The following is a 144,179-nucleotide window of genomic DNA, read 5'->3' on the forward strand; positions in this document are numbered from 1 at the left end:
GACCTACAAGCGGAACTGTTAGGTCCATATGACAAGTCTATATTAAACTTTTTAAGGGACTACTACACTTTTATACAGATACTGCACCATTTTACATTCCCATCAGCAATGCAGGAAGTTATCGATTTCTCCATATCCTCACAAACACTGGTCATTTTCTGTTTTACAATAGCCAACTTTGTGGATGTGAAGTGGTTTCTCATTATAGTTTTGATTTGCATTTCCCTAGTGACTGAGCATGTTTGCAAGAGCCTGATGACCATTTGTATATCTTCTTTGGAGATATACAAATTACTCAAGTCATTACCTATTTTGATATTATTTTGTTGCTGTTGAGTTATAAGAGTTTTTATATATTTTGAATATTAGACCCTTATCAGATATGTAATTTGCAAATATATTTCTCCCATTTGATGTGTTGTCTATTTACTATCCTCACTGTCCCATTTTCAAAGAGGGAATACCAAACCAAGCATTCAGATGCTTTTAAGAAAGGACTGCCAAATAAGATAGTAACAATCGTAACAGTTCTGAGCTAAGCAAAGTCTCCCTGCTGTCACTCTTTTACTCTCCTGGCCACAACCCAACACTCCCCGAAATAACTAAACCAAATCATGTAAAGAGCCCATGTGCCAGACTGGGCGCCATGTGCCTTAATTGCGTTTTCTGCCGTCCTTGTAGCTACATACGCGTTATGACTCCCATTTTACAGATGAGGAAACTGAGGTGCAGAGGTACTAATGAATGACCAAAGGTCTCAATGATCACAAACAGCAGAGTCAGTATCTAAACACAGGTCTGCCAGACTCCTTCCTACTCATCCACATGTTTGTTAAATTCTTTCTGGGGAGGTTTAGGGCCTCCATGTGGGTGCCTCTAGGGCTTTGCTGAATACAGAGAGGGAGATCACTGAAGGGTTTGGGTCTCTGGGGCCAGCACCCACTCCAACCACAGCCCCTCGGCTTTGATCTCCTTTGTAGTTTGGGGCTCAGGTATAGGACTTTGGGGAAAAAAGAGGCTTCCTGTGTTTTAAAAAGAAATGTTTGAAAACCACTGTTGAATCATGCTGTTTCATGGAAGGAGAACCCAAAGCTCTTGCAACTTCTTGTAAAATAGAGGTTTAGTTAAAGGAAAATCAGTTCTAAATGGGGAGCTGTTGTTCAATGGGTATAAAGTTTCAGTTACACTAAATGAGTAAGTTCTAGAGATCTGCTATATAACATATGCCTACAGTTAACAAGACAGAGTCATGTGCTTAACATTTTGTTAGGAGTGTAGATCTCATGTTAAGTGTTCTGATCACAAGAAACAAAAACAAAAGGCTGAGGAATACCAGGAAAGGTTGGGAGGTTTCGGAAATGTCTGCTACCTTGATTATAATGATGGTATATACATCTTTGCATGTATCTGAACTCACCAGTTCGTACAACTTAGATATGTGTGTGCATGCTAAGAGGCTTCAGTCGTGTCTGACTCTCTGGGACCCTATGGTCTGTAGCTTACCAGGCTCCTCTGTCCATGGGATTTCCCAGGCAAGAATACTGGAGCGGATTGCCATGCCCTCTTCCAGGGGATCTTCCCAGTCCAGGGATCAAACTCGTGTCTCCCACGTCTCCTGCATTGGCAGGCAAGTTGACCAATCTGGGAAGCCCTAGATATGTGCAGTTTTCTGTATATTGATACTTCAATAAAGCAACTTAAAAAAAAAAGGGAATTCAGTTTTTGGCTTCATTGATAGAAACCTTTTGTGTTGCATTCACACACACACACACACACACACACACACACACACACATACACTCACGCATACCCTCTCCCTCCGCCGCCCTATTTCTGTACACTCCTCCTTCAGGTGGACAATGCCAGCTCTGCAGGGAGTTGCCTCTGAACACCCACTCACCAAAAAAAAAACAAAAACAAAAACCATGGCTCTTGCCAGCAACTGCGCCCCCCCCCCCCCCTTCCTGGGAGCCGCAACCATCCCCATTCACCAGTCAGGTATGCTGCCGGCTCGCCTTTGAGGGCATTCTCACGAGCAGCCAGCCCCAGGGACTCCCCAGACCAGAGCTGCCCTTCTCGTTCTTCTGTTTTGCAACTTAGCGTGTGATGACCGTGGTTGGGAACAGAGCCATCCGTGTGGAAACCACACAAGGTGAGGCTAAGTCTTAAGAAAAACAGTTTGCAGGTGAACATCCTACCAGACCAGCGACTGGCTTGGACAGGGAGGTGGCTGCATCACCAGGTAAGGGCGAGGGCCCTGCCCGGCCCACTCAGCGTTTCTGACCTTTGGGCAAGAGGCGGCCGGCGGAGCTCTGGGTTGGAAGACCCCCGGCACGCAGGAAGCTGGCGTGGTCTCGACTCCCTGCCTTTCACTCTTAGGAAACTCGGGCCGCCGGAGGTGGGCTCCATGCCTGGGAGTTGGCATTTGAGCTTTATCAGGGTGTGAAGATGAGCAGTTGTGGAGAGGGCGAGGGGCCCTCCGGTGGGTGGGCAGCGACGTGGAATTGTGCGGCTTCTTAGAACTCCAGCTGGGGTTTCTGAGCATTGATTTTCTGTGCCACTCAAGTGTTGCCAGATGTCTGCTCAATTCCAGTTCTCCTGTGAAATCGCATGGAGCGGTCTAATGCCTTTTAAACTGCTTTGGTCAAAGATGACGGAGGGGTGAGGGGTGAGGGGGTGGTGAGGAACCTCCCTGCCCACTGCATACATTGAGATCTAAGAGCAGGATGCCATTTCCTCCTCCACATGTCATTTTCTCCAACTTGAACACTACACAGGGCATCTTGTTTCCTTGTGTTCTTAAAATACCCACTGATAGTGAGTATCTATTATCAAACTCCTATAGGGTAAATGTCAGCAGGGTGTCATCCAGATGTGCTTTCCAAAACCCTGAAAGGCCCTCCTCAGCTGCACATCTTCCCCTATGATGTGCTCAAGGACTACTCCTCCTCCTCTAATCTAGTGAAAACTTTCCTAAACTTTAAACCACTAAGTCACTATTATGTTAGCTTATCAATACAGCACTGCTGCTGCCTGGAAGGCCCCTAGCAAGTACGCCTGTCATTGCAGGCCCTGTGCTGCTGGGTGACCATCTCTGGAAGGTCTAGACCATAAAAACCCAATGAGGCAGAGAAGAGCAAGCTAAGGTGTGTCGTGCCACTTGCTGCTTTGGTGTCCACACCAACGCTAGGCCATACCCGACCCACCTCCCCAGCCAGGCAGTAGTGGGAGGGCCTCAGGCTCCCAGCATCTGAACGCTCCATGAATCATCTCTGCAACAGTGAGTGCGTATAAGTTGAGAAAATGCCCCTTTCCTTCGTCATTCTTCCTTTCAAAGCCTAGGGGTCAAGCTGTAATTTATTCTCTTCTTTACAATCAGAAAAGGGCTTCCCTGGTACCTCAGTTGGTAAAGAATCTGCCTGCAGTGCAAAAGATCCGGATTTGATCCCTTGCTCGGGAACTTGCCCTGAAAAAGGAAATGGCGACCCGCTCCAGTATTCTTGCCTGGAGAATTCCATGGACAGAGGAGCCTGGCGGGCTACAGTCTATGGGGTCGCAGAGAGTCAGACACGACTGAGCGACGGACACTTTGACTGACAGAATCAGAAAATGTTTCCCCTATACCCTGAAAAAGAAAAAAGCTAAGAGGAATTTAGCATGATCTAGCCTGCCTTATTTTCCTATGTCCCAGGTATTGACATGCACTGTGGTGCCTAGTCTTTTGTTCTTTTATCTTTCACCCAACAAGATGAGTTACCACCAACGAGCCAGGGAAACCTTTTGGTGGCAAAGTTTCCAGCTGGGAGCAGCAGAGGGGAAGAAAAGGACACCCCCCCACACACACACTACTGGCCTCTAAGTGCCACTCATCGAGCCTGATGCGATCCACTGCACCCTGTCACAGCTCTTGGGCCTTTCTGCTTACAAGGGATGAAACTGCTAAGTTCTTGAGAAACACTGAAAAAGTCCTGAAGGCATATGAGACAGTAGGGAAGAAATCTGTTGGGGGACCACAGTGGCCCCAGAGGGAGGGCAATAGGATGAGGTGATAAATTCACGTAAACCCTCTATATCACCTTGCTGGTTGGGGTGAGTTGTGGCACCTCTGCTGTTAGATCTTCCTATTGAACTAAACCAGCAAATCTCAGGGATTTGATTTAGAATGACCCCCAGAATACTTTTCTTTCAGGACTGATGTGTTTTCAATGAGCAGCAGATCGTAGAATTCTGCTTGAGGATATGACTTCTGTGGGAAATCAAGAAACAAGAAACCTTCCTCTCTCATACCATGAGGGTCTCCCTAAAGCCCTCCGGCAACCTTGAGCCCTCAACACGTAAACTTTAGGCAGCATTTCAAAGTAATCACAGGGTGCAATCTTATTCAGAGGTTAGATACACAAATAAGGTTACTGCGAACACTCTTGCTCAATTCATCGCAGCTTTTGCCAAATTAATTCCTATAAGCAAAGAAAGAAGTTCATATTCTAGTTACGCACATTGACTTTTCAAGATCATGCACATCTCTAAACAAAGAAAAGAAAGGAAAGTGGCGAAAGTGAACGTTGAACTGCAAGAAGACTTTACAAAGAGCCTGAATTTGAAATGGAGTTTTATTTCTATTTCAACAATAACTACCCTTCTCTTAATCAGCGGGCATATGTAGAATCCTCTCTTCAGAACCATGCCCTGTGTTCATGCTGGTACAGACAGGCCTGGATACGCTCAGGATCTGGGGATTAGGCTCATCTATTTAGGGTCTGTACGCTTACTGGGCTTAAGAGGGTCCTCGGAAGTAAATGATTCAACTGTCTCTGTCCTCCTGATTACATTACCCATCTGTGGCAAAAAGTGAAGTGTACAGTTGGATGTCATAAGCTGTTTGTGTTCTTTTAGCGTCTTTTAGTTCTTCTAGTGTGTTCTCTTAGTGTCCTAGTGTCTGACCTAAGTCTCACTGCAAACCACAAATCAAGATATCTGATTTAAGCAATTGTCTTTGGGGGGCTGGTGGGGGTGTGTGTGGCACAGTTGTTAATGAGACACGAATTTGCAAATAATTCTTTGGAAGCTTAAGACTAAAAAGGTATAATTTCTACAGGATTTAGCATATTGAAAATGGATACATTCAAAACAAGCTTCCTTCTGGAGAAAGAAAATCAATTCTAAAGTGTTGTGTCAGAGATAGAAACGTTGCATCTGCACACGTGTACAGTCTACACCCACATCCACACACTCCGCCCCTCCGTTTCCCCATTTCTAGCAATTCTGTGACAAAGATCACGCTTCTGAGCAGTTGTCACCATGTTATAAAGTCAAGACTGTTTTACTCACTACTAAAGGTGCTTTGGTGATCACCCATTCCCACTGTCTCCTCGAGTATTTCTGGAGATATGTGAAGTGAAGTGAAGTCTCTCGGTCGTGTCCGACTCTTTTTGACCCCGTGGACTGTAGCCTACCAGGCTCTTCCAACAGGATTTTCCAGGCAAGAGTACTGGAGTGGGTTGCCATTTCCTTCTCCAGGGGATCTTCCCCACCCAGGGATCGAACCCGGGTCTCCCGCATTGTAGGCAGACACTTTACCGTCTGTGCCAGATATGAGTACAGCCCAATTACCGACTGCCTGAATGGGAGGGGAGGGGAGGGGATCTTATTCCAAAGGCTGATTCTTCCCCAGACCCAGTGAAACAGAATCTCTTGGGTTGGAATCAGAGGGTAAAAAAGATCTCTAGCTAATTCTTATGCACAATGAAGTTTAGTGACCACTGACAGCAAGACTGCAAGTAAATTGATCTATAAAGGGGCCAGACCCAATGCCTTGATTTCATTCTCATATGTATCTCAGCAACTGTAGCTCCAGGTCACCACCATCCTCCAATGGTCCAGTGATAAGAAAAAGAAATGTACAAGAAAGGTTTCAATGTGAAGGAGCAAAATAAGAGAAATAAAACCTAAGTAATTCATGCTAAAATGTGAAACAGGATAATTTTTAACTCATTTAATGACACCAAGACATCAAAGACATAATTACTTTCAAAGCCGTTGTGATTCAGGTAACCAAGATGACTGAAATTATGAACACATTTTAATATGGATGCCGATCTAGAGCAAATGACTAGAGACATGAGAACGGCAAAGCAAAGCAAAATAAAACAAAATAGAAAGCGGGGTTTTTCTTCAAAATATTTTTTTTCTTTTTTTTTTTTTTAGCTCTTTTTATTTTATCTTTTTTTTTATTAGTTGGAGGCTAATTACTTCACAACATTTCAGTGGGTTTTGTCATACATTGACATGAATCAGCCATGGATTTACATGTATTCCCCATCCCGATCCCCCCTCCCACCTCCCTCTCCCCCCGATTCCTCTGGGTCTTCCCAGTGCACCAGGCCCGAGCACTTGTCTCATGCATCCCACCTGGGCTGGTGATCTGTTTCACCATAGATAACATACATGCTGTTCTTTTGAAATATCCCACCCTCACATTCTCCCACAGAGTTCAAAAGTCTGTTCTGTATTTCTGTGTCTCTTCTTCTGTTTTGCATATAGGGTTATCATTACCATCTTTCTAAATTCCATATATATGTGTTAGTATGCTGTAATGTTCTTTATCTTTCTGGCTTACTTCACTCTGTATAATGGGCTCCAGCTTCATCCATCTCATTAGGACTGATTCAAATGAATTCTTTTTAATGGCTGAGTAATATTCCACAGTGTATATGTACCACAGCTTCCTTATCCATTCATCTGCTGATGGGCACCTAGGTTGCTTCCATGTCCTGGCTATTATAAACAGTGCTGCGATGAACATTGGGGTGCACGTGTCTAATATTTTTAAAAATTGCTTTATTAAAACATATGGATAGACAGTAAAATTCTTAGTTGCTTAGTCTGTCTAACTCTTGGTGACTTTATAGATTGTAGCCCACCATGCTCCTCTGTTCATGGAATTATTCAGGCAAGAGTACTGCAGTGGGTAGCCCTTCCTTTCTCCAGGAGATCTTCCAGATCCAGGGACTGAACCCTGGTCTCCTGCTTTGCAGGCAGATTCTTTACCATCTGAGCCACCAGGAAAGCCCTGGATAGACAGTTCAGTTCAGTTCAGTTCCTCAGTCGTGTCCGACTCTTTGCAACCCCATGAACCACAGCACGCCAGGCTTCTCTGTCCATCACCAACTCCCAGAGCTTGCTCAAACTCATGTCCATCAAGTCGATGATGCCATCCAACCATCTCATCCTCTGCCATCCCCTTCTCCTCCCACCTTCAATCTTTCCCAGCATCAGGGTCTTTTCAAATGAGTCGGTTCTTCGCATCAGGTGGCCAAAGGACTGGAGTTTCAGCTTCAGCTTCAGTCCTTCCAATGACTATTTAGGACTGATTTCCTTTAGGATGGACTGGTTGGATTTCCTTGCAGTCCAAGGAACTCTCAAGAGTCTTCTCCAGCACCACATTTCAAAAGCATCAGTTCTTCAGTGTTCAGCCTTCTTTATGGTCCAACTCTCACATCCATACATGACTACTGGAAAAAAACATAGCTTTGACTAGCGGACCTTTGTTGGCAAAGTAATGTCTCTGCTTTTTAATATGCTGTCTAGGTTGGTCATAGCTTTTCTTCCAAGGAGAAAGCATCTTTTAATTTAACAACTACAGTCACCATCCACAGTGACTTTGGAGCCCCAAAAAATGAAGTCTCTCACTGTTTCCATTGTTTCCCCATCAATTTGTCATGAAGTGATGGGACAAGATGCCATGATCTTAGTTTTCTGAATGTTGAGTTTTAAGCCAACTTCTTCGCTCTCCTCTTTCACTTTCATCAGGAGGCTCTTTAGTTCTTCTTCACTTTCTGCCATAAGGGTGGTGTCATCTGCATATCTGAGATTATTGATATTTCTCCCAGCAATCTTGATTCCAACTTGTGCTTCATCCAGCCCAGCATTTCTCATGATGTACTCTGCATGTAAGTTAAATAACCAGGGTGACAATACACAGCCTTGATGTACTCCTTTCCCTATTTGGAACCAGTCTGTTGTTACATGTCCAGTTCTAACTGTTGCTTCCTGACCTGCATACAGATTTCTCAAGAGGCAGGTAAGGTGGTCTATTATTCCCATCTTTTTAAGAATTTTCTATAGTTTGTGGTGATCCACACAGTCAAAGGCTTTGGCATAGTCAATAAAGCAGAGGTAGATGTTTTTCTGGAACTCTCTTGCTTTTTTGATGATCCAGCAGATGTTGGCAATGTGATCTTTGGTTCCTCTGCCTTTTCTAAATCCAGCTTGAACATCTGGAAGTTCACGGTTCATGTACTGTTGAAACCTGGCTTGGAGAATTTGGGGCATTACTTTGCTATCATGTGAGATGAGTGCAATTGTGTGGTAGTTTCAGCATTCTTTGGCATTGCCTTTCTTTGGGATTGGAATGAAAACTGACCTTTTCCAGTCCTGTGGCCACTGCAGAGTTTTCCAAACTTGCTGGCATATTGAGTGCAGCACTTTCACAGCATCATCTTTTAGGATTTGAAATAGCTCAACTGGAACTCCATCACCTCCACTAGCTTTGTTCATAGTGATGCTTCCTAAGGCCCACTTGACTTTACATTCTGGGAAGTCTGGCTCTAGGTGAGTGATCATACCATTGTGCTTATCTGGGTCATAAAGATCTTTTTTGTACAGTTCTTCTGTGTATTCTTGGATAAACAGTAGTTACCAATAAATATACATATATTGGGGACAGAGTTCAAAAGTTTTCTTGATAAGAAAACATAATCAAAGGTGTTGGGAGGCTACTGCTTTATTTCATTCCTTCACAATCTTGGTAGTTCAGATCAATCTAATAAATTTTTGAATTACAAAATGATACTAATATATGGTCCTCTGTGACCCTTCTTAGAAGATATCTGTATTTTAACAGAGGACAATGCTTACTCCAGAGGAAGCCACTCAAGGTGAGTTTCAGGCTTGCTGGCTGGCAGGTAGATGAGACTTTGGGGTAAAGAAGACTTTCCCATGAAAAGCATATCTAAGAAGAAACTTCTAAGGGTTCTTAACCCTTCCCTTGGCTGGGATGAGGAAATCAAGACAGGTATGATTTTTCAGTGAATTCACCAATTACCTTCTATTTTCCCACCTGAGTGAGCTTCAAAATATGCTCATGTAAGTTACTGGTAGTGTCCTCAGGTAGTCTGAGGACAAGTGTCTTGTTGGTGTTTCTGATATTCATATTTTTATTGAAGTTTTACATAGGCTATTTCAGTTTGAAGAATCAACTCCATGATCACATCAATCCCTTCATTTGAAGGAATATTTTACTTGTGTTTTGCTCGGGAAGGAAAACTCAGTTCTTTATCTTGCCTCTGCGTTTCTCTCCCTTTCACCCTACACTGTAGCCAGCATATGTCTAATTCACACTTCCAAAAATGCCAGACATACAAAGAGATCTGCTTTAGAGTGATCGAGTATCTTAGTTTGCCTGGGATTGTCTTGTTTGAATATCAAGTGTCCTGCATTCCCAGAAGCCCTCAGTCTTGTTCACCCGGAACTTCACTACCCAATATGATAGTCACGTGGTTGTTGTTTAGTCGCTCAGTCATGTCCGACTCTTTGCAACCCCACGGACTGTATTCAGCCAGACTCCTCTGTCCATGGAATTTCCCAGGCAAGAATACTGGAGTGGGTTGCCATTTTCTTCTCCAGGGGATATTTCTGACCCAAGGATTGAACCCACATCTCCTGCATTGCAGGTAGATTCTTTACCACTAAGGCTCCTGGACTTCCCCACTAGCCACATGAGGCAAGTTAAGTCTCAGTAAGTTAAAACAGATAAAACAGCTCCTCATTTGCACTAGCTATAGTTCAACTACATGTGGCTTGTAGTTACCTTATTGGCCAAGGTAGACGTAAAACTCTCCAGCATTGCAGCAAGTTCTGTTGGGTAGTGCTGAGCTAGAGGGTTTTTCCAGCAATTACCTAGAACTAACATCTTTGAAAACAGTACCCTGGTCAGGCATCACCAGTTGGTTGAGCAAACTCATGTGATGGGGCCTGCCGTCTCAGTGAACTCAGAGTGTGCTAGCTCAGCAAAGCCTCAATGAAAACTTTTGTTTTTCAGAGTTCACATTTCCTGATGCATCAGGCTTCTGAAACCATGCCCCTAATCTTCCCGGCTCCTGGGGATTCATAAACAGTTGTTGGCATTTAGTGAAAAGGGGAACATGGCATATGAAATGAACATGACAGCAAGAAAAGACAATCTGACTCCTTTTAAATTGTGTCCATGAGGGATGAGAGAGCATACCAATTGCGTTCCCATTTGTGGGTTTTCCCCCAATGCACAGCACAACAAAGAGGGGAACTGGACCTGACTTAGAGCCAAAGGAGAACATGCAAGAGGAAAACTGTCTTAGGAATGGGTGCCTTTAAGTCAGTTGCATCCCGACCCCAAGCCATCAGCTGGCTGGAGCAAGGGTACTTCTCTTACAAAGTGGCCAAGAGTCATGGAGCACACAGCACTTTGACAACACCCCTGCTTCCCCAGGTCTAAGGAGAATTATAAACAGAAACAGGAATAAACCACCCCTTGATCAGAAGAGTCTTTGCTGCAAGATCTAATTGTGAGCACAGGTATTTATTTGTTTTAATAATAGGTTAAGCACCTCTGTGGGCCCTACTCTTGAGTCATTCACTGTCTAGTAGGGGCGATTAATATGTTCGCTGGCTTTTAAAATATTAAGTAACCAATGGTTGTTTGTGAAAATAGTGATTATGATAATGATGACGGTGATGACTGACATTTATCGAGAGCTTTCCACGTGGCAGGCTCTACCCTGAGTGTTTTACGTGAAGAAATAAAAGAAGAACACTTTAGGAATGTAGATGCTGGAAGGACCCCCAGGCGAAGATGTAACAGACTTTCAAAATTTCCAGGAAATTTAGCCAATAGGCAAAGCAAAACTCTCACAAATTGCTTGAAAAAAATAGCCTAGTAAATCGATTTAGACAATGGATTTTATTTTTCAAATAACCTTCTTTATTTTGAAATGACTTTAGATTCACGCAGTAGTTTCAAAGAAAGCACACAGAGTCCCCATATGATAATTGGTTTCTGAGTCAGAGAGAAATGCCTTTAAGTCCCAGTTCTGCTCTTTATTGTTGTGCCCTTGGATAAGTTATTTAACCACTCAGATCCTCAGATGTGGCTTCCTCAATTGTAAAATGGAACAACAGAAGCTACTTTGGGGGGCTGTGGAAAGGAAAACAATGAGAGAATTCGTGTAAAGTGCTTTGTACGTGCTTGGGCCACTGATGTGCTTACTAAGCTGTGCATTATTATTTATGTGGATCAGATCTTTGTTTTAATGAGTTAATGAAAATAATATGTCATAATAATTTTATTTTTTTTTGTATGTCATAATAATTTTAAATGGTCAATATTTAATAGCTATGGTTTCAGCTGGGAAAGATTGAGAGCAGGAGAAGGGGGCGGCAGAGGATGAGATGGTTGCCTAGCATCACCAACTCAGTGGACATGAGTTTAAGCAAACTCCGGGAGATAGTGAAGGACAGGGAAGCCTGGTGTGGTGCAGTCCATGGAGTTGCAAAGGGTCAGACACGACTGAACGACTGAACAACAATAACCACGTAGTTTCTGCACTTCAAAGGACATGTTCTATTTCCTCATCCTGTTCCTTTTCTCAGGCAGTTGAAGAGGCGCTCACTCTACCCTTCAACCAGGCTCAGTCCACACCAGGCCAAACGGATGCACCAGCACTTTGCCTCCCACTGTAAACATGTCTCTGCCCACCCAAAGAAATGGAGGTGGGACGGAGTGTGTTACCCACTGTCCTAGATAGCTCAGGCGGATATAACAAAAACACCGCAGACTGGGTGACTTAAATACAGAAACTTATTCCACGTGGTTCTGGAGGCTGAAAGTCCAAGATCAAGGTGCCAGCAGACCCTGTGTCTGGTGAGAGACCACCCTGTGGCTTGTAGATCATCGTCTTCTTGTTGTATCTTCACAAGGCAGAGAGCAGGGACAGGAAGCAAACTCTCCCGTGTATTCTTATAAGAGCAATAACCCCATCTTGAGGGCTCCATCCTCGTGACCTAATTACCCATAAAAGTGTCTCCAAATACCATCCAATTGGGAACTAGAGTTTCCACATGTGAGTTCTGAGAGGACACAAACATTCAGTCCATAGAATCCATGCAGGATGGGAAGCTGAAATAACCCCCTCTGGTCTGAAATACCCTCCTCCTCCCTGAGAGGGCTCACACTGCATCTCCTCGGGAGCTCTAGGCATGGGCCCAGGGACCCCTTCTTCTCTGGGCTTGGGGAAAGTTCCATAGCTCAGCATCCCGCTGTCCCCCTGCTGGGCTGGGGCTGGAAGCTGCAGGGCAGAGAGATTGGAAGACCTTTGCAACTTCTTCCTTTTTCTTCCCATTCTACGATCTCTGTGGTCCTGAGAACTGTTTCTCTGTTTCTCAAACACAGAGAACTCCCAGGATCCTTGGGCCCCTGTGTGGTCCATTAGAGCCACACACATGTGTCCCCATCCGAGTGAAGGAACAGTCACTCCAGCTCTCTGATTTCTACAAAAGAAAATACTAACTAGATAATATTTGAGCTATGAATTCAAAATCAGTTTTCGGAGGTTTCAGAATTTGGTAAACAGTTGAACACACTTGAATTTTTCCATATGTCACTCTGTTAGCAGAAGACTTATGATTATTACTTACAATCCCCCTTGATTAAAGCAAAGACACCAGGTCAACACTGAGCATTTACTTTTCTTCTTACCTACCCTTGCCCACATGAACCTGCCCCCATTACACACACACACACACACACACACACAAAGAAAGAGTTGTGATAATCCACAAACCTTGGACTTGAAGTCTATTTCAGTTGCTCTTTTCAATTCCTAAGAAACTACTCAGGGGGCACTGGGAAATTCTGAGTTACAGACTTAATGGAAAGCCCCAGGTCAAGAGTAACAGCTCTTCTACAGTTTAAAAGTTAATGTTGACCTTAAGAGAATTCTAAAATATGCTTGAAAATTGTTCCCATCAAATGTTTCCTGGAAAGAGTTCAGCCTTCTTGCAACGAAGAACCTATTGACAGATTTAGCACCTCAACATGCCCTTCACCAAAGATACACCGTGAAAGTTGTTCCTGCTGCTTTCTGCTCCTATACTTTCTAGTGGTGGGGTACTTGTCAGTTAGACGGACAGTCTGACCAGGTGGCAGCTGTAAGCACAGACAGGCTGGGAGTAATTCCCATCATAAAACCTAACACTTACTGAGTACTCACTACCTGACAGGCTCTGTCCTTAGCACTTCACATGTACTGTCTCATTCAACCTGTGATGAGTTGGCCACTCTTATCCCATTTTACAGTTGAAAAAGCTGAGATTCAGACTTTCATTCACTTGCTTGCTATCACAGGGGTGAGAAGACGAGAAACTAGAATTTGAAGAAGGGCATGCTGACTTTGGAGCCCACACTATTGGCCATTAGGTGACCAGGCTTTGCCTCACTTCACTCTGGAGAACATGATTCTTTGGAAGTCAACACTTAGCTGCAGACCAGCAGCCTCACCAGACAGAAAGCAATCTGAGGACCTCCCAAATCATCCAGCATCTTGCAAACCTTTCCTCAGTCATCCCCTCTCTCTCAGTATCCCCATGATGATGTCACTGATGGTAGAAAAATGGCAGTGCTGGGACTGAGCGCTGGGTTTTCCTGTGTGGCATTTTGCCCAGTGGCTTCTAGGCCCAGTGTATTCTCTCTTAGCTCCTGAGATGCTACTCACTTTGAAAGCTACAACTAGACTCATGGAACCAGGGATGCTCACGTTAACACCATCAAAAGAGCCAAAAACTTTGTAAAAGCTGTTCTGTGTTATTACAACAGTTGGGAGTCAATAGGCCTGCCGTGAAACAATCATTGTTTCCGAAAACATAAAAAAAGTCACCTCCTCAGCACTTCAAGTAGCTCATTGGCAAAGAAGCCTCATGGTTTGAGGTCAACGTTGAAGACAAGTGGCTAGGCTTCATCTACTCCCTATGTAAGCCTTTTCCATATCATTTTAACATTATTCTCTCTGAATCTTGGAAGGTGGACAGGGAAGGGGAAAAGGCAGAATATCATGGAAAAAGTTTTGATAGCTTTGAAGACGAGTATAGAAAGGGTTGATACTGGAGGAGAGGGTCAGGAAGAGATCTTACCTCTGACCAGATGAGAAGCAGCTGTACTTCTGTCAACAGTAGCTCACAAGCTGGAAAACATTCTCATCCTGAGCAGGCCAGGTTTCAGAGAAATCTACTGTTGTTGAAGGTAAGAGAGAGAGGCTGAGTTTTTTCTGCATTGGCATGTGATTTATTTTTGGCACCAATAAAAACTGGAATCCCTTTGAGTAGCCCAAAAATACCATGAACCTTCTGGAGGAGAATGATGGAAAATGTACCTCCACCAACCAGATAATGTAAAACATTCTAGATGAATAATTGATATATAATGATTCAGACAGGGTTGGCAGACAGAAAATGCCAAAGGGCCCTACAGATTTGACCTTAAACTTCAGCCATTTTGTAAACAAGTGTTCTGGGAGGTTTCACTTCATTTTCATACAGGTCAAGTGTGGCATTTCTATTCAGGGGTCAGTGGAGTAAATTATTAACCAAAACAACTCCTTTTGACCAAATGAGTCAACTTTGCAATAAACAATTTGGCAGTTTGTGTGTGTTTTTGGATCTTTTTGTTTACTTTTTTGTTAAGGGGATTTAAAAAAAAACAACACAGCAACCTTTTCCTTGCTTTTATGAAACACTGCCCCATGTTTCCAGGCAGAAAAGCAAAAAAAAAAAAAACTTTCAAAAGGTCACCTGATGTCATGTCAGCAATGCAGAAATAAGTAGAAAACCAACTAACATGAAAAAAAAAAGATGTATCGGATAACAATCTTTGGCAGATGTCTTAAAGCAGAATATATAAACATGCCTGCCATAGACGTAATACTAAGAGGATTTCACCTTGAAACTCGATAGCTGTAATTCCTTAATAAAGACCACTTGTTTTTCAAGGGCTAGATTAATCTCTGAGCTGGGTTCTACAGGAAATCAAATTCTGGTCCATTATAGGAGTCATTATCAATATCCTCCCTGAGTATACATTTGAGATGGAACAAGAGGCAAATAAAGCCTTTCCTCATCCCAAGCCGAGGAGTCAGTGCATGTAAACCCAGATTGAGATGCTGAGGTGCTTCTGTAAAGCTTCAGGGGAGAGCAGACTCCCGTCTCCCCACAGGATCATGGCCTGTTCCGCATGGAGGACATTGAATTCTTTTGGCTTCTATAGAGTAATGGTCTTCACTTTAGGGGTGATTTTCTCCCCATGGAGTTTTGGTAATGTCCAGAGATACTTTTGGTTGTAATATTGGGACCCCCGGTGTCACCAAATACACAAAGTAAATCCAGGTAGCATTGCAAAGGCTCAGGAACTTAGGCTGTCATTGGAACCATGGTCTACGACAGTCAGGCCAAGACCTGTGCGCTACCCCTAAACAGGGTGACTGATTGCTCAAATAAAAGACTTAAATAGGACTCAGAGAGTCTTAAGATAATAATCAAAATTTCCAGGATACAGTTGAAAACCCTGGCCATACCAAGAACCAGAAAAAGCACAGCTTGAATTCAAAGGGACAATCGACTTCTACCAACACAGAAATGAATCAGATATTGGAATTATCTGATAAGGAGTGTAAAGCAGCTTTACATTAATTTAATATGAAGCATGAAAAAATGCTTTAATGGGCAATTGAAGATTCTCTTGAAACAGATGAAAAAATAGAAAATATCCACAAAGAAGTAGAAGCTATAAAAAAGAGCCCAATTCAAATTATAGAATTGAAAGGTACAGTAATAGAAAAAAACCAGAAAACCTCACTGAATAGGCTCAGTACCAAAGTAGAGATAACAGAGGATACAATCAATTAACCCTTTTTTTAAAAAAAAAAAAAAAAGGAAGCTCCATTTATTTACTTATTTACTTATTTATTTTGTAATTGAAGCATAATTTTTTTTTTTTTTTACAGAATTGTTCTACATCATTTCTGGACCAGTTTACTCAAGTCAAAAACCAGAGAGAAAATAGACTGGAAAAAACAAAACCTAATTACAAGAGCCTTTGGGAACTATGGAACAACAACGAAAGATCCAAAACTCACATCACTGGAGATCCAGAAGGAAAACAGGAAAAGAGTTAGATCGAAAGAGCATTTTTTTTAATGGCTGAAAATTTCTCAACTTTGGTAAAAGGTATAAGTCTACAGACTTAAGAAACTACACAATCTCCAAATATGGGAAGTCCAAAGAAATGCAAACCACAACACATTGTAAGTACACTTCAGAAAACTAAAGATAGTTTTCAAAACAACCAGAGAGAAATGAAGCATTAACCATAGCGGAACACAGATTCAAATAAAAGCATATTTCTTACCTAGAACAGTGGAGGCCAGAAGGAAGTTACACAGTGTTTTCAAGTGCTAAAAGAAAAAAACTGTTAACAGTGAATTCCGTATCTTAGAAAACTATTCTTTAGGAATGAAAGGGAAATAAATACATTCTCAGATGAAGGAAAACGTAAAAGAATTGTTACTAGCAGACTTGCCCTTAAAACATGGTTCAAGGAATTACAGTCAGCCCTCCATATCTATATAGGCCCTGGTGGCTCAGATGGCAAAGAAGCTGCCTGCATGCAGGAGACCTGGATTCGATCCCTGGGTCGGGAGGATCCCTGGAGAAAGGAATGGCAACCCACTCCGGTATTCTTGCCCAGAGAATCCCATGGACAGAGAAGCCTGGTGGGCTACAGTCCATGAGTGTGCAAAGAGTCAGACATGACTGAACATGTCCATATCTATGAGTTCCACATCTACACACTCAACCAACTGCAGGTCAAAGATATTCCCCACCCCCCAAAATTCCAGACAGTTCCAAAAAGCAAAAGTTGAATTTGCCAGACGGAAATTATTAACGTAAAATTTTTATTGTATTTATAACTATTCATAGACATACCTCATTTTATTGCACTTTGCTTCATTGTACTTCACAGATAATTGCTTTCTTTTTTTTTTTTAACAAATTGAAGGTCTGTGGTAACCCTGCATCAAGCAAGTCTCAGCACCAGTTTTCCAACAGATCTGTCACTGTGTGTCTCTATGGCACACTTTGATAACACTCACAATATTTCAACCTTTTTCATTACTATTGCATTTGTTTGGTGTTCTGTGATCAGTGAGTTTTGATGTTTCTACAATGACTCACCCAAGGCTCAGATGATGGCTAGCCTTATTTATTAGTAAAGTATTTTTTAATTAAGATATGTACATTCTTTCAGAAATAATGCTACTGCACACTAAATAAACTATGCTGCTGCTGCTAAGTCACTTCAGTCGTGTCCGACTCTGTGCGACCCCATAGACGGCTGCCCACCAGCCTCTGCCGTCCCTGGGAGTCTCCAGGCAAGAACACTGGAGTGGGTTGCATATAGAATGTTGTAAATACAACTTTTATATGCCCTGGGAAACCAAACAGTTGCAAGTGACTCACTTTATGATGTTATTTGCTTTATTGTGGTGGCCTGAAACTGAACCTGTAATATCTCCAAGATCTGCCTATACATAACATTTATTCTATATTAGGGATTATAAGTAATCTATAGATTTAACATGTACAGGAGGATGTACCTAGGTTATAGGCAAATGCTACACCACTTTATATAAAGGACTTGAGCACATTTGGATTTTGGACCTGCAGGAGGTCTTAAAACTAATCACCCAAGGATCTTGAGGGATGTCTATAATTCTAACTGGAAGACAATGGCAAAAGGATGAAGCTTGAAGCATCAGAGAGGATGAAAGAACAATGTAGAGAGCAGATATGCTGTATAAATAACAGACCAACTCTTCTCATGAGTTTTAAAAATTATTTAATGAGTAGAACAAAAGTTATAACACAATCTGATTTCCAAGACTATGATATTTAAAAGTGGGAAAAGTAAAGAGACTAAAATGGAAATAAGAAGTCCAAGAGGCAAACTGTAACGCCAGTAGGCTGTAATAAGTCACATATGTATATTGTCACACCCAGAGCGATCCTTAAGAAAACTAGACAAACAGATACACTCAAAAATACTATAATTAAACCAAGATAGAATCTTAAGAAGTATTTAATGAACACACAGCAGGCATGAAAGGAGGAACAGTGGTTTAAAAAAAAAAAAACAAAAACAGAGGAAATAAGGAGAAAACAAGTAACTAAATGGAAAACTTAAGTCCTAATAAACTAAAAACTACCTTAAATGTAAATGCCTAAATATAACTATTGAAAGGCAGAGACTGGCACAGTGGATTAAGAAAAACTTCACAACTAGTCTATGATATTTACATGAAACTTGCTTTAATGTCAACAAAATAGGTAGGCTGACAGTAAAAAGATTAAAAATATGTACCATATAAGCATTCATTTCAAAAAGAAAGAATAATAATATTAATATTAGATAAAGTAGGCTTTATCTGAGCAAAGAAACTTACTAGAGACAAAGTGATACATTACAAAATGTTAAAAGGATTATTCACCAGGAAGATAAGTGATTCTGAAGTTGTATATACCAAATAATAGAGTCTTATATACATAAAGGAAAAACTGAGACTGGAAAGGAGAGATAGCCTAATTCATAATTATTGTTAGGGCCTTCAATACTGCTCTTCAACAAATGACATAATTATTAGATAAAAAATCAGCAAATCAGAGAGCAGTTTCTATATACAAATATACATGACTCAAACATGATACTGTACAGACTGCTAAAATAAGGTAGCCAGAGCTTAACTGCCAACCTTCTTGTGGTGAATGTCCCAGGAAAATAGGCATTCACATGAGTTTGAAAAGGTTGAAACTGGAACTGCTGATTGGTCAGTATTGAATACATTTCTTAACTTTGTGGATGAGTTCAGCATGTAAAAGTCTACCTGAAATATCTGAGTTCATTCATGAGAAAACTCACACATGTCTGATTAACACAGTTTTTCAAAACATGAAATCTGACATGGCATTTAAAAAGTCACTTTTAGGTACACAGTTTCTCTTTAATAACTTCATCAGACCTCACATAATCAAGTGATACACTAATTCAAGCAAGAGAAATATACTTGACAATTTTAGAACTTGGGTACAAAGCAAAGTAATCCAAGAAGTAGTGAAAACTCACTGGCCTGGTTGTTAGGACACTTGTGTTCTGGTCATTGCTTCCCCCATTGACAGCTGTGTGATTTGGGGCAAGTCCCTTACCTCTCTGAGCTTTAATTTCTCATCTGACCTCAAACGGTTCTTTCCTGCTCTGAACCTTCAAGACAATGTGAGTCAATTTCATGCTTGTAAACAGGAAGAGTTCTTTGGCCTGGCAACTGAAAATGCACCATCAAAATTATCAAGAGAATTCTGCTCCTTTTGAGTGGGTCCAAGAAGGTTAATACAGACACTGCTTTCCACTGAGAAAGCAGACCTGGAGATCAGAGAGTAAGGTAGATCTGGATCAGGTTTCCCAACACAACAGCCAACATGGAAGGCCAGGAAAGTTCTCATAGGTTGGAAAAGAAAAAAAAAAAGGGTTCTGATGCCTTTCAGAGTTGGCTTGGTTTGGTGGGTGTAAACCCACGCATGGTTTCACCAAACAGACTTCAGATGGGAAGCTTTAATAAATGTTCTAGCTTTTAAAAAGCAGGGCAGTAACAATGACCTCTGAGAGAAACAAGTGCTGTTAGATGGGACAGAAATAACCCAATGGGTGAAACACTTCATTCTAATTCAGTTCTCAGCTGCTTGTACAGCAAATGGATGAGGGGCCCGAAGGATGCAAAGTCCACTAGATGAAAGATCCTAGTCTCCCTGAACCTGGCTTCAACTGGGCGTGACACACATCTAATTATTTCCAGAAACACCTACTTTTTATTAGGGAAAAGAGCCATTAGCAGACTGTGGGGGTGATATTGGTTCAGAGGCAGCAGGGCTTCTAGATAAATACAAACAGCTCTGGGTGATGAGAGCGGTAATAATCAGGAAATCCAAGGGTAAGAGAAACTTCCCCTGCCCCAGGCAGATATTAAGAAAACCACAATACCAGAACTGATCCATGCAGACAAAGTTTATTGGCATCTAGAATTTACCTGCTACCATAAACAGTGCTGCCTTCCCAGGTGGCTCAGTGGAAAAGAATCCGCCTACCAATGCAGGAGATGTGAGTTTGATCCTTGGGTTGGGAAGATCCCCTGGAGAAGGAAATGGCAACCCATTCCAGTATTCTTGCCTGGGAAATCCCATGGACAGAAGAGCCTGGCAGGCTACAGTCCATGAGGTCACAAAAGAGTCAGACACAACTTAGTGAGTAAACAACAACAAATAAAAAGTGCTGAGAACCCAGAGGTGTATCAGATACCCCGGGAGGAGCTCATATTCTGATTGGCTCCCCCAGAATTGCTGCAGAAAGAGGTAGCCCCCACTCAGCTGGGAATTTAATAATGGGACTGTTCACTAAAGGGTGGATGAAGCGAAGAGAGCCTGTAAGGGCTGTGGAGGTATAGATCATCTTTGAAAGGAATGAGCCAAATCGAAATGGCTCTATATATGTTAAGAGGGTAAGTGGAATACAGGTAAGTCCCACCAACTTGTCTTGAAGCTTAAAGGGACTGAGATTTACCAGTTAGTTTGCTTAGCATCATCAGCTGGAGGGCTTCCTCCCTTGTGCCAGAATGAAACCATAATCCTTCAACCTTTTCGCCATAACCTGAAGAATTCTGAGCTCCACGGCCCATAAGTCCCTCTCACCATTGTGCTACCTGCAGCCATCACTGTGAATGGTCTTCCACTAACCGTTCCATTGTAGTTGGCGCCATGGTATGCCTGGGAGTGGGTGTGCGTCTGTGAGAGTGTGGGACTTCACTCCAGTCTCTTTACAGGCTAGCCCTCTTCCACTACTCCTTTAGCCCAGTAGACATCCTGGCTTTAGGAAGCAAGACAATCAGCATTTCTTAGGGAACTAACCAACACCCCAGTGGAAGCCACTGTCTGACCAGCTCAAGGTCACCTAGTAGATGCAAGCCCAGGTTTGAGTCCCTGCCCTTTGCACTTCATCATTCTGAGACTGGCCTAGGAATGGGTCATCATTTCTGTCAGACAAAACTGTTCCCTGTGTTGGTGGCCATGACAACTTTGTTCGGGGAGATTACAGTAATTCTTACTTTCTCCTGCACAACCTCCAGAGTCTCCTCTGCTTTAGTCAATGCATTCATCTTTAACTCTGTCTTCTGTATATTTAGAATGACGGAATAATTTGCAGGCTAATTTAGGCTCCATTAGGACGCTATGGCTGCCTCTATTACAGTACTTATCACATCATCCTATAATTTTTTGTTTACATATCTGTCTCTGCCACTTGACTGTGAGTTCCTACAGGGATTAGCCTGTGTCTTCCTCACTGTAGTATTTTACCTCCTCCCCAGAAGCCAGAAGCTGAGCATTTTGAATGTAGTAGGTTTTTAATGAATGAAACAGCTTTATAGTAAGGTTCAATAGACAACGGGCTTTCCTTGTGGCTCAGCTGGTAAAAAATCTGCCTACAGTGCGGGAGACCTGGGTTCGTTCCCTGGATTGGGATGATCCCCTGGAGAAGGGAAAGGCTGCCCACTCCAGTATTCTGGCCTAGAGAATTCATTAGACAAGCACATCTGGTATGCACATATTCATTTATTCAACAGATATTTATTAAGTTCTTACTGTGTGCTTAGCACTATGCTAAGCTCTAGGAATCAAAACATACCACCTGTATGTGTTTGAGAGATAATGGAACATTAAAACAATTCCTAATTGCTATAGATCGTGTTTCTCCAAAATTCATGAGTTGAAATCTCAACCCCAAAGTGATGCTATGGGGAGGTGGTATGAAGGTGATTACATCATGAGGCTGGAGCACTGGTGAAGGATTGGAGTCGCTACAAATGAGGCCCCAGAGAAGTGCTGGCCCCTTCCCACACGTGGGCAATGTGACTTCTGGGAAACAAGCTCTCATCAGACAGGATCTACCGGCATCTTGGCCTTGGACTTACTTCCCGGCCTCCAAAGCTGAGATAAATGTTTCTTTGTTGATAAGCCACTCCGACTGCGGTATTTTTGTTACAACACTAAGGTACTAATTATCATGCAATTTGCAGAGACGCACAGGGTATTGAGGAAGACTGGAAGTGGCTATTCAACATGGCCTGGTTGAGGAGAGGCTCAGGTAAGGGTTCTAAGAGAAGGAAACTGCTGATCTGCATTTTAGAAAATGGTTATGGGATACCAAGTCAAAGGCATGTTGGGAGGAGGCCACCAGGGAGAAGAAACAGTAAGAGTAGGGGCACGGGACCTGATACAGCCGGGTGTGATTGGAAACTCTGCCAATTCGGTGTTGTAGGAGGAGCATTGAGTATGAGACAAGAGTGAGGCAGGAAAGAGCATCAGAGCTAGGTGAGAGGGGCCACTTCATCAAGTTATGGGACTTGGATATTATTCTATTAATGATACTGACACAGTAAAGGGACCTGAGTAGGGGAGAGATGTTGTAAGGTTGGCGTTTTAGGTTGAATCCCTCCCTGACCGTGTGAAGAACACAGTTGGGGGATGAGACTAGAATTAGGAAAACCAGTTAGAAGAGTGTTGCCGTAGTCCTGGAAAGACATGAAGAAGACTTGAACTCGGGTAGTTGTAGAAGAAATGGAAAGAAGAGGACTCAAGCTGGATTTGGAAGATGAGCTTGGCATCTTGAGAGAGAGGAAACGAGGAGGACTCCCAGGAAGAAAATGGGTCCATACTCATAGAGATTGAGTGAATAGTCAGGTTTGGGGCAGGGTAATGAATTCATTTTATACATCTTGAATTTGGGGTGCATCCAACTTATTGAAGGAATATTCAACATGTAGTCGAAGATATGTTTGAAGCTTGATGGGGATGGGTAGAGGGTTGGGACTAGAGGTAGAAAATTTTGGTCATAAGCTAGAAAGCAGTGGTAGAGACCAAGATGGTGGCAAAATCACCACAGTCACTACATAGTGTGAGTCAGACAAAGGGCTGGACCAGCTCCCTGGGAAACACCAGGGAGATTGAGGTCTTTGTCTCCTCTCTTTTCCCAATATTTCTTCAAATCCTTACCCATCTGCAGACCTGTGCTTGAGATTTTGTATAAAGAGATAAAAGTCCCTCAATCTATGATGATGCTTACTAGGAATCTACCCTGGGAGACAGCACAGGGACCCACACGTGCACCAAGTTTTAAGACATATCTGATCCTTTCCTGAGAGAATTTTCTGATGGAAGAAGTAGAGGATTAAAGCAGGCTTAATGGGAAATAGAGAAATATTGCAAAGGGAGTCTGAGGGTGTACAGAGCAAGTATGGTTCCTCTGTGGTCAGGCAGGATGGCTCAGATGGTAAAGAATCCACCTGCCATGAGGGAGGCCTGGGTTCGATTCCTGAATTGGGAAGATTCCCCAGAGAAGGAAATGGCTACTCATTCCAGTATTCTGGCCTGGAGAATCCCCATGGACAGAGGAGCCTGGTGGGCTACCGTTCATGGGGTCGCAGACTTGGACACGACTGAGCAACTTTCACCTCACTCTGGTTAGGGTTCAGACTGCAACTCAACCTGCCTCTTACTTTCTGTTGAATGCATTCAGCTTGGGCTTCACTTTTCTCATCTGAAAATGAGGATTACAATAGAACATACTTCATAGTAGTGTTTAGAGTGTTAAATGAGTTAATATGCACAAAGCACTTGGAACAATACCTCCCACATGGTAAGTACTGTATTAGGTGATAGTGTTATACACAGCGTTAACTTAGGCTGTGAACCTGTGTATGGGGTTTTATATCTCGCATTTCCCAGACTATCCTTTCCTTTGGGAATGGTTCCAATGCAGACCCTATACTGTTGGCTGAGGCTTGCTCTTCCCTCGTGGTTAGCACCTCATGTTTGGGATCCAGTGATCCCAGGAGGTCCGTTTCCTTGTGTTCTGTGCTCCAGGTCCAGCCTGCTGTTCTTTCCCCTAGTACCTGTGAGCTCTGGTTAAATCCCCGAGCACCACCCACTCCAGACTCACTAACCGCAGCAGAACCACTTCCCTTAGGGATCTGCTCAGAACCCTCGGAGCCAGTTGCCCGGGGGAAGCGAGCTGGTGAGGTCACAAGGTAGATGCTTCCAGACCTCTCTGAGGTCCCCTCTGTCGGGCCTGTGGCAGGGCCCCGTTCTGAAAACTGCCCCGTCTAAGCATATTTTGTCCACTCCAAGACAACGCAGAGACCCTTATTCCCTTCCAGCGGTGTCCGAACCCAGGTATGTGGGGGTCACGGCCACATGTCTCTTCCTGGTTCTCTGGCTACAGACCTCTTGCTCTACTTCTTCCCTCCCAGGGACTAGAAATGCTTTTGCAAATGAAGTGTGTGGGACAGCTCTCAGTAACTCTTGTTTCTCTAGGATACAGATAAAAATCTTGGGGGTGGGGCCAGTGGGGAGGCAGGTAAAACCCTGGGGCTGATCAATAGAGGATCAAAGGTTACTTCAGATTTCAGAGGGCCTCAGAGACCTTCGGAGCAAGATTACAACACCCTTCCCACGTCTAGTTACTCCCCTCTGTGCTAAACGTACCCGCAATCTCTTCCACCAGGTCTGTCAACCTCATTCTCGTTCTCTCCTGATATATTACGGCAACTTCTTCATGCTGTCCCAAAGGAAAGGGTAGAAAAGAGAATATACGGCCATGAGGGTATTTCACTAGACTTGACTTACTGATGAGGTCATTTAATCATGCCCCACCCTAGTCAAATAGTGCAAAGGGCACTTCTTGCATTGCTCCCTGCCCTCTTCAAAGTCTAAATGCTGAAATTCACAAGCAAAGCGGCAGATTCCCTGCTATTTTCTAAATGAAGGCATCTGAGACTCAGCAATAATCCTGTCCCCCATGTTTATCAGGACAGGAGCCTATGAGGGAAGCAAAACCTAGCTGTGTTGGAGTTGTCAGTCCCAGAGGGGTGTGTTTTACGGCGCTCCGTCTCCGGCCTGCCCTAGGACTTCAGCTGTGACAAGGACTCTGGAAGGAAGCTGCTCACAGCTCTCTGCTCAGACCTAGCCATGACAAGGATGTCTACGTGTGTATACCACTTGTTTGTCTTGAGCTGGTATATCTTCCTCAACTTTTATATCTCACAAGAAGGACAGGATCCGCGGAAATCCCAAATCTTTCTAAATGGGGGACAATGGAAGTACCTAACATTCCTTAATCTGGTAAGTACGCATCAGGAAGCAAGCTATTTATCTCTAATATCTGTGCCTTTGATTTTATCTAGTAGAAAATTCCATTATCTTTCTTCTTCATAGTTTGTGAGTTTGGGCATTCTCTTTTACTTGGCAATTTGCTCTGAGAAACCCACTTTGGGAGTTATCCATAGCTACCTCTGTGCTGGCTAATTGTGAAACGCTTTTTAAATTCTTTTTAAAAGAATCTTATCTCTTTTTGTAAAAAATTATTAAAAATTGTTATTTTTTTAAAAAGTTTAACTGGAGGATAATTGTTTTACAATGTTGTGTTGGGTTCTGCCATACAACAGCTGAAATTAGATACCAGTCAGTGAGTCAGCTCAGTTGCTTAGTCATGTTCACTCTTTGTGACCCCATGGACTTCAGCACGCCAGGCCTTCCTGTCCATCACCAACTCCCGGAGCTTACTTAGACTCATGTCCATTGAGTCCTTGATGCTATCCAACCATCTCATCTTCTTTCATCCCTTTCTCCTCCTGCCTTCAATCTTTCAAAGCATCAGGGTCTTTTCAAATGAGTCAGCTCTTCGCATCAGGTGGCCAAAATATTGGAGTTTCAGCTTCAACATCAGTCCTTCCAATGAACATTCAGGACTGATTTTCTTTAGGATGGACTGGTTGGATCTCCTTGCAGTCCAAGGGACTCTCAAGAGTCTTCTCCAACACCACAGTTCAAAAGCATCAATTCTTCAGCACTCAGCTTTCTTCACAGTCCAACTCTCACATCCATACATGACCACTGGAAAAACCATAGCCTTGACTAGATGGACCTTTGTTGGCAAAGTGATGTCCCTGCTTTTTAATATGCTGTCTATGTTGGTCATAACTTTTCTTCCAAGGAGTAAGTGTCTTTTAATTTCATGGCTGCAGTCACCATCTGCAGTGATTTTGGAGCCCCAAAAATAGTCTGCCACTGTTTCCACTGTTTCTCCATCTATTTGCCATGAAGTGATGGGACCGGATGCCATGTCTCTGGGATCAGATATATGTATACATATATCCCCTCCCTCTTGAACCTGCCTCCCACTCCCCTCTGTATCACCCTTCTAGGTCATCACAGAGCTCTGGGCTGAGCTCCCTGTGTTATAGAGCAGCTTCCCACTAGCTATCTGTTTGACAGCTGATAATGTATATGTTTCAATGCCACTGTCTCAATTCGTCCCACCCACTCCTTTCCCCGCTGTGCTCACAAGTCCTTGCCCCAATTTGATGTTTTTTTCTCCTCCGCTCAAGCTCCCTCATGAATATGCATGTTCCCTTAGCTTAAAACTTCCCCAATTTTGCTATTTGGGGAGACACTACTTGAGGAGAGATCCCCAGTGTTCTCCTTATTTGCTGCAGGTAATAAATCCTTCCTTCTCGGGGGAAAAATAAAAAAAAAAAAAAAAAGAATTTTACCTTGAAGTGCTTTCAGATGAGCCCAAACGAGGAACTAAAGTCATGGTTTCATGGTTTCATTATGACATTGACAACATATGCAGAAGAGATTTTGAACTTTGCTTGGGGGAGTCTGTGAGGGAAGGCAGAGTGGCGTATGTTGCGTAGGAAGTGCAATTTCCAGTGGAGGAATAATGCCATTTTACAGCACAACCAGACTAACAGATTTATCTAAGAAAAGCAAATACATTTTGCCACGTTCAGATCCCACTTCAATGTTTTTATAGGCTCAGGCACCATCATAAAGGACAAATCACCCAACCAAATGGCAAATGCACATTTTCAACCATCCGCAAACCAATCACGTCGCTTCCTCCTTTCTTCTCTTCCTAGCCCAGCTGACCACAATGGGATGAATGAGATGATGACGTATAAGTGAACGGGAGAAAAATAGATTTCTAAAAAACATTTGGGGAATACGTAAAATTATTTTTAGAGTTAAAAGCTAAGAATGCTGTATCCTTTGGGGATGCTAATTTAAGTTTTGAAATTTTTTAACCTAAATGTAGGGTGCAATATAAGTATCTGATTCCAGTTCTTTGGTATCATAATCCAGGCAGAAGTAATGCATGGTAAGAAAAAAAAAAAAAAATGACTCTCTGTAATGCTAAGGAGAGGAAATTCAGAAAGCTCAGTTCACAGAGACCTGGAATTTCAGCTTCCTCCTCACTGGTAATCTGACTTTGAGACCTCAAATTTGAGATTTGAGCTCTGTGTGCATGCTAAGCCGATTCAGTCAAGTCCAACTCTTTGCAAACCTATGGACTATAGCCCACCAGGCTCCTCTGTCCTTGGGATTCTCCAGGCAAGAGTACTGGAGTGGGTTGCCATGCCCCCATCCAGGGGATCTTCCCGACCCAGGGATCAAACCATTGTCCCCTGCATTACAGGCGGGCTCTTTACCGCTACTGCCACCTGGGAAGCCTGAGTAGAGCTCTGCCGTGCTTGAAAAATGGCAAAGTGACTGCCTGTTTCCATCACAGAATTTTATGAAAACAAGTAAACAGGAAACAATAACAAGAAATGATTTTGTGGAATTAGAATAATACAGCAAAAGTCTCAGCTTTCTGTATCTATTTGCTTTATATTAAGAATGGTCAATGTAAAGGGAGCAGGGTCAGCCAGCACTGATGATCTAATCAAATCTAAATTCTAGTTTGGCTGTCCTATCTCACTCTCAGTTCAGTTCAGTCGCTCAGTCGTGTCCGACTCTTTGTGACCCCATGGACTGCAGCACGCCAGGCTTCCCTGTCCATCACCAACTCCCGGAGCTTGCTCACACTCATGTCCATCGAATTGGCGATGCCATCCAACCATCTCATCCTCCGTCATCCCCTTCTCCTCCTGCCTTCAGTCTTTCCCAGCATCAGGGTCTTTTCAAGTGAGTCAGTTCTTCACATCAGGTAGCCAAACAAAGTATTGGAGTTTCAGCTTCAGCATCAGTCCTTCCAATGAACATTCAGGACTGATTTCCTTTAGGATGGACTGGTTGGATCTCCTTGTAGTCTAAGGGACTCTCAAGAGTCTTCTCCAACACCACAGTTCAAAAGCATCAATTCTTCGGCACTCAGCTTTCACTCTAAGCGTGGCTAAGAGCGGATTCATCACCTACTCCCTCAAACCAGTTACTGACCTCTAGCTCAGTTACATGTCCCAGAGCCATCACATTTCCAAGAATGGAGAAAGACACTCATCTGTCAAAGACATATTTCCTAGTGCTAATTCCCTGAGTATAACAAAAGGAAGACTTTTCTGCATTCTTGAACAGTATAGTCTCTTTGGACGTCTTTGGGCACTTTGAAATGGGCAGAGAGGGGCTGACCTGTGGCTGTTTTCCTTTTTGTTAGCTGTCATCTTGAAAGTGTAACTTCATGAAGCATTTTCCAATTGATAAAGATGGGTTAAAAATGTTTTTAGAGGATTAATTTAAGGTCCGATTTTAAATATGTGACTTCATGTTTGAGCCATGTATGAGTAATGAGCCACCAAATCCTATGTTGTGCCTCTTGCTAGGGTCTCCCCTTCTTCCCGAGTCGTATCGCCCCTCTCACTGCTGCTGCTGCTGCTGCTATGTCGCTTCAGTCGTGTCCGACTCTGTGCGACCCCATAGACAGCAGCCCACCAGGCTCCCCCGTCCCTGGGATTCTCCAGGCAAGAACACTGGAGTGGGTTGCCATTTCCTTCTCCAATGCATGCAAGTGAAAAGTGAAAGTGAAGGCGCTCAGTCGTGTCCAACTCTTCATGATCCCATGGACTGCAGCCTACCAGGCTCCTCCGTCCATGAGATTTTCCAGGCAAGAGTCCTGGAGTGGATGCCATTGCCTTCTCCGCCCTCTCACTGTAGGTGCTTATTAATTGGTACCTAGATGACCAGATCATCTCTTCACTGTCCTCTCACTATCAGTCCAACCATCCATCACTCAGATTTCAGATTAATCTTCCCAACAAATGGTTTTGGTTTTATTTTGTTTCCAGCATCGTAAGCCTGATTGAGAAGTGTGGTCAGCTATTCAAGAAACTAGAGTGGCTCCCTCCTACCTCACAGGATCAATCAAAAGTCCTGATCTAGGAGCTCACCTGCCTACTTCGCTCTCTTTCTGGCGCTCCCCTCCCCAGTAGGGCTGGTCCATTCTCCAGGAAGCCCTGTGTCTTCTCCAGTGTTGGTCCCCAGGCTTTCTGCAGTCACTGCTCTATCCACAGTCACGCCATCCTTGAACGAAAGGCCCACCTGCTTCTCCACCACGATGATGCTTTCCCAGACCACCTGAAATCTCAGATCCTCCTTAAAAATCTCTGCTGAGTCACTTTGTTTTTTCCACATTTGTTTTTTCCTTTCCCTGAGTTTTTCCAGCATCTGTTAGTCTCTGCTTATTCATGTATTGTTTGCACGTCTCCACCCACATGTGATTCTTAACATTTCAATCAATTTGTAAATAGCTCTAGAACAGGCATTTGATCTCTGAAGTCTTCACCAGCCATAACATTCTATGATTCTACATTGTATTTGCTATAGTGATGGGCACAGATTATCCCTGTAATAAAAACTCGGTGCGTTCGTATATTGACTGGACTTGACCTCAGACTTTTCTGCATTCCTGAGCAGTACAGACTCTTCGAACACCTTCAGGCCCTTCAAATGGGCAGAGAGGGGCTGACCTGTGGCTGTTTCATTTTTGTTAGGTGTCATCTTGAAAGTGTGACTTAATGAAGCATTTTCCAATTGATAAAGATGGGTTGAATATGTTTTAGAGGATTAATTTAAGGTCAGACTTCAAATATGTGACTTCACGTGAAATACTGGGCCTTAAAATTTCTAGTTCTTGAGGTCTTAAAGGATTGTGTCTCCTAACGATTAGTGTTAGCAAATGACTAATTAACTAATGGTTGCATTTATAAAGTCACGGAGGTCTCATAAGTTACTATAACACTCTTGAATCTATTTTACGTAAATTTACTGAAGTCAGTACCCCATCCTGCTTCCAGGAAATTTACACCCTTCCCCTTTAAATGAGACTTCCCAGGTGGCTTGTTATTGGTAAAGAACTGCCTGCCAATTCAGGAGACATGAGAGATGCGGGTTCGATCCCTGGGTCAGGAAGATCCCCTGGAGGAGGGCACAGCGACCCACTCCAGTATTCTTGCCTGGAGAGTCCCATGGACAGAGGAGCCTTGTGGGCTACAGTCCATGCGGTCGCAAAGAGTCAGACAGGACTGAAGCGACTTAGCATGCATGCACTCCTTTAGACAGCCTTAATTTCTAATGGGCTGAATATCCATTATGGACCCTGAGGACAAAGTCCAACTTAATACAAGTCAGCATTCTAAGAGTGTCCCATTTCTTTCTGAGGCCACCTCAGGGGACTCAAAGGATTGATGCCTGGGGCGTGAGGTGATTTGTGGGGATTCCACAGAGAACTGGTCACCATGACCGATTCCTGCCTGGTGCCTAAGGAGAGGAGAGGAAGGAGAGAGACGTGAGTCTCCAAGGGAGTAAACCGACCCCAGGGAAGAGGCAGCCAATTCTCCGTGTAGTGGGAAGGCAGGGTGGCCTGGTGGTTATCTGCATGAGCTCTAGGATCATGGGCTCTGTGGGTGGTTCCTCAGTTCTAGCAGTCCTGACCCCGGGCTGGGTATTTCTTTGTCTTTTACTCCCAAATCTGTCAGACAGAAATAAAAATAGTGCTTAGCCACAGACTGACTCTGAGGGACAAAGGACCTGATATGAGGGAAGCGCCCAGAATGGCGTTAAGCAGTGGACAGTGGGATGAGAAGACGGGAGAGTGCTGGTGAGTTTCCAGTCATCTCAGCTAGAGCAGGGGGGGTGCAGAGGGGAGGGGGTTTTGTGGGGCATCAGTCCCTCCCCTGAGCACCATGGGGGGTCGGTCATGGATTCAGGCTAGGATCACCCACCTGCCTCATCGCTCCAGTATCTGCCTCCACGGGCTTCGTGCTCCAACTTCCCAGCTGGCGAAGGCCCACAGTGGAGTCACTGCTTTCTCTACATAATCGCTGCCCAGTGAATGCTCAAGGGACTGGGGTGGGGGGCACCCTAAGGGACAGTCTGAAGGCTTAAGGAGAGGGCAGTGAGTCTGACCGAATGGGAAAGCTCCCAGAAGCTGGGCGTGGAGACCAGGCAGTGCTGTCGGACACCCTCCGGGGGCTCTGCGTTGGCGAGGCTTCCAGAGCCTGGATCTTCCACAAATACTACATTCCCTCCTCTCCATCTGCTCCACTTCCATCCAGGGGCAGTCCTGGATTACCCAGGGAATGCAAGCTGGGGAGAGGAGATAGAGGGAATTTTCAGCTACAGTTTAAACTGGTTTGCAGAATTCATAGAGTTTGCTGGATTTTCCTCTTTTTAAAAACAAACTTTCTTCTGAAACGTGGTTGGAGGCGGTGCCTCATAATTGGGATCTCCAGGGGAGATTTTGGACGAGCCCCTCCCTGTTTCCCTGGCCTCACTTCGCCAACAGAGGCACTGGCATTTCCCTCCGCTCTTCATATAAAATTGCCCAAGTCAGGCAGCTCTGCCTCGAGTATCATCAAGCTCTCTGGTTCTTCGGCTTCCTTGGTGGCTCAGATGGCAAAGAATCTGCCTGCCAATGCAGAAGACCCAGGTTTGATCCCTGGGTCAGGAAGAACCCCTGGCGGAGGAAATGGCAGTCCACTCCAGTATTCTTGCCTGGAGAATCCCATGGACAGAGGAACCTGGTGGGCTATAGTCCATGGCGTCACAAAGAGACACGATTGAGCTACTTTCACTTTTGCTGTCAAGCTCTCAGGATGACAACAGCAACTTCAATGCGTAGGTCCTTGGGGATGGCAGAGCAGGGCCAGAGGAAGAGAGATGCTTGGGGACATTTCATCATCCAAGGTCCAAGGTAGCCCATGAACAGTCAGAAGACAAGGATTCATTTACAGTATACAGAGCCCACTTCCATACTTGGGACAAACCTCTGACTTCCATCATCAGGCTGATATATTCACTCTCAGGCTCAACAGAGTCAGAAATACAGTTAACTGTCTATTCCACAAAAATGCTTGAGATCGCTGCTTTTACCTCTCAGAGAGTGGAAAGAATGAGGGCTGATAGGAGGGGAGAGTCCACACCAGCACCCAAATAAAAGAACTGCAATGTATTGAGTAACCACAGCCTCTTGGTAGGTTCACTCTGCACAGTATGAAGACTAGTGGCTGAAGGAAGGCCTGGGTACCCCTCACTTGCTGTGTGCTCCTGAGTGAGTCACCTCCCTTCTCTGAGCCTCCTACATAGCGGCTGTGCGGTGTGGTGCCGGACTCCCGCCCTCCCCAGCCTCAAGGTGCTCAGGCCCCAGCTCCTGGGAGGAGGGTTGACTGCTGATGTCTCACAGGCGAGCGCCTGTCCCACAGCCGTCCTCGGCAGAAGGGAGCCGCCGGGACCAGGGCTTAAGGCCAGTGACCGGCGGACCTGGGCTCCAGAGGCTGGGCCCCAGGACAACTCTGAAGGCAGAGAGAGCTCCAGAGCTCCTTCCCGGAGTGCAAGAGCAGCTGACGGCGGGCAGCTGCACTGCCCTTCCGGCTCTCCTGGCTCCCTCCCTCTCTCGGATGCTCCGAGAGCCCTGCTCTTTGAACACTCAGCAGGTAGCTCTCGGCATCGCAGATTCTGTTTCTCGAGGAACCCGACCCACAAAATGTGAAAGAGTCAATGTACAGAAAAGGTTCCTCCTCTGCCGCCTCTTTCTTCTTCTTCCTAATAAAGACATATTAACGTAGAGCCTGCCTGGTCTGTATCATGTCTAATTTCTGGCACCTAACAGACATTCTGTGAACGTTGGCTGCCCGAATAAATGATTAAAACGTGACTCCCACCGGTAAGAGCAACTTTCTAGAGAAGCCCATCCCACTGGTAAGACAGTGGCCCCACGGCCATCCTGCCCCTGCACGGAAGACAGCTGTGATCAGCTGCACAACACCGGCCAAGTACTCTGACAAATATATCTTCCAACCTGTCCCTCAATGTTCTTAATTCCTTCTCTTTGTTTCTTGTGTTCGTATCATTTCTTTTTCCATGTATTTTTTTAATCTCATTACTTTATCTGTTTCCTAAGCTAAATGCACATAAATGATGACTGAAATAGCATATTACATGTAATACACACCATATATACACATATACACACACACACACACACACACACACACACATATATATAGGCTGCATCCCACAGTATGTGGGATCTTAGTTTCCTGACCAGGGACTGAACCTGTGCCACCAGCAAGGGGAATGCAGGGTCTTCACCACTGGATCTCCAGGAAAGCCCCAACTCAGATCCATCTGGCAAAGGCTTCCTCTACTTGCCCCAAGCGCCACCACCCTGTCCACCACAGTTATATATTAATAAAACTCCTCACAACTAGTCCCCATTTGCTGCTTTATTCTGGATTAATCTCCACTGCAAGTGTTGCATCATTCTGAAGGGGAGACCTGAGAAAAGTCCCGGCCGGTCTGAGTCAGGCAGGGAGCGCTGAGCTGGGCGTTGTATTACTTGACTCATTCAGAGCTGTAACGTCTTGCTCAGGAAACTTGTGGAATCTCCCTCTGTGGAATTATTTTTAAATGAAGCAATTCTCATTTCCTGGGATAGGTTAAGAGGGTTCTGGCTTAAAGCAAGGAAAATAAACTTGATGGCTTAGAAAGGTTAATAAGCTTCTGTGCTCTCAAGATTTCTGTGACTCTTGTGAAGACGTACAAATGTAAAAACGGAATATCCTTTAGCTGTGGTTCCTTAAATTGCACTAGTTATAAAAAAAAATGTAAATTAAGCTCTCCCAGGTGGTAAGTTTGTCAGCTAGCAACAAAAATGGAAGACTGCGGACAAACTTAGATCAGCAGCATTTTGGGAGAAGGCACCAAAAAACCAGTGGAATTAGGGAAGAAAGGATAAATCAGAGGGCAGCAACTCTGAAGTAAACCCTGACTGAGAAGATACCATCAGCTCTGCTTTTCTGAGCAGCCGAAATAGTTGAGGAATGTAAACAACAGTAGTTTTGTTGTAACATCCATAAAAGGTGGCCAGTTGTTCTATCTTCTCCGAATGCTACTGTATTAATCTGCTGCTATTACAACCCACTACAGGCTGGGTTTCTTGAACAGCAATTTCCTCAGAGTTCTGGAGGCCAGAGGTCCACGACCACGGTGTTAGCGGGATTGCTTCTACCAGCCTCTCTCCTTGGCTTGCAGATGGCTGTGTCTCCCCCTCTTCACGTGGTCTGCCCTCCGTGTGGCTCTGTATCCTTATCTCCTCTTCTCATAAGGACACCAGTCCTAGTGGGTTAGGGTCCACCCTACCGTCCTCATTTTAACTTCATCAGCTCTTTAAAGGCCCTGCGTCCAAACACAGCCCCTTTCTGAGGTACTGAGGGTTATAACTTCAACAGGTGAATGTGGGTGGGGGGTGGGTATGGTTCAGTCCGTAAGAGCTGCCTTGTTCCCCCTTGACTATTCTTTCTGTGAGTGTCTACTCAACATTCCAGTGTATTGTCCTTGGAGAATGAGCAGACCAGTGTCCCATTTTGCGAGCTGATTCAAACCTGGCCTCAAGGCCCTCCGTGAAGCCTCCCTCTCCTCGCTCCCAGCTCTGCTGTGGGCATCCTCCAGGCCCTGTGTGCATGCTCAGTCACTTCTGTCCAGTCCAACACTGCGAGCCTGTGGACTGTAGCCCACCAGCTCCTGTCCATGGGATTCTCCTGGCTGGAATACTGGAGTGGGTAGCGATGCCCTCCTCCAGGGGATCTTCCCAACTCAGGGATCAAATGCGTGTCTCTCATGCGTCCTGCATTAGCAGGCAGGTTCTTTACCTTTGAGGGCTTCCCTGATAGCTCAGCTGGTAAAGCATCCACCTGCAATGCAGGAGACCCCAGTTCGATTCCTGGGTTGGGAAGATCCCCTGGAGAAGGGGTAGGCTACCCACTCCAGTATTCTTGGGCTTCCCTGGTGGCTCAGCTGGTACAGAATCCACCTGCAATGCAGGAGACCTGGGTTCAATCCCTGGGTTGGGAAGATCCCCTGGAGAAGGGAATGGCTACCCACTCCAGTATTCTGGCCTGAAGAACTCTATGGACTGTGTAGTCCATAGGGTCACAAAGAGGCAGACACAACTGAGTGACTTTCACTTTCTTTACCTTTACGGCTACCTGGGAAACCCTCAAGCCCTCATTCTCCCTTATTTATTTCTCTTGGCAACGCCCTCTCGCCTGCCTCCTGGGCTCCTCCGCAAGGGCCCCTTAGAGATTCCTTGTTAATGCAGACGGTGGCGCATCACTGCGGGCGGAGATCAGTGGAGACAAGGCTGCCTCACGTCCACAGTGGGCATCTCTCCAAGGCAGCATCCGCCTGCGAGCTGAGGGGAGAGGGAGAAGGGGCTGGCGGGTTTGTGGCATGGACTCAAGCTGTGTCGGAGAAGGAGAAGCCCCGGAGGCTGTGAGTAAGAGCCGGTGAGAGCCCAGTTTCCACGTTCCGCGACTGGGAAAAGGCAAGAGAAAGTCAGGACGCGCCTGACGTGGGATGACACGAGGAAGGTCCCGCTGCGGAAAGTGGTCACATGGACTTCACATGCTGGGCGGAGGCCGCTCTCCCCGAGGAGGGAGGACCTGGCAGCCGCTCAGCGCTCAGCGCGTGATGAATTGCCCTGCTGACAGGACGGTGCAGGCCTCCTCACCGGGGCCCAGGCCCCCCGCCCGCCCTCCGCGACTCCAGCAGCTGCCTGCGCTGTCCTCGGGGGGCGAGCTGAAGGCCGCTGGGGAAGAAGGAGGGACAGGCCCCCGCGGCCAGCTTCCGCAGGCAGAGGCTGCCCCCCGCTTCTGCAGCCCTGCAGGGGCCAAAGAGCAGGAGTGAATGACAAGTACGGAGGGGCGGCAGCCTCTTTGTGGCCTTTAAAACTGTTGCCCACGGGGGTGCTCGTGGTAAAAAAACTCTCCTGCCAATGCAGGAGACTTAAAGAGACACGGATTCGATCCCTGGGTGGGGAAGATCCCCTGGAGGAGGACACGGCAACCCACTCCAGTATTCTTGCCTGGAGAATCCCATGGACAGAGGAGCCTGGTGGGCTAGGGTCCATAGCCGTGCAAAGAGTCAGACGTGACTGAAGTGACTTCCCACGCTTTGTCGCACACCCACCCACCCTCGCTGGAAGGACCCCTTCTGGCTTGAAGCTTCCTCCTCAGGGTCAGATAGGGGTTCTTGCATGTTCCTGCTTTTCTACCATCTGGTCATTCTTGGCTGCTTTGCGGCCCCTCCTGCCCCTTAGAGGAGGGCGTTTCCTCAGCCTTTGCAGCCCACTTCTCTCCTCTGCCCTCTGTCCCTCTCTTCAGAAACCTCATTCCACCGTGGAGCTTCACTTTCTGCATCTCCGCAGCCCCGCCTCCCTGGAGACCTCCAGGTCTGCATTTGCAGAAGCAAGTTCCTCTAGACAAGTGATTCTCAACTTTGGCTGCTCTGATTAGAATCACGCAAGAGACTAGGTTGCACCCCCAGACTCATCACCTTAGAATCTTTGGGGGCTGACAATCAGACTTTGGTATTTTTTGAAGTCGTTTTTAATTCTCCCACCTGGAGATAGTGGTCTCTGTTCTGAGCTCCCACAGTGCTTTCATCTTTGTTCTTAGAAAACTGACACATGGTTTGTATGTTTGTTGGTTGTAAAGTCTGGCTCGGAAAACAAACTTTGGGATTCCCAGCCTTGATAGTTATCAACCATGAGACGTTTGTTCAGCCTGTTTTCTCATCTGTAAAATGGGATGCAGAGAGTAATAATACTACTTACCTCATAGGGTTTTTACAAGAAATTGAAAGCTTCGACCAGTGCCTGGCATAAAGCAGGAAATCAATAAAAGTCAACTATTACTCCCCAAATCAGCTATCATAGTTTTGAGTAGTCAGTAAGATTTGTAAATGATAAATTTGTGTCTAATCCAGTGGTTCTAGAAGCTAAGCCTTTACAAAGATCACCTGAAGAGTTTATTAGAAAACTAATTCCTGGGCCCTGTACCCAGAGTCTCTGATTCTGCAGGCTGGGGGCGGGGGGGCGGGGGGGGGGGGGGGGCTGAGCACCCGCATTTCTAACAGACCGGGGGGCGCTGCAGGTCTGAGGACCCAGGTGGGAGCATCCCTGGCCTCTTCCCCCAGCGTCCTCTCCTGCTCACCCCGTCTGCCCGAAGAGTGGCAGGAGGTCAGCTCGGCTAGAGGTCTTCTAGGGTTCCGGACACAGAGGTTGTTTTCCAGCCACCGACGTGGTTGATCATTAGTCCAACTGCCCAGGTACCAGAACTTGCCTGACTCAGACTTGGAGCAGAGTCCAGGCTGTTCCTTCTGTACCAATCAGAGCTCTTGAGGAACCGGATGGATTCTGAGGCAATAACTCAAAACCAGCTCCTATTCTGTACTGTCATGACACTTTTTAGAAGCTGTGGGTTTGTGGCAAATTGTGAGAACAGACAGAGTCTGCTCCCATTGTGATCTATGTCCTCGAAAATGGCCCTGCTTCTTTTAAAAAAAAATTTATTTTTAACTGAAGGATAATTGCTTTACAATATTGGTTTCATTTCTTTCATACATCAGGGAGGGCTTCCCTGGTGGCTCAAATGGAAAAGAATCTGCCTTCAGTGCAGGAGACTCAGGTTTGATCCCTGGGCCGGGAAGATCCCCTGAAGAAGGGAATGGCAACCCACTCCAGTACTCTTGCTGGGATGGTTCTGCAGGCAGAGGATCCTGGTGGGCTACAGTCCCTAGGGTCGCAAAGAGTCAGACACGACTGAGCGGCTGACACTTTCACTTTCACTGCCAGATATCAGCCTGAATTCGCCATAGGTGTACATATGTCCCCTCCCTCCTGAACCTCCGTCCCACCTCCCACCCTTCCCCTCGAAGGCGGGGAGAACAGACTTCTGGAGACGGACAGGGGGGAGGAAGGAGAGGGTGAGACGAACAGAGAGAGCAGCAGGGAAGCACATACACCACCGTGTGTGAAACAGATAGCCAGTGGGAACTTTCACTGTGACTCGGGGCCCTCAGACTGGTGCTCTGTACCAACCTGCTTCTGTCTTACCCTCAAGGCCCTCAGGGTACTCAGAGGTTACCCGAGCCCACCATGTACTCTAGCCCCATGGATTGAAGTCACTCCCTCAAACAGACAGTCTCTGCAAAGCCTTCAGATTACCCCTCTTTTTTTTTTTCAAATTTTCTTTTTCTTTTAATTTTTTTAAGTTTATTTATTTTAATTGGAGGCTAATTACAATATTGTAGTGGTTTTACCAGACATTCACATGAATCAGCCCCCTCTTAATGAGGCGGGGAGGGGGCACTGGCTTCTTCCTCAGACAGGCAAGAGGCCGATGTGTGGGTCTCCCCTGGGGGAGCACAGAGCTCCTTCGTGGTGCTCTTGACCCTGATTCTGGCTTCTCTAACCAGATTGCAACACCAGGCATTTAAAGCGATTTTCTTCCTAGGAAGGAGCCAGAATACAGCCACCACTGAGTCTGCCGCTGTGCCCTTGTGCTGTTTATTTGGTTTTCCCCTCCTCTGTGCAGCCAGGGTATCTATCTCATTACATTCTCCTGTTAAGCTGACTCTATTCTGTTTCCATTTTCGCTCAAGTCCATTACGCTAACTACAGTACACATTATTATCCCCTAAACAACTTTGCACAATCCGTTTTAGTGAGCAAGGTCAGGGCCCACTGAGCTGAGAGACCAGCCTTCCAGTTGGCTCCCAACCAGAAGAGCCAGCAGCCCCCTGCTTCTCAAATCAACCCTGCTCCCAGAGGGATGGCGCTTCACGTCAGTGAAGAATGTATTAATTAAAGGAAATGAAAATGTGCTCATTTGTTGTAATGAATTTAGCTCTTGCAGGCCATTTTCTTCGGGGTGGCCTGCCTGGAAGATGTGCTGAAAAGAACCAAAGGGAAAAAAGACATTAAGTTCGTAACGGCCTTCAGAGACCTGCTTTTCACCACACTGGCTTTTCCGATATCCACAGTAAGTTACAAAGACATGCAGGTGATATAATGCACACGTCATATGGACCAAGGCTTCTCCTAGGCAGCAAGAGCCCATTACTGTAATCCATAGCAACTGTATTTGCATAAATGGCCCGAGGACTGCATAGGACTGCATTTCACTGCCCAGTGTCTTGGGGAAATAAGACACATCACTGCCAAGATTTATCATTAGCGTTTGTATCTTTGTGAATGTTTGATACGAGATCCTTATTATTGTCGGGCAGGGAATTCTAAAGGACCTTTCTTAGCCAAAATACAACCAAGATAACCTTGGTTCCACTGGGATGATGGGAATGGAGGGTGTTAAAGAGGGAGATGAGTAACTTGCCTTTGATACATCTGGTTTCACTTGAACAATAAGCATTTGTTACTTTTGCAATTGGAAACCATTTTTCTAAAAAAGGTATGAAACCTTTCAAAGCTGACATTTTGAGAGGAGAGAGACAGTCTGTCTGAAATACCTGGGGTGGGACCCACAGTGGGTGGTGCCTCATGCATTTTGTTGAATGAATGGACATTGGGAAAAAGCAAGACGTATGCAAGGGACAGTTGTAGCTGTCCACATTTCTACAACATCAATCACAATTTCATTCATTAGTTAGAATGAAAACAAACTGAAGCCAGGCACACCAGCGGCCCAGCAGGGCCTGTCATGAAAAATGACTATCTCCTTCCACCTGTCATCGACCTGCTTCCTACAGTATTGAGACTTTAAACTTAAATCCAGAATGAAACTCTCCAAGCACTAACAAGGTCTCAGACAGCAGAGCAAGTACTGGCATTCCAATCTCACTTTGCAGGACACCTCCTCCTCCACCCTCAAAAACCTTCTAAAGGCCAAGTTGCTTAACAATGGAGTTTATTCATTTTTTTTTTAAGACTTAGAAATTGAGCCTTTGGAATTTAAGGAGATAGGACGATCAGAAGATTAATAGTTTTTTTTTTTTTTTTTCATCTCTGCATTGATTTTGTAGCATGGAAGACAGAGACTTTGAAAAGATAGCCAAGGGGTACAAGAGGATGGAGATCAATCCAGAGTTCTGAGCAAGAAAGAGATCCAACTGTCAGTTAACTAGCTTAGTGGATTATCCTGGAGGCTTGTCAGTTATCCACCCCCCCAAACCCCTCCACCCTCGAGCCCAGTCTTCCTGCTTTCCCTGGCCACACCTACCTAGAGAGTGGGCAAGCCATGTATAAGGCTTAGCTACTCCATTTGGCTGCTTTCAGGCCTCCTGGGGAAGTTTAGAGAAGAGAGAAGTCATTGGTCAAAATGAAATGACTTAATGGTCTGCGAATCCTGTTTCTCTACATCCTCTCTGCCTGCCACAATGACAACTGATTCCTAACGCTCTGAAGTCCCCAGAGACTGGGCATTGTAATTCTATGATAAATAATTTTTTCCTTCATTTAATAATTCTATATAAGAATGTATCTTTAAAACTGGTATCTATTTTTATTTTGATATGTTTTCTTGACTATCTTAGGAAGCTCCGATTGAAAATAAACCTAATGGTGCTATTTTTCTGTTCTATTTTGCAGTTTGTATTTCTGTCATTCTGGATTCTCTTTCTCTACGACAGAGAACTCGTTTACCCTAAGGTCCTAGATACCATCTTTCCAGTGTGGTTGAATCATGCAATGGTGAGTAAAAGGCAAATTTAGTGAATCCTGAAAAGCAATAGACTCTGTTCTGAGAATTCCAAGTGCCTCATTTATGTTTCCAAGCTTCTCAACCCCCAGCATCCCGTTCACTCCTCCCTCTTCATCCTGTCACTGTTTATTTAAAGAGCATTGAGAATATGAAATGAACAAAAAGTGGTGCTGTAATCAGAGTCACTGAGAGCAGATGGGATGTCCAGGCAAAATTCTTTGCCAAGTTGCTTAAGAAGTCATTGAAAAGACATGAAATCATAAGGACAGGCAACTTCTTGGAGGTTCCAGTCCTGAAAGAGAAGCAACTTCAGCAAATATTAATAACATGTAATGAGATTCCTACCTAAGAATTGAATCAAGCAAGCTTTAAAATTAATCCATCCTGAATGTTAACTAGACTTACTGTGGTGAACATTTTACAATACATACAAACATCAGATCATTATGTTGTACTCCTGAAACTAATATGTAATTCATGTCAGTTATACTTAAACACCTCCCCCACCAAACCACCCAAATGTCCAAAGCATATGTCACAGCTCAGAAGTAATTTCTCAGCCGATACCTGATCAGGAACATTTATCACAAATGTTCTGCATAGTTCTGTTTCCCATTTGATTTTTTTATTCACGCATTTATTTTTGAGGAGCTGAGGAGTAAACAGGACTTGTTCTGAGTTATTCAGGTCACAGTATCTGGATACCAGTGACAGTGGCCTGGACAAGCAGAGCTGAAGGCGGACTGCTCAGGTCTAGGATGAAGGAGGAGGTCTGAGTCATGGGCACCACATGCACGAAGTAATCATTCAGAGTGCTTGCTCCACTTCTCAATATTTACAAAATGTGTTTCCACATTAGTCAGGAGTTCAGAAGGAGGTCCGAGAGGTCTGTGAAGCAAATGACATTTAAAAACCTCCGGGAAATCACAAGGGAGGAGCGTGTCAAGGCGAAAGGAGAAGGGGGTAGCAGAGGAGGAGATGGTTAGATAGCATCACTGACTCAATGGACATGAATTTGAGCAAACTCCGGAAGATAGTGGAGGACAGAGGCCCCTGGCATGCTGTAGTCCAAGGGGTCACAAGGAGTCAGACTTGACTGAGCAACTGACCATCAGCAACAAAGTATGCCAAGGCTCCTCGGGTTCATAAACTTCCTTCTACCCTCAACTTTTCCACTGTCTCAAAACTTACATGATTAGCAGTTTGGAAAAGCGATTCAGTCCACTAACTCTGCTCCACCACGTGGCCTGCCCCTTAGGAAAAAGAACATACTTTCACTTTAAATATGTTTCACTTTAAATATGTATCAGTGAGATACTAATTATTAACTAAGGTATATGATTCCCATTTCATTTAGAGTTCAGGACCAAAAGCTATGTATTAAATAAATCCCAGCTCTCAGAGACCCCTCCTACAACCTTCTTTTTGTCAGATCACCTCCTCACCTTCCCAGCTTCCCATGAGAATTAATCTGAAACCCTTACACAGGGAATATTCTGAATATTTTATGGCATTTACACTATGTTAAATGGACTTCCCAGGATGCTCAGTGGTAAAGAATCAGCCTGCCAATCTGGGAGACACAGGAGATGTAGATTCAGCCCCTGGGTCAGGAAGATCCCCTGGAGGAAGAAATGGCAACCCTCTCCAGTATTCTTGCCTGGGAAATCCCATGGACAGAGGGGCCTGGCAGGTTACAGTCCATAGGGTCAAAAAGAGTAGGACATGACTAAGAACGTGTGCACACACACACACGCTGTGGTAAGCCTCTTCCTCAAATAGGAGCCTATTTAATTCACACAAATTTCTTTGAATAACAACTACAATCCTGACTTTTTTTCCAAATTAAAAAAATACTCAGAAAATTAAAGTGATTTACCTGGGGCCACTGAACCCATAAGTGGGACAGTATTTAAATCCAAAGCTGATTCACACTTCATCACCTTATATTATAGTAAGTGCAGAACTTTCGGTTCGATCTGGTTTCATAATTCACCAGGCAATCAAAAAGGATGTCACTTTGCTTGATTAACATAGCAAAGTGAGAATTCTCACTTAAAAAAATCCAAAACCCCCATCTGCCTGCTAATAAGCCAAAGCACTACTTAAGAAAATGAAGCTATTTGAGACAACTGACTGAGCTAGACGTTACTGAAATAAAAAGGCAGAGTAGTGAAAGTATCTTTTATCTGGAGCCAAACACATATATCAAATAAATACCTTTTCAAGGTTTTCTTAGCCCAGCTAGTAGTTTTCCTACATCAATTTCAAGCTTCCTACCTCTTTGGGGTACCATTTTCCCACTTGCAAGTAAAGTTAGGTTTCTTCCAAATAGTTGTGATGGTGATGCCCAGCACTTGTGAGCTTGCTAAACAGCCATATGGATTTTTGGTACTTTTGGAAGCAGACAGCTTGATAATGTACATCCTATCTATCATTTAATTAGCAAGGCAGATGCTATACAACAGAGAACATAAAATAGTTGCATACCTTCACAACTGGGCATTTCTTTTGACCCTGCTTCTTGACTTTTGGCCAGTCAGGTAACCCGAATCCTTTAAAGTGAAAGGGCTAGGGTCAAAAAAGGTGGGATGAAAGTGAAAAAGAGAGCAAAAAAGGCAACCTGCCCTGGGTCAGACACGGACTCTTCTGTGATTCTGTTAATTTAATTGGAGGATCTATCAAGAGAGCCATTTCTAGTGAAAATGTTGCTGTCAGCAAAACCAGCGTCGGGGACTCCCTGTGGGGTCATCGCCAAACATCCAGGCTTCCTTTTTCGTGTCTGACCCGCATCCAGTGTGCTCATGACTGCCTCTCATCACTCTCCCCCAGCCTGTAACCCTTACTCTGGACATTTTCTGTCCTCAGTATTAAAGTCTCCTGGTCCGTGGCCTCAAGGAATGCTCTCTGTTAATTTTCTAAATACTGGTATAAAAGAATACAGAAATGACTGTTACTGGGTTAATTTGTTAACACTTCCTACATTTTAACAGTGTCCTTGCATGAAAACTCAAGTGAGTAAATACCCAGAAACCACCACCGTGGTGGCCAAAGTGATGATGGGTAGTCAGACCAGACATTGGTCTAGTTGCCTCCACGTGGGGCTGGGCCTGGCCTTAAAAGGAGCCGGTATTGTTCCTTTTTTTTTTCCTTCCACAGTATAAGAATTTCTACTGTGCAAAACCAGTGTTATGCTTTCCTGAAAGGGTCTTTCATTTCACAATAGCATTTATGTTTGCTATTCCTTAGCTTTGGAATATTCTTCCTGTTGCCATTTGCATTGCTGCCCTGGGTTTTATGAGTAATATTTGTCAAATTAAGAAATACTGCTCTCCCTTTTGACACTGCATTTGAAACCTTTATGTTTCAAGTCTTTGGTCTCTTTCCTGCCTAACCCCTCTAGTTCATTATAGACTTGCCATTGCAGTAAGACTGTTTGAAGCTGATCATCATCTTTAATTGACATTTTTATATCCTTGCTGTATATTCAAACCAAACAGCAACATCAGTGAAATGCCTACATCCATCATGGTCAGGCTGCCTTATTTGAAGTAGATCAACCCGACTGTTTTATTGCTAAGCATTCTCCAGTCTTCATGAAAGAAGGGAAAGAACAACAAAGTATTCCACCAGGTTTTGCCAGGAAAACATTAACTCCTCAGGTATTATCTAAATGACTACTAAAGATAGAACCAGAAAAGACAGATTTAAATAGCAGGAAGAGGACTCAGTAACTGAGGAAACAGTTAGATCCTAACCTGGGGTATCTGGGGAACTTAGGTCTCAAGAAATCAACCTACATCATTCAGGTTTCTCCAAATGAAAAGTGAAAATATCAGCAAACCCCCTCCCAGAGGCCCTTTACATTTGAAAATACCACATGATTATTGAGCATGTGTATATAAGCACCTTGTAAACTACCAAGGGCTGCATAAATATCAATAGTTGTTATCATGTAAGACACTCCGTCCATGATCACAGAGCTTTAGAACTGAAAAGCCTTCATTTACATTAATGGAGATTTCAAAACAATCTGTTCTTATGAGATAGGCCTTATCTTGGCTCTTTAAATTGGAGTAAATACCAAATCCAGCTACCTAGTTATTTAACATGTTGTCATTTATTCATCTGAAAAGACAGTGAAGTAGTGATCATATGGATAACACCATGACAGATATCTGACAAGAGTTTTGACTTCCAGCACCCTTAAATCCTGTTGAACCTTGTATACATGCACAAAGCTGAGCTAATAGAGATAACAGTTATACTAATACATAGGTGGTTTTGTGCAGCGGTATGTGATAACCGTCAAGTGGACAAGGGAGATGGGAGGGCTGCTCTGCCCCATGTGTCCCAGCCTGGCTGAGGGTCATGACTGGGCAACCTGGAAAGCCTCTGAGCCCTGTCTGAGAGCTTGCTGGGGAAGCAAAATGTCAAGGAAGTGAAACTCCAATCCTTCCAGTTTCCTCCTCATTTACAGCTTGTAAGACCTTGTCCATCACTAAATTCAGGCTCAGTTTCAGAGTTTTCTCTCCCACCTGTAAGCTTGGTGTGAAGCTGTTGGGCTGCCAGGTAGAGGCAGGTGAGTCCTGCTGAGTATAGAAAGAAGGTAGGTGAGTCCTGCTGAGTATAGAAAGAAGGCAGGTGAGTCCTGCTGAGTATAGAAAGAAGGTAGGTGAGTCCTGCTGAGTATAGAAAGAAGGTCACCTGTGGGAACATCAGTATCAAACAGCCACCCTTTGTCCTCAACATTACAAGCCCCTCACCCATGCCTCCCTGGTTCCTCACCCCAGCTTTTCTGGGCAGAGGAGACCCACAATCTAGGTATCTCTGGATAGCTCAGTGGTTTTCAGCCTTTAGGAAATAGAACCCTTTGTGAATCTGAGGAAATCTATGAACTCTTTCCCAAGGAAAGCCCAAATAACCACAAAATTTTATGCAGACTTGTAGAAGGCTCATAGACCCTCAAAGTTCCATTTATGGATCTCAGATTAAAAGTTCCTGATATAACTGAACATATACTTGAAAAGCGGTCAAGTAAAAACGTCACTGTAAGATGATCACTGGGTTTGCAGTGGTGAGCTCTGGTGATTTGCACAAGAGAATTTTGATGAAGGGGGCCAAGGAGAGCATTGGTATTGCTGTATCTTAGTTTCCTGCTGCTACTGTGACAAATGAACACAAACTTAATGACTTAAAACAGTACAAATTATTATTTTATAGTTCTAGAGGTCAGAAGTTCAAGGGGCTTCCCTCGCAGCTCAGTTGGTAAAGAATCTGCCTGCAATGCAGGAGACCTGGGTTTGATTTCTGGGTTGGAAAGATCCCCTGGAGAAGGAAATGGCAACCCACTCCAGTACTCTTGCCTGGAGAATCCCATGGATGGGGAGCCTGGCGGGCTACAGTCCGTGGGGTCGCAAGAGTCGGATATGACTTAGCAACTAAACCACACGTTCAAAACGGGTCTTAAATGGGATAAACTCAAGGTGTCAGCAGCAGCACTCCTCCTGGAAGCTCTAGAGCAGAGTCTGTTTCCATGCCTTGCCCATCTACAGTTCTGCCTGGCATTCCTTGGTCCACGGTCTCCTCCTCCTTCACATCTTTTGCACCATTAAATTCTTAAATCTCCTCTGAACATTTTGTACTCCAGACCAAGTCCACGTTAGAAAGAGAAGCTGTGACTGCCAACAATGACCAGAGGATGGTGTTGGGAAATAACTTGTCATGTGACTCTGGAGAGGGAAGAGCCGCTCTAGCCAAGCCAATGACTGGATGTGTCAACGCTGTAACCACAGGAAAGATCCTTTTTCAGAGCCCTGTCTTAAAGCTCCCGGGCAAAAATGAAACTAGAATCATTCATCACACTTTGATATTTACGTGGGTAATTTTTCAGGTTTGATCACTACAGTGTTATTTATAAGTTGTCCTCTTGCTTTAAAATACCTTTTTCTTTCCATTCACCTCCTAATCTAAGGTAGATTAGGCTCTCCAATGGGACTAGAGAAACACTGAGAAGTTAAATGAATGCTTAAAGCTCAGCAGTGAAATCAGAAGCTAAGCTGGGATTAGAAGGCAGAGTGAGTGAGTAAGGACAATGAAGCCATCTTGCCCCTCAGGAAGTCTTAAGGTAAACAGAGGAGATTCTGGTAATGAACTTCCAAAGGATTACCAGTCCACTTAAAGGTTTATATAACTAGAACCGAGCAATCACAGTGCCTGCTTTCTTCATCACTTGAGAGCAGGAACCGGAATGGTGAAAGTATAACTTTTTTTTTTTTAATCCCAATTCAGAGAACTTCCAATGTGTGCTAAAGAGTAACTTGCTTTTACAATCCAGTGATGCTCTATCAAGGGGCTGCTGTTTAAATAGAAGGACACCAGAAGAAAATACATCCCAATTTCAAAATCAAGGTCAAAGATTTTTAATGATCAAAAATTATACATGTCTTCTAAGAAGTTACTGGGAATTTGAATAATTGAAACCATTTGGTGCCCTTGAGGATTTGCTAGCAGGCCTCCCCTCCTGTGTGATGTAATTAATCCCTACTTCATGGCAGCCATGTGCCATACCAACAAGAGGATGCTAGAGAATAACCAGGATGGAGAAACTCACAACAGAAGATCCTAAACCTCTCTGAAATTCCAAGACAAATAAATAGAATCTAAGTAGGTTCAGTTCAGTTCAGTTCAGTTGTTCAGTCGTGTCCAACTCTTTGCAACCCCATGGACTGCAGCATGCCAGGCTTCCCTGCCCATCACCACCTCCCAGAGCTTACTCAAACTCATGTCCATTAAGTCGGTGATGCCATTTAACCATCTCATCCTCTGTCATCCCCTTTTCCTCCTGTCTTCAATCTTTCCCAGCATCAAAGTCTTTTCAAACGTGTCAGTTCTTCGCATCAGGTGGCCAAAGTATTGGAGTTTCAGCTTCAGCATCAGTCCTCCCAATAAATATTCAGGGCTGATTTTCTTCAGAATGGACTGTTTGGATCTCCTTACTGTCCAAGGGACTCTCAAGAGTCTTCTCCAACACCCAGTTCAAAAGCATCAATTCTTCAGCACCCAGATTTCTTTATAGTCCAACTCTCACATCCATACATGACTACTAGAAAAACTAAAGCTTTGACTAGATAGACCTAAATAAGTAGGGGAGTGTTAAAGTCCCATGATCTCAGAACAGAAGTGAAAATGCCCACGAGCAGCCTGCTGGAGGGTGGGAGAGCCTTCTCTGATAGATCTGAATGGACATCCCCTTCCTGATTAGGGAGCCAGAGCAGAAAAGCCCCTTCATGCTTCTAGTTGCTTCGTAACAGCTGCAAACAGGGAGCTGCTGACAGACTCTCAACCAGCGCCCACATCTCTTTCCCTGGTCTCTTCATCGTCTCTGCCTACAGAGCAATCACTTGTGCCTAACTGGGAACTGAGCCTCTCCAAGTCCTCTAATCTTACTCTCACCTCCAGGTCTTTGGATTACCAACCAGCAGATGATTTCTGTGAGCTTCCTTGGTGACTCAGTGGTAAAGAACTAACCTGCCGGTGCAGGAGATGCTAAGTCCATCCCTGGGTCGGGAAGGTCCCCTGGAGGAGGAAATGGCAACCACTGCAGTATTCTCGCCTGGGAAATCCCATGAACAGAAAAGTCTGGTGGGCTACAGTCCATTGGGTTGCAAAATGTCACATACGACTTAGCAACTAAACCACAACAACAACAAGATGTTTTCTATAGAGAATTATCTAGTCTATTTGATGGTGATTCCACTTGCCCACATGTTATACACCCATCACATGGTTTTCTAGCTCTCATATGCTTATATTCAAAGTTTTGAATTCCCAGCCCTGCCCTCCATCCCTCCCAACTCAATGGGCACATTCATGTATATATAGGTACTTGTTTGCCAGCTGCTTCCTAAATCTCAACAGCTCTTCCAACCCACCCTAACTTACTTACCAGCTTCATCCCTTTTCTATCACCTTCATGTATTCACTAGGCTCATTTATTTTCTCTAAAAGTTTATATTTAGAGCAAAGCTGAAGAGGAGTGAGAACATGGAGATGAGAATGAGCTCTTTCTCTAGGGACATAGGGAGTTTTTGAGTGTTGAGCCATGTGAGACAGGGGTGACTGCCAGAGTCGACGAAAGTATGAGCAAAAGGTTTGCTCAAAGAGAAGATCCTGCTCTTACTCAGCGATTCTACACTGAGTGCTAAGTGTATATGCAGTCTTTTAATACTGGTCTGGCAGCCAAAATGGCCCAGATGCCATTAAAGAGCATCTCCGTTAAGATAAAAATCTATAGGCATGTAGTGCACACTCCACCTATTCACTCAAAGAATCAGCTATCTAATTATGAATGTTTAATAACAGAATAAAAACTTGATGTTAGAAATAAGGCTGCTGATCAGGAGCAAGAGGCCATGGCCATTGCTTGAAAATACCGTTTTTGCTATTGTTTTAGGACATGTGACTAACAGACAATAATATAGTGATATTTCCCTTTTTACCCAATTCGTGCTTGACATTCTTTTGTAGCAGTGATTGGCAGAGATACTAAAATACTTAACCTATCAAACAGTATTTAATAAAAGTCTTTTGTCTCCAATCAACCCAGGGAGTTTAGTTTGAGGCTTATCTGTGGGAACATTTTAATTAATATGCATACTTTTTCTGACATATTTTAAAATACTTTGCCAACCTAATAATGTCAGAGTTAGTGGCATTAAAATATCACAGTGATCACAGACATTGTAAGCTTAGCAAAAAAGGTGCTTAAGAAATATTTGTTGAATGATATTTGACAACTGGAATATTAAGCTGCATATCCAATGGAAATGACACTTAATATCTTTTGAGACAGTGACTTTTAGAGCTTGGTATATACAGTCTAAGACAACTCCAGATGCAGATCATCAGGAAATGTGCCATCTGGTGAACCAAACTCTATCTTCACAAATCTGTTAAGGTTCTTCTTGGCCTAAACATTTGGAAGGGATAAATATTAGGAAGAAAGGTGCTGGACCTTGATCCCTAAACCTTAGTGGGGATGAGTGGAAACAAAATGTCTTGGCTCTGTGTCTCAGTTGCAGAAATGGTTGATCTCAGATCAACAAGTTTTCTACAAGTTAAAGTTTGATTTAATGTAAAGATTTTACTTAGGTACCAGAAAACCTCAGTTCTAACCGCATTTCCGGGATTGTCTTGCAGTGTGTGTTTGGAAAAGTTAATAGACTTACATTGAGTATTAATTCCTTAAAATAGGTGTGTTTACGCTTCTTAATTCTCCCTGGTGCTGTTGTTCAGTTGCTAAGTTGTGTCCAACTCTTTGTGACCCCACGGACTGCAGCACACCAGTTTCCCTGTCCTTCACCATCTCCCGGAGTTTGCTCAAACTCACGTTCATTGAGTCTGTGATGCCATTCAACCATCTCATCCTCTGTTGCCCCCTTCTCCTCTTGCCCTCAATCTTTCCTAGCATCAGGGTCTTTACCAATGTGTCGGCTTTTCACATCAGGTGGCCAAAGTATTGGAGCTTCAGCTTCAGTCCTTCCAAGGAATATTCAGGTTTCATTTCCTTTAGGATTGACTGGTTTGATCTCTTTGTCCAAGGGACTCTCAAGAGTCTTCTCCAACATCACAGTTCAAAGGCATCAATTCTTCAGCTCTCAGCTTTCTTTATGGTCCCACTCTCACATCTATACATGATTACTGGAGAAACCATAGCTTTGTTGACAAAGATGATGCTATTAGGAGCAAATAAAATAATATGTGTGCAACATAAAATGCTATCAGTGATATGTAGCAACCTATGCCAAACTGTTGTGAACCTGGAATCATCGTCACCCCTTCTCCATCTTCCTCTGTGTGGCAAGGGGTAAACCTGGAAACACATGGCAGCTCTTAGAATCCCTTTCTCCATATGGTTCCAGGTAAGAGTCAGCCAATGAGAGGCACACCCATGAGATGTAAAAGTGGAGATGTTTACATAAAAAAGGAAGCCATTTTTATCCAATGTGCATTGGGAACGGATGTGCAGACTCAAGGTCAGCATCAGCTCCTGGACAGGCACCCAGGAATTGCAGGCTTTATAGTCAGCAGCTAAGTTCAAGGAAGGCAGTGCCCAGAGACCGCTGAGATTTGCCACAGCTTCTTGGCCAGCTCCCTCAGTCCTTCTCTCCTAGGCAAAGTCTCCATGACTTTTACTGCTTTACCCTATCCAATAACTGCCAAAGCCTCTAAAACCTTCATGCTTGGACTCCCTCAGTGGGCTCCCCTGTTCCTGAGGGATCCCGACTGATAATGAGAGTGAACTCCTGCATCTTTCCAAATCATGCCCTCAACCCTTAACAAGAGTCATTCATCCACAGGAAACAAGGTCCTGAGTGACGGCAATTTCTGCCTACAGAGAGCAAGAGTAGCTTGAAACACACACACACACACACACACACACACACACACACTTTACAAGACACCTCAAATGTAAAAAAAAAATTTAAAAAATATTAGTAAACATTTGAATTACAAGAAAATAATGGAAACTTCCCAAAGCTAAAGTAAAATAGAAGAGGAGCTAAGGAAGAGTGATGTGAGGGCAAATATTTGAAGAGAGAATCACTCATTAGTTCTTGGAATTTATGAGAAATTAATCCTCGGGTTCAAAAAGTGCCATCAAAAAAAAAAAAAACACACACACACACACAGGACACAGAGCAGACATCCATCTCTTGTATGACATCACAGACACCTTAGACAAAATGATCCTAGAAGTAGCCAGACTAATAAAATGCATCTCCCCAAAAGAGAACACTGCTGCACTGGTAGCTGATTTCTCAATATCAACAAAGAAGCCAGAAGAGGTGGAATCATAGCTTCAAAGTATCGAGGAAAAAAATGGCCAACCTATTTACTCACTGAAAGTATCTTCTGAAACAGGGACAAAGTAAAGACATGTTTAGACACACTACTTGTCACCTGCAGACCCTCAGTCATGGAAAATGCTAAAGATTATACTTCAAGAAGATGGAAAATGGCCTCCAAAGGGAAGCATGAGATAGCAAAAGTTATGACAAGTAACATGTTCAGTTTATGGTGATTTAAAGAAGAATGAACTAAAATCCTGGATGAAAATAGGGTAAGTTGAGAGAGAGCTGATTAGAATTAAGTTATGCGAAGCCTCCTCGATTTCTGGTGGGGAGGGGCTAGAAATAATGATTTATATTAGCCATTACCACATTAAATAAGCATGTTTTAATGTCTAGAATGGGCTTACCTGGAGGTTCAGAAGGTAAAACAATCTGCCTGCAACGCGGGAGACCCAGGTGTGATCCCTGAGTCTGGAAGGTCCCTTGGAGAAGGGAATAGGGAATGTCTACCCACTCCAGTAGTCTTGCCTGGAGAATCCCAGGGACAGAGGAGCCAGGCGGGCTACAGTCCGTGGGGTCCCAAAGAGTCGGACACAACTGAGTGACTAACACTTTTACTACACTAATGTCTAGATTAGCCACATAGAAATGGAGTGTATGAATTCTGCATCAGTAGAAAGGGGAAGAAATGAATAGAAAAGAAAAACTGATGAAAATTCAAATCCATAGTGAGAGGCTCCTTTACGATGTGGAATCAAACATGGGAAGTGGACCCGGTGTAAAGTAGATTCAAAGGGAAGGTTGTTCTGCAGGATTAAATTCCCCTTGCCCCCGGAAGCTTTGCTACTGTAGTGTTCTTGAAGGCACAGATCTCTAAATTATGTAACCAAATCCTAACTGAGCTATTCCAGTTAATAATGGAGTCAGATATGCTGGGGGGTGGGGAGGGGTGCAGTGGCATTACGGGAAGGTCAGAATATATTTGAAAGGGAAACATGAAGTTTTCAGAGGGGTAGACAAAAGCAAAGAAAGAATGAATGATTAAATCACCCTTTTTGTTCATCCATTTATTAGGGACAAGAACCCCATTCCCTCAGGCTTATTCCACAGGCTGCTATTTAATAACACTAAATTGTGATTATAGGTGAATTTGGTGGTGTGTTCTCCTTTCTACTTCGGGCGACTGTCCCTGGAGAGGAGGTCTTGAGAGTTTTCTGGCAATTAAGAAAAGGCTCTTGATCCTAAAGTGATCTCTGGAGGTGATCAAATTGCCTGCCTTTCATACTAGGCAATGTAACAATTAAGCACAATTTTTTTTTTTAATATTCTGGTACATGCTATGTATTTGTTTGTATAAAGTTTCAGGATTGGGTTTTAAAGTCCCAGGATTGCCTGATTTACCTTCCTGTGTGAATAGGGGAGTTCTGCACACACAACTGCAGAACAATCTGGACCTACTAGTGAGTGGAGGGCTGAAATGCATGTCCTACTTGTTAACTGGGATTTCTCCCACTGAGAGATCTAACCGGAAACCAGGATCTCAGCTCTCCCCTGAAGCTGCCCGGTGCCCCCATACGGAGACTTTACCAACGAGGCATGCGTGCATGCTAGGTCCCGTTGATCATGTACGACTCTTTGCAATACCGTAGCCCACCAGGCTCCTCTGTCCCTGGGATTCTCCAGGCAAGAATACCAGGGTGGGTTGCCGCACCCTCCTCCAGAGAAATCTTCCCAACCCAGGAAAGGAACCCACGTCTCCTGTGTCTCCTGCATTGGCAGGTGGGTTCTTTAACCACTCGTGCCACCTGGGAAGCCCTCTGGGGATTGTGAAAGAAAGTGAAAGTGAAGTCACTCAGTCGTGTCCGACTCTGTGCGACCCCATGGACTGTAGCCTACGAGGCTCCTCTGTCCATGGAATTTTCCAGGCAAGAATACTGGAGCGGGTTACCATCTCCTTCTCCAGGGGATCCTCCTGACCAAGGGATCGAACCTGGGTCTCCCGCATTGCAGGCAGACTTACTGGGGGCTGTGGGGTTGGCTAATTAGGAGTCTCTTTCACGGCAGATACTACTATTCCAGCCACACATACTAGAAGCAGGTATGCCTTTCCCAACAGAGCAGAGCCCAAGAGCACTGCCCCAGACCCGCATGTGTTCGCTGTACATTCTGCTCATCCCTCTTACTCTGCTCACCAAGTGTTCCCACGCCACCAAACCCAGGGCTCCTGCATCTGCCCCCATCTTACTTACCTCAGCAGCATTTGGCCTACCGCACTTCTCTTTCCCTGAAAGTCTGCTTTTTTGGCTCTACTGATAGCAGACCGACTAGTTCTCCTCCTACCTCAGTCTCTGATGTGCCCTCTGCCTGCCCTGAACGATGGTGTTCTTTAAGGCCAAAGCCCTGGTGTCCCCCCTCACTCCTCATCTAGAGCACGCGACACCTCCAAACTGGTCTTCCTGCTTCCATCCTCAACCTTCTCCATAGAGCAACGCAATAAACAGGGAACCGTGTCTCTCTCCTAGTGCCTGCAGCGGCTTTCCATTATACTTAGAATGAAGCCCGAACTTCTCCTGGTCCCGGCTGAATGTTCTAGACTCTGGTGGAGCCTGTCTCCCCTGACCCTGTGTTACAGCGGTTTCAGCTCTGCTTTTTTCTGCATCAGTCAGAGCTCTTTCCCAAACGAGGACCTCTGCATATGCTGTTTCCTGTCCCTGGAATGTTCTCTGTCTGCTCTTCCATGCCTTGCACTTATCATATAAATCCCAGCTTAAAAACAACCTCTTCGGTATGACCTTCTTGGACTGTGTTATGGAAAGCAAGCACCTCCCTCCACTTTCCTTCTGATGCGTAGATTCCTGTTTGTTTCTTTAGAGCACTTATCATGACTGGAATCTATGTGGTTGTTTAGTTGTTTATGGAAAATCTTGCTGATTAAACTGTTAGGTCTAAAAGGGCAGGGCTCATATTTGTCTACGCTTAATCCTAGCACCTCGTGCAGCACTTGGCCTGGGGTAGACATGTCATGAATTCGGCTGCACGAAAGAATGAATGAAGTCTTTCCCTCTTGCCCTGGTGGCTTCTGTGTGCCCTTGACTGACCCCAGAGTTCCTCCTCAGGTACAGAGGGAGGTGTGTGGGGCCAAAGGGCATTGAAGGCGGAGAAAAAGCCTTTAGCAGCCCTGCCTTCAGAGTCTGTGGCTGATATTGTATGATTAAAACTTTGAGGTGTTCTTTTGTACAGAAAGTTATAAGTGACGAAAGTTCTAGAGAGATTATTGGTACCTTGAAATATCTCTGGTGCTTTTAGTTGTTATATCTGAGATTTAGGACTGATTTATGCTCAAAGAGTTGTACAGAGTCATAGTAATGACATATATTTTATTAAAAGAGTTGATATTTGTTCTAATTTGGACCAGACTGTGGCTCAAAAACAGTTCTGGAGAAACCATTTCCAGGCTTACACTTTCCTCTGCTATCACCATTCTCAGCTGTTAGCTAGGTAACTGAATATTCATGTAGCCAAAGAGAGTTCAAGATGCCATTAAATCAACGAGGAAGGCTGGCAAAGGCTGAACTTAAGAAGAGGGATGAAGGAATGACCACGGTGGTAACCAGATGAAAGGAAAGCGGTCAAAGGGAAGAGGAGGAGAACCAGTTGCAAAAATAGCCTCTCTATTTATTTATTTATTTTTGTAACTCTATGAAAGTGTGTGAAAGGTCAGTTTCCCCTTCCTCTTTCTGGCTGGGCTAGCCCTGGCTCTGAGACAGATTCTTGATAAGATCCAACCAAGGGTTCCTGTTAATGGGCAGAAGCTAGTAATGGGGTGCATTAGTATATGTGAAAAGTAAGCCCAGTAATGTGGAATTCCACTAATAGATAAAGAACAACAACGTAGGTGGCTGCATGGAAGCTAATGTTTTAAGCATGCCATCATAATGAAGAGCATTACGTTGAGGGCAGAACAGAAAGTGAAAAAAAAAAAAAAAAGGAAGGCCTCCTAAAGGCAGGGGAGATTTTCACATTTCACTTCCCTTACTGAGAACAGAGCTTACCAGTGAAAATTCAGATCTGAAAGCTATAAAAACTAAACTGAAACAAAACAAAAACCTTTGTGCTATTTTCCCCCTGAGTTTGGAAACCAGAAAATGCAAAATCATTTCAGAGGGGCATCCTGGAGAGCTCTGCTAGCACAAACTGGTTGGGAATAAAAGCTCATGTGTTTTGAGCATCTCTCTCCAAACGCATCTAGGAACTCATAAAAGCCACATTTTACTATTCCGTGGTAAGAGGGAATTTTGTGACCTTTTGAGAAACTTCGTTTTGTTTTTCCTAAGAACACCACAATAAGGAAGTCAGCCACATTTCTTGGCAATGGGATGCTATTTCAGTCCCCCAGGCTTGCATTCCTGGGAGTGGAGAGGGCTCTGAACAAGCGGACTTGTCATCAGCTTGTTCCACATGTAGGCTCCCAAATATTACACTTACAAACATGTCTAGATTTCCGCCCACTCCTGGGGTCTGTAGAACAGAAGGTCATGGCAGCCATGAGGCATCCTTATGTTAACCTTCCCCCAGACCCAGGGGCTCCAAGGTCCAAGTCTACCAATACTATGAAGAGGAGGTTGAAACCCGAAGATGCAGAAAACTGGACCAGAAACATGGGAGTCAGCCTAGAAGGAGGAAGGAGCAACCGGGGACATGGTGGCAAGCTCCTGTCTGCTCACCACATGTTCTCAGCCCTAAAAGCAGGGGCGCTACACCTTTCCTTGGCATTGGGCCACATCTTTTTCTCAAAATACTCTCTGCCTTTACCTAACCACCAGGTTGTCTGACGCTCCCTTCCAACTACCTTTGCAAGATGGACTTCTTTTGTCCATCACTTCATTCAGGGATTTTCAACTGGGATTGCTTTTGCTCTCCAGGGAACACATGGCGATATGTGGAGACAGTTGTGATTGTCACGACTAGGGCTGGGGGTGGGGATGGGGCTCCTGGCTTCTAGTGAGTTGAAGCAAGGACCATGCCACACCTCCTACAAGGCAGAGGCAGCCCTCCATGACCAGGTATTTTCTCTTCTTCAACATCAATGGTTCAGAGATTGAGAGACGATGGCTTTCACAGTGTTTACTTCTAGATTCCTTATTATTATTCTCACTCTCACACTTTCTTTGGTTTATCTCATCAACTACCACTACAAAATTGTCCTATGATGGCTCGCATAGCTCTATCTCCAGCTAGCTTTCTCTTTTGAGCACCAAACTTGTGTATCTACTATCCTACTGGGCTTCTTCCATTTGCTCTCCTGTAAAGGTCCCTTTTGTTTTCACTGTTGGGCTTTTTGATGCTCAGCAAGAAAAATAATTGTTCATAACTGAAAAAGTAGTCTGTGATTATAGTTATCTGCTTTTAATAAAAGAGAATGAAGATTGGCTTCTATTTTGAGAGAACAAAACACAGTTTAGTGACCGTCTATGAGATGTTAAGACACAGATTGTCTTCACACTCCTTTTCTGGGATGCCTCAAAAGCTGTTGGGGAGAAACCCTTGAGTCTCTTAGGTGTGATGAATTCTTACCTAGTGTGTGAAGGAGAAGCAGGTGGTCTTTGCCGTGAACGACAACCTGTTCTCTTTGGTTGTGAACTTCAAGGGCTCAACCCAGTGCCGCCTGCTGCTGCTTAATGCTGTCAAAGCCTCCACGACAGAGAACCTGTCCAGGTCTCTGTGCAACCTGTAGTCTTAGAGTCAGTGTAAGTTGAAATTCATCAGTATCTTTGTGAGTTTCAAGACCATATCTTCTGGACCTTTTAATGGTCTGGAATGCTGAAACATCTCTGCTGCTCATGAGGTGGTTGAAGGATATCAAATGAGGGTATTTCCCAAGCAAACTTTTCTTTTGCTTCCAGATCCCACTCCAATCCATCTCTTTCCTATATAGGGGAGACCCCCCACAGTGAGCCCAGGTACCCCCCCTCTCATACAGACTAACTTACAGGCTAACCCTCAATCAACCACTTACATACATCTGGGAAAATCCTCAGTGAGCAGCTCCCATTCTTGCCAAACAGCGGGTGAGTCCCTTTAGGAATACCCCAATGGGTCAGCAAGGAGAGCCGGGGGCAGGAAGGAGACAGTGTGGAATGGTCCACCGTGGGATCCATCACCTGAAGAGTTTGGAACTGGGCCCCCAGTGCCTGCGCTTACTGGGTGCTTTGCGGGTTCACTGCAGTCTCCCAGGGAAGCCAGCTGCCTCCACATGGACACCTTTAGCCACATGGAGAGGAGAGAGTCATCCAGGGGACAGGACAGCGTCCTGAGAGACGGGGGCTGTAAGGCAAGGGCAGATTCTTGCACTTCCCAAACTCTCTTTCTTGAAAAGAACAGTCTCCTTCCTCCAACTTGGAGCAGCTTTCTAGAGAGCTGCCCATCTGTCTATGTCTTAAAAACAAGTCTCCATGTGTGCTGCATGGAGCCCGGCACAGAGGCATGGAGGAAGCATGGATTACAGACGGACAGAGAGGAGGGGTGCAAGGAGGACAGCGGACCAAACCTGGTGAGTTTCCAGCTGGCCCAGTCTCAGAACAGAGGGCCCCAGCCAGCGGGTCCCAGAAAAAAGAGCCTGCTGGCTCAACACCTCCTGACGTCCTGCGGGGCTGCGGGGAGGGTCACCCGTCTTTGTTGAGTCTCTGATTTAGTTGCCATCGTGTGGGCACCCAGAGGTTGTTCCCAGGAGTCACATTTTCTTACAGGTGCTCCTGTGACCCACCACATACCCGTTTTCAGGATTTGGGGTGCCATCTGCAGCTTCCCTGGTGGCTCAGTGGTAGAGAATCTGCCTGCAGTGCAGTAGCTACAGGAGACGCATGTTCGATCCCTGGGTGGGGCAGATCCCTTGGATGAAGGCACGGCAACCCACTCCAGTGTTCTTGCCTGGAGAATCCCAGGGACAGAGGAGCCTGGCGGAATATAGTCCATCGGGTCGCAAGGAGTCAGACGTGACTAAGGCAACTCAGCACACGTGCACGCACTATAGCCATGACAGAGGGTAAAGGTGACCAGCCTGAAGAGGGGTTGATTCTGTGGCCCCGCTAACCCTGGGCACAGCCAATCTGCGGCTGCCAAGGCCGGCTGAGTCTGGCCTGTAGCTGCTGTCCTCTCACTCCAGAGCACTGTTTTCCCAGGCTATGCAGAAGAACCCTTCTTTCTCTTCTGTCCCACTCTGCTGTTTCACTGATTCAAGCACTAATGCCACAGGTATTCAGGGGCCAGAGAGGTTAAGCCCCGTGTTAGACACTGGAGATCACCTGGAGACAGCCCTCGGCCTTGAGCTGTTTCCATCTCTGGAAGGTCTGGCTAGAACTGGGTGAAAGAGAGTGCGATGCTGTGATGTAGGTGAGCACGGGGGTGATCCAGCCTTGCCAAGGAAGGTCGCCTGCCAGAGGTTCGGTTTTGCCCTGGAGGCCGTGATCTCTATCCCGAGCCCTACAAGGGGAGAAGGCGGAGGGGGCTGAGGAAGGAGAGACATAAGTGTGTGTAATGTACCAGGGGTGAGAACAGGGACCGTGGGTGGAGGGCAGTGTAGTCGGGGGGTGAGGGCCGGGTGAAGGTCGTAGGACAGGGGCGCAGGGTAGGGAGCCAGATGGGGCAGGCAACCGGATCATGGGGAGCTTTGCAGGCCATATTAGGGTTTAATTCTTCTTTGTAACACACAGGTTCCAATGAGGAAAACCAGTCAAAAAGTATGTATTGATCAGAGGGTGAAAGGGAGTCCTGAAAATAAATAGGAGGTGAGAGCTTTGACTTTAAATTGTTTATAATCTAACTGAGATTAGAAGAAAAATACATGAAATTCACAGTGTGAAAACTGAAAACTGAATATAATTTAGCACAGAAGAGCCTAATGTAAACCAAAAGAGCTGCAGAAAGGGCAGGGGAGAGTCCGCATCTCATGCAGAAGCAGGATGTGTCAGGGGTGTGACACGTCTGTGACGTGGGCCCCAGAGGTGGCAGAAAAAGCTGGGCTCTCAGCTCGGAGAGGCAGGATGGTTTCTGTGGTGAGGCTGCTTATTTGCAATAAAAGAATGTCAGCACCACCACTGACTTTGAATTCCTGCAAGCCTTTAGGTCTCTGCGTCATCAACAGTGTATAATACCTACACTCTAGGGTCTAAACAGAGAATGAAACACTGGCTGTTGTCTGACTCACAGAGGGAAAGCAAAGGCACTCGTGGCAGAGACGTTATTTCTGGAGTCCCGCTATTGCCCTGATCCTCAGAAGCCCGGGTACAGTGTTATCCCCTTACTGGCAGAAGCCCCTTCAAAGCATGTTTTATTATTTTGCTTCCAGATTGTATCATTTTAGGGTACTTAAAATGAGATGTACCTAGGGCCTCTGAAATGTTCTGCTCTGGGGACACTGGGGAGACCAGTGCCCTGTTACTACACTCAGTTCAGTCGTTCAGTCGTGTCCGACTCTTTGCGACCCCATGGACTGCAGAACGCCAGGCCTTCCCTGTCCATCACCAACTCCCGGAGTTTACTCAGACTCATATCCTTCAAGTCAGTGATGTCATCTAACCATCTCATCCTCTGTAGTCCCCTTCTCCTCCTGCCTTCAATCTTTCCCAGCGTCAGGGTCTCTTCTAATGAGTCAGTTCTTCGCATCAGGTGACCAAAGTATTGGAGCTTCAGCTTCAACATTAGTCCTTCCAATGAATATTCAGGACTGATTTCCTTTAGGATGGACTGGTTGGATCTCCTTGCAGTCCAAGGGACTCTCAAGAGTCTTCTTCACCACCACAGTTCAAAAGCATCAATTCTTCAGCACTCAGCTTTCTTCATAGTCCAACTCTCACATCCATATATGACTACTGGAAAATCATAGCCTTGACTAGACAGACCTTTATCGGCAAAGTAATGTCATTGCTTTTTAATATGCTGTCTAGGTTTCTCATAGTTTTTCTTCCAAGGAGCAAGCGTCTTTTAATTTCATGGCTGCAGTCACCATCTGCAGTGATTTTGGAGCCCAAGAAAATAAAGTCTGTCACTGTTTCCATTGTTTCCCCGTCTATTTCCCATGAAGTGATGCCATGAAGATGCCATGATCTTAGTTTTCTGAATGTTGAACTTTAAACCAACTTTTGCACTCTCCTCTTTCACCTTCATCAAGAGGCTCTTTAGTTCCTCTTTGCAATAAAATGCAACAGAGAAAAGTTCTTCAAGGCCTAATTACTAGTGGAAAAGCTTAATTTCCCCTAGAAAAGGAACTGTGTTCGTTCTCTCTCTTTTCATTCTGGCTCTGGAATGGAACTGCTAAGTTTGAATCTTGATGCAGCTGTCCAGCAAACCTCTGGCCAGCGAGTTCCTGTTTCAGTCTCCTCCTGGGTCCTCGTGACCTTTCACATCTTCTCGTGTTAATGTGTGTGCTTTTGGTTGGGAGGATCTCAAAGGTGTGTGGGTCTGATTGAGGGAAGAATTGAGAAAAGAGTTAGGTAGATGAGAAGAAGGAGGAGTTCTAGAGAAGGAAACAGAATGGAACAAAATAAAGAGGAGCTGGGTTGAGTGGAAGCCTGTTGAGATACTGTGGGAAATGTGAGAGACAGATGAGACCAGAGCAGTGGACAGTGGGCTGAGGCAACAGGGAGCCACAGAAGTAACGTGAAACTTGCCTTAAGAGGGTTGGTCTAATTGCAACGTTGAGTATGTGCCAAAATAGAAGTGAGCGAGGTGATGCTGGGGAAGATAAAAAGAATAGGCGGCCATGGGAAGCATCTGAGGGAGAAAGTGAATCAAGTTTGGATTGAGAAGGAAAAGAAATGAGTCACTGACTATAGCTGGTATCTGGGGTGTTATTATTGCTGGAAAGAATCAGCTTAGAGGAAGGGGTTTGGGTGCTTTGGAGAGGCAGGGACAGAGGGGAGGAGAACAGGAAGAGGCAGGTATATTCCTGACTGCAGGGTCCTAGGAGACCAGATCTTTCTTTTGTCTCACCCTTAACTGGATAGAATCTAAATGGGCACTTCTTCACCCGGCTGGACACCATCAGAGCCAACTAGCTTCCTATTAATAGAAGAATGCTGCTTTGAAATGTTGGCTAAACTACTTTTTAACCCAAAGGACAATAGCGTAGTAAGTAAAAAATCACTTAGAAAGTTCAGAAGATTCAGAAAGTTATCTTTTAACCATAAAAGATTCAGAAAGTTATCATTTAACCACCTGCTCATGTCACATACAAGTTTATAAATGATGGCATGCTTTTTCTTCCTCACCCCAATGGAGCATTCATTTCTCTTTCCAGGTCAGTAAGACTATTCACATCTCTCCCAACATTTTATTAGGAATATTTTTAAACATAAAGCACAGCTGAAAAAATTTTATAGAGAACACCTGTAACCTGCCTGTTAGGTCCTGCTATTAATCAGTTCAGTTCAGTCGCTCTGTCCTGTCTGACTCTTTTCGACCCCATGAACCGCAGCATGCCAGGCCTCCCTGTCCATCACCAACTCCCGGAGACCACCCAAACCCATGTCCATTGATGCCATCCAACCATCTCATCCTCTGTCATCCCCGTCTCCTCCTGCCCCCAATCCCTCCCAGCATCAGGGTCTTTTCCAATGAGTCAACTCTTCACATGAGGTGGCCAAAGTATTGGAGTTTCAACTTTAGCATCAGTCCTTCCAATGAACACCTAGGACTGATCTCCTTTAGGATGGACTGGTTAGTTTACTGTATTTGCTTTGTGCTAAATCTATGTATCTATGTATCCATCAACTCATCTTATTTTTGGTGCAGTTCAGTTCAGTTCAGCCGCTCAGTCGTGTCCGACTCTTTGCGACCCCATGAACCGCAGCACGCCAGGCCTCCCTGTCCATCGCCAACTCCCGGAGTCCACCCAAATCCATGTTCATTGAGTCGGTGATGCCATCCAACCGTCTCATCCTCTGTCGTCCCGAGTCAGAGTAAATTGCAAACATTACTACTCTTCTGCAATAAATAAAACTATTGTTTTTTAACTTCTGTTCTCTGAATTTTAACCTGACTGGGCTGTGTCAGTCCACCTAGGTAGACTTAAGATCAAAGAGAAGCATTTAACTCTTTCCGTGGGTGGCTTATCTTCCCAGTCCCTCATACCCAAGCATTGACTCTTTAATTACAGTAGTGCCTTATCTGTGCACTTGAATTCCTAGAAAGTAGAAAAGGGAATTTTTACAAATCCAATTATCTTCCATAAACTCTCGTATTTGAGATGGAAAAGATTCCTGGTGGAAGATTGAAAAAAAGCCCCTAAGATAAATAATATAACCTGTGTCTACATACCTAGATTGCCATTCTTGCAGCAAAACTGCACCTTTAGTAACATACGGGCCACAGAGAATACAGGTGGTCTCTGCGTTTAGATACAAAATATTCCCAGGAAGACCATCACCCCTGTCCCAAACTGTGGGATCTAGAGGCAGAAACTGAAGTGAGGGAAGCTGGTGAGGAGTGAGGTCAAGTTTTTTAGCTGGCAAATGGATATTATCAAAACCAGAGGTTGCCTTACTAAGATTCACAAAGCAACCATTGACTGTGTGTTTTTCACTGTGTGTAGTTTTCAAGCTTAAGGAACATGATCTGCCATTGTAACAACAAGCCTGGGTACAATGGTGTTCTATTAAGATTTGTTTTGCCTCCATTTTCATGTCTATTGTTTTATTTATGTTTAAGTTTTAATTGATGTTTTGACCATGTGTTTGCCCTGAGGAGATTTTGTGAAGGCTTCCATTTTGAAACACATTTTTAAAATAATATATTTAATATACAGTAAGCAAAAATATTCTTGTGTGTGTACCCAGAGGTAAAATCTTACTGGTGCACTAAAACTTCATATTAAACACCTATCCATTAGTATGATAAACAAACCAAAGACGTGAGCTTAAAGACTCGAGAGAAAGAACCTCAGATTGGGGAGAGCCAGTAGAAGGAACTAATTCTCAGATCCAGGTGTTGCCGAACAGAGAGGAAGGAGGGGGAAGACTGAAGCAGACGTGAACTGGGCCACGTTGCATCAGCCCAGGACTAGAAACAGCACATGGAGGAAAGAGCCTCTCAGTGACCATCTGAGAAGGTGGAGGCTGACATGTTTATATTGGTCAACTCTACCTAAGAGCTGATGTCATAAGGAAATGAAATAGAGGAAAGAGGCAGAGAACTTACTTTAAAACGGTACTGTCTGATTTTTAAGAAGTCTCGGCTCTCTAAGTTTCTTTCGCTGAAAAACAATTAAGTGCTCTTGGACCTCCAAGAATCTTGGAGATAAGAGTGTGGCTATCCTAGCCTTCCAAAGGAGGGAGATTTGTCGCCTCTGTGGGTTATCTGAGTGATCGAGACTGTGTCTTTCTCAATAGTCAGGCAAATGCATCCTGTTTTAATTTGAGCCTCAGACACAGAGAAGCTATTTAGAGCAGCTACTTGTCTACTGCTATGAAGTTAGTAAAAATAAGTGCTCATTACTTTCCATGTTGCCATTCATATAACCTTATAGGTCATATGAATATATATATATATATAATTATATATATATATATATATATATATATATATATAATCTCTATAGGCTGGCAAATTTTAGCACTTATCTGCAAGGCTACTTTGCAACCACGGAATCTGAAGTGCAGTTATTATATAAATAATTAAATCAGTCTTTCATGCTTATAGTTCTGTCTCCAAGATGTTCAGATGGAAGTAGGTACCACACAAAGGATAGGAGGAAAGGTGTAACTTAGTAGAAAAAGATGAAAAAAAAGAACAGCACTTGCCTTTTAACCAATGCTCTTGGAATGAGGTATTTAAAGAAAAATCGACCAAAATGATGGCTCAGTTGACGAAGAAAGATAGCTTCCTCCCATCCCCTCTGTTTACGCATACTATTGTTTCAGCCCATGATGTTTTGTTTACTTTGGAAGGAAATATTTTACCCCCTCTGAGATGATTAATTTTTGTCAGCTTCACTGTTTATGAGGGAAACTGAGAAACTGTTAATTGAAACACAGAATGAGTCACTGTTTTCAGTAATTTTTGGCAGCATTCTAATTTGTGTCAATCCCAGCCTAATTATTAGATTTTTTGGAAGCAGAAAGCATATTTGATTTTTCTCTTACTAAATTCTCCTGTTTTTCAAAAATATGTGCTGTCTGACAAAGGTTATGTAATTTATGTCAACGTGAGGTGAAATGCCAGTACCTCTGGAATACCGGGAGGTTTATGGCGTCACGCCTGACTCTTCACAGTAGCTCAATATTTAGAAAGCTCACAGAACACAATCTTCCTCTTTTCCTCATTCCTACCCCCCAGCCCTGACCAAACAGTGTGATTCTTTTAAAGACCTTTCAGTTGGTATTAAGCCACAGTATATGGCCCATCACTAATGACATCACTGAAGCGAACTTCCCAGAAGCCATCAGAGAGAATTCATTTGGAAATCCAACTGAATGTCAGCTGCAAAGGGCAGGCTCCTAGAAGAGGCAACCACTCATGCATTCCTGAGTTATTTGTCGCAAAAGCATTAATCACTGTGAACTCATTTGCTCCCGATGCAAACGCGCTACACTGCGGCACAGGAATTCTGTTCCAAGCGATCATTAACATAGAGAACAGAAGCTTCTGACTGTGGGCAGGGATAATAAACTGTCAGATCAGTGGCCAGCATAATGGGACTGCTAATGGTTCCTAATAGAAGTCGGACCTTCCTGACGGAGTGAAGGCGGGACGGAGAGGCAGGCAGCCCCATCTCTGGCCTGCTGGAGGGTGAAAGGGGCATCAGTGTCGGTCACAGAGTATTGCGAGGGCTCTGAGGTGGCCATCGCTGGGCGCGTGGGCACCAGCTACGGGTCGGGGAGGGACCCGTGGAGACGCAACCACACTCCAGCCGATCGCCAGCCACAGGCAAGGTTGCCATTGGACATCTGGCACTGTGGACATCCCAGAACCTTGAACTCACCCCACTCCACACTGGGTCACCATTGACAGGGGGATGACAATCACGGGGACAATAGCACAGCCGGGCACCAGAGCATGTGATGCAGCTCTGTGACATTCCTAAGCCCCGGCCACTGCTGTGATTGAGGTGCTGACACGGCCGTCTCGGGGCTCAGCAATCGGGCTCAGATAGAGCTGGCAGATGCATCTATTGATGCAAGAGGCTTCCAAGAGCTGAGGAAACTGGGGAGCAGGTATGGAAGAGGGGTGATCGCTCTAAACGTAAAAAGTGTAAAACACTTAACACTGCAAGATGTTTGCCAATAAGCACGGAGTACCACAGAGGAACTGAAGAAACGCGTTTAATACATGAAAGGACGTTGCCAATAGACTCCAGTCACCTTTCCCAGGTCAGTTCCCAGAAGCCAGAGCGGAGTGGGACACCGCAGTCTTTGTGCCAGAAAACACCACTCATCCTCGATTATGTCGTTTAGTAAAACCTAGTGTTCAAGAGTTTGAAAGATGTGAGAAAACAGATGGTTATAAAGGAGGTGAAGCAGGGAAGGCGCGGGGAGAGGACAGAGTTTTCAGAGGAGCCTCTCCCCGCCCCCGGCCCAGCACCCGTCACCGTCAGCAGGACCGTCCCACGGAGCCCGGCGCCCCGCGGCGGGCAGAGACGGGCTGATGGCCTCTCGGCCTCTCCCCAACAGAGCCGACGAACACGCGCCGAGAGTGCTGGACTCCACGGCTCGGGGTGTCAATGCAGCAGGGAGAGAAACCAGCAAGAGGGAAATTCAGAGACAGCGGCGTGGAAGACGGCGCTGGCTGTGAACAGCGTGGACGAGATGAACCCAGCGGCGGGGGTGGGGGGGGGGACGCCCCACACAGACCGTCAAGGCATGAACAGGAGTGTGAAGGGGGAGCAGACACGCTGAGTGCAAAGAGGGAAGGAAACAGCCTGGGTCGGTGACGGAGTGTTGCATATGCACGCGTGTGTGTGTGTGTGTGTGTGTGTGTGTGTGTGTGTGTGTGTGTTAGGATAGCGGAGCAGCAGGCGATACGCAGGACCAGAAGGGTGGTCGCATGTTACAAAGAGCCTTGGTAGCCAGACAGAGGAGTCCGGATCAATGTGGTGGGCAGTAGAGACCCACTGTAAGCCCTTGGCCTCTAAGGAGCAGAGCCGAGCCAAGTTCTGGAAAGTTTCGTCTGGTGTCTGTGTAGGAGGGGAGGCTGGAGGGGAAGAGAGAACTGGGGGCACTGGGGGCAGCCGGGGTGCCCTCACTTGACAAGCGCTCATCCTTTCTCCTGCAGCACACGTTCATCCTGCCGTTCTCGCTAGTCGAGGTCGTCCTCAGACCACACTGCTACCCGCTGAGGAAGAGAGGACTCACCCTGCTGGCTGCTGCTTGCCTCGCCTATGTCAGCAGGTAAGACTGGCAGAGAGAAAAATCAACTTGGACTGGTCATTCCAGACTCTGAGGAATATTCCAGAAGCAGCACACTGTTCTATAAGCGTGCCTTTATCTTGGGACAGCAGGGATTTCACCATCTTTTAATTTGCAGGAAAAAAAGAAATGAATCTTATTGCTTGCTTTTGCTGCTCGGGGAAGCATCACACGCCCAAGAACACGCAGGTGTGCGTGCATGCACACACGGCAGGTCTCCAGCTCTCCCACCGCCTCACGGAGAAGTCATCATTGTAAAGCTATGCATGTTACTTTCCCTAGGAAAACATTCATCTTTGGCTCCATCTGTAATTAAAGTGTTTGAATGGCTGAATGATCTAGGGCATCTAAACACATTCCATCTAAGAAGTCATTTGACAGGTTGAGCAGCCAAGGTGTGGTTCATCCCTCTTGCCTGGGTCACCGTGGGCTTACTGGCATCAACGTCTGGCACTTGAGCACCAAGAGGGCATTTGGGCAACTGCCCAGGGGCTTGCAGAACAGCCTAGCTGGAGGCCTGGGAGATGATTTAAGTAGCTGGCCTAGATTTCATCATTCAACACCTGGCGACACTAATTCCCAGAGGTTTTGCCCAATGTCTGTAATCAAGGGAAGGTGCTTGGCCATGCACCCGGTACCTGGGGACCCCCCTTTCCATTGCACAGCCTTCTCATCCACGGTCAAGCTCTGGCTCTACTGGGAGGGGCGTGCCAAGCAAAATACCTGCAGACTGGATGTAAATCTTGGGGTTCCTACTGTAGCCTCGTCTCACCTGAGCTTCTCACATCTGCCAATCTGGCTAACTCCCCGAACCCCACTGGGGGAAAGCTTCACCCAGGGCAGTGCTCCAGTAGATGCAAAAGCCTGGAAGAGGACACAGCCCACAGGACTTGGTCTCCAGCAGCACCTGCTTCCCCAGCCTTCGTCGTAGTGCCCAGAACGCAGGTGCTGCTTCCTCACTAGCCTTCCCTTCCCTTTTGCAAGACAGCTTCCTCCCATACTTCTGCAGCCTTCATTCCCTGAAGGTAAAGTCCTTCAGCTTTCTCTTGTCCCTAAGAAATCACTCGCTCAATAAATCTACCCCAGCTCTCCATTGACCGACACTGTTCACCAACCCAGGCCTCTGCCTTTTCACAAAGGACAGTTTGAGAGGATACGGCATAAATTTGGGACCTGCTGGTAGCTGAGATCTGGAGCACAGTGTCAAGGAGGATTCTGGGACCCTAACTGGATCCATAGATGCAGACCCAGGTTCAATCCCTGAGTGTGAAAGATCCCCTGGAGAAGGGAATGGCAACCCACTTGTGCTATCATCTAGCAATATCTGCCAATAGTATGTGACTGGAGAGTGGTGGGACATGTGCTATGTATTTTCCAAGTCTGGCTTAACTAAAGAAAGAAAGCCATGGTACATATACACAATGGAATATTACTCAGCCATTAAAAAGAATGCATTTGAATCAGTTCTAATGAGATGGATGAAACTGGGGCCCATTGTACAGAGTGAAGTAAGCCAGAAAGATAAACACCAATACAGTATACTAACGTATATATATGGAATTTAAAAAGATGGTAACGATAACCATATGCAGGACAGAAAGAGACAGATGTATAGAACAGACTTTTGGACTCTGTGGGAGAAGGTGAGGGTGGGATGATCTGAGAGGATAGCATCGAAACATGTATATTATCAAGTGTGAAACAAATCGCCAGTCCAGGTTGGATACATGAGACAAGTGCTCAGGGCTGGTGCACTGGGAAGACCCAGAGGGATGGGATGGGGAGGGAGGTGGGAGGGAGGATCGGGATGGGGAACACATGTAAATCCATGGCTGATTCATGTCAATGTATGGCAAAAACCACAATATCGTAAAGTAATTAGCCTCCAACTAATAAAAATAAATGGAAAAAAAAAAAAGAAAGTAATCCCTAACTACAGAATATCTAGGACCTGGGGTCAGGTAAGCATATGCATAAAAGATACATTTTTTTTTTCTCTTGTGTGTGTTGAGAAGAAGCAGGATGGTAGCTGGTTGATTATGCACATGAATTTCCATCGTGGTTTTTTTTTTTTTTTTTTTTGGTGGACTTTAGCTGATTTTATTCTTTCTTACCAAGGGTAACTTTTAGACTTTGTATATAAGATAGCATTTTTGGTCTATTAATTTTTTTCTGCCTAAGGACTTGGGAGTTGATCATCAATCCTCACATCTACCCTCACTCTTTCTCCTCAGAAACCAAGGAGATAAAAGAGCACCTAAGCCTATTTGGAGAAAACTATGATGCCCGTAAAGATGAAACACAGTGGTCAAGAGGGTTTGGCTCGTAGCTGCCCGGGCATGTACTCTGACAATGCAGGGAACATGGGTGTTGGAGAAAGGACGTGTAACAAGAAGGCACTTATCCCTCAGTGCCAGGCATTGAGCAAAGGTATGAGGACACAGAGGTGTACAAGGTACAAGGCTGCCTTCAGGGACTGCCTGAGACAGAGGAAAGAAAAGAGACGATGGTCAGACGGGGTGATGAGACCCTAATAGGGATAAACACAGGGTGCTGGGGAACGGCAAGGACTGGCTTCTCAAGGGAGGCGGTGTCTAAGCTGAGGCTCAAAGAATAAGCAGAAGTTAAGTCAACAGAGATGTGGAAAGGAGCTTCAGGCAGAAGGAATGGCATATCTGAAAGGCTGGAGGAGCTGAGGGCATGGCTGAACTGGAAGACAGGGAGGAATTAGAGCAAGAATTCACATCGGTGAGATCAGACTTCTAAACTGAGGGGGTTTTCTCTGTGAAGTTTCCGCAGACAGGTGAAATGGCGTGGCCTGTGGAAGAAAGATGACTAGAAAGATGATTCTGGCTGAAAAGTGTGGAAATTAAAGAGGAACAAGACAGGGAAGCCAGTTTGTGGCATTTGCAGTAACTCAGGAGAGTTGATATTGGCTTACAGATGGCAATATCAATCAATCTGCAAACAGAATCGGAGACGGTGGGTGGTAGAAGGCTCAGTGGGTTAAATGACGTGGCCAAGGTCACATGGCTAGGAAAAATCAAAGCCGAGACTTAAATCAAGGACTTTCAGATCCAGGTCTCTTTTCAGTGTATTCAGATGGCCAGGTATTTGTTCACTCCCTGTTTGGGGCTTCCCTGGTGGTTCAGAAAAAGAATTTGCCTGCAACATTCAATCGACACCAAGGTTCGATCCCTGAGTCTTGAAGATCCCCTGGAGAAGGGAATGGCAACCCACTCCAGAATTCTTGCCTGGAGAATCTCATGGACAGAGGAGCCTGGACTAACACTGTTTGTGTAAAACATACACTACTAAATGCTGGAAGGTTGAGAATGCAAACAATCTTATCATCATCTCTAGCATCTAAAAGCTTGCATGAAGTCGTTCTCAGGTCTGTGCTCAACCTGTCCATTACAGCGAAATAATGGAGCAAATGATGGGAAGGGACGGGGCCCTATTACCAGCAGGAATGTAGGCGGGTGGACCCTGACAGGGAGCTGAAGTGATTTGGGATTTGGTTTTCCTTATCATTAATGAGGGGCTTCCCAGGTGGCTCACTGGTAAGCAATCTGCCTGCCAATGCAGGACAGGCAGGTTCAACCCCTAGGTCAGGAAGATCCCCTGGAGAAGGAAACGGCAACCTGCTCCAGTATTCTTGCTGGGGAAATCCCATGGACAGAGGAGCCTGGTGGGCTACAGTCCATGAGGTCATGAAAGAGTCGGACACAATTTAGTGATGAAACAACAACAACAAATCATTAAGGAAGTACAAAATCAGCATTCTGGACAGGAGGCCTCATTTTTGCTGGAATGGAGCAAAGATACCTGTGTGTAGGCTTTCTACGCTGCCCTCTTGTTTGACAGCGCCCCCACTCTGGCTGTTCCCTCGTCAGGGGAGCTCAGACTCATTGCTGCCAGCTGCCTCCACCCTTACGTAACACTCTGGGGGCACATGGGCCTTTGCGGCCACAGATGGCCATCAACAAGTCCCACAGACTGTGGATATCCATGGAGATATTTTAGGGTCATCTGTCAGGCGTGTGTGTTTGGATGCTCAAATAGGGAAACTGCATAGCAGGAATGAGGTAAAGAATATGGTCCCCAGCCAGAGAGAGCGTGGGAAACCAACATGAGTTGAAAAAATGGCAACACCCCTGACCCAGGGAAGCATTTCTCTGCTGAAACCATGTTACAATGACTTAAAAATAGCCCCCGAGACCATGGGGACGGCCTCCTATGTGGCACTTGCTTTTTTGTTATTTTTCAGATTGCAAAATTGGAGGGCTGGCCCCGAAGAGGGAAAATAAAGCTTCGCAAAGTAGTAATAACTGTAAATCTTTCATTTCCTTTGGAAAGCATTAGTCATCTATAAATATGGTAGCTCACTCACTCCTCCCTTCTCTCTCACCCCGGAACACATCACCTAGCTCTCTCTGAGGCCATGCTAAAGAGCAGGAAAACAGAAATGTTCCTACTGCTGGCTTTCATTCACTCTTTTATTGAACAAATATTTCCCCTAACACAGGACTGGTCCTGCTGGGAAAAGCAAAGTTATATAAAGCCAAGCCCCAGCCTGGAGAGGGTTTGTACTTAATAAGTGGAGATGAGCCATGCATACAAATTATAAGAACACAAGATGGGAAGTGATAAAATGTCATAACAAGAACAAGGAGCCAATAAGAACACAAGGAGGAAGCGGTTACGTCTGGCTGGGCCGTGTGGGAAGGACTTCATCAAAGGTGTCGTTGGATCTGGGCCCTCAAGGACTGGCTGGGTTGAAGCACCAAAAAAAAAAAAAAAAAAATAGGAGAAGCTGAACAACGCAGCACAATCGCAAAGCCAAGAGGACACAGATCATCTTAAAGCAATGGTTTCACTTTAGCCAGACCTACTAGTGTAAGAAACTAACAGGAAATGCCCCTGAAACTGCCCGCTCACAGTCTTGCAGATGGCAAGCTGGAGGGGGTTGGACACGGTATAGACTATGTGAAACGTGGCTGTCGTTGATGTTTGTTTGCCATGGCGTTAGGAGTGAGAATTATAACTTGGCCAGAGAGTTATGCTTTAAAAAAGACTATCTTGACCACAGTACCTATAATGAATTGAAGCGGCAAGACGTGGAAAGCAAAATAGAATCAAGCAATATCCGAATAAAAAGTTATGCAGAATACTCTGAAGTCATCTAGTTCAGTCACGATGGTTTATTCTTCATCCAAGGATATTTCACAATGCCAGCATCACCCCATGTCTGGACGCTTGGAACATCCTTCTGCAAAGGTGTCTAGTCCTCCAAGACCTCCATCTCTAAGGGATCTTAATAACTCAGTGAGTGTTCACACATGGCCCTGTGGACACTGTCCTGAGCATCACTCTCCCTCACAGACTGTAAAGTCACAGTGAAGATCCCAACCTCCGGGATCCAACACCGCCCCCGGGACCTGCCTTAAGGCCAGTTACCGCCCCATCACTGTCACGGCCCACACTGCCCCAGCCCATCAGTCTCCTCTGTCGGCAGAAGTAGAACGACGCCAAGGGCTACTGCAGCAGCCCCAGCTGGCCTGCGGTGCACCAACGCCTTGCTCTTGATAGACCAGAAATCGCTGATGCGGTCGGTGTCTCTGCCAGTGTGTAAGGTATTCCATGCCAGGTGCAAATGTCACACAGATATGCAGCTACGACCCAGCCTGGGGAGAGAGAGCTCTAAAGTCCCTGCTCAACTGCAGTTCTCAGGGGGAAAGAGACATGATTCCTTTCTTCGGTTCTGTGCTCACTCGGGTGAGGACCCAGAGCCAAGCTGTCTGCTCACTCCAAGCGTAATAACCCTCTGAGTTTCTGCACCCATTTACACATGCAGTTACACACACAGACATCTTGCCCAGAGAAGACATTAGAAATTGCCAGAAGGGCGAACTAAGCTGAGTTCCAGGATCAGCCTCCTTGTTATACACGCACCAACAATCCTCTTCCCCCCCCACTAGTGCACTGTGTGAATTCCCTCCCAGAGCCACCGTGACCCTTTCCTGAAATGTGACCTTAGTCCGGGACCATCGAAATGGCACCATTATTTTACAGCCTACAAAGTTGGGGTCCGAATCCTAGCCTCATTTTCCACAGAAGAACTCCTTAGCCCTCATGTAAATTAATATAGGAAAATAAATATGAAGATGCCACACAGCTTCCCCTGTTATCAACATCTGGGGTCCAGGCCAGCCTACATGCAAATTGAAGAGGAATGGAAATGGAGGGCTAGGCGTGGAAATGATTGTCTACACTTTTCACTCTTCCTGTGCAAATCTCAGTTCCTGTTCACCCAAACTGCCTGTTACAAAAGTGAGAGATAAGAAGAGCCTGAAAAGGGATATAGCTGTAAATTAGGAATGAGGGACATACCTGAAACACATTGTTGGTGGAACAGAATAGGGTTTTATGGATTGATTGGTGTGTAGTAGGCTAATGAAAAGAAAAAATCAAGGAGAATTCTCAGGATTTTCAGCTGGTGAACTGGGAAGATGGTGATTCCATTAAAAGATATGAAGAAGTTAAAAAACAAATAGTTTTGAGGTATAATGTTAAAAAGTCAGTTTAAAAGCCCATATCTGTGTCCCATTCCAGAAGATTCTGGTTTAATTGGTTCAGGATATGTCCTGGGCATCAGAATTTTTAGAACCCCCAAGGCAACTCTGGACTCAGCCTGGTGGCTCAGACAGTAAAGAATCTGCCTGCAATGCAGAAGACCCAGGTTTGATCGCTGGGTCGGGAAGAGCCCCTGGAGAAGGGAATGGCTACCCACTCTAGTATTCTTGCCCGGAGAATTCCAGGGACAGAGGAGCCTGGCGGGCTACATACAGTCCACGGGGTCACAAAGAGTCGGACATGGCTGAGTGACTAATGCTCCAAAGACAACTCTAAATCTTCAGTCAAAGACGAGCCACTTGTCTAGAGGAACTTGCAATTGGAAATGCAGACCCTGCGGTCTCCAAGGAGGTGGGACTGTGGAGACGAAGGAAGTGGAGCCCCGTGGTGGGATGAGGTTTCTCAAGAGAAGACAGAGGGAAGAGGAGAGAAGTGGGCAGCAAAGGCTGAGGAAACGCCCTCCTCTAAGGGGCAGGAGAGGCCACAAAGTAGCCAAGAATGACCAGATGGTAGAAAACCAAGAACATGAAAGAACTCTGTGGCCCTGAGGGAGGAGGAATCTTTGAGCCAGAAGGGAGCCTTCCAGCGAGGGTGGACAGCAGTTTTAAATGCTATAAAGGGGCTGCCACCCCCAACAACTCTCATTAATGCTGATATTTTAAACACCCACCCAGGTAAACTATTTATCTAACACTCCAGCTTCACAGTTTCTTTTCACTCCTTAAAAAAAAAAAATATTTATTTATTTGTTTGTTTTTTTGCTTCCCACCTAAGATTTATTTGAAAGTAAATCATGCAGGAAATTTATTTTTAGGGCAACAGTAGAACTTCACAACTTAATATTTAAAAAAATATTTAGCTCTTGTAGTTATTAAAGCTAGGAAAGTGGAAGTGTTAGTAGCTCAGTCATGTCTGACTCTTTGCGACCCCATGGACTGTAGCCTGCCAGACTCCTCTGTCCATGGAATTCTCTAGGCAAGAATATTGGAATGGGTTGCCATTTCCTTCTCCAGGGGATATTCCTGACCCAGGGATCAAACCCAGGTCTCCTGCATGGCAGACGGATTCTTTACCGGGAATATCATCCTCCATATGTCATTAGGAACAGAAACCCTGGACAGATAAGTGAACTGAGGCAGGAGTTTCAAAGTCAGTACCAGTTCCACCCCCACACTAAGGAGTCACCAGGTAATAAGTTCTCAGGGGCATTTTCGGTGCAGGAAGTCTTCTACAAACGTGTCGAATTTATTCGCAAAATGTAAATGTGGACTGTGCTTGCTTTCTGGCGTCAGATGTAACTGTGACCCTCTCACGGGGTTATTTATGAAGACATGGAACCAGAGGATCCTTTTATTCTGTTTATTCTGCTGGTCTCAAAAGATATGACATGAGAATTAAAACGTTAAGAATTATGTGCCTAAAAAAAAAAAAAAAAAGAATATGTGCCTGAAGCCGACCAAACCCCTAGTTATCTGCTAACCTCTAACCCAACAGACTTCCACTATTGATAAGACACAGAAAATACAAATTTCATGATAATCATTTGATGCTACAAGATTTAGGATGAGGAGATTATAAACAGATTAATGTTTGGCTACCACTTTATGCCCTCCTAGCCTGACTCACATAGATTCACGCGGCAGACAGCTCCACATACAAGATTCATTGCTGAACTGAGGGTCAGAAGCATTGGCCTCTTCAAAGTATTAATAAAGTGAGCAACCAATTAACTGCTACTTGGAAGGCTGCTGCTTACACTTCTGCGGTGTTCCTGACGCAGCAGCAGCCAAGGCCTGCCCGTAGAAGCCACAGTGAACCACAGTTAAAAGGAAACGCCGGTGCTCGTCTTGCCACCTCAACAGCCATTTATCTAAAAATAAGGAACTTGGGAAACAGCTACACATATCAGATAAAATCCCCGTCCTCACAGAGCTCCCAGAAGCCCTCAAGAAAGACAGGCAAACATGCGACCAGGATAAATTCATGGTCGGGGAAGCCCATGGCGTGACAACCTAATCGGATGGGGGTTGTGGGAACTGTGAGAAGAATGGGCAGGAAACCTTTTCTGGAGAAATGAACTTTTAAGCTGAAATTCAAACGTGAGGAAGATTCAGCTAGGGACAGAGTAAGGAGTACATCCTAGGAAGGGTGAAGCTCAGAGGTGTTCCAGAGACAATAGCAGGGTGCGGAAGCTGCAGAGCTTGGTTCATTCAGCCCGTAATGGTGAGGCTGCGGATCTGAGCGCGGATGGGTGGACCGGTGGGCAGGGAAGGGCCAGATAGGCTGGGGGAGAAGCGGGGCCTTTTCCTAAAGCAACGTGGATCCCCTGGGAGGAGGGGGAGCGCCGGGAACAGATAGTTTTCTTTTAGAGACATTATTGAGTTGCTGCGGTGTGGAAGGTGGACGAAACGGAGGATCCTGGATTGAAATCATGAAATGAGTGCACTGCAGAAATACCTAAATAGGATTCTGTGGGGTCATATTGGCAGCTAGGGAGGACCTGGGGCTTCCCTCATAGCTCGGTAGGTAAAGAATCTGCCTGCAGTGCAGGAGACCCGGGTTCGATTCCTGGGTCGGGAAGATCCTCTGGAGAAGGAAATGGCAACCCACTGGAGTATTCTTGCCTGGAAAGTCCCACGGACAGAGGAGCCTGGCAGGCTACAGCCCATGGGGTCGCAATAGTCGGACACGACTGAGCGACTAAACCATCACCACCACCACCACCAGGGAGGACTGACGCGGAGGGGGAGGACCGACGCGGAGGGGGAGGACTGGCGCGGAGGGGGAGGACCGACGCGCAGGGGGAGGACCGAGACGATTCAGCTGCACACAGGCTGAGTGCCTTTCCCTCCCTCCCCCACGCCTCCCATCTTCCGCCCTGTCCTTCCTTCTCTCCCTCCCTCTCTCTCTTCCCTTTTTACATATATTCTGGCAAGCCATAAAGAGGTAATAGCACCTGAGCATGACTATCTCCGCACTCAAGCCTCTCTGCAGACCGCTCTGCATTAAATTGACTGCCATCTCCCCTGACACTCTATTTGTATTTACATTACTTTCCCCGCCGTCGGTTATCACACTTATAACTTTCTCTGCACCTTCTCTGGGAAAGCAAAGACTTCATTAACTTACCTCTGGAACTTTCCTTTACAAACCTTACTCTGGAGGAAACAAAAAGTTAATAAACAGAAACTTGCCAGGCCTCTAGGGGAATGTCCTTACTTGTCGACTATCTTATATAAATGTGCATGGAAACTAGGAAGCCTTAACTTCAACTCTAGGAAGTAAACAAAGCAAACTAATTAATGCAACCCGTTTGGAATCTATTTGGAGCTCCTCACCAACCCCAAACGCCTGGCCCTAGGTACTTGAGGGTATTTACTTTCTGTCCCTAAAATGTTCCTTTCTGTCCCTTTCTCTGTCCTGTCATGCGATACAGTCAGGCAGGAAAGAAGTGCCATGGGTGTCCTTCTATAATGCAGCCACGGGATACACGTGTCACAGAATTCCAGCGTTAGTCATAACACTAATAACTATCATTGTTTTCAATCCAGTCTGCTTGTGAGGACATGAAAGCAGCATCTACAGAAGTCCAGGGCAGCAGAGTGACACCAGCAGGGTCAGAACGAGGGACAGACACATGAAATTTACCATTTTAAGTACACAGGCTAGTGGCATTAAAGACATTCTCATTGTTGTGCAGCCATCACCACTATCCTTTTCCAGAATGCTTTTCTTCCCAAACTGAAGTTTTGTACCCCTCACACAGAAACTCCCCATCCCCTCCACCCCTCAGCCCCATTCGGCTTGGTCTCCATGCGTTTGATGACCCTGAGTGCTTCATGTAAGTGGGATCACACAGTATTTCTCTCTCTGTGACTGGCTTATCTTACCTAGTATCCTCAAGTTCCATTCATGTTGTAGCATATATCAGGATTTCCTTCCTTTTGATGGTTGTATACGGCTTCCCCGGTGGCTCAGCGGTAAAGAATCTGCCTGCAACGCAGGAGACTTAAGAGATGTGGGTTTGATCCCTAGGTTGGGAAGATCCCCTGGAGAAGGGCATGGCAACCCACTCCAGTATTCTTGCCTGGAGAATCCCATGGACAGAGGAGCCGGTGGGCTATGGTCCATAGGGTTGCAAAGAGTCAGACTCGACTGAAGCGACTTAGCACGCACGCATGCAAGGGTTGCATAATATTTCATTGTGTGTGTATACCTGTACCACATTTTATCTGTTCATCCTTAAATGGACACTTGGGTTGCTCCAATATTTTAATTACTGTGAGTAACGCTGCTATGAACATAGGAGTACAGATATCTCTCTGAGTCCTTGCTTTCAATTCTTTTGAGTCTGTGCCCAGAAGTGGAATTGCTGGATCATATGGTAATTCTAGGTTTAATTTTTTGAGGAACTGCCATACTGATAGCAATTACACCATTATACATTCCCACCAACACAACACAGGGGTTCCAATTTCTGCACGTTCTCTTCAGCACTTGATGTTTTTCCTTTCTTTCTTTTCTTAATAGAAGATAGTCTAATGAGTATGAAGGTAGTATCTGACTGCTGCTTTAATTCATGTTCCCCTAATGATTAGTGACACGAGTATCTTTTCCTGTGTTTGTTGGCCATGTGTATATCCCCTTTATAGAAAGATCTATTCAAGTCCTTTTTCCATTTTTAATTGGATTTTTAAATTTCCTGTTGAGTTCTAGGAATTCTTTATATATTTAGATATTCTGGATAACAATCTTGTATCAAATGCATGATTTGTAAATATTTTCCCCTTTCTGTAAGTTGCCTTTTATATTCTGTTGGTTATGTCCTTTGATGCATAGAGGTGGTGAACTTAGGTTCACCTCCCTCACCTCACCCTAGTCCTGGCCCTGATATTAGCCCTTCTCTCTTCCAACAAAGCATTTGACAAAGTATTTGAAACAACCAAGAACGCTTGCATTCTAAAAGTTGAATTAAGTGCATAATTCTCATTCCTTCATCTGAACTCCTCTGACAACCTGGGATGTGCAAATCTGAACATTGTTTCTGAAGCATAACCTAGGCTGTGCTGAGTTTTACAAGGGATGAAAAGCCATAAAGAGATTGCTGAGGCATGCCCACTGTGCCAGCCCTCGGAGGAGAGAAGCTTTTAAACTCTTACAGAATGATTACGATATGCCAGACACTGTTGTGTGCAATTTGCATGTGCTAAATTAACACCCTTAATCTTTACAATGGCCTTATAAGGTGTATGCTCTGAGCACCCCCACTTTATACAGAGCTTAGGGGGAGAGGAAAGCTTAATAAGTTAGTGAAGGCAGCATAGCCAGTAAGAGGCAGAACTAGGATCTGAATCAGAAGCCTGATTCCACATTCTGTACTCTCAACCAACTATAAACTGTAGCTGATATATCATCTTCCCCGTATTTAAAGAGTTATTTCAGACTCTGGCATCTTCTGTTGCCGCTTGTTTCCAGCAAACTATATTTTCAGGCTTCACTTAGACATCATGGCTCCTCTCCTAGCATTTCTTTTACTTCTCTTGGCTGACAGAAATGTCTTATAGTCTATCCTCACAAGAGCAAAATCTGAGCCTCCTGGAGATCCATCCATTCCTGCTTAATACTCTACCCGTGGCTATTTCCCCGAGCTGAAATCTAGGCCAACAATGAAACCCCAGGCCTACTGTGTCAGAGTAGGGGTGCTCGGTCTCTGCCCCTCCTACCCCAACGGGCTTGGGGGAGCTAATGGAAAACCATATTTAACTCTTAGGTACAGAAAAGCAAACCCCGCTTGCCTGGCTGAAAGTGAGCATATTGGGCACCATCTTAGCAAGTTCAATGTCTCAGCAGGTCGTATCTCTCAGGGGAAGAAATAATCCATGTTCTTACACATTTTGTTTAGCTAATGATGTGTACAGTGTTTTCCCATATTCGTTTACAGTCGTTGAATTTTAATGGATTGGGTAAAAGAGCCCAGCCCAGCGCATAAAACAGAAGGTCTCAATGAAACAGTCTAGTTATCCAGGAAATACTCACTTCTGTAGCTTCAGAAAACACCTCAGCTGTTAAAAAAAAAAAAGTCCCCTGGGGCATCTTTTCCTCTGCCTGGATTCCAGGATCTCATTGGTCTTGAAGGAGCTACAACTTTCTCCCCGCTGCTGTCCTAACCATAGTTATTTGTCATTTTTTGCAGGGTCCTATGGATCTACTCTGAGACAGGTACATGGGTGTATCCTGTATTTGCCAAACTCAGCCCAGTGGGTCTAGCAGCCTTCTTCTCTCTCAGCTACATCTTTACCATCGGCATCTACCTATTTGGAGAGAAGCTGAACCACTGGAAATGGGGTCAGTTCATTTCTCTTTTACCTACAGAAACATTTCTTTGTTACGTGTCTTTACTCCTCCTGAGAACAGAAGGAGAAACTAGTAAAGCAGAAGGCAGTAATGTTTATTGCCTTTGTCCAAAGTAGGAAAGGAAAAGCCTGGGGGAAGGTCACACTTTGTCAAAAGACCCCATCAAATTATCTCCCCCACTGCTCCTCCAAACAGCACCTCATTTAACTTTACAGCTAAACGCCATCTTGTTTAGAGAGCTTCGGATCCAAAGAGCACGGTGTCACCGTCCCCTCCATGAAAAAATGGACTCAGAACCTCCTTCCCTTGAGTGGGGACTTGAGATTCACAAGCTCTTCAATGTCAAGATTTCTTCTTCGACTGAAATGGATCCAGATGACCTTCTGAGCTCCTCCCACCCTCAGCTGTGTCTTCCCTGAAGAGTTACCACCCCTCTCCCCCAGGTTGCTTCTCAGCCTTTAGTAAAGTGTTCATCAGGTAAAACCACACCCTGTACTTGAGATCAGAATTCTCGTTGGAGGTTTTAGGCAATGTGAGTATCTCAGAGAGCTGAGTTTTCTAATTATAGGTAGGCAGAACCACGTTGCTTCTTCATAGCAAAAAATAATCTTAATTTAGTTGGTTTTAAAGTGGAAGATTTCATTCTCCTCTCTGCTTCCCCTACTGTGCCCACCCCCAGAATATTTTCATTTGGAAAAGTAACCACGGAAAAGTCAGGTTGTGAAATATCTGTGATTTGTTACCTACCCCAGGAGAAGTGCGGCAACACCACTCTGATTTCGTACATAAGGAAGACAAGAGTCACACACAGTCCCCCACCACACACCCACGAGCCATTCTGTTCTATTAAAATAGAAGTGGCATCTTCCGCCCAATCTATGAACTGGTGTGAAAACATAAGCCTGTGTATGCAAAAAAATTAAAAAGAAAAACCAACAGTTTCAGAAGGTTCAGTACAAGAGTATGTATTTCTGGGAGGAGACTGAGACCCTGGAGAAATAAGCATACAACTTGGCTTTTTCACATATTTTTGACTCTTGGAGAATTTGGTTAAGAAAGGCTCAAAAGCAACACTCTCCTTGAAAGCAAACACTTTAAAAGAAAAAAATGGAATACTAAACATTACTCAAGAAATCAGGATTTCAAATCACAGGAAATTATCCAGGAAAAAAAAAAAAAGTGTTGACATTTCAGATGTGCTGACTTCTGATTCTAACTAGTTTTGGCTTCCTGAAGTTCTGGGTAGATTTTTGATGCCTTCCCAAAATCTATATTAAAAAAAAAAAGAAAGAAAGGAAGAAACTAATCCATTTAAAACTTGGCAGAAAATGTGCAGAGAAAAAAGTGATTACTCAGAGCTTAGAGAACAATAACTTTTTAAAATCAATTGTATTGAGTTCAATAGGATTAATTTTAAAATTGACAGTCTACAGTGACTTTTAAACATTTTATTGAATTAAAAAAACAATATTTTCACTGTATTCATATTATTGAAATTGCTGTTTTCAACACAAAGCCCTTTTAATAAGCCTCATTGTTTAAGTACTATATCCAGTTTTCCATAAAAGCCCCAGTGAGCAAACGAGCTAGCGTCAACATGTGGTCGCTCATTTGCATCATGCATATGTGAATGTTCATGTTAGCGACAGACACTACTATCAGTGGCTATGTGTCTCTCTTCTCTCTAGATTTTTAACTCCTTAAGAATAGAATGAGTATTATATATGAATTCTATGTAGCATTGGAATAGGATGTGTTATATTCTGAACTGATCTTAATTATAAATGGTTAAATAAGAAATTAAAAGAGAAGTTAGATCACATAAAATTCCAATGGCAGTGAACACTGGCTTGCATGTTCATTCACTCTGTCATGTCCAACTGTTTGTGACCCTATGGACTCAGGCTCCTCTGTCCATGGGATTTTCCAGGATCAAAACTGCATTTCCTGAGTCTCCTGCATTAGTAGACAGATTCTTTACCCCTAAGCCACCTGGGAAGCTAGCCATGTCCCCAGTGAACACTTAAATCACCTACAACTAAACAGAGTAAATATGTGAAAACATTTCTCATTTCCTATTCTGCTGAAAGCCCTGTAAAGAAAGTGAAAGTGAAAGTCACTGGTCAAGCCTCTTTGCAACCCCATGGACTACACAGTCCATGGAATTCTCCAGGCCAGAATACTGGAATGGGTAGCCTTTCTCTTCTCCAGAGGATCTTCCCAACCCAGGGACCAAACCCAGGTCTCCCACATTGCAGGCAGATTCTTCACCAGCTGAGCTACCAGGAAAGCCCAAGAATACTGGAGTGGGTAGCCTATCCCTTCTGCAGCAGATCTTCCTGACCCCAGAATGGAACTGGGGTCTCCAGGATTGCAGGCAGGTTCTTTACCAACGGAGCTATCAGGGAAGCCTGAAAGCTCTGTAAGACTTCCTCAATTGACAGATGAAAATCTGAGTCTTCAGAAGGCTCACAAGGGTCTCTGTGAGCCAGGCCCTGCCTTGACCCTTGCTCACCTATCTGTGTTAATGCATTCAGGTCCTCAGTGATAAGATGACCTGTAAAAAGGGCAGTTGCACATCTCAGTTTTCCCAGGAGAGTCCTGGTTAATGCCTGCTGCGCCCATGGGAACAGAACTTTACCCTGACCAGGCTTGAACAACACATCCTTCTATCTCTGAGTCCCTCTCCGAACCCTCTGTTCTGGATCTATAGAAACATATAAGTAGCCACCTACTCTGTCCAAATTGAGGGCTAACTCTACTTTTTGGTCTTTCCCACAGCCTGAGCTTCCTTGGATGAGAACAGAAATTCAGAAGGGTGCTTTGATGATGTGGTGGGAGGCAGTGGTTAGGAGAAAACTTCTGTGCCTGATTGCCTGGGTTCCTCCCTTGGGCTTACCACTTACAGACCTGTGACCCTGGGCAAGGCACTCTGTGTCCTCGCATTCTGGTTTTCTCTTATGCATCATGGAGACAATTTTAGTACCCTGCTCATGGGATTCTGGAGGATCAGAAATGGCTTGGGAAGTGTCAACTGCCAAGAACAGGGTCTGGCACACAGGGATAGTCACTACTGCTGTAATAATTTCATCATTGCTATAATAATTTCATTCTCACCAAGGAAAAATCAGTAACCTTCTTTTCTGTGTGGATATTCCAATCATCTCCTTTAATGTCATGCACACATTATCAATTTTCCCCAGCTGAAGGTGATTAAAAGTAGCAACCACCTAACAGAATGCAAATTGACAGAGGTAGTGTAGTTCCTAAAAGAACTTACAGAGTGAAATGGGAGGTCAGGCTAATTGAGGCTAAAATGAATTAGAATCTCTGCTACTGAAATCCTGAACTACCTGGTTGGGAGTCACCAGCCAACTACCAGGTGATCGAGAAGTATCAGTTAAGACCCAGGTCATGTGCAGGTGTCTCTCTAGTAGTAGGGCTCAAATGTGACTATAGATTTACAAAATCACTAGCGGAATTTTAAGAATACTAATTCCCAAGCTGACCCCAGACCAATTAAATCTATCCATGGAGATTGGGACTTAGCGTGGGTATTTTTCAAAACTTCTCAGTTATTTTAATTTATAGTCAGGGTCAAGAACCACTGTCACAGGACAGTGCCTCTCAAACTTGCATGCACCTGCAAATCTTGTTAAAATTAGGCTCTTGTTAAGATGTAGACGCTCCTTCAGTAGGTCTGAAGAAAAGCTTGGAATTCTGTCCTTCCAGCGTGTGCCCCAGAGAGACTGACACGGCTGGTCTGAGAGCAAGGCTTGATGTGCCACAGGACGCTGGACTCCTCCCAGCTGAGACAAGTGTATCTACTAGCTTCTTTGTGCAATGCGGTGTTCTCCCAAGTCAGCTGCTTGGATGAGAAGCGTGTTGGTAATGATGGTCATGTCTACCCACTTTCTGCCTCCTCATGTGTCCTGTCAGTGGGTGAAAATGAGGAGAAGCTTTAGAAGGGCAATAATCATGAGTGACACCAGGAATCAAATGTAACCTTGGAAGTGTGTGACATTCTGCAGGGGCATACAAATGCAGAGAGCAAGCCCTGTGCACCAGGGAGACCACTGCCATCGGGCCCGCAGGAAGGTGCCGCTGGCCTTCAAAAAAGATGCTGCTGTGGCTCAGAAAGCTCTCTAGAGGTTCCAGAGGACCAACCTGCTTGAGTTGTTACCATCTCATTCCCAGACCTGTACTAGCTTTTCTGTATCATGAAGCAGAGGGGTGGACAAGCACTGAGCCAGTTATTGGGGCCAGAAACCCACTGGGTAAGAGTCATTTTCTACGTTGCAGGCAGAGTGAGGTGGGACACGGATTTCCATCACTGATGGAAGCCAACAGGGGAAGCAGTCTTTGGTAGATCACTGAAAGCTTGGCTCACCGTGTCTGAGCACCTAGAGAGGCTCTAGACTGATTACTTCCACTCTGAATGCTCAGAGACAGGGGCTGTCATGGGATCCCAACACAGGCCCCCTTCTCTGCCATTTAAGTATTTAACTTTGCTTTTTGTTTCTCCCCCTTCTTGATAAGACATAAAGATGCTGACGCCAGGACACAATCCATCAGGAAGAAAAACCCAACAACCCACAGGATAGATCAGGCATGAAGGGGGCCAAGTGCCTCCAGGTCAAAATGGAGAGCCTCTTATATGTAGGTGCGGCTGGAGAGGCAGTCAGCTTACCTGTGGCCCTTGGTCCCTGTCCTTACATTCACATGAGGGCTATGTGCAAGGCGTATCCTTTGTTAAGGCCCAAGACCACAGATTCTTTCCCCGCCAGGATAGTTTATAAGCTGAAAATTCCAATCTGGCCAAGTAATCTTGTGATGGTGCCTTGGAAAGAATGATATTAAAATCTTCCTTTAATATTATTTCCTGTAGATCAGATTTATGTATAGGAGATTTTATTATAAGCTACTTAGAGGCCATCTAGTATATCCCCTCAGTTTTATCCATGAAGAGATTCGTTATAAGGTCTGTCTATCTTGTATACTATCCCTGATCATTTCACAAAAAAGAATCCTATCATGAGTTGACTCCACATGTATGTATAAAGCCTAACCCCACTGGGCACCATTTAGTCAAAAAGAAGACTATAGCTCCTTTTTGCATTTCTTGTCCTAACTTCATCTCTCTAAGCTCTAAGAGAGTCCACTCAGGATTATTACTTCTCCCTCTTCCTCAGCCTCTTTTCCCTCGAGGATTTCTCCAGCCAGCACTCAATTCCATCTCCTCCCACTGCTTTCTGCACTGTGACTTGTACTCATCTATGTTCGAATCTCATTCTTCTAACACCTCATATCCCCCCAACAATCTGCCTTCTCACCCTTTTCCAAGCCAAGCCTCTGAAACTCAACAAATGTTCTTCAGATTTTCAGCTCTAAGTCTGTCAGTAGCTTTTATGATTGTGGATACATAGGTGTCAATTTTTTGAAATAGTATGATTTTACTTATCCTGTGTTCCAACTATACGAATAACAGGGTATACAATGACGTACGTGTCCATAGTCATGTTGACTAAAGGACTGGTTTCCTTTACCATGCCCGCAAAAAAAAATTTGAATCTTGCATGAGACGAACATTAAATGTTTGGCTTAAAATATCTCTACTCCTTGGTACTACCAGAGGATAAAGAGAGGCCTGAAATAATTCAGGAGGGGAGGAGATCAAAATGGGGTAGTAGGAGGACGCTGCGCTCCCCTTCCCTCACATCAGAACCACAGCTACATATAGAGCGACTCTCGCTGAAATCAACCTGGGGACCAGCAGAGCAGCTCTTCTCCAAGCCAGGCTGTAAAGAAAGATCCACGCAGAGCTGAGGAGGGAGGGAGGGAGGAGAAGCAATCTGCTCAGGACCACCCCTCACTGCTGGGGGTCACAGAGGAGGGGAGATATCACCTGCGAAGGGATCCTCCCTGGGGAACAAGAACTTTGAACCATGTGTCAGGCACCTCCAGCCCTTGGGTCTGACATGGGGAAGATGAGCCCGCCTGGCTGGCTTGAGCACCAGTGGGGTTTCCTAAGGGCTCTAAGAGACTGAGACTCCACTCTTAAGGAGCGCACGCACAGGTCTGCTTACTCCCAACAGCACAGAGGCGACTGGTTGCAAAATGCCTGGGGGCCGCCTCGGGGTGCCCCCCCGGCCCGCACCAGGCTCCGGCTCCAGCGCCTCTTGCTCTGCCGGCACTGGTCTCCACTAAGGCAGAGGCCACTGTTGCCAGCGAGAGCGTGCACACGCGAGGGCATGGAGCCAGCCTGGACCCTGGCCCTGCTCTGACCGGGGTGGAGGCAACCACTACCAGCGCATGAACCCCTGCCCACACTCTGGAGGGTGAGTGCCACCGCAGCAGGACAGATCCCTCTGGGGGGCGGGGGGCGGTGGTCAGCTCGGTCGCATGGCACCAGCCTCGGAGGGCACACAGGGGAGAAAGTAAAGCCGGCAGCGAAATGCGGCCCCAAGGCCCTAGGCTCTGCCCTTGTGCCGATCCAAGACGGAGACTGCCATCACACCCGAGGGAAGCCATGCCCTCTGGGGTCCTTGCTCCAGCCCCTCGCCCCCAGCCGCCCCGCCTCCAGCAGAGCAGAGACAGTCGCTGAGCGCAGAAGCAGCCCTGCCTGCACCTGCTTCTGGCTCTCGCCCCTCCACCCCAGCCCTTCCGCCCACCAAGGCCGTGACCACCCGCACACCCTGGATGGAGACATGCTCACTTCAAAGCCGGCTCTCCGCCAGAGCCAACGGGGCTCTCCCACCAGAGCTGATGGGCTCACGCGGACGACAAGGGAATGCTCCAACACAGGGCTTGACATCAAGACAGAGACGAGCATCTGTTTCACCTGACTTCACACAGACGAAGAAAGGTAAACAAAATGAGAAGACAAGAGGACTAGGTTTCAAGTGAAACAACAGACAACAAAAAGTGCTAATGAAACAGAGATAGATAATTCATCTGACAAAGAATTCAAAGACATAGTCATACGAATGCTAAACTGGAGAAAAGAATGGATGGACACAAGAAGAATTTCAACAAAGAATCAGAAAATACAGGAAAGAATCAGAGTTGAAAAATGCAATGACTGAAATGAAAAATAAACTAGAACGCTTGAACAGGAGATTACATAGAGCAATGCATAAGCAATCCGGAAGATAGAATGAGGGATATCACCCAAGCAGAACACCAAAAAGGAAAACAAACTTAAAAAGAAAAAAATGAGAATAGTCCAAGAGACCTGTGGTACTTTATCAATCATACTAACATTTGCGTCATAGGGTTTCCCAGAAGAGAGAAAAAAGGGTATAAAATGTATTTGATAAAATCATGGTTGAAAACTTCCCAAACCTGAAGAAGGAAATGGATGCCCAGGTACAGAAGCACAGAGAATTCCAAACAAGTTGAATTCAAAAGGACTTAAACCAAGACATATCATGATTAAAATGGACAAGGTTAAAGACAAAAAGAGAAGTCTAAAGGCAGCAAGAGAAAAACGGAGCATCACATACAAGGGAACCTGCCTAAGGCTATCAGCTGATTTTTAGCAGAACGTTTGCAGTTCAGAGGAGAGTGGCATGATGTAGGTAAAGTGCTTAAAGGAGAAAATTACAACCTAGGATACTCCTCCCAGGAAGGTTATCATTCAAAATTGAGGGGGAGAGGTAAAGAGCTTCTCAGACAAGAAAAAATCAAGAGCTCATCACAGTGCTAAACTAGTCTTCTCAGGTTGTTCAGTGGTAAAGAATCCACCTGCCAACATATGAGATGCCGGAGACGTGGTTTTGATCCTTTGGTAGGGAAAATTCCCTGGAGGAGGACAGGGCAACCCACCCATGTTCTTGCCTGGAAAATCCCGTGGACAGAGGAGCCTGGCAGGCTACAGTCCATGGGGTCACAGAGTCGGACACGACAGAGTGCACAGAGAGAGAGAAATTGATCTTACAAGAACTGTTAAAGGGTGGTCTTTAAATAAAAAAGAAAAGGCTATAACAAAACATAGAATTATAGGAAGGGGAAAATCCTACTAGCACAGGTAAATATATAGTAAAGACTGTGGATCAACCACTGACATAAGAGAGCATGAAGCTTAAAAGATAAAAATGTAAAATAAACTGTAACTACAATAAACAGGGAAGGGACGGACATGAAGATATAAAATGTGACATCAAAAACACAAAACATTGAGATGAGGGGGAAAATGTAGACCCTTTAGAATGTGAATATTCATTGGAAAGACTGACGCTGAAGCTGAAGTTCCAATACTTTGGCCACCCAATGTGAAGAACTGACACATTAGAAAAAACTCTGATGCTAGGAAAGATTGAAGGTAGGAGGAGAAGGGGATGCCAGAGGATGAGATGGTTGGATGGCATCACCAACTCGATGGACATGAGTTTGAGTAAGCTCCGGGAGTTGCTGATGGGCAGGGAAGCCTGGTGTGCTGCAGTCCACAGGGTCGCAAAGAGTCGGACATGACTGAGCAACTGAACTGAGTTGAAGTTTGGAATGTGTTTGAACTTAAATGACTACCAGTTTAAAATAAATGGATATAGTTCTAGATCAACATGTATGAACTCCACAGTAACCACAAGTGAAAAAACTACAATGTATATACAAAAACCAGCCATGCATTGTGAAAACATGGTCAGAGATAAATTCTGAAGACTCAAAGAAATCTAGAGACTGCTGAGCCCCATGAGAATTTGGGACTAAGAACCCATCCTTACCTTCTAGAACCCAACAGAAAAATATGATTGCTGTGATATTCACAGGGTGTGAGTCCCCCCAGAGCTTCGTGGTGTTGGACATGGAGACTCTGATCCAGTGGAAGGAGCCATCTGCCTTCCTTCCCCTGAGGAACTTCCCACCACCACCTCCGCTCCTGGTCCCGCTGTTTCTCTCCAAGCCGTCGTGTTCTGTTGTTATCTCTTGACTCGAGAAGGAATCTCCAATCCTTGGCACCTGGGGTTGAAGCAGTGAGCTTTTGATTACAGCTAGACTTGAAGTGCTGAGGGTTGGTAACAGCATGGATAAACAGTTTTAGATTGCCTCAGAGAGACCCTGGAAGGAACAACTTTGAGAAGTTTACAATGAGCAAGCTCTTGAACACAAGAGAAATAACGTGTTGTTTACCTGAAAACAGATTCATTAAAGGCCCTAAGTGTATACTTCAGAGAAGAGAAGATACTGTGCTTATGTCTACAGACCTAATGTAGAGAAGACCTAACTGGGGAAAAGAGAATTCACATAAAAAATCCAAAACAAGTGGAAGCATCAATGAAAAGAAGGTGAAACATGTAAAGCTAGATAAATCAGCAAGGCTTCACTTAAGTTATTGGATGTAGTATAGATTGACGAGGAATTGAAGAAAGGAGACTGTGCTTAAAAATGTTGAGAGACATGAATTCAAAGGTGGCTGTGGAGCTGGGTGATTAGGAGCTAGCCATCCTAGAAAATCAGTGTGATGAGGGGCCTACAGGAAAATCTCATGTCATCTGTCTCTAAAGCCTCTGAGAAGGGGAGTTCCAGCAAAATGCAATGATAAGCTATTTAAAGTTGACTGTTAAGGGTTTAACTGATGGAGGGGGCAGAGTTTGAAGAATAAAGCCTGGAATTGCAAGCTGAGACTGTTGTGGTAATACGAGCCAGGAGTAACTGGGCTCTAGAAGGTCTGAGAAGAGGCTGAGCTGAAAAAAGACTGCATTTGGCAACAGATGGGAAGGACAATGAGTTAATGAAGCTTCTGAAGTTTCAAAGTTTATGCAAAGATTTGTGATCATTAAAGACCGGGGTACCAATTGTTGGCTAAATGGAAGTCATTCTAGAAATCTAATGCTACAGTTTCAGTAGAATAAACCCCTCTAATAAGCTTACTAAACACTAATCAACATGCCAGTACTTTTCTACCCATGCCAATAAACGGATTTGGTGAAAGGTCACAGAATGGCCCCTGGTTAGGTGAATAGCCACGCTACTGTTTCCTCTCTCATTTGATTGATGTGGTCTCTTCATCTTCATCTGCAAAGTCTCAAAATTTGTTGATGGACTGTGTGCAGCCTACAAACACGTGCCAAAAGCCACAGCCATCAGTGGTCCACAGGAAATGTTCAGAGCCACCGGAGGCAAACTGCCCCTTTGGTCAGCTGGCCAGCTGTGAGCCAAGCCCCAAGCAGAGCAGCAGAAATGTCCCCTCCTGTCCTTGCAGCAGTGCTGGTGGGTTTCAGAGCTCCTCAAGTACAGCATCTTGCCTGTGGAAAAGTTTCCTCAACTCTCCACTGTCCCAGGTCAGGGCAGATGTCTACCCACATGAGAATACCCATTAGGGAAGCCCTGAAGGCTAAGATCTCTTTCTGTTCTCATTTGCGCAGGTGACACAATGCAACCGAGGAAGAAGAGGAAGTGATCAGACACTGTTTTCCAAGAACTAAGAAGGAAGAAAACATGAGAATTTTTTCCCATCTTTTTTTTTTTCCTGGTAGGGGAAGGTGGTAGAGCAACGTAGGAAAGTAGAAAGGGTAGGGAATGATATATAAATTTTAAAAGAGGGTAATGAAGGTAGGCGATTAATTTGAGGACTTTTGGCTTTCTGAAATGTTTACCCCAAAAACAATTCCTGCTCTCTCAGAATTTGTTACCTCTGTCTGACCTCTGGGGAGGATGGTCTGTGGTCTACGTCTTGCCAAAGGCCAAAGAAACCCGTGTAAATGCGGTGTCAGAGAATGTTTAGAGAAATGCACTGTCAGAGAAGGTTTAAGGAGAAAGGAACTTAGGGTCATCCACACTCTTCACAGAGAAGGAGCCTGAGGACCTAGACGGGAAGTTACCTCATGCGGCCAAAGCTTTAGTGTCAGAACCAAGACAACCACTTTTATCTCCCAGACCTACCTGCCAACTCCCAGTCCTGGCCCATTTCTGAATAATCCCAATTTTCCTCAAAAGAAGCACTGTCATAAGCTATTTTCATGGATTTCTCATCTTTTTTTTTTTCTCCTGTAAATGGAAATGTAGGAAGATGGCTGCTGCTAGAAAAATTAACTGGGGCAATGAGAAAATAAGTTATAAAAATATTGGGAAATCTGTCCCTTTGTGAGCAAGCATTTGGGGCAAGTGAACACGGAACACAGGGACGTGGTTAGAATCTCCTAAATGGGAATACTGAATGATTCATCAAATAAACGTACATTTTACTTGGGAAATAATCTGGATGGGAAGTGCCGTGACTGTGGGGACTGCTGAGACTGCTTCGGCTCGAAGCACTTTGCCGAGTTGTTACTGGTGCTCAGTCGTTTAGCCGTGTCTGACTCTTTGTGACCCCACGGACTGCAGCACGTCAGGCCTCCCTGTCTTTCACCATCTCTAGGGGTTTGCTCAGACCCGTGTCCATTGAGTCAGAGATACCATCCGACTCATCTCGTGGAGGAGTTAGGTTATGGTTTTAAAAAGCTGATTGTCAGCTGATTAACGAACATGTTCATAAACCTGCTTTAATTTTCCTAGAGAATTTTTCTGGGTCTTTATTTTCAGACACATTTTTATAAAGAACACACAGGATTAGTGGCAGGTAAACATTTTTGAGTCCATCGATAACGCCATCAGACCCATGTGGGTTGGGTGAATTGTACTTGGGTTTTCCAATCTAACATGATGCAGGAGAAATACGGTTAAAGTGAACACCAAGGGCGGTCTGATAGACTTAGGGGAGAGAGCGGAATGTTCCGATAGGGCAGGGAGTCCATGGGACGACGAGGAGAGGCACCAAGAGACCCGCCAGATCTCCACTCCTCTTCAGTTACACAAACACGAGCCTCGAGTCTCCCCTTCTGAAGCTGGGAACACCACCTCCTTTCCCATACCAGCTGCTTCTTGACTGCTGCACATACCTGGCCTCAGCGGGAGCCCAGAAGCAGTTGTCACCGTGGAAATTCTCCAAAGGTGAAGCCCACAGGAGATCACCCAAACTTTCCACACCCCCCGAATGACTGGGGCTGCGTATTTCTCAGAGTCATAGTAAGCTCCTGGCTGGGATGAGCCTGCAGATTTCTATTTGTGACTTCACTGTCCCCAGGACCAAATTAAACTCTGCTAGCTGCATGCCTGGCCACCGTGCAGTAGCTATTCCAGCCCTAGAAATACTTCAGAAGCATTCCCCACTGAGCACAGACGTAATCACACAGTACTTCCTTGGTGCTGCTCTAGCTTAAGAAAGGAGAAGCTTCAGAACACCCGTCATGAACACTGATTAAATGTTCATTAAAAGGGAGATAGTATCAATCGCCTACATAAAGCTATGTTGGACCCTTAGTGGTTAGAGAACAATACAAACGAAATGATAACAATGAGAAAACTGGCAATAATATTTGTACAGTGTCATCAATTCAAAGCCACTCTCACCTCCAAGACCTCATTTTATCTTGGTTGGTGTTCAGTCGTTCGGTCGTGTCCGACTGTTGGCGACCATGGACTGCAGCACACGAGGCTTCCCTGTCCCTCACCATCTCCCAGAGTTGGCTCAGGCTCATGGACTGGTCCGTACCTGTGCTTACATTCTGGAGTTGGTATCTCACATGTGACACCAGTTCTGAGTCTCGGGAGAAGACTTACCTTGTTTGCCTAAACAATACAGTAGCCCCTTCCTCCCTGCGAGTGGGTCATTCGTTTCTCAAGCTATTTTTGGCTCCTCTGCACCTACTTGCTTGCAACACTTGTCATTACAGGAAGTCAGTTTCATATACTGTAATCCCCAAACACGTGGGGCCGGCATGTGGAGAGTGTGGGGTGTGGGGGAAGGGGGTTTGAGGAAAGAGTGAGGAGGCCAGTCTCCCAGAAGGCTGCCTGGCTGAGCACTGAGCCCATCCCAAGTCTGGGTGCCCCCACCCCAAGGGCACAGGTGTCAGAAACCTGAATCCATATCCAGACTTTATTTTCCATTCTCATGTAGCTGATGGCTCCTTTTTTTTTTTTTTTTTTAATAAGAGCGTTTGAGTAGGCAGCAAAGCCAGCCAGAACTGTTTATTTATAGCCGTGGATTTTCAATGCTGTATAAATTAGACATCATTGCTGAATGAGGCCGGCGCCCACTCACACACGCAGGGCCGCTATCTGAGAGTCCTTTCACACAGTTTGACTGTACACAGTCTAAAACAGGAGAAAATGACATGCTCCGAGTCAAATGACGGAGTCACAGCTAAACTGCCAAGCAGAAAACCAGCAATTATTTTTCTCCAGCACAATATGGGGAGGACGACAGGTGCAATTATCCAATATTATTTAACAGCACCGGTTTGTGGTGTAGGGAGAAAATAAAGGTTTCTGTGTCGAGAGAAAAAAAGAAAAAGGGAAAGAACTTGCCTCCAGCTCCTGTTTCTGTGGATTAAGCTGTGTTATGTAAACTGAAACTGGCCTGGATTCCAGAAAAGGAAGGAAGAAGTACCTGGCTCCCTCGGCCCGGCTCCCCGGAAGCTCCCCACTTGCGTCACCAGGGACTCTTGAGAAAGGCCCTCTCCTGGAGATCCTGAGCCGCCTTCTCAGAGGCAGTGGCTCCAGGGAAGACTGAGTGGAAGGCTGAGCTTCCCGAGCTCCTGTCCTTAGAGGGAAGGCGTCTCTGGAGAGGATTCCTCCACCCTCAACTGAATCAAGATGCAGTAAAAGAGAAGGCAGACCACAGGGATAATTTTCACTCCCTTAATCAGATCTCCAGGATTTTGTCCTTCAGCACACTTTTATTTCCACTCGCAAGCCTTTCCTTTCTTGGTCATCCTACCTGGATAGGTTGGATGGCATCGTCGACTCAATGGACATGCGTTTGAGCAAACTCTGGGGAACGGTGAAGGACAGGGAAGCCTGGCGTGCTGCAGTCCATGGGGTCGCAAAGAGTCGGGCATGGCTGAGTGACTGGACAGCAACAAACCTGGAAAGACCTCCCTTCTTCCTGCTTCTATCAAATAAGTTGTCCTTCGTGGCTTCCGACTCTGTCTGAGTGTCACTTAGTTCTAAAAAGTATTCTCTTGCTGGTCCAGGGCAGTGGGCTCTTCCTCTAAGCTCCCACCGCAGGCCCCACCCCGCCTTCTACTGCTCTCCTTCTCACCGCTCCCTCTTGGATTCTGTTTCCATAACAATATGGAATGCTGAAAATAACATAAGCATCAGAACCCGGTCAGACCTGAATTTAAATCCTGACTCCACCACTCAGTATTTATATAGAACCTGGGGAAAACAGTTTACTTTTCTGAGTCTTGGTTCCTTAAAATCATGTGATAATCCCGATCAAATAAAATGACTTAAAGTGATGCATGCAAGCGTTTGGCATCCAAGGTTCTCTCCCCATTCCACCTCGCTTAACTGCAAACTCCTGGAGCCCAGGTAGTTGTCTGTCTCCTCCGTAATGCCTAACTCTATACCACGAGAAAGTACTGAAAATACATGCAGACTCACTTGAGGATTACTTACAACTTCCAAATTTTACAGGCCTAATCACCAAATAGCTTCCTCCTTTCCAGAAGCTGAGAGTCCCAGCACGGGTTTCACTGTTTCACTGAAGATACTTTCTCCATCTTAAGTCCCAGAATCCTCCTGACAATGATGATCAAATTTTCACATGATACAGCGGTGGAAGGCATATGGATAGAATGGGACTTAGGATGAGTAAATTTTTATAAAGAAACAAAACGAAAGATGAGGGAAGGCCTAAAGAATAAACATTGCATACAGGTGACTCTCCAGATTGGGCTATCAGAATGACACTGATTAACTCAAGGAGAGCCCACAGGGCAGTAGGATTCAAGTCAGGGAGATTGACCTTTAAAAGGTGGGAGGGAGGGCATCAAAAATAAATCATGTTTAGCTCTGAATTTATTTTCCTTTAGGTGCCTGCCCACCTCTTCCTTACAGATGATACCTGCTGTCATTGAGGCTTGCTCTAGTTTAACTCTTACTTCATCATAACTAAGACTTTTTCAGTCACTCTGTGGTATGAGTCTTCAGGGACCTTGGAAAGGGGACTCTGCCACCCCAAATATCTTGCCAATTGACAAAAAACCTCCTTCACTAGAAACTAAAACTTTTCATTTTACATGGAGAGACATATTGAACTTAAACACTTACGAGGCCTTCCCTGGTGGCTCAGATGGTAAGGAATCTGCCTGCAATGCAGAAGACCCATGTTCGATCCCTGGGTCAGGAAGATCCCCTGGAGAAGGAAATGGCAACCCATTCCAGTATTCTTACCTGGAAAATTCCATGGACACAGGAGCCTGGCAGGCTACAGGCCATGGGGTCACAAAGAGTCAGATACAACTGAGCAACTAACACTTTCACTTCTTAAGAGAGAGGTAACCTATTGACTTACACTCATCCATGTCCAAGTATTAATGAAGGGTATTTGATGATTTAAAAGTAAGTTTTAATATGGCAAGAGGCATGCTTGGAAGAATAAAAATGGGGATATTGTAAGAAAAGGAGCAGTACAGAAAGAGTCAGCTACAGACTCAGAGGACAAACCTTACTAGTCCACAATGTTCTACCACGTGGCTGCCAAGAAATGACTAGCTATGTGTGCCGTGATGCTCACCCCTCCTTCCGAGCGCTAATCTATAGTTGGAGTACCCCCAAATAGAATAGACAGTGATCTCAGCCACTGATGGGTCAGAAGAACTCTGCATCCCTTTGAGGAAGCACGGCTGTGACCCACCACACTTGATGATTCCAGTCTTGACCAACTGGCTGCACTACAAGAATTTAAACTTGCTTTATGACTGGGGAGAGAAGTCACTAACTTTCTTAAGAAGAGAGGAGACAGCAAGGACAAAAAGGGATCCCACTGGGTCCTGAAGCAATGCTGATGCCTTCAGAAATGCATTTTACAGCATGACCCAGTCGAAACACACACACACACACAAAACACACATCTAATATGTGTGATAGACCAACTTATTTTCTATCCTATTATTTTCTATTATTTGAAAGATTTTGTGATAATTCAATTGATTTCTTAATACAATAGCAATAGGGTTGCAACCAATAAGTTGGACAACTCTGTACTCCATCATATTGTGGGATTCATTCACTCACTGAGCAAGTAAGTATAAAGTGCCTACTATGTGTATGAAAGTGAAGGTGTTCGTCACTCAGTCGTGTCCGGCTCTTTGCGACTCCACGGACTGTAGCCTGCCAGGCTCCTCCGTCCATGGGATTCTCCAGGCACGATTACTGGAGTGGGTAGCCATTCCCTTCTCCAGGAGATCTTCCCAACCCAGGGACTGAATCCAGGTCGTCCGCACTGCAGGCAGATTCTTCACCATCTGAGCCGCCAGGGACACCGTGTGTATGGGCCTGGCCTCGTGCACGCCGTGGCCTGAGGACAGGAACGTGGTGGCCGTCATTGCATTAGGGTTTGGGTGTGCAGCCTTTTATCTTGCTGCACCCCTGGGGATACAGAACCAAGCCTCGTTTTTCCAGTTCAGTCTGTTAGCAGCTGCTCTGCCAGGCTCAGCTCCTCTGAGATGCTGACAGGAAGAAGAGAAAAAACACTTCCACTGCAAGAGCTTACAAAACCTTCCGCTGAGGCTTAAGTTTGGCCTGAGCCAATATATTTGGTTACACTTTGGGGATTTGTTTTCACTCAACACTTAATTTTATTAAGATTCAAATGATGAAGTTAGATGACGCAGAGTTAGGAAAATAAATACTATACGACTTCTACCTTGCCAGGAATCTGGTACAGGATTCTGAGAACTCTCAATCTAGGCATGTTTTATTCCATTTGAAAAGTTTTCTACTAAATTCTAAAATGCACTCATTGGACATTTTATGTACATGCATTAATGCAACTTTGCCAATTTTTAAAACCATGGGGTTAAATAAAATTCTTTTTACTGTGAAATAAATTGCGTTGGCACTGCCTGAATTTTCCTCTGCAGACTTCCTGACATCGTGAACTTCCAGTGCCCTTATATCACCAAACCAAAAGGAAGAGGCCAAGAGCTCTATCTGCACCCAGTTCAGTCACAGCTGCCTTGCTCAGCAGTGTGGGTAAACCTCACATTAAGGGAAAGAAAAGATGGGTTGAAAAATATTCTTCCCAGTTACAAATGAACCTCTCTTGGGCCCACCTTAGACCCATATTACGGGGTCCATATTAGACTGTAGGCAGGAAATGAATATAGGGGTTACTTGTGTGATTGTATCAACAATGATGAAGAGGACTTTGCTATCATTCTAGTGGGTTTAATGAAAAGGCTATGTGCTCATTCTGTGGCTACTCGTTGGGACAGAGATTGAGATCACAACTCTAGAAGCAGATGTCCGAGGATGAAAGCCAGCAAAGTCTAAGCTGTTTGTGTGTGCATGTGTTTATGTGTGTGTTATAAGAGTTGTGCTTGTGCACCTGAGATTCAAGGGCAGCAAGCCCCTTTCCCCTGGTTGGTGGGTGGAGGTGCCCAGGGCAGGCAGCAATTCAACATTTCCTTATTGCCTTCCTGCCTCTCCCCTTTCCCCCTCTACACAAATCACTCATTATTTCGTGCATCTCTCATACAGTCACCCTTGAAGACCCTCCCAGGGCTAGTGGTCTCAGTCCCTAGCATAGAATGTCATCAGATAGGTCGTTTATCCAGTATCTAAACAATCCTACTTAACATTTAGCTAAAAGAAGAAGGGGATGACAGAGGATGAGATGGTTGGATGGCATCACCAACACGATGGACATGAGTTTGAGTAAGTTCCAGGAGTTGGTAATGGACAGGGAGGCCTGGTATGCTGCAGTCCATGGGGTCGCAAAGAGTCGGACATGACTGAGCGACTGAACTGAACTGAACTACCATTTCTAATTTTAATTGTATTTACAGTATAGATTCATTTACAGTTGCCATAACCCAGAAGTACTGTATCACCTACTGAATTAGTTTCCTAGGGTTACCATAACAAAGGACCACAAAGCAGGCCGACTAAAAACAGCAGAAGTTTATCCATTCAGTGTCCCAGAGGCTAACAGTCTGAAATCAAGGTGTTAGCAGCACCACGCACCCTCGGAAGGCTCCAGGGAAGAATTCCCCCTTCTGAGGGCTTTTGATGATCCTCAGCTTGTGGCCACAACACTCCAATCTCTTCTTCCAGCTTCAAATGGCATTCTACTTTGTGCGTCTTTGTGTCTCTTACCTTAGGCGAAATCTGGAATCTGTGTTCAAACTCCCCTCTTGTTTCTTGTGTAAAGACAGCAGTCATTGGTTTTAGGGCCCACCCTAAGTCCAGGATGATTCCATTTTGAGACACTTAACTGATCACATCTACAAAGACCCCATTTCCTAATAAGGTCACATTGTGAAGTGCCAAGGGCACATTAATATTGGAGGGATGCTATTCAACCCAACACATTATCCCTGTTTTACAAATGAGAGAACTGAGGGGCACAAGTCATTGGACATCAAATTTTAGCTTTTAATTTCTCTCTCTTGTCTGTCTTAAGCCAAGCAGTCACCAATAGTTTATACATCTATTGAGTGCTCACTATAAAAATGGCCATTTACTATGCATTATCATCTAGTCTATTGATGCTTTTGAACTGTGGTGTTGGAGAAGACTCTTGAGAGTCCCTTGGACTGCAAGGAGATCCAACCAGTCCATCCTAATGGAAATCAAACCTGAATATTCATTTGAAGGACTGATTCTGAAGCTGAAACTCCAATACTTTGGCTACCTGATGCAAAGAATCGACTCATTGGAAAAGATCCTGATTCTGGGAAAGATTGAAGGTGGGAGGAGAAGGGGACGACAGAGGATAAGATGGTTGGAAGGCATCACTGACACGATAGACATGAGTTTGAGTAAGCTCTGGGAGTTGGTGATGCACAGGGAAGCCTGGCGTGCTGCAGTCCATGGGGTCACTAAGAGTCGGACATGACTGAGCGACTGAACTAAACTGATCTCTCTAGTCCTTCCCTGTCTGAAGGGCAGACATTATTATCCCAATGTTAAGGATAAAGAAACAGGCTCAGTGAAGTTGACGAATATGACCAAGAAAGAAAGTTACCCCAGAAAAATGCAGCACAAGCCCAGTCTGGTCAGCTCGGATGCCTCCTTTTCTTTATACCATCTAACTTCTACCAAATCTTGCTTCTGTTTCCTTCATGATGTCTTTCCCTCATGATCAGTCCTTCCTGCTGACTCCTCGAGATCATTTTATGCCCTCTGATATGACATGGGAAGGTACAGGCCCCAGGGAAATCACATTATGGTGGAAAACTCTCTTTTCAGAGCCAGAGCAGCTCAAATGGCCATGAAAATGGGTTACATGGACATTGTGGGGAGCCTCATACAATGTTCAGCTCAAATGGCCATGCAAATGGCTCACATGGACATTGTAGGGAGCCTCACACAATGTGGGGAGGTGGAGAAGGAAATACAGCTGACCCCTGAACAATGCAGGGGTTAAGAGTGACAACCCCACACACAGTGGAGAATCTGTGTATCTTGCATAGTCAGCCTTCTGTATCCGAGGTTCCTCTGTACTCACAATTCCACACCCATAGATTTAACCAACAGCAGATCATGCGGTACTGTAGCATTCACTACAGAAAAAAAAAAAAAAATCCATGTAAAAGTGGACCTGTGCAGTTCAGATTTGTGTTACTCAAGGTCAACTGCAGGGCAAAGAGCTGCCGGAGCTGTATACAGAAGAGCTTTTCAGTCTTGCCTGCATATTTGGAGTCACCTGGGAAGCTTATAAAAATACTTTTGCCCAGATCCCTCCTCCAGAAATTCCAAATTGTTCTAGGCTTTGGATTAGGCATTGGGAATTTTAAAAGCACTTCTAGGTCATTCCAACGGGCGGCCAAAATTGGAAGCACGGATGTACGGGAATTCTGTTTGAATATTATTTGGAAGTGGCAGCAGCTGAGGCCTAATTGAATATAGTGGGTTTTGATTGCTTTAAACATCACCTGGGAGAGCCCCCGCCTTCTATCCTCGCTGCCTTCTGAGGCCCTGCTGTCCTAGTACCTGGCAGATTGGGAGGCTTCATTGATGGTCTGCTCCGTTTGGATGCAGTATCGAAGGTGACTCGGGCAGAGTGCGGGGCCAGCCTCTGAGGGTGGTTCACAGTCCTCTCCAGAGCTTTCTGGTGGGGCCTTTTCACAACTGCCTGTAGATCTCAGTGGGGTTCCCTAGCAGAGACAAAACCCGACGGCTAGAAGCCCGTGGAGGCTCCTGTCAGGAACTCTGCCGGCAATCAGGCTTTGGATCTGAACTGCGGCACTGGTTCGTCTGGATCTCCAGCCTGCAGACCCACCCTGCAGATTTTGGACCTGCCAGTCTCCATGGCAGCTGAGCCAACCTCCATGAAACCTCTCTCTGTCTTTATCTCTCCACCCGCCCACCCTCCTAGACACACACCCGCCAACCCACCCAGACACACTCATACCCACCCACCCACCCAGACACACACCCACACAGACACACACCCACACACCCAGACACAGCCACATCCACCCCCACACACCCCCACCCATGGGTTCTGCATCTCTGGAGATCCCTGGCTAACACACCCCTCTCCCTTCCCCTCCCTGGCCTCACTTTGTCCCTCCTTGTCTGCGCCCCCCCCTTCCCAGGCCCCGCTCCATGCCTGCCCCTCATTCACTCACCCATCTCTGATGACGCCTGCAGCCCCTGTGACTCACAGGCCTATAATAAGCCCTCAGCTCCGGTTTGACAAATTCTCTCTCCTCTCTTCATTCAAGAGTCTCCTCAAATCCCACATCATCCAATCAAGGAAACAACAGTCTGTCCTTCCTCGGATGAGTTCATTCAGTAGAACAGATTTCAGAAAAAAACCTAATGCATGAATGTTGCTTTGAAAATTGAATTCTGAGACTGTTCCACACACGAACATAACAGGCCTTGGTGTTTCAAAGTTCTCTGCTTTAGGGGCCGGGCTGCAAGGGGCTGGGTGTGGACCGCAGAGATTCATCCTTGGCACATCTTCACACGTGCTAATGATGCTCACAGGGCCATGGTCTTGGGTGTGACTTCCCGACTGAGGTGCTAAAGGCCACTGCCCTCCATGGCTACAGATTTTATAAGCAACCTCACCCTACCTCTGTTCATGTGGTGCTGCTTCCCAGGTGCACTGGGTCAGGAGGCATAGAGCGGTCAGGACAGATCCATAGCATATGTTCTCCTGCCTGCTTTCTGGGGGCAAAGCCCATTCTTACACAGTTCAGTTCAGTCGCTCAGTCGTGTCCGACTCTGTGCGACCCCATGGATTGCAGCACGCCAGGCCTCCCTGTCCATCACCAACTCCTGGACTTTACTCAAACTCATGTCCTTTGAGTAAAGGAGTCAGGAGTAAAGGAGTAAAGGGGTCAGGACAAATGCATAAGCATATGTTCTCCTGCCTTCCTTCTGGAGGCAAAGCTCATTCTTACACAAGTTCAACACAGATGATCAGTATGTTACAATCACTCTGGTGCCTCGTCAGCCCCACCTGTGCTTTACCTACAGACCATTCCACAGTCAGAGGCCATTAGTATCTGAGATGAGAAGAACGAAGGGAAAGTGAAAGTTTCTCAGTCGTGTCTGACTCTTTGTGACCCCATGGACCATACAGTCTATGGAGTTCTCCAGGCCAGAACACTGGATTGGGTAGCCTTTCCCTTCTCCAGGGGATCTTCCCAACCCAGGGATCAAACCCAGGTCTCCCGCATTGCAGGCAGATTCTTTACCAGCTGAGCCACAAGGGAAGCCCGAGATGAGAAGAGTAGCCGTGGCCACACCATGGCAGTTACTGCAGAAGCTCTGCAAGGGTCTCATCATGGCCCCTGCACGGTGGATGATGGAGGGCTGGGGGGCAGCATCCCTCCCTTTCCTAGTGCACATGCCGAGGGGCCTCGTGGTGCTACTGCAGCTGCCATCACACCACACTCTCAGCAGGCATCGCAGGGGCTCATTGCAGCAGCTAGCAAACACACCGCTCCACCAACGAGGTGCACTTTCAAAGACTCCTAAATGGTCTGGGGAGACGAATCCTTGGGTAGCCGGGGGATAAAGAAAACATGAGGTAAGGGCATAGCAACCCACTCCAGTGTTCTTGCCTGGAGAACCTTATAGACAGGGGAGCCTGGTGAGCTGCAGTCCATAGGAATGCAGAGTCGGACACAAACTGAAGCAACTTAGCACACACACACACACACATGCATGCAAGCTCATACTATTGAGGCTGGTCTGAAAGACGATGAGATTCACAGGTAAGCAAAATTCAGTGAGCCCACAGCATTTACCATCTTGGGTGACTCATTCAACCTTTCAGATCTGGGTTTCCTCCTATATAAATTGAGACAGCAATACTTACTTTGTGTTAGAGTTACTTTAGGGATGGACTTTAATAATGAAACTAGAACACAGCCCAGTGTGTGGCCCCCAATAAACTTCCATTTCCTTCTCTGCTCTCTCAACTCAACGGCTCTATTAATCCAATGAGGGGTTAATAATGGGGGCACCAGGGGTCAGAACATTTTAATGGGAGGGACACTAACTTACCGCCTGCACAACTTCACACAATCAAAAAAAGGGTTGAAAAATACAAATAAGAGACCATTACAAATGATCCAACAATATAAAAATCAAAGAAGGCAATGAAAACTGTAATTGCCAACCCAACAATCCTAGTTTTAGACTCCTCTAAGTCTTGACAAAGGACTGAAATATTAGCGAACATCACCACTTCAAGCCCCATTGTAACTCTCCTCTTCCTTCCACGCAACACATGGGAATACCTCCCAAGTTGCCCTTGCATTATCATAGGGCATTAGAGATAAATTCACTTTTCAACTAACAAAAGACAACGAGGCCGTCCTGGACATTCAGAGACAGAGTGTTTAAAGCACATTGGCTAGTTTCAATTCTCTCATCTTGTAATAAGACAACTTGGCAGGATGTCTTTGCAGTGGTCATGTCCAGCTAATGGAGTGGGAAACCGTGCATTCTCCTCCGGTCTTCAGATGCACTTTTGTCTATCTCATGAATAGTTCTAGGCCTGCAATTAAATGGAATGGTGAGAGCCCTCTGGTGGCTAAATTCACTATTCCCTGTTCTTGGAGATACTAAATTCTCTTACGTTTTGAAAGTCCTATGAGTTATTCTCATTAGCAACTTGCTGCATGAACTTCATCGTTTCTCTACCTGTGTCCCCTCCCCCTCTGATAAAGAGATGATGAGGTATTTTATTTTCAACCTATCTGATGCTCTCACTCTGCAAATACCTGGGCAAATATTTAATCCTTCTGAAAAGACAAAACACATTTTAAAAAATTAATTTTCAGACATTTGTCTAACATATCTATTGAGCATCTATAGCAAGTCAGACACCACATGATATACTATAAGAGATACAAGGAAATTTAAAATATAATCCCTAACTGCAAGGAGCTTATTCAACAGTACAGAAAATAATAACAACCAAGGCTCTGGCTCGTCCATGGCATGTGAAATCTTATTTCCTGGACCAGGGATTAAACCCATGTTGTCTGCATTCCAAGGTGGATTCTTAACCACTGGACCACCAGGGAAGTCCTTGGACATTTTTATCTTCTTAGGCCTAAAGGAGAAGACGGCAACAGAGGATAAGATGGTTGGATAGCATCGCTGATTCAATGGACATGTGTGTGAGCACAGGAGATGGTGAAGGACCAGGAAGTCTGGCTTGCTATAGTCCCTGGGGTCACAAAGCATCAGATTTGATTGAGCCATTGAACAAAAACAACAAAGTTATGTTTGGCCTCTGGTCAAACGACAGGGAGGGAACACAGCCCTGCCCACGAACAGAAAATTGGATTCAAGATTTACTGAGCATGGCCCCGCCCATCAGAACAAAACCCAGTTTACCCCTCATTCAGTCTCTCTCAACAGGAAGTTTCCATAAGCCTCTTATCCATCAGAGGGCAGAGAGTATGAAAACCACAATCACAGAAAACTAATTGAACTGATCACATGGACCACAGCCTTGTTTAACTCAATGAAACTATGAGCCATGCCATGTAGGGCCACCCAAGACAGACGGGTCATGGTAAAGAGTTCCGACAAAATGTGGTCCACTGGAGAAGGGAATGGCAAACCACTTCAGTATTCTTACCTTAAGAACCCCATGAACAGTGTGAAAAGGCAAAAAGATGGGACACTGAAATATGAACTCCCCAGGTCAGTAGGTGCCCAGTATGCTACTGGAGATCAGTGGAAAAATAACTCCAGAAAGAATGAAGAGATGGAGCCAAAGCAGAAACAACACCCAGTTGTGGATGTGACTGATGATGAAAGTAAAGTCCCATGCTGTAAAGAGCAATATTGCATAGGAACCCGGAATGTTAGGTCCATGAATCAAAGCAAATTGGAAGTGGTCAAACAGGGGATGGCAAGAGTGAACATCAACATCTTAGGAATCAGTGAACTAAGATGGAGTGGAATGTGAATTTAGCTCAGATGACCATTATATCTACTACTGTGCACAAGAATCCCTTAGAAGAAATGGAGTAGCCATCACAGCCAACAAAAGAGTCTGAAATGCAGTACTTGGATGCAGTCTCAAAAATGACAGAATGATCTCTGTTCGTTTCCAAGTCAAACCATTCAACATCACAGTAATCCAAGTCTATGCCCCAACCAGTAATGCTGAAGAAGCTGAGGTTGAATGATTCTAGGAAGACCTACAAGACCTTCTAGAACTAACACCCAAAAAAGATGTCCTTTTCATTATAGGACTGGAATGCAAAAGTGAGAAGTCAAGAGATATCTCAAGTAACAGGCAAATTTGGCCTTGAAGTGCAGAATAAAGCAGGGCAAAGACTAACAGAGTTTTGCCAAGAAAACGCACTGGTCATAGCAAACAACCTCTTCCAGCAACACAAGAGAAAACTCTACACATGGACATCACCAGACAGTCAGTACCAAAATCAGATTGATTATATTCTTTGCAGCCAAAGATGGAAAAGCTCTATACAGTCAGCAAAAAAAAAAAGACTGGGAGCTGACTGTGGCTCAGATCATGAACTCCTTATTGCCAAATTCAGACTAAAATTGAAGAAAGTAGGGAAAACCACTAGACCATTCAGGTATGACCTAAATCAAATCCCTTACAATTACACAGTCAAAGTGACAAGTAGATTCAAGGGATTCGATCTGATAGAAGAGTGCCTGAAGAACTATGGATGGAAGTTCATGACATTGTACAGGAGGCAGTAATGAAGACCATCCCCAAGAAAAAGAAATGCAAAAAGGCAAAATGGTTGTCTGAGAAGACCTTACAAATAGCTGAGAAAAGAGAAGTGAAAGGCAAAGGAGAAAAGGAAAGATATACCCATTTGAATGCAGAGTTCCAAAGAAGAGCAAGGAGAGATAAGAAAGTCTTCCTCAGTAATCAATGCAAGGAAATAGAGAAAACAATAGAATGAGAAAGACTAGAGATCTCCTCAAGAAAATTAGAGATACCAACGGAACATTTCATGCAAAGATGGGCACAATAAAGGACAGAGACTGTATGGACCAAAAAAAGAAGATATTAAGAAGAGATGGCAAGAATACACAGAAGAGCTATACCAAAAAGATCTTCATGACCCAGATAACCATGATGGTATGATCACTCACCTAGAGCCAGACATCCTGGAATGCGAAGTCAAGTGGGCCTTAGGAAGCTTCACTATGAACAAAGCTAGTGGAGGTCATGGAATTCCAGTTGAGCTATTTCAAATCCTAAAAGTTGATGCTGTGAAAGTGCTGCACTGAATATGCCAGCAAATTTGGACAACCCAACAGTGGCCACAGGACTGGAAAAGGTCAGTTTTCATTCCAATCCCAAAGAAAGGCAATACCAAAGAATGTTCAAACTACTGCACAATTGCACCCATCTCACACGCTAGCAAAGTAATGCTCAAAATTCTCCAAGTCAGGCTTCAACAGTATGTGAACTGTGAAGTTCCAGATGTTCAAGCTGGATTTAGAAAAGGCAGAGAAACCAGAGGTCAAATTTCCAACATCCACTGGACCATTGAAAAAGCAAGAAAGTTCCAGAAAAACATCTATTTCTGCCTTATTGACTATGCCAAAGCCTTTGACTGTGTGGATCACAACAAACTGTGGAAAATTCTTCAAGAGATGGGATTATGAGACCAGCTGACCTGCCTCCTGAGAAACCTGTATTCGGATTTAGTTAGAACTGTACATGGAACAATAGATTGGTTCCAAATAGGGAAAGGAGTACGTCAAGGCTGTATATTGTCACCCTGCTTATTTAACTTATATGCAGAGTATATCATGTGAAATGCCAGGCTGTATGAAGCACAAGCTGGAATCAAGATTTCTGGGAGAGATATCAATAACCTCAGATGAGCAGATGACACCACCCTTATGGCAGAAAGTGAAGAAAAACTAAAGAGCCTCTTGATGAAAGTGAAAGAGGAGACTGAAAAAGTTGGCTTAAAGCTCAACATTCAGAAAACAAAGATCATGGCATCCAGTCCCATCACTTCATGGCAAATAGATGGAGAAACAGTGGAAACAGTGACAGACTTTATTTTGGGGGGCTCCAAAATCACTGCAGATGGTGACTGAAGCCATGAAATTGAAAGCCATGAAATTGGAAGAAAAGTTATGACCAACTAGACAGCATATTAAAAAGCAGAGACATTACTTTGTCAACAAAGGTCTGTCTAGTCAAAGCTATGGTTTTTCCAGTAGTCATGTATGAATGTGACAATTGGACTATAAGGAAAGCTGAGTGCCAAAGAATTGATGCTTTCAAACTGTGGTGTTGGAGAAGACTCTTGAGAGTCCCTTGGACTGCAAGAGATCCAACCAGTCCATCCTAAAGGAAATCAGTCCTGAATATTCATTGGAAGGATTAATGCTGAAGCTGAAGCTTCAGTCCTTTGGCGAAGAGCTGACTCATTTGAAAAGACCCTGATGCTGAGAAAGATTGTAGGCAGGAGAAGAAGGGAACAACAGAGGATGAGATGGTTGGATGGCATCACCGACTCAATGGACATGAGTTTGAGTAAGCTCTGGGAGTTGGTGATGGACAGGGAGGCCTGGCGTGCTGCAGCCCATGGGGTCACAAAGAATCGGACACGACTGAGTGACTGAACTGAACTAACAGAAGATAATAGCCTTTAGCTTTTTAAATTGTGACTTTCCCGTAAAACATAATCATCTTATCAAATACACGTATTTTCCTCTACGAGATATACTCTTCGGTGTTCTCCTTTTCTGCTCACTTGGGCGCCTGCAGCAGGAATCTGAGCGCCATCCTGGACACTTCCTTCTTCCCCTCGCCTTTCCAATTACTCACCAGGTCCTGCAATTCCACTTCTCTTTGTTTCTGTTGAGCCCAGCCTAGCTCAGGGCACCATGATTCGGGGTTATTCCTATATATTTTTTTAAATATTTTAATTACTTTCGAGTGATTAAATCATGTACATATTATAAAGTTCAAAAAGTACAATGAGAATACATGAAAAGTAGGTCTCTTTCATACCCTTAGTTCCCTAACTTACCCAGTTTCCCTCTATGAAAGCAAACAACAATCCCCATCTCTTCCATGTGCTTCTAGAGATACTATATTCTTGTACAAGCACATACATATTTTTTTGCATATGCATATTTTATCACAAGTAGTGACATTGTGTTCTGCACCTTGCTTTCACATCTTCCACACATTTTGGAGAAAATCTTAAATATGTGTAAAGAGGGCTGCCTCGTTCTTTTTTAAGAGATTAATAGAATTCTCCTATATGTGTGCTACCATAATTTATGTAATCAGTTCCCTATTGATGGAAATTCAGATGGTTTCCAATCTTTTGCTATTATAAGTTGATGCTGCAGTAAAGATCTTCATACAGACATCATTTTGCATATGTGCCAGAATATATTTAGGGAAAATTCCTAGAAGTGGAAGTGTTGAATTGAACGAAATGTGTTTTTTTTTTTTTAAACTACTGAGTTATTGCCAAATTACTCTTCAAAGACATTTTACCAATGTCTACACTCACTGACAAGACATAAGACCCTGTTTCCCCAAATTCTCAACAATACAGTGGGTTATACAATCTTATGGGTAGAAACAGTATCTCAATATAGTTTTAATTTACATTATCCTTATTTTGAGTGAGGTTGAGCGTCTTTTTATGTTTAAGATGTATTTTAGTTTGTGTCATATATATGTATTTCTGTGAACAGACTTGTATCTTTTCTCCATTTTTCTGTTTTGAGGGTTTTTCTCCTTAGTGAACTGTAGGCACTTAGAGCAGGCAGCTCCAAGGCTGACCCCAGGTGACCCCCACCTCGTGACACTCACATCCTCGTGTAATCCTCTCCCATGTCTTACCAGGGTTGGTCTCAGGGAACCACTACAACACGGCAGGAGTGATAGTATGTCATTTCAAGATCAGCTGTAAAAGCTGTTGTGATTCTCTCTCGGTGGTCCACTCTTTTGAGTTCCTTACTCTGGCAGAAACCAGCTGGCCTCTCAGCCAACTGCTGATGGAGAAGGTCAGGGTTAAGGAACTCAGGCCTCCAGCAGGCAGCCAGTGAGGAACCTGGGTTTCCTGACAAGAGTCACATGAATGACCTTAGAGGTGGGTCCTCTAGGCCACCTTTTAGATGAGGCTGTGGTCCCCACCGACAGCTTGACTGCAATCTCATCATGAGAAACACGGATCCAGAACCACCCAGAAAAGCTGCTCTCAGATCCCAGATCCTTAGGAACTGAGAGATAATAAACATCTGCTCTAAGCTGTTAAGTTTTGAAGTAATTTATTACATATCAATCAATAATAATGTAGAACTCCAAGTATTTTAAGAATCAGTCTTTTCCTTTGAGTCTAAGCTCTTTGTATGAGTTTCAAATACTTCTCTCCATTTTTTGAGTGTCTACTGGCCTTTGTGTGTGTGTTTTTTTCCCTTTTCTTTCTTTCCATGCAGAATTTTTAAAATTCACTATGTAGACATAGTGAAATTTACCAGTTTAAGGGAATGCTTCTATACTCAGAAAACGGTGAAAAAGAGACTATCAAAAACATTCCAAATTTAATTTTCCTCCTTTTCTAAGAATACAGGGATGGGCCATTTGCATCAACCCCCCTGATAAAGATTTAAAAAATAATTTTCCTAAAAGTTTGTAAAATTTTCCAGTCTCTTTTAAAAGCATCAAAGGAATGATAAGATAATGAAGAATTACCAGATCGAGTTCTAAGAGAATCTAAAACCCCAGAAAGGCAAGAAAAACAACCAAGGCCTTTTGCCCTGAGGATATATGTGGGGGACTGGTGTTACTGTTTTGAAGACTTGACGAAGTAAAAGAGACCAGTCAAAGCTTAGGGTCCACCCAGGTTGAAAGGCCAATGTTACATACCACCTCTATTAACATAGAATCCTGAAGGAAGAACGCACCACAGGACAAAGGTGAATCAGAAGTAAAACTACCTACTTCTCATTCCCAACTTCCAAAAAAAAAAAAAAAACCACCAAAACCCAACAGTCCAAAGACACAAATGTCTTAATAGAGCAAAGAAGGGAAACAAACACATATACACACAAAATCTGTCCTCCAATAGTTCTACCCAGAGACCAGCCCCCTGAGAATTTATAGAGTAAATTCAAAACCCAGAGTGGTCCAGAAAACTTCAAGGCATGACTTTAGTTTGAACTGGTTACAGAGAATAGTTGTTGTTCAGTCACTAAGTTGTGTCCAACTTTGTGACCCCCATGGACCGTAGCATGCCAGGTTCCTCTGTCCTCACAATTTCCCAGAGTTCTGTAGTGCCCATAAATGTCTGGAAAGACAAAGACAAGACTGTCTGGAGAACAGCTCCTTTCCCCAACTCACAGGAATCACCAAAAACTATGTCTAATGGACAAGGAACACTGAGAAGTCAATGACAATCAAGTCACAAGAAAAGAAGTTATGATGAGAAAGAAACATCAGTAAAATAAAAGTACTAAACCATATAAACAGACCCTGAAAGACTTCAGATCCCAGAATAATCAGAGGCAAGTTATGAAATACCTATGTTTCAAAAAATAAAGATAAAATCTACAGTAAATAGGAACTTGAAAAAATGACGTAGCAGATTTGAAAATGAACCAAGTAGGACATCTAGAAATGAAAAATCCAAAAACACAAGTGAAAAACTCAATTGATGAGGACTTCCCTGGTAGTCCAATGGTTGGGGATCCACCGTCCAGTGCAGGGGACATGGGTTTGATCCCTGGCTGGGGAACGAAGATCCCACATGCCCTTGGGGCAAGTAGACTCAACTACTGAGCCTGAATGCCTCACCTAGAGAGCCTGTGTGCTGCAAACTACACAGAGCCCACGCCCCACGGAGCCTGCACACCACAACTGGGGAGAACCACATGCCACAAGTAGGATCCAAGGCGGTCAAAGTGTTTTTAAAAAAATTTTTAAAAGAGAAAAGCACTACCAAATTCCCTGGTCACCCTTTGCCTCCTCCCATGCTGGGGGTTACCATTAATGTTACATCAAGATAAGGAACCTCAGGGTGACAGGTTCCTCGGGGATAAACATGGCCAGGCCTGGGGCCGTCGCCACACTGACCCTCTAAGCCTGTCACCCGCCTCAGTCGGAGTCTGATGCCATGGAGGTCAGAGGGCAGGCTTCCTGTTTTTGCTCTGCTTTTCCAGCAGCTGCTGCTTTTACCACCAATGCACTCTGTCCCCACCCCTCCCCACCCCCTACCACTGATTATCACTTGGCTGCTGGCTTTCTGGTACAATCAGCATTTCTGTTCCAAGGGTTACAGGTAAACTGCTACCCAAGGTTGCTATGTTTGCTCACTTTTACAGCTTTCTCTATGAGGTCGTGTTGGTGGCCTTTTCTCTATTCAGGAACTGAAATGAAGTCCTCTGGTTGTTTCACGGGGGAAGCTATTCAGCAAAGCACCATGCAACAGCCCAGCTCCTCTTCTTCCTACCATGTTCTGTGTGCTCTAAAGAGAACTCTTTTTCTCTGACGGCCTCTAGCCCCTAGTAGGACTAGTAGTTCACCAGAGCTCTCTGGCCATGAGTCAGAGGCAAAAACCTCATTTCTCCTTCCTGGTAACTAGATGCTAATGTCATGAGTGGAGAAAGTCAGGGTTGTAGTATTTTCCCTTTAACTTCAGGGGACTTTCTGCATAAAAGTTTCCCGGAGCCCCAGTGGCCATATGTAAACTAACCCAATGGTCCTGGGTTTAGACAGTCAAAAGAAATAGAACAGCCATCAAGTTCTTTCAAACTTTTATAGCCTCCAAATCCTAACATGTTAATCTAAGAGCATAGCTGCAAGGACTGTGTGTGATTAGCTGCCCAAACTCCTACCCTCTGAGGTGGTGCTGATAAATGCAGTAGTTTGTTGTTGTTTTTTTAACCATGCTTTTCAATCATTTCTTTTCAAAGATGATATTTTCCATTGCATTTATTCCTCAGTCTGTACCTTTCACCAGCAGGGATACAGGAAATCTGTAAGGATATGTACAGATATGTGGTTCATTGCAAGTGAAGATGTGATTTTCAATCAACTGGAACATATGCTCACTAGACTCAAATCCATTCAGAAAAATGGTCAAGGAAGGATCTTCCCTGGAGACCCTCACAGTAGCAGACACTTGTTTTCTAAATGGTTCCAGGCAGGCAGAGATTGCTGTTTGATCTTTGAGTGTGACTGAAAGCGTGTCCTTAAACCTAAGTTTAAGCCCTACAAATTCCCAGGAAACAGTCCCTCTTTATGACTTCCTAAATGTTCTGACTCAATTTTTTTTTTTTTGCTAATAATCTCATCTTCACACAGACTTCCACATTACTTCTATTTTTTAAGAATAAAGGTAACTTTGTTCATTGGAATGGCAGCATGAAAATTGACACCAAAAAAAAAAAAAGAAAATTGACACCAAGAATTATAATAGCTTGGATAGACAAAGGTCAAACATATGAGCCTGAAGGAAAGTGAAACCAAAGAAATAATTTAAATGATAGTTATGCTTATACAGTTTGCCAAAGTTTACAAAGCACTTTTACATATATGATCTATAATAATCTACAATAAACTTGGAGGCAAATAACACACATGATTCCTGACTAATCGAAGTAGAAATTTGTCAAATTCTTCACCAGACTATGCCAGCACTGGGATTCTACCACCATTGCTGCCATTCTCTGGGACTGACCTCTAAAAGCACCCGAATCTTTGTATCCCTCCCTCCAGACTCAGAGTTCCAGGTGGACACATCTGATCAGCCAAGCCGGTGCCCCAGCTGCTAGAGGAAAAGCAGTCTCCACATCCTTCACCCTCACCTCTTGGTGTTCAGTACTGAGTGTATTAGTTCCTACTGCTGCATAATCAATTACCACAGACTTATCAGTGTGAAATGATACAAACTGATTATCTCACAGTTTCTATGGGCTGAGGATTCTGGCATCGCCTTAGCTGGACTTTCCATTCAGGGTCTCATAAGGGTGTAATCAAGGTGGCAGCCAGCTGCATTCGTATCTGGAGAGCCAACTGGGAAAGAATCTGTTTCCAAGCCCCCACAGGTAGCACAATTCAGGGTGTGTGTCTGAGGCACACACTAGCCCAATTACAGTTGTGTGTCTGGGGCCCCTGATTTCTTGCTAGCTGTCTGCTGGGAGTCATTCTCAGCTCTTACAGGCCGCACTCAAATTCTTGCCATGGCCACAGGTCCAACCCTCGTGGGAGGTTCACAGTCAGACTGCTTGCTTCTTCAGGACCATCAGGGAATCTCAGGCTTCATATTTTCCTTCAGGGAGGCCTCAGCTCTCTTTTCGGAGAAGGCAATGGCACCCCACTCCAGTACTCTTTCCTGGAGAATCCCATGGATGGAGGAGCCTAGTAGGCTGCGGTCCAGGGGGTTGCTAAGAGTCGGACAAGTATGAGCAACTTCACTTCACTTTTCACTTCACACATTGGAGAAGGAAATGGCAACCCACTCCAGTGTTCTTTCCTGGAGAATCCCAGGGACGGAGGAGCCTGGTGGGCTACCATCTATGGGGTCGCACAGAGTCAGACACAACTGAAGTGACTTAGCAGCAGCAGCAGCTCTCTTTTAAGAGTTCACTGGCTTAGGTTAAGTTCACCCAGAAAAATCTCCCTTTGCATTAACAACTCTACTTAAAGCACTGTGGTGACCTTAATGGGAAGCAAGTTCGAAAGGGAGGTAATATATGTATACATATGGCTGATTCATTTCTCTCTATGGGTGAAACTAACACAACATCGTAAAGCATCTATGTGTGCTAAGTCCCTTCAGTCATGTCTGACTCTTTTCAAGCTCATGAACTGTAGCCCGCCAGGCTCCTCTGTCCACAGGATTCTCTGGGCAAGAATACTAGAGTGGGTTGCCATGCCCTCCTCCAAGGGATCTTCCCCACCCAGGGATTGAACCCCAGTCTCCTCTAGTTCCTGCACTGCAGGCGAAATCTTTACAGCTGAGCTACTGGGAAAGCCAAAGCAACTACACTACAACAAAAATTAATTTAAAAACTAAAAATATTTTTTAAAGGAAGATTAAAAAAAAAAACAACTTGGGGACAGGGAGAGAGATCCTCCATACTGGTAAGTATGAAAGCTGAAGTCTGCATTCTTACTGTAGCTATTAAAAAGTCTTTACTCATCACAAAGAATGATTATTTTCTAATTGAAAAGAATAAAGCTGAAATAGAACCAAAAAAAAAAGTTCACGGGAGTAAAACCTCATCATATTCACAGGTGTCACCCACTCTCGAGGAGAGAGGGTTATACAGGGTACGCAAATCAGGGGTGGGAATCTCTGGGTCCATCTCTGCATTCTGTTCATCATACTTAGCAAAAAATGACAAGAACCCTCCCACTTCACCTTGTTGGAGCAGCAGGTCAGGGGAAAAATAAGACTCTGAGGAGTCAGGGGATTGGCTACAGCCACAGAGTTAATTCACAGGAGGTGCAGGTTCGGCCCCTGGGTTGGGAAGATCCCCTGGAGGAGGAAATGGCAATCCACTCTGGTATTCTTTGCCCGAAAATTCCCATGGACCAAGTAGCCTGGTGGGCTATGGTCCAAAGGGTGGCAAAGAGTCGGACACAACTGAGCGACTTAAGCATAAGCAGAGAGTTCAGAAGCAGCTAAACAGGAACATGACATCCAAACCTTTGACAGTGCTTTTTTCAAAGACAAATGGAAAAAACAGTAGCAAATGTAAACATTCATGAAAATAAATGATTTGACCACTGAAGCTACAAGTTCTGATGGAAATAAGAAATGAAAAGTAAAGATGGAGAGTTACAACCAATGAGCCCACGCCTGCTAAGGGAGGCTGGTCTTCAGCCACGGGAAACAATGCCAACAAACAACATGAGCTGTCCGTTTGATGTCAGAGAGAAGGGCATGCACCTGTGACATAACTACTATTTTTATAAGCAGCAATTGACAGCAGGTTTCAAAGGTGAATATTCAAGAAGACAAAGGTCTCCAGAAAAGACTACGCAGGAGCTAGAGAGATCACTGTCAAAGCCCTGTAGTTTCACCAGCCCTCCTCCGATGTGTGTTTTTTGCTTCCTGTTCACCCTTCACAGTTCAGAGACCACCCTGTGTTCAAGGAACCCTCCTTGGGCAGGATTCTCAAAGAGAAACTGGGCTTGTGGCAAGCTGATCATGTTGTCCCCTTCATCATCATAGTGAAAGGTTACCAAGGCAGCTTCTGAAAGGCAGGATTTAGAAAGATAAAAGTGTTAAGGTCCTCAAAAACTTAGTCTGATACTCTACATATAACAAAATTTTATTGTCTAAGGATATATAATAGGTCTTTATATTTAATATATTTAACATTTTATATTTTATATCATTTGTAAAATATATAAAATATATTTATATTTTATATTAAATATAAATACTTTATATTTAATAAGTCTTTGAATTCATGTCTGTGAATGGAAAAAAAACCTAAATGTGTAAAAGAGAGCAGTTTTAAACAAATATATTCAAATGTGTCTGAACACATAATAACATATTTAACCACATCTATTAAGGAGCAAGGAGATCAAACCAGCCAACCCTAAAGGAAATGAACCTTGAATATCCATTGGAAGGACTGCTGCTGAAGCTGAAGCTCTAGTACTTTGGCCACCTGATGCGAAGAACTGACTAATTGGAAAAGACCCTGATGCTGGGAAAGACTGGAGGCAGGAGGAGAAGGGGATGACAGGATGAGATGGTTGGATGGCTCACTGACTCAATGGACATGAGTTTCAGCAAGCTCTGGGAGATGGTGAAGGACAGGGAAGCCTGGTGTGCTGCAGTCCACGGGGCTGCAAAAGAGTCCAACACGACTTAGCAGCTAACCAACAACAAAACAACAATTCACATGTATACCACATGCAGTGAGTAACAATAAAGTTACTGGGAAACCTCTGTGCTAATTTAGACCCTGCCACCATCCTGTTGGTAATTTAATTTATTGGATATATTGAATCCAATATATCCAATTTTGGATATCACCAATCCAATATTGAATATCACCATCCTTTTGGAGATATGATTTAACCTAATAGAGGCCTCAACTTTCTACTGTGTAAAAATAAGTGAGAAAATGTGATTTCTAAAAGCCCTTCCACCTTAAAGTCTCAGTAATTCTTCAATTGACTAGATAGTGTGCAATAGTCAATATTTGGGGAAGACCATCTTTAGATGGAAGGATGTTACTTCACTTTGATCATGGGTGACAATGAATTTATTCACAGTTTGAATTACATTCAACTAAGACCATTATCCGGAGAAGGCAATGGCATCCCACTCCAGTACTCTTGCCTGGAAAATCCCATGGATGGAGGAGCCTGGTAGGCTGCAGTCCATGGGGTCACTGAGAGTCAGACACGACTGAGCGACTTCACTTTCACGTTTCACTTTCATGCCTTGGAGAAGGAAATGGCAACCCACTCCAGTATTCTTGCCTGGAGAATCCCAGGGACAGGGGAGCCTGGTGGGCTGTCATCTATGGGGTCGCACAGAGTCAGACACGACTGACATGACTTGGCGGCAGCAGCAAGAACATTATCCAGCCCCTTTTTGTCGTTTTGGGATATCTGCCTACTGTAGAACAACTTATCATAGCTATATATCTCGCTATCTAGAATCCCCCTACCAAAACCCACACCATAATATAAAGGCAACACAGTGACCAGGTTCCACAGAGCAGAAGAAAGGAGTAGCTGAGTTAGCAGAGATCTGCAGAAGGAGAAAAAAATAGAAGAAATAGTACACAGCTTTCACAAATTGACATTATCCATATGGATCACCATTAATTATAATAATCATCTCCTTTTACGACAAGTATATTGTTTGACCCTATGCCCATGTTTTCTTTCTTTCTTTTTTTTAGCATTTCTTTTCTCCTTTATTTTCTCCCTTAGGCTGTTAATTAACTGCAGCGAAAGATGAAAGGTCTCCATCACATGATCTTTTTGGCCTGTCTCTGCTCTCTACTATCTTTAAAGATGCCCAGTGCTTTTACAAAGAGCAGTCTGTTTCAGCATAACCAAGAAGATAGCCAGATCTCTTCTCTTAACCCCTCGTGTTCAATTTTAATAGCAGAAGAACAAAGTACAGGAATGCTAGACCAGAGTCCAGACTCTGAAACATAAGTGGAATATCTGGGACTTGTGCCCATTTTGCTTTTCCAATCTGTGCAAGAGGAATGCATATTCTTGCTAGGACCTTCTTAAAAGCCAGCTGTATTCTCTTTAAAAGAGATACAGAAACATCTTTTAGGAAAAAAGGTATTTCCATTTTGTTGCCACTTCTGCTTCACATATTCCATCAACCAACACAGACTGAACATCCTATAAAGTCTTTTTCATTGAGGTAACTTCCTCACTTAACAAATGGTATTTCAACTTTACCTATAATTCAAATTTAAATGACTCCCTACTTGACTACTGTCTTACCCTACTCTCTTTACAGCCAAAAGGAAAGGAAAAGGAAAGTGAAGTCACTCAGTCGTGTCCGGCTCTTTGAGACCCCATGGACTGTAGCCTACCAGGCTCCTCCATCCATGGGATTCTCCAGGCAAGAATCCTGGAGTGGGTTGCCATTTCCTTCTCCAGGGGATCTTCCCGACCCAGGGATCAGACCCGGGTCTCCCACATTGCAGGCAGACGCTTTACCCTCTGAGCCACCAGGGAAGCCCTTACAGCCAAAAATGACCTATGAATTGACTTGCTCCATGGGCATGGTGCTTTACTACGCAACCTGTGGTCAAGTCACCGCGAAGCCCTCTCCCTTCTCGGTGAAATTCCCTCCTCCTTGGTTCCTGAGTCTTCTCCTTCTCGTCTGTCCCATCTACCACTCCAGCTGCTCCTTTTCTGTCTTTTGGGGGCTTTCTTCCTCTGCTTGACCCCAAAATGTAGGCACTCTTCACAGCTCCCTTCCATGGCCCTTTGCTCCTCTCATTCTTTATACCTTTCAGGATTACATTCAAACTCACTTACCTCCCACTCAATGACTGCCTCTATATCTATTTCTCCAACAAAGGCCTGAAACAGCTACCAGAAAGCTTGAGTAAGATGTTCCTCAGATACTTCACACTCAACTGGGCTGTCTTGGTGTGCTCAGGATGCTATAACAAAACACCATGGAATGGGTGGCATAAACAACAAGAATTTGTTTCTCACGGTTCTGCAGGCTGGAAAGTCTAAGATCCAAGTGCCACCTGACTGAGTTCCTAGTAAGGGCCCTCTTCCTGGCTGGTTCAGTTCCGTTCAGTTCAGTTGCTCAGTCGCATCCGACTCTTTGCTACCCCATGGCCTGCAGCACGCCAGGCCTCCCTGTCCATCACCAACTCCCGGAGCTTACTCAAACTCATGTTCATTGAGCTGGTGATGCCATCCAACCATCTCATCCTCTGTCATCCCCTTCTCCTCCCACCTTCAATCTTTCCCAGCATCAGGTACTTTTCTAATGAGGCAGTTCTTCGCATCAGGTGGCCAAAGTATTGGAGCTTCAGCTTCAGCATCAGTCCTTCCAGGGAATATTCAGGTTTGATTTCCTTTAGGATGGACTGGTTGGATCTCCCTGCAGTCCAAGGGACTCTCAAGAGTCTTCTCCAACACCACAGTTCAAAAGCATTGATTCTTTGGCGCTCAGCTTTCTTTACAGTCCAACACTCACATCCATACATGGTGCCATACCTCTTGCTGTGAGCTCACATGGCCTTAACTTGGTGCCTCTGTGTGTGTGTGTGTGTGTGTGTGTGTAGAGAAAGAAAGAGATTTCTTTGTCTCCCTTTTCTTTTAAGAGCACTGATCTCATCACAGCCTCTAGACCTCATGTAACCCTAATCACATCCCAAAGGCCCCATCTCTAAAATACCATCACACTGGGGATGATAGTGTCAACATGTGAATTTGGAGGGGACACAGACATTCCGTCTATAACGGCAGCCAAAACCAAACGCCTCACCCTCGCACTTACATAGCTGCACCTCTGAGGTCCTCATCTCACTGGGGACAGCAGCACCCAGTCAGCTGCCTAACCGGGTAACTGGGAGGCCACCTTCTAGGTTCTCCAAGTGTTTTCTCATCTGTAAAATAAGGATTCTAACAGTATCTATGAGATTAAATAAGTTAATACACGCTAAAATGCTGATATAACACAGGACACAAAGTAAGCTATTGGTAATATCGCCTATCACATTTTTCCTTACATTTCTTCTTTTTATTAAACCCACAAAAAAGCCTCAGATCTTACCTTCTGTAATATCCTTGGACTTGCAAACTTTCCCCAGCTCTCTCTCTAGTACCTTGACTTTGGGCAGTTAACTGCACACATCGTACGCTGGAATTGCCTCCTAACTAGTTTTTCTGTGTTCTCTCAGCTATCTGTCTAATCTTTTTGGCACACAGTTATGTGAGTAATCTTTTCAAATTACAGTTATCATCATCACAGTTCTCTGGTCAAAAGTCTGCAGCGGCTCCTCATGCTTTCGAAGTTCAAATTCCTTATCGTTGCCTAAAGTTCCCTTACTGCTCACTCCCTTGGCGAGGAGGACTGGATGGTTGACTGCTTCCATAAAAAGTGCTGTGTCCTTGGCTTTGGCTTTCTCAGCCGCTGTGCAAACCCACTGAATGGGTAGCATCCATTTAGGTTATCATATCAGCCGTGGGGGACACGGAGGGGAAGGAAAACCAGTGTACATAGGCTGATGCTCGTGACGTTTGCTAAACCATTGACAGTGAAGTCCTTTGCCTCTGACCTAGGAGTTCTGTGTCACCTGCCAGCATCCGGGAAACGGTACCCAGTTAACTTGTTGCCCTCCAAATAGGGGGAAATTCCATACCCTTCACTTTTTGACAGCCCCACCTTCCTCTCTTTCTGGTTCTGCCTCTTGTCCTATGCTCCAGTTGGACTGAACTAGTTTCTGCCCCTATGATTTAAAAGCTGCTTGTCTCTCTACCCCAAATCTTCTTTCCTTTCTTTTCAACCAGCTAATGGCACCACTTCCTCCAGGAAGCCTTCCAGACTTCTGGTGAGATTTGGACCCCTTTCTCTCTTCTCCCACAATGCCCTGTGCACATCTCTACAGAGCCCTTGACGTGTTGTACTGTGGCTTATTTCATTCACACAGCTTCCCTACTGGACAGAAAGCTTCTCGAGGGTAAGGGTCATGTTTTATTTGCTTTTTGTATGCCTTGTTGTCTAGAGACTTTGTATCCTGCAATACCTGGCATGGAACTGTTCAATAAATGGTAAATGCCTGAATGCATGACTGGACCCTAATAGGCTGGACTCATTCTCAAAAGTGAGCTTAGAAACAAATTACTCTCTATCTCCCTCTTTGTCCTCAACATATTTTTTTTCCTCTTTTTAACCTTCCCATCTCCTTTTTTCTATTCTAAGCTGCACCCTATTCTACGTGCTTAGCTAGACGCAAATAGACCTAAGGGAGGCAGAGAAGTATGACTGCAAAGCCATGAGGTGGATTCCATGCACCAGATGGGAAAACTAACCTCACCTTATATAATCAGGGCCTGAAGAGAGACTCAGACTTCCTTCCCTCTCTCCAATTTCCTGAGAGATTGCAAAAATGGATTAAGTAGCAGGGATGAGGTAGTGTTTCTATTTTTTAATATTTTTAAATCAATCTCCCCTCAGCCCCCTCCACACACACACATACCTTCTGATAACAGAGAATGGGTCACGGTGAAAACAAAACAAAACAAAACAACACTGCCAGGCTTCTCACAAATTTGCTGCTACCACGTGGAAAACTCAACTTGAAATGAGCCCCCTTTTCTGCAGACAGTCCCCAGGCAGCAACACCATAAACCTAGATGGTACATCTTGATGTGTGCTACATAAATGCATAAGCTGATAAATAATGTTCATGGTAGAAATGACCAACCCCATGGACACGACTGTGTCCATGAAATAAACATTTTCATAGAAAAACAAATAATATTTTCCTTCCAAGGAAAAGTCTATGTCCTCCCCTGCTTGCCTTAATTACCATCCTGATTCTGGCATGCTTATAAGTGTATCTGTGATAAATGGCTCAGACTCCATCCTAGCATGCTCCATCACTGAGTCAGTTATTGAGCTACTCTCTCTACGTGAAATCCATCCTTCCATACTTGGCCCTGTGATTCTGGCCCTGCCCTGCAAACTCCGTCTCTGCTTTGCCATCCCCTCCACGTTTGCCTCTTCTGTTGGGGCTTAATCGAAAAAAGAGGGACTCGCTCCTTGTTTGTTTCCCGTTGTGGTCAGTGTCCCCCAGCCTCACTTCCTGGGGATTCAAAAGAACCTAGCTCTCCCATAAATGGCACAGAACCCATCCCCACCCCGGGGGCAGCATCTTCACCATTTGCTCTCCTGTTGGCTTCTGCTGGCTGACGGCACTCATGGCCCCACTCTCTTTCCAGTCATTCCCTCATGCTTGCCTCTTCCCTTTCTCCTCTCCCTTTCCCAACCCTCTGTGAGATCACAGCACTGTCCGTTTATAGGACAATTGCTAAAATAGCAACTGAGGTGAGACCAAAAACTAGCAGCCAAGAAATAAATATTTGTGCTTGCATGCTTAAAAATAACCCATCTGGAATGACACAATAGGAAGAATCCAGATAAAACAACGCTTGCCCTGCTACGAAATCACAAGTGGCTTTACTGCTGGATGCATTTTTTTTTCTGATGGTACCACAAATATTTAAAAACGAAAATAATCTCCTGCATTCCTTAATCTTTCTTCTCTCCAAAACACATTAAGAAACTTAAAAAATTTCGTTTAGTGTCCAGCATTACTTTTCCCATTTGGAAGAGGGATAAATTGAGGGGCTGGCAGTTTTAGTGTAAAGCTTGTCATTTTCAGCTCAGCCAGAAACTTAAAACTCCATTATATTTCTTGAAGGGATGACACAGAATTGGTGGGGTGTGTAAAAAAATAAAGGAAAAAGAAAAGCAGAAGTGGTGACCACCACTGATGCCACCCCCACGACTGCTGCCGCAGTTGCTTGTCAGGTGGGTTATCACCTTGCTCTGTCCCCCGACCCCCACAACCCTCTGTGTTCTAGAAGTACGTGGAACACTGGTGAAGTGTCTTCTCAATGCTGAGCCGTGGCCTGGTTGTTGTCCCCAGAGTTGTCTGAGAAACCTATCCTAGCGCTCTGGTCAATTTGTCATGGGTAAATGACTTGAATAAGGATATCAATCACATACTAAGCAATTGTAAATGGCAATTGATGGAAACACGAGCTAAAACTTTCCATGGGCGAAGGAGAGTCCAAAAAGATCTCAACAAGCAGATAAACAAGCTTAATTAGGACATTTAGGTCCCAACTAATGTGTCAGATAAGGGAACTTTGGCACACATGATAGAGATAAGGCAGTTTTATTGACTGAAGATTCAATATGAATCATTCATGCTTGTGTACTAAGTTGCTTCAGTGGTATCCAACTCTTTGCCATGCTATGGACAATAGCCCGCCAGGCTCCTCTGTCAATGGGATTCTCCAGGCAAGAATACTTGGAGTGACTTGCCATTTCCTTCTCCAGGGACTCTTCCTGATCCAGGGATCGAACCCATGTCTCTTGCATTTCCTGCATTGGCAGGCAGATTCTTTACTGTTGAGCCACCGGGGAAGCCCCAAATCATTCATACAAGTGGTTATTTATATGATCACACGTTTGCATGTTAGGGACCCCTGCTATGAGTTCTCTCTGTGTTTTTGGCTGAATCCTATTACAATGCTCATCACGCAGTACTGCAATTGTCTACCTTCCCCACTGCACTATAAGCTCTCAGGGGGTGGGACACTGTCTTTTTTCTTTCTTTACTTAATCCACAAGTCTAGCATAGCATGTAACCCATTGTGGGAACTTTGTGTCAACTCTCAAAATGAAGTGGACAACAGTTTTTAACTACAACACTCAAAACCACTTATACTGAAACAAAATGAAGCTACTTGAAGACTGCAATACTATTTGTATTGTATTTAAGGTGAAGTCACATGAGACAGTACAGTGAGTAAGCATGAGTGCTCAGAAAGAGACGGCCTTGGTGCTAATTCTCTGCCACTTACTGGCTGAACAACCTTGGTCAATTTCCTTAGGCCTTTCTATCCCTTGGTTTTTGTGTCTATAAAGTGGGGTATATAGTAACCATCAATTTCCTAGGGCTGTTGTGAGAAGTAAATGAGGTAATACCCTACAGAACTTAAGTAGGCCTGGCACAAGGGGTGTGTGTGCATTAGTTGCTCAGTTGCATTAGTTGCGACCCCATGGACTATAGCCCGCCAGCTTCCTCTGTCCATGGGATTCTCCAGACAAGAATTCTGGAGTAGGTTGCCATGCCTTCCTCCAAGGTAAGCACTCAATGTACTTTAATCATATGGTTATTAGTAACAGTTTTAAAACGATGGTGATAATGATGATGACAATGACTAGAACTGAAGTTATAAGACAGGGACATACTAGAATACAATACTTGCAACAACTGGAAAAAGGAGCGGCATATAGTATATATATACATATAAGGAACTTCAAAATTACATTAAAAAAATAATATCAAAGAATGAGGAAAAGTGGGATTTCCCTGGCAGTCCAGTGGTTAAGTGCGTCCAATGCCAGGGGAGCAGGTTTGATCCCTGGGGGGAGAACTAAGATCCCACAGGCCACTCAGTGAGACCAAAAGGGAAAAAAATGAAGAAAATTAATAAAAGGCAACTGGCTGAAGTAGAAACACAAATGGCCAACAAATATTTAAGTCCAAGCTTATCAATAATTTGGAAAATGTGAAGCAAAATCCATGAAATAATATTTCTCACCTATTAAGTTGGCAAAAATTTCAAAGTCTGATGACATCAAATGTTGACAAGCAGGTAGGGTGATGGGAATGCCTATACCCAGGGGATGGAAGTAGAAATTAGCCAAAAATACCTTGCAGGGCAATTTGGCAGTATATATTAAAACTGAACATATCCAAGAATTTGGTGGTCTTCACACCAGGGTTATTCAACACAGAGTTTTACTGAACTGGCCTGAGGACCTGCCTGTGTTCACAAAAGCCCTTTCCACATTCATCCCAAATCTTACTTCAGGGTGTTGTTCCTGAGTTTAAAAACCTTCCGGTAACTAAATAAAAGAGAAGGTTCCTTTCATGATTACTTAGAGCACCATAAAGCCCTTGGTCTTCTAGTCTTTCCTATATTACACACATTTCTGTTAAGAGTGAAGTTTGGGGTTAAAGTGGAATATTCAGTTATACAGTAGAGAGGGGTAGAAGAGATAACCTTTGCATTTTTACATCTATTATTTTGCCTCTACTATTCCTAGACTAATGTCAAAAATTGCAACTCTATTGGCAGGGGTGGGGTAGGGGCAGTTTATGAGAACAAATCACAGGTAAAATATTTTTAATACTCTATGAATTTTTCATGTATAGGCAACTTCAGGTGTAGGCCTTTCTTTTAGGCTGTCCTCAATATTTATGTCCAAAACATACCATCAGCTGGAAAGAAAAGTAGCTTTGAATAACCAGAGGAATACATGTTAGTGACTTGGATTTGTTTTAAATGCACTTGAAATGTTTTCCTGGACCTACCAAACTGTGCAGAGTAAACTGGATAAAACCCACAAATGAAATATAATTCCTTTCTGACTTGGTGTGTGCACTTCAATAAAGCAGCTAAAATGCATGTGATAAAAGCTTATCATTAAACATGTATTACAGTTGAAGAAAATTCTCATCTAATTTTATTTATAAAGCACTTAATCCTTTCTACTCCTCTAACAAAAATAATAAAATTATATGTTTGCTTCTAGATCAGTGAGTATCAGCGTAGGTACTTTTTCCTTCCTTTAAATACTAGGAAAGTATCTTAAGATCTAAAAATTAAAGTGCTATTTATGTATGATATTTATACTTGCTTCTAATTTAATTATTCCCCATAGCAGAATGCCAACAATCAACATGTGCACACAAACACATTTGCCAAAGAAACACCATGCTTTTTTTCCCATACCTACTTCAAAATAATTTATTTTTTTTGCTAAATATAGTATGTTACATTACTATAAATTAAATAATGAGAAACAACATCTCAACTCATTATCTTGTTTGTATAACTTCTTATAAAGTAAATAAATTAATTATATTACATCTGCATTTCTTAAAATCTCTTTTTACAATATGCATTCTGAAATTTATTTCTTAGTTGTGGTAGTATTTAATATTTACTCAGTATTAAATTAAAGGAATACATAATGAGAATTTTTTAATCCAGTATTAACATTTGAATTAAAAGTGAAGTTATAACATTCCTGTCAGAAAATAAATCTTATCTTGCTGATAGGTTTAACAAAGGGCACTGGTTTTATTTACACCGGGAGAGCCTTTTTTTTAAATAAATTAAATGAGATAAATCTGCCACTTAAGTTTGATGCAAATATATTTTAAAACATGATAAGTATTTTGATCAGTAACAAAATTAATGTTTTTATTTTTCAGTTATTACAGAAATCATTGATATCACACTGAGTATCCTAGTGGCCTGGGGTCATCGGTTGGTAAAGAATCCACCTGCAATGCAGGTTTGATCCCCGGACTGGGAAGACACCCCACAGAAAGAAATGGCAACCCACTTCGGCATTCTTGCCTAGAGAATCCCGTGGACGGAGGAGCCTGACAGGCAAGAGTCCATGGGGTCTCCAGAGTCAGACGTGACTTATCAACCAAGCCACCACCACCATCCTGAGGCCCCGCTCTGAGCTCACTTCACTTTCCAGTGCAAGGGCCCAAGTCTTTCTGCTTCTCACTCATTACTGCTATAAAAATGAGGTTGGGGCAAAAAGAAAATCAATGCAGGAATCTGTATTGTTCTAGCATTATGCCATTCATCAATGGATTTAAGAATTAACTAGAGAGACAAGCATTATTTCAGAGAAACATTTTCAATAATGCTTCATTTTTTTCTGTTCAACAATTCACAATAGAAAAATTATTTTATACAAAAAAATTTATCTTCATCAATTGTATTAACAATAATAATTGCATCAACTCAATGTACAAGAAAGTTTAAATACAGCCTTATGATCCCAGGAAATAAAACATATTTTAAAACTTCAATTTCCATTCACTATTTTGTTAAGAAGTATGATAGGGTGGTTCAAAAAGAGACTTTCTGGCATGAAAAATGTATTACATGAAGATAAAATTCTGTGGGAGAATCGGAATGGAAAGAGAAAATGGAAAGAAATAAACTTTCCACAGGAAATTATGCATGCATTTTTCATAATGGATTATGGTTATTGAGTCAAACTGTTATGGTATTTAGACTCCTTTGGAGACACTTAAAGGGTAACCGTTTTATTTTCAAGTGTTAATATTTACAAAATGTCAGAAATTTTATTCTTTGGAACAATTTAAACCTGTGATCTAAATCCTTAAATGCCAGTGTTAAGCTGTGTGAGGGACACGTAGTTTTTCCAAATTCTTTAAGGGTTATGCAAAAAACAAACTTGAAGACTTACAGGTTGGATTGTGTCCCTCCACCAAATTCACTCATTTGAGTCCCCACCCCAGCACTTCAGAACATGACCTTATTGAAGATGAGGACTTCATGTCTGCATGCTCAGTCATTTCAGTTATGTCTGACTCTTTGGGATCCTATGGACTGTAGACCATCAGGTTTCTCTGTCCATAGGACTCTCCAGGCAAGAATACCGGAAGGAGTTGCCATTCCCTCCTCCAGGGGATCTTTCTAATCCAGGGATCGAATCTGCGTCTCCTGCATCACAGGCAGATTCTTTACCGCTGAGCCACAAGGGAAACCCAAGGCCGTAAGAGAGGCAATCAAGTTAAAATGAAGTCATCAGGGTGGGCCCTGATAATGATTGGTGTCCTTATAAAAAGGGAAATTTGAACACAGACAGAAAAGACAATGTGAAGAGACAAGGGATAAGATAGCCATCTACAAGCCAAGGAGAAAGGCCTAGAACAGGTTTTCCCTGACCACCCTCAGAAGAAACCACCCCTGTTAACACTCTGATTTTGACTTCTGCCCTCCAAAGCTGTGAGAAACACATTTCTGTTGTGTAAGCCTTCTAGCCTGTACTCCTTTCTGACAGCAGCCCTGGCAAATCGTGCAAAGACCACTCTCCTGGAGAAACTCGCGTGCAGTCAAGGGGAGATAGACATTACTCACTCCTTGCATTAGGGGGATGGATAACTAAAATGGTGTCCCAGCATGCCCTGCGTAGTGCTGGGGATGGGTTCCTGGAAATGGGAATGCAAAGCCTGGTCTCTCTGGTCTTATCCCTTTGGATGGACAGGGAGGCCTGGCGTGCTGCAGTCCACGGGGTCGCAAAGAGTCGGACCCGACTGAGTGACTGAACTGAACTGATCCCTCTGGAGTCACGTTCCTGGGTATCTAAAACTGGCAAATGCTCTTCCGTTCTTTTCAAATGTCGTAAAGGCACGCAGGCTTTGAACCACAGTTTCCTGTAGCTTCTTTCCATGCAAATGTCTGGCAATCTTTGGGGTTCCAGGGAGCATCCCTGACTCACTTCATCATGCCAAAGGACTTCTGCAGTTTGTAAATTGGAGGCTAATTTTTATCCTTCACATCCTCCTTAAATGCGCCCCTTCCCTCACATCTATAAAATTTCTGTTTTAAAATCCAGCACGGTTCTCTCCTTTGGTCTCTTTGCAACAAGGCTGGCTCTATTTTCTATTACATTAAAGGGCAAAACTGGCAGTATCTAAAATAAATGACAGGATTTCCCTGGTGGTCCAGTGGATAAGAATCCGCCTGCCAACGCTGGCCACATGGGTTCGCTCCCTGGTCTGGGAAGATTCCACGTGCTGAGGGGCAACTAACCCCGCATGACACCACCACGGAAGCCTGCGTACTCCACAGCACGTGCTCTGCAACGAGAAAAACCACCGAAATGAGAAGCCCGAGCACCGCGAGGAAGAGTAGCTCTCACTTCCCCCAGTAATGGAAAGCCCGGGCACGGCAACAAAGACCCAGCGCAGCTAAAAATAAATATAAATTTTAAAATAAATGACAGAATTTTTTTAAAAGGTGGGTTGATGTGAAAAATGATAGAATGGATAGACAGGCAGGTATATGATAAGGTGTGTGTAGTAAATATGATAAAGTGAATGTGGTAAAAGACCAACGGTATCAGCTATGTTGGAGGAATGTGTTAAAATAAAAAAACTATTATAAAAACTTAAACCTTCAACTTTTCTGTATGTTTTCAAATTCTCAAAATATTGGAAAACAAAAAAAATAAATGGCAAGCTGGCTACAGCACAGAGTAAACAACACAAATTACAGTACACATTAATTAATAACTCAGGTGACCGAGGTTGATGTCAACTGCAGTAACTCATATTAATGAAGTGTGCTTGATGCGATGTGATGAAAATGATAGTTTACTCCTGTAATTTTCTTACCACAGAGAATCCCAGTGTAATCATGAGAAAAACATCAGACAAATCTCAATTCAGAGACCATCTGCAAAATACCTGAGCAGTAAAACTTAAAACCTTAATTTCATCAAAAACAAAGAAAATCTGAGAAAGTGTGGCAGCTCAGAGGAGCCTAAGGAGCTCTGAGGACAAAATGTAATGTGGCATCATGGATGGGACCTTGAAACAGAAAGAGACACTGGGTAAAACCTGTGGAAATCTGAATGAAGCATGAACCTTGGTTAATAATAATGTATCAATACTGGCTAGTCCTTTGATCAAATGCACCACAGTAATGTGAGATGTCAACCCCAGCAGAGGCTCAGTATGGAGTAAACAGAAACTTCTGTTCTATCTTCACAATCTTTCTGTAGTTCTAAAACTGTTCTAAAAGTTTACTTTAAAAAAACACATAAGAAGGACTTTCCTGGTGGCTCAGTGGTAAAGACTCTGCCTGCCAGTGCAGGAGACACGGGTTCAATCCCTGATGCGGGAAGATCCCACATGTCACAGAGCAACAAAGCTCACGTGCCTGTGCTCCAGAGTCTGGGAACTTCAAGGAATGAGTTCGCGTGTGGCAACTAATGAAGCCCAAACACCCCAAAGTCCACCCGTGATCCACAATGAGAGCAGCCATCGCAATGAGAAGCTTGCATGCTGCAGCTAGAGAGTAGCTTGCTGCAACTAGAGAAAAACCTGAGCAGCAGCAAAGACCCAGCACAGCCAAACAATAAATAAGTAAATAAATAAAAATTATATTTAAAAAACTTAGCAAATAATTACCTGAAGTACTTAATGTTGCTTTGCAATTATACTATAGGTGCTGTTAGATATATAACTCTCTAAATGCAATTGAAAGATCTTTATTTATGAGTCCCTACAGAATAAAAAATGCTTTTATTTCCAAAGCTGACCACTGTAGTACAAGGCAATAGCAAGGTCAACACAGGAGTGACATGTGGAGTTAAAGCATCTAGTCAGTTCAACTGGTATCACCAACTTTGTGTGTGTGTGTGTGTTTTATTTAGGATGGTGAGATAGGGAGATGATATTGGACCAACAATTAAATTAAAATGGAAGTAATGGCATTTTCCCAGATTTGAACTGGTAATATGTGTTATACAAATTCAAACACATTAATAGAAAAAGTATTTTATGAGAATGCCAAGAGTATTCTTTAATTTATTTATAATAGGCATGTACGAGATTTCAAAGTGCATAAATGCTTCTATAATGCTTCTAAGACACCCATCCTTATTGCATTTTTTTTCATTTATTTTTATTAGTTGGAGGCTAATTACAATATTGTAGTGGTTTCTGTCGTACATTGACATGAATCAGCCATGGATTTACATGTATTCCCCATCCCGATCCCCCCTCCCACCTCCCTCTCCACCCGATTCCTCTGGGTCATCCCAGTGCACCAGGCCCGAGCACTTGTCTTCGTGCATCCAGCCTGGGCTGGTCATCTGTTTCACCATAGATAATATACATGTTTCGATGCTGTTCTCTCGAAACATCCCACCCTCGCCTTCTCCCACAGAGTCCAAAAGTCTGTTCTGTACATCTGTGTCTCTTTTTCTGTTTTGCATATAGGGTTATCATTACCTTCTTTCTAAATTCCATATATATGCGTTAGTATACTGTATTGGTCTTTATCTTTCTGGCTTACTTCAGTCTGTATAATGGGCTCCAGTTTCATCCATCTCATTAGAACTGATTCAAATGAATTATTTTTAATGGCTGAGTAATATTCCATGGTGTATATGTACCACAGCTTTCTTATCCATTCATCTGCTGATGGGCATCTAGGTTGCTTCCATGTCCTGGCTATTATAAACAGTGCTGCAATGAACACTTGGGTGCACGTGTCTCTTTCAGATCTGGTTTCCTCGGTGTGTATGCCCAGGAGTGGTATTGCTGGGTCATATGGCAGTTCTATTTCCAGTTTTTTAAGAAATCTCCACACTGTTTTCCATAGTGGCTGTACTAGTTTGCATTCCCACCAACAGTGTAAGAGGGTTCCCTTTTCTCCACACCCTCTCCAGCATTTATTGCTTGTAGACTTTTGGATAGCAGCCATCCTGACGGCCGTGTAATGGTACCTCATTGTGGTTTTGATTTGCATTTCTCTGATAATGAGTGATGTTGAGCATCTTTTCATGTGTTTGTTAGCCATCTGTATGTCTTCTTTGGAGAAATGTCTGTTTAGTTCTTTGGCCCATTTTTTGATTGGGTCATTTATTTTTCTGGAATTGAGCTGCAGGAGTTGCTTGTATATTTTTGAGATTAATCCTTTGTCTGTTGCTTCGTTTGCTATTATTTTCTCCCAATCTGAGGGCTGTCTTTTCACCTTGCTTATAGTTTCCTTTGTTGTGCAAAAGCTTTTAAGTTTAATTAGGTCCCATTTGTTTATTTTTGCTTTTATTTCCAATATTCTGGGAGGTGGGTCATAGTAAATCTACAGAAAACACAGCTTTAGAAGTAATGTCATTCAGGGAGTCAGTTTTCCCGTCACCGCCCTCCTTTGGGCCCTCTGCTGGCTGCTTCAGAGCCTGCCATCTAGACACTGTTCTGTCTCCTGGAGTGTCCAGCTATCTGGTCACTGGGCTTTCTCCCTCAGCCACTTACCTCTTGCTTACTCTCTTTTTTTTAACCAAAAGGCTCAGCTCTAAATTTTTATGGGTGTTTAAAAAACTAACATTTCACATTATACTGAAAACTGCAAAGCATTTCCACATATACAGTTTTATAAATGTTATTTATAAATTGCAAAATGTAATTTTTTTTAAAAATCCATAAAACTTTGGAACTGAACCTTTTGAGTTGGGAAGATTCCCTGGAGAAGGGAATGGCTACCCGCTCCAGTATTCTTGCCTGGAGAATTCCATGAACAGAGGAGCCTGGCGGGCTACAGTCCATGGGGTCGAAAAGACTCGAACATGACTTAGGAACTAACTTTCGCTTTTACTTTTCACATATGTGACCTTGTTTGATTGCCACAGAAGTCTTAAGAAAGACTCCTTTTTTGGCCAAGGAAACTGGGACACCAAGGGAAAGCTGAAGGGCATACCTGACTCTCACCACAGACCGTTCTTCCTCTCATTTACACAACATCCGATTATCCTTGCAGTCTGTGGTGACTCCTCCCTCTTATAAGGTAAGCAGTCATGTTCTGAGACTCTGTTTCAAAGTGTATGCTTTTGTCTGGCTTTTTTCACCCAGCATAATTATTCTGAGATTCAGCTTGTTGCATGTATCAATAACTAACTCCTTTTTATTGCTAAGCAGTATTTCACTGTATGGGCTTCCTAAGTGTCACCAGTGGTAAAGACCCTGCCTGCCGAGGCAGGAGACGTAAGAGATGCAGATTTGATCCCTGGGTCAGGAAAATACCCTGGAGGAGGGCATGGCAACTCACTCCAGGATTCTTGCCTGGAGAATCCCAAGGACAGAGGAGACTGTGGGCTATAGTCCATAGAGTCACAGTGAGTCGAACATGACTGAAACAACTTAGCATGCAGGCACACATTCCACTGTATAGAGAGACCATAAATCGTATATTCATCTACTGATAGGCATTGAGGTATTTCTGCTTTGTTTTGCTTGGCTTGTTAGCTTGTTTTTTCATTTATCTGTCTGCGTCCAGTCTTGGTTGCAGCACCAAGTCCTTGTTGTGGGGCCCGAGTTCTGTAGTTGTGGCCTGCAGGCTCATCAGCGGCACTGCTCGGGCGTAGCTTCTCTGTGGCACGTGGGACCTTAGTGTCCTCACTAGGGATTGAACCTGTGTCCCCTGCACTGCAAGGCAGATGCTTAACCACTGGGCCACCAAGGAAGTCCCTGGTCGATACTTTATCTGTTTTTATTCAGCATAAGACACCCAGCCCCTGGTACAGTGCTGAGGACACACAGCTCCTCTTTCCCTAAAATGGATGAATGAATGACGCGGGTTAGGTTCCTTGACTAAGGTGACGCAGTGATAGTTAGGAAGCAGGAACTGGGTTTCTGATTCCTGGCTCAGTTATCAGCTTCATGTGGCAACTAAATTAACAGTTGGAAAGGACTTCTGAACTGCTGTCAGCCTCCCATATCTGTTCTGGAGATGTTGGTAATGATGCCCAGCCTGTAAATCTCTTAAAAGGGTCAGTCCCTCCATGCCCCATGGTCAGTGTGGATGCATTTGGCCTAAGGAACTGTTACGCTCTGAGGTTATTTGTGGGTGACTCCAGTCTTCAGGAATTTCAGTTGATCCAGTAATTGGCCTAAGAATTAGTTTTTGATGATTTAGCCGTGCTCCTAGTGAATTAATGATGACTAATGATAGGGATTTCAAACTGACACTCCCAGGTATTTAGCTGTTTTAAATAGCACATTAAATAATGTAACACTTAAAGTTCATGTGCTTTAAAAATATTTTATGAAAACCCAGGAGGTGAACTATAAGTGTTGGATTAGTTGCACTAAGAACTGATTTTATAACTCAGAGGTGGGGCCAGAAGCAGTTCTTTTTCCTCTAAATGAACGTGCCCTTCACTAAGAACACAGGCTCATAATGACTGAATAGCTGAATACTCATTCCAGCTCCCAAGCTTCCAAGACCCAGGGCCTAAAAGGGAGAAGCATGCAAAACTGAATTTAACCATGAGGAAAATTCAGATCAACTCATATTGAGAGACAGGTCTCAAAAGTATCAAGGTGATGAAAGACAAAAAGACACCAATGACCTGTCCTACATTGAAGCCAGATGACAGCTAAATGCAATTGTTGATGTTGCCTTAGATGTTAGATCCTAAAAAGAACATTAGTGTGACAATTGGTAAAGTCTGAAGAAGGTCTGTCAACTAATTAAACGCATTGCATATACTGTTTTAACTGGTTTTGGTCACTGTACTATGGTTACATTTGTGGAAGCTAGAAGAAGAGCATATGAAAACTTTTGGGACCATTTTTACACCTTGGTTACAAGACTAAAATTATTTCATGGTACAGTGTTTAAAACATCCCTAAAATGAATGAATTAGCAAATTAAAAAACACATGAATACATCCAAAGAGAGAGACACAATTTCTATGCAAAGAATGTTATAAATATTTAAAATTTCAGTCAGGTTTCAAAGCAGAAAAAAACAAGATGAAGGGGAAAACAGAATTGATCCTCTTGAGCCTACAGCTCCTCAAGAAAACTCAGTTTTCTTCATGTGATAGAAGAAAAACAGAGCCACTACCACTGGTCTCAGCAGATGCAATAGAAGTAGCACAGAGCAGACATCTGACCTGTTGCCTTGGGCTGCCCTGCAGACGGTGGCCTAGAAGCCCTAACTCTCACAGGGCCTGTTGGGTACAGGCCTCTTTTTTTCTATCTCTTTAGAGTTGTCTTACACGTTCTAGTTCCTTTGCCTTGCCATGAACATTTTAGAATAATATCGTCTCTAACTGCAAAATAATCTTGCTGTCATTTTGATAAGAACTATATTAAATCTGTATATCAACTTTGGGAGAAGTGACTTAACTGCATTGAATTTTTCAGTTCATTAACTTGGAATATCTCTTCATTTGTTCAGATTTCGTGTGATTTCTTTCATCACTGTCTGGCGGTTTTGAGCATATGAATCCTGTATACGTCTTGCTAGATTTACATCAAAATATTTTCATTTTTTTAAGAACTGTAAATAGTATTGTATTTTTAATTTCAAGTTCCACGTGTTACCTGCTAGTGTATAGAAATACAACAGATTTTTTTATGTTGACCTTGTATCTATACTGAAGTCACTAAACAGTTGTAGGAGGTAGTTTGCAATATTGGGTTGGCCAAAAAGTTCATTCAGATTTTTCCATAAGTTCAGATGATCTTAAATGGAAAAATCTGAATGAATTTTCTGCCCAACTCAATTCATTCCTTGCGATTTTTTTGTGGAACAACATGTAATCTGAAAACAGGAACACTTTTATTTCTTCCTTTCCACTGTTGACAATATTTTGTTCCTTTTCTTCCTTACTGCACTGGCTAGAACTTCCAGTTCTTTGTTGAGAGTGGGTATCCTTGCTTGTTCCCCATCCTAAAAGGAAAGTGTAAGATTTTTTTATGAACATTCTTTTACTAGATTGTAGAATTTCCCCCCCACCCCTATTTTGCTGATTGTTTTATGATGAATAGCTGTTAGATTTTGTCAAGTGTTCATCCTCAATTGATTGATACGATCATGTGACTTTTCTCCTTTAACTTGTTAACATGGTAGATGATGCTGACAAAATTTCACCTTGAACCAGGTTTTCATCACAGAACAAACCTGTGTTGCTCATGGTATATAATTCTTTTGTTCTAGTTCTGTGAAAAATGCCATTGGTAGTTTGATAGGGATTGCACTGAATCTGGGTATAATAGTCATTTTGAAACTATTGATTCTTCCAGTCCACAAACATGGTATATCTTTCCATCTGCTTGTATCTTCTTTGATTTCTTTCATCAGCATCTTATAGTTTTCAGAATACAAGTCTTTTGTTTCCGAGTACAAGTTTATTCCTAGATATTTTATTCTTTTTGATGCAATAGTAAATGGAATTGCTTCTAGAATTTCTCTTTCTGATTTTTCTTTGTTAGTGTATAGAAATGCAACAGATTTCTGTGTACTAATTTTGTTACCTGAAACTTTACCAAATTCATTGATGAGCTTTAGTAGTTTTCTGGTAGTCTCTTTAGGATTGTCTATGTATAGTATCATGTCATCTGCAAACAGTGATAGTTTAACTTCTTTTCCAATTTTGATTCCCTTTACTTGCTGTAAAAGGATTGCTATAGCTAGGACTTCCAAAACTATGTTGAATTAAAGTGACAAGAGTGAACATCTTTGTCTTGTTCCTGATCTTAAAGGGAATGCTTTCAGCTTTTCACCATTGAGTATGATGCTAGCTGTAGGTTTGCTGTATATGGTCTTTATTTTGTTGAGGTATGTACCCTTTAGGCACACTTTCTGGAGAGTTTTTATCATAAATGGGTGCTGAATTTTGTCAAAAGCTTTTTATGCATCTATTGAGATGATCATATGGTTTTTATTTTTTAATTTGTTGATGTGGTGTATCACATTGATTAATTCGCGGACCCTGGAAAATTCTTGCATCCCTGGAATGAATCCCACCTAATCATGGCATATGATCTTTTTAATGTATTGTTGGATACAGGTTGCTATTATTTTGTTGAGGATTTTTGCATCTATGCTCATCAGTGATCCTGGCCTGTAATTTTCTTTCTTTCTTTCTTTCTTTTTTTTTTTGAGGTATCTTTGTCTGGTTTTGATATCAGGGTGATGGTGATGGCCTCTTTTAAATTTCACTTACTGTTGTTATACAAAAATAAAAATAATCTTATTCATGCATATTGCCCCAGAGTGATCTTTTAAAGCATAAAAATGACTGTGTGATTGCTCTGCTTCTATCTTTCAGCTACTTCCAGTCACCTGTTGGGAAAAGATCAAAGCCTCATTCTGACCGAGGTCATGGCGTACCCTGGCCCCTGCCTTCCTCCCCACCCTATCCTAGGCTGTTTTCTCCTCATCTTCTATGCCCCTTCACCTCATTCTCTCTACCTCCAACACTTTCCCCACCTTTTACCAAATTAATTACTGCATACCCTTCAGATCTTGGTTTAAGTTTCTGCTCTATGACAAATTGAGTCCAGCTCTTTTTATATAGCCATTATAGTTGTATATCAATTTCCTCTGCACACAACTTATATGTGATATTTAATGTCTTCCTCTCCCTCAAGATGCCAGGCTTCACATGACCAGGGACCAAGGCCATCTTAGTTTCCACAGTAATCCCCTTACCTGGTAAACAGAAGGAGTCTAAATACTTGTGGAGAAAAATGTATCAAAGAAAGTCTAAGTGGAGGGGTAAGCAAAGGTACACAGGTGGGTTTCAAGGGTCATTGTACTGGGAGACAAAGGGCAGAGTTTTGATTTTCAGATGGAATAAGGAGTGCTCTGGCTTTTAAACAAAGGGGAGCCACTGACTTCTGTACAGAGAAGGCTCCTGAACTTGCTTTTATCAATTGTTATAAACTTACATATGCATTAATATGTAATGTCTTTTTTTCCTGTGTTTTTCTCTGTAAGATGATCTTTAAGTAGCAAATATGCTTATTACTCATTTATATGTATGTATACAAATTGATTTTATCTTCAGGGTCAACTTTCAGAAACAAAAAAGGCAGCTAATGGGGCTTCCTTGGTGGCTCAGTGGTAAAAAACACACCTGTCAATGCAGAAGACACAGGTTCAATCCCTGGTCCGGGAAGATTCCACATGCCATGGAGCAACTAAGCCCATGGACCACAACTATTGAGCCTGTGCTCTAGGGCCCGGGAACCGCAACCACATGCTGCATCTCCCGAAGCCAGAGAACTCTAGAGCCCGTGATCCACAACAGAGCAGCCACGGCAATGAGAAGCCCGTGCACGCAACTAGGGAGATGCCCTTGCTCCCCACAGCTGGAGAAAAGCCACGCAGGATGGGAGACCCAGCTCAGCCAAAGATAAATAAATAAATCTTTTTTTAAGGCAGCTAACAAAACACCTTGGTGATCTCAGAAAGATCAGAAATTATATTCCAGAATTTTGCTAATGACTTTGCAAAGCCGAATCTCAGATCTTTTTAAATCTGTTGTGTTATCGTGTAGCTGTATTTGATTCTGATGAAATCTCTCTTCCTCATTTTCTGCATCAACGCTTTCCTGAAACTGCTCTCATTTTCTGTTCCACTCCATCCTTTTGTCTTTCCCACACCCTACTCACAGGCCTTCCCCAGGGTCCCACCCCCCGCCCCGACCTTTACCCCTCCTTACTCTTCCTGTCCCAGACTGACCTCTCTTCACCCAGTATCCCCGTGTGGGTAACTCCCTCCCTGGTGATTCTCAATGATCCTGACCTCTGGGATCTCTGGCCAGGGGCCAAGTTCTGCAGCTGCCTTCAGGCCCGCAGGATCTCCCAAGTCCTTTTATTCAGAACCCTCTGCAGTCCGCTCCGTTGTAACATAGGATGGATAGAGAAATCCCTGGGTGTGTCATATGTAGATGGTCAGATTTCATTGCTGTTAATTCCCCATAAAATCTTTCTCCTGAAGAAAAGATGAGTCCCAATACACTCAGTACAATTCAGCTCTACCTCTGAGAAGGAGCTATTTTCTTCTACTCCAAGATCGAGAGTCCTGAGAAAATGATTCACATTTCCCTAAGAAAATAAATCTCAGTTCAAGCTCAGAAGCATTTAACCACAGGTTCATCATAAGCATTTAAAAGATATTGATTACCCGGGTAACATCGACATCCGTTTCTCCCCAGTAACTGAGTACTCCACTGATTCAAGGGAATGTGCACACTGTAATAATAGCTAGCCTGCCGCAAAGTAACAGTTCTCATTTTCTCCTTATTGCAAGATTAGCTAAAATAGGTGTGAGTGTAGTGTAAGATTCAGAAGTTTTTTTTAAAAAGTTCCAGCTGCTCTCGTTTGTTCTCTTAAATCTCTCCGTTGTTTGTCTTTATAGATGCATAGGTTCCCTATGCACATGTCAGCAACTCCAAAATTTACATTTCTAGCCTTGACTTCCCTCCAGAATTCTACCCCCCAAGTTCTGTCTGCTTGACAGCGCTTCCTGCTTGAAAATTAACTGAATTCCTTGAAAGCAAGAGCAATATCAGATTCCATTTTATATCCTCCATGCCTAGTACAAGACCTACTACAGAGCAGACACTCACAGATGTTAAGAAAATGAATAGATGTTTTGTAAAATTGCAAGATTGTGGAATAACACCGGTGGAAAGCACTAACAGTCAAATACGTTGGCACAGGTAACTATTACTTTTTTAAGTAACAGAAACAACAGCCGACACTTGCATTACACTTGAAGATATGTTAAGATTGAAATAATGGATCAATATCTTAAACTTAATTTATCACTGTCTTATAAAATGTGGCTGCAAACTTAGCTGCTACTCCTACAAACTAATAAATTTACTCTGGTCCCTGTCTCTGGGACACACAATCTTTATTTCTTTGCCTCTTTGTAATCCTTTTCTTCTAAAACTGTATTCCTATTTACTCTTATTTAACTTTTCTTCAAAGTGATCCATCTATACTCCCATTTTCTGTATAAAGCATTCCCTTAGCATTCAAGCCAACATATCCCTCTTTATCTTCTCAATTCATAAAACCGATGGTCTAACCTCCTAATGGAGAATCAAGATACAGTCATATGTCGAAATTCAAGCTCTAGCACATTCTATGCAAACCTTTCAGTTACTTAACTTGCCTGAACTTTGTTTCCTAATCTGTGGAGAAGAGATTCTAATATCTACCTCGAAAGATTCCCAAAGGTTACATGAAATAATGTTTATAAAGAACTTAGCTAGCATGTCTTAAGTACTTAATGAAGAGTAGCTACACTGTTACTATATGGCACATAATATTTGTCACCTTATTTTGATGTGGACTTTCAATATATGTGTCATAACTCCCTAGATTGGAGGTATTTCTTTGTAATTCTTTTATCATCAAGAGCTGTGCCTTACTGATTTATTTAATCATGACAGTTATTGTTGCTATTATTGTTATTATAACAGGCTTGTATAATATTTTACAGTGTATAAAGCACACTTTGATGCACATTATCTCAATTTATCTTTATAACCATCTAGTGAAATAGGCCAGGCAAATATTGTTAGAACCTATAATTTACTGGATAAAAAATATTTCAGAGGACTCTCACTTGCATTCAAATTGAATTATCTAGTACTACACTTGTTCTTCCACTGTAAACATGTATAAACCTAGACAAAATGTATGAAGCAAGTGTTTTTAGTTACTGGAACATAGGCGTACAAAACTGTAATCACTGAAAAAACAAGAGCAAGTACTGTGAGCATGACAATTTGACCAGCTTTCTTCCTGGAGGCAATTTCTGGAGCTTGACAAGGGAACCTAGGCAGAGCATGGCAGTCTCAGTGAACTGAGAATACGGATGTCTGAACCGACGGGGGCTAAAGCGGTATAAAGAATATACCGGACAAAGTACAGGAGAAGACAGAGATACACAGAGAAAACGTTTCAGAGATTTGAACAGGGCTACCCTTGAATTTTTGCTGAATATTAAGTGTCCATAATAATATAGACATTGCTAGGATAACAGGTGGGGAAGGAAATGGCAACCCACTCCAGTGTTCTTGCCTGGAGAATCCCGTGGACAGAGGGGCCTGATGGGCTGCTGTCCATGGGGTGGCATGGAGTCGGACACAACTGAAGCGACTTAGCATGCATGCGTGCATTGGAGAAGGAAATGGCAACCCACTCCAGTGTTCTTGCCTGGAGAATCCCAGGGGCAGAGGAGCCTGGTGGGCTGCCGTCTATGGGGTCGCACAGAGTCGGGGACGACTGAAATGACTTAGCAGCAGCAGCAGCAGCATAATAGGAAAATATTATGAATGATTTTATGCCAATAAATCTAATGGCAGAGGTGACATAGACAAATTTCTTGAAAAACAAAAATTGTCAAAACTCAAGAATTAAATCATCTTTATGGCTTTTTATCTAATAAAGAAGTTGAGGCTGATGGAGAAGTCATATATCTTGATTATGACAAACATATCCATTTATCAAACCTTATGGGCTTCCCAGGTGGCACAGTGGTAAAGACTCCACCTGCCAGTGTAGGAGATGTGGGTTCGATCCCTGGGTTGGGAAGATCCCCCAGAGGAGGAAATGGCAACACACTCCAGTATTCTTGCCTGGGAAACCCCATGGACAGGGGAGGCTGGTGGGCTACAGTCCATGGAGTCACAAAAGAGTCAGACACATCTTGAGTGAGCATAACGCAGCTCACCATATGAGTCAGACACAACTTGGCACCTAAACAACATGAACTGTACACTTAAAATGGGTACGTTTATTAATTACATTTAATTATTAATTAAAGTAAATTATACTTCAATAAAGTTGATTTAAAAGGGGGAAGAGAGGACGGAAGCGCAGAGCATTTACTTGATTTACTGAAGACCAGGCCCAAAGCAAGGTGTTCTGATTCCCAGTAGACCGCTTTCCCCACCAGACCACCGTGCCTTGGTGTTACCACGGGGGAAACGTAGCCCTTACGCTCTTGGAGACGAGAAAAAGCAACCACATCTGTTCAGAAATTGCCACTGGTCATCGTTTCTAACCTAATTTCCCAAACTTTAACTCAATCTGCATTCTGATCTCTGCTCAGGGCATAACACACGCATAAACCCGGGGAAAGCGCCCAGGCTGGGGTGACCTGATGCCTGCCCTGGGAGCGCAGGTACTTGGAACCTCCCCTTTGTCTCTCATCCACTCTGCACCCCACTCCTGCGCCTCCCCCCGGAGTCGGAGCTAGGACTCTGCTCTCCCAGCTGATGCTCCCAGGCTCCTGCCCCTGCACTAGAACCTACATCAGCTGTGAATTAGTAGTGTTCAGCCCTAAACTCACAGCGTATATGGATGTATGCTTTAGAGATACTGGATGAAACGGACATCTAATTCATTCCACAGCTTCAAGGCAGAAAACTCTGCCTCTGCTTTATCCTCCTCCCATTAACATATATATTAACCAGATTAGCAAGCTATCAGCAGCACTCAGTCCTGGGAGCCTGGTATAGTTCATTCGGGGCATTTCACAGTCTCCCGACTGTGCATTTCAGTGAGAGCGAGGCAAGCTGAAAAGAGAGAAGGCCAGAGGGTGAGCGTAGGGCATGGGCAAGGACGCGCACGCCAGGACAGGATAGCACAGGATCTGAGGAACGTGGGGCACGCCGAGGCATCTAAGAGAGAGCACCCAAAACTGGGGGAAGGAAAAATGCCTCAAGCAAGCAGCTGCTGACTCTCGTGTTTCCCTTAGAGCAGGGGTGAGGGCAGTTTGGCGGAAAGTACAGGATTTTCAAAACCAGACGAATCTTGTTCAAGTGCTGCTTAGCTTCGGAGTAGACTCGAGCAGGTGACTTAACCTCTCTGAACTTCCATTTCCTCACTCTGCCATGAAAATAAAGTCTTCCTCGTGTTATTAGAAGACCTAAAGGGCCACGACGCACGAAAAAGCCACGATGCCTGTTTTGTTCTTCCCTTTCTTCTTTTTTCCTCCATCCCCTCTTCCTAACTCCCTCAATATCTGAAAAGTAGAGATCGAAAAGACTCTAAAATCCTCTACGACAACACTCTCCTTTTACAGGTGAGCAAAGCAAAGACTGCCTGTGATCCCACCACTGGCCATTGGCAGTGCTGTGATCCCCTGAATATAGTGTGATCCCCTGAATATAGTATGATCTTTCCACACCAGGGCGGGGCGGGGGGGGGGGGTGCTGGGTAGGATAGGGGAGCATGTAATTGACTTAGAAATTCTAAATCCCAGTTTCCAAAATGCATATGTGCATGAGGAGGAGAAAGGGGCATCAGAGGATGAGATGGTTGGACAGCATCACTGACTCAATGGACATGAATTTGAGAAAACTCTGGGAGATGACGTACTGCAGTCCCTGGGGCTGCAAAGAGTCGGATACGACCGAGTGACTGGACAACAAAGCACATTGATTGGGAGAGAACTGGAATGAGGATGCATGGGAGGATACAGAGACCTCCAGTTTTCCCAGCCCCCAGTTCAGTCTTGGCCCTTCTTGCCTCCCTTGCCAGCCTCTTCTTCCTTGTCTGATTAGGTGTTTCGTGTCCAGTCTGAGAACGCTGTCGTCTTCTCCCAGAGGCTATTAGTAATCTTGGGAGAGGGGACCAGACTCTCAGCATGCTCTGTCCCCACCTGATGCACACAGATTCTTCATATCCTGAGACCTGTCCCCGCCCCATACAGTCTCTTGATATCCTAAGACCTACACCTGAAGTCGGAATGCAGCATTTTCCAGGAGAGGAGGGATATTTACAAGGTCAAATCCAGTAAGGGATTTCCCCACCAGAAGATTTGCAGAACTGTACTCAGCTATATTGCAAAGGTCTGAAGACGTGTGAAGAAAGGGATCATAGGGGCTTACTGATCATGGAGGAAGGAACATCATTTTGATGAAGGTAAGTTTGGATGCACCAAGCCGTGACTCTGGGTGCAGTGATGTCAGCTTGAGCTACTGAGAGTGGTTCTTTCAGTTCGCTTTGCTGGCTAAAGAAGACTTGCGATCAATTAAGAGTGTAGCCTGGGGAAAGCTGAGATGCCGGAAATGGTGAGGTTCAATTACAGAAAAGAATTCGAAGATGTCAAGAGAGAGGAATGTGGCTGTAGATTTAGGCCTATAGATGATCTCATCCTCAAGGCCTGAGATAGACACTGGTAAAGGAAATGCCAGCATCTTCGAGAAGCCGGGCAGTGGCCGTTTTGTGAGGGTTTGGGATAGTGGTAGAAGCAGGACCCCGTGATTACAATGAGAAGTCCCAAGGTGGCAAAGGGCAAGTAGTTACACTAGAACAGTCAGATACAAATGAATGTGGTCACTTTAACAGACATTAGGGCTCCTAAGAATAGATGGACCTGGCGAGATTTTAGGGTGTGCTAGATTGGTCGTGGAGATTCTGGGCCAGCTTGATGTATACAACTGAAAAAAGTTTCAAGTCTTTTGAATCAAGGCTACCACCGTATCTGAAAGTTGGAGTCACTTCTTTTTTTTAATTTTTATTGGAGTATGGTTGATTTTCAGTGTTGTATTAGTTTCAGGTGTACATGGAAGTAAATCTATTATGCGTATACATAGATCCACTCTTTTTTTTACTTTTTCCCATAAAGGCCATTACAGATTATTGAGCAGAGTTCTCTGGGCCCTACAGTAGACCCTTGTTTGTATCTATTTTATATATAATAGTAAGTATATGGCAATCCCAATCTTTCAAGTTATCCTTCACCACCTCTCCCGCTGGTAGCCATAAGTTTCTTTTCTATACCTGTAACTCTAATTCTGTTTTGTAAATAAGTTCCTTTGCACTATTATTTTTAGATTCTTCATATAAATGATATCATACTATATTTGTCTTTCTCTGTCTTATTTCACTCAGTATAACAACATCCAGGTCTTGGGTTCTAGGTCCATATGGCATTATTTCATTCTTTTTTGTGGCTGAGTAATATTCCATTGTCTATATGTATCACATCTTCTTTATCCATTTCCCCATCGATGGACATTTAGGTTGCTTCCATGTCCTGGTACTGTAAACAGTGCTGCAATGAACATTGGGGTGCATGTATCTTTATGAATTATGGTTCTCTCTTGATATATGCCCAGGAATGGGGTTGCTGAGACCTATGGTAGCTCTAAACCCCAATCAATTCACAGAACCATATCCTCTATTGACAGGAAAAGGAAAATGCCTAAGGAGTCAAGTTCTACTAATGCTGCAAGTGTGTTCTGTAAATTTTCCTCCTTGTCTTCCCCAAAAGTACTTGTGTCTGTTTATATGTCACTGTACTGGGGAAGGGTTTCCCTGGTGGCTCAGATGGTAAAGAATCTGCCTGAAATGTGGGAGACCTGGGTTCGATCCCTGGGTTGGGAATATCCCCTGGAGGAGGGCATGGCAACCTACTCTAGTATTCTTGCCTGGAGAATCCCCACGGACAGAGGAGCCTGGCGGGCTACAGTCCATAGTGTTGCAAAGAGTCGGACACAGCTGAATGAGTAAGCACAGCACAACACACCAGGGAAAGGAAAATGCCCAAACTTTTCAGAACTGTTTGGACATTGACTTCATTATGAAAGCAGAGGACTAGTGGGGATCAGGTAGCAATTGAATTTTGGACAGCGCGCTTTGACCTTTTTTGTTTTCTTTTTTTTTGATGGAGGGAAAATATAATAGAAATGGAAAAGAGTGCAAAAATCATGATGAGTTTTCACTCATGTAACAGCATCCATTCTCCCCTTCCATCGCTGAGTTCCTTCCTCACCTGCAGCTCTGCGTCTCAAAGTCTCCCTTCT

General features: G+C 44.2%; 1 protein-coding gene and 1 long non-coding RNA gene across 3 annotated transcripts; both read left to right on the top strand.

Annotated features, from left to right (window-relative positions):
• Window positions 1–2,147: 2,147 nt before the first annotated feature.
• LOC122697846 lies at window positions 2,148–17,420 on the top strand. Its single transcript, XR_006342183.1, has 3 exons — window positions 2,148–2,242; window positions 16,086–16,385; window positions 17,141–17,420. It is a non-coding gene; the product is annotated as an uncharacterized LOC122697846 (long non-coding RNA).
• Window positions 17,421–24,760: 7,340 nt separating this feature from the next.
• LOC122697598 (androgen dependent TFPI regulating protein) lies at window positions 24,761–91,451 on the top strand. Of its 2 annotated transcripts, none has more exons than XM_043908547.1 (6): window positions 24,761–25,359; window positions 39,204–39,338; window positions 40,901–41,002; window positions 67,133–67,248; window positions 80,096–80,247; window positions 80,472–82,099. In XM_043908547.1, exons 1-6 carry the CDS (start codon window positions 25,207–25,209, stop codon window positions 80,489–80,491), a joined length of 678 nt encoding a protein of 225 aa, XP_043764482.1. In that variant the 5' UTR covers window positions 24,761–25,206; the 3' UTR covers window positions 80,492–82,099. The 2 variants fall into 2 exon arrangements, with proteins under 2 accessions (XP_043764482.1, XP_043764481.1); XM_043908546.1 differs by lacking the exon at window positions 80,472–82,099 and adding an exon at window positions 90,621–91,451 and having other exon boundaries at window positions 24,764–25,359.
• The last annotated feature ends 52,728 nt before the right edge of the window (window positions 91,452–144,179 follow it).

This window comes from Cervus elaphus, chromosome 7, assembly GCF_910594005.1.
Source record: "Cervus elaphus chromosome 7, mCerEla1.1, whole genome shotgun sequence".
NCBI lineage: Eukaryota > Metazoa > Chordata > Mammalia > Artiodactyla > Cervidae > Cervus > Cervus elaphus.

Excerpts from the sequence above, each read along its gene's own strand:
- LOC122697598 (XM_043908546.1), top strand. The coding sequence starts at position 25,207 with ATGACAAGGATGTCTACGTGTGTATACCACTTGTTTGTCTTGAGCTGG. Across the intron at positions 39,339-40,900 it reads TGGCTTTTCCGATATCCACA|TTTGTATTTCTGTCATTCTG; the intron begins GTAAGTTACAAA and ends TCTATTTTGCAG. Across the intron at positions 41,003-67,132 it reads TGTGGTTGAATCATGCAATG|CACACGTTCATCCTGCCGTT; the intron begins GTGAGTAAAAGG and ends TTTCTCCTGCAG.